This window comes from Zingiber officinale, chromosome 4B (genome assembly GCF_018446385.1).
Source record: "Zingiber officinale cultivar Zhangliang chromosome 4B, Zo_v1.1, whole genome shotgun sequence".
Taxonomy (NCBI): Eukaryota; Viridiplantae; Streptophyta; class Magnoliopsida; order Zingiberales; family Zingiberaceae; genus Zingiber; species Zingiber officinale.
In genome coordinates, this window is record NC_055993.1 from 137,581,597 (window position 1) to 137,716,991 (window position 135,395).

At 38.2% G+C, this 135,395-nt stretch overlaps 7 protein-coding genes across 9 annotated transcripts; 3 read left to right on the plus strand and 4 right to left on the minus strand.

Moving 5' to 3' along the window:
• The first annotated feature begins 16,977 nt into the window (after positions 1 to 16,977).
• LOC121976980 (zeta-carotene desaturase, chloroplastic/chromoplastic-like) lies at positions 16,978 to 44,821 on the plus strand. Of its 3 annotated transcripts, XM_042529436.1 has the most exons (15): positions 16,978 to 17,489; positions 19,403 to 19,527; positions 19,954 to 20,088; positions 26,630 to 26,702; positions 26,859 to 26,932; positions 28,108 to 28,212; positions 39,118 to 39,362; positions 39,462 to 39,549; positions 40,497 to 40,539; positions 40,631 to 40,787; positions 40,964 to 41,092; positions 42,724 to 42,796; positions 43,533 to 43,697; positions 44,465 to 44,639; positions 44,734 to 44,821. In XM_042529436.1, exons 1-14 carry the CDS (start codon positions 17,333 to 17,335, stop codon positions 44,630 to 44,632), a joined length of 1,737 nt encoding a protein of 578 aa, XP_042385370.1. In that variant the 5' UTR covers positions 16,978 to 17,332; the 3' UTR covers positions 44,633 to 44,639; positions 44,734 to 44,821. The 3 variants fall into 3 exon arrangements, with proteins under 3 accessions (XP_042385370.1, XP_042385367.1, XP_042385371.1); XM_042529433.1 differs by having other exon boundaries at positions 44,465 to 44,821; XM_042529437.1 differs by lacking the exons at positions 39,118 to 39,362; positions 39,462 to 39,549 and having other exon boundaries at positions 44,465 to 44,821.
• Positions 44,822 to 46,214: 1,393 nt separating this feature from the next.
• On the plus strand, positions 46,215 to 61,793 carry LOC121976981 (dnaJ homolog subfamily B member 1-like). Its single transcript, XM_042529438.1, has 3 exons — positions 46,215 to 46,599; positions 48,088 to 48,156; positions 60,954 to 61,793. The coding sequence occupies exons 1-3, from the start codon at positions 46,219 to 46,221 to the stop codon at positions 61,542 to 61,544; spliced, it is 1,041 nt and encodes a 346-aa protein (XP_042385372.1). The 5' UTR covers positions 46,215 to 46,218; the 3' UTR covers positions 61,545 to 61,793.
• A 1,325-nt stretch (positions 61,794 to 63,118) lies between these two features.
• Positions 63,119 to 67,719, plus strand: LOC121976982. Its single transcript, XM_042529439.1, has 2 exons — positions 63,119 to 63,587; positions 67,529 to 67,719. Exon 1 carries the CDS (start codon positions 63,213 to 63,215, stop codon positions 63,531 to 63,533), a length of 321 nt encoding a protein of 106 aa, XP_042385373.1. The 5' UTR covers positions 63,119 to 63,212; the 3' UTR covers positions 63,534 to 63,587; positions 67,529 to 67,719.
• A 504-nt stretch (positions 67,720 to 68,223) lies between these two features.
• LOC121976983 lies at positions 68,224 to 78,795 on the minus strand. Its single transcript, XM_042529440.1, has 13 exons — positions 78,549 to 78,795; positions 78,385 to 78,447; positions 76,861 to 76,947; positions 74,918 to 75,016; positions 74,678 to 74,773; positions 71,913 to 71,978; positions 71,739 to 71,829; positions 70,453 to 70,520; positions 70,320 to 70,385; positions 69,946 to 69,996; positions 69,062 to 69,126; positions 68,778 to 68,846; positions 68,224 to 68,490 (listed from the first exon to the last, which is right to left on the minus strand). Exons 1-12 carry the CDS (start codon positions 78,762 to 78,764, stop codon positions 68,786 to 68,788), a joined length of 1,029 nt encoding a protein of 342 aa, XP_042385374.1. The 5' UTR covers positions 78,765 to 78,795; the 3' UTR covers positions 68,224 to 68,490; positions 68,778 to 68,785.
• Positions 78,796 to 80,110: 1,315 nt separating this feature from the next.
• Positions 80,111 to 81,603, minus strand: LOC121976984. Its single transcript, XM_042529441.1, has 4 exons — positions 81,028 to 81,603; positions 80,621 to 80,918; positions 80,456 to 80,533; positions 80,111 to 80,346 (listed from the first exon to the last, which is right to left on the minus strand). Exons 1-4 carry the CDS (start codon positions 81,270 to 81,272, stop codon positions 80,299 to 80,301), a joined length of 669 nt encoding a protein of 222 aa, XP_042385375.1. The 5' UTR covers positions 81,273 to 81,603; the 3' UTR covers positions 80,111 to 80,298.
• A 10,484-nt stretch (positions 81,604 to 92,087) lies between these two features.
• Positions 92,088 to 98,710, minus strand: LOC121976985. The gene is made up of 3 exons (XM_042529442.1): positions 98,581 to 98,710; positions 92,405 to 93,498; positions 92,088 to 92,298 (listed from the first exon to the last, which is right to left on the minus strand). Exons 2-3 carry the CDS (start codon positions 93,014 to 93,016, stop codon positions 92,209 to 92,211), a joined length of 702 nt encoding a protein of 233 aa, XP_042385376.1. The 5' UTR covers positions 93,017 to 93,498; positions 98,581 to 98,710; the 3' UTR covers positions 92,088 to 92,208.
• Positions 98,406 to 99,114, minus strand: LOC121976986. Its single transcript, XM_042529443.1, has one exon. The coding sequence runs from the start codon at positions 98,988 to 98,990 to the stop codon at positions 98,529 to 98,531; it is 462 nt and encodes a 153-aa protein (XP_042385377.1). The 5' UTR covers positions 98,991 to 99,114; the 3' UTR covers positions 98,406 to 98,528.
• Between the last annotated feature and the right edge of the window lie 36,281 nt (positions 99,115 to 135,395).

Below are 135,395 nucleotides of genomic sequence, written 5' to 3' on the forward strand. Positions count from 1 at the left end.
TTCTAAATTTTTTAAGTATTTCTGAAGTTGGCTTCAGAGTGCTAAAATTTGAACAACATATGTATCAGTTGATTACATCAGATACCAGTCGACTAGTACATGATTTCCAGCACTTTCAGAAGCTGGTCTTGGTTAACTTAGTTCAAATTTTGATGTCATGGTATGTGTAATTGTTTGATATAATCTTTTTAATGATGTCAAAGGAGGAGAAATGGGAAGTTCAAGTTAGAATGGACTTAATTCTCCATATGTGTGCAAAACTTGAAAATTAAGGCTGAGAGCATATGTTAAGGGGGAGTTTGGATTACACTTCATGTTTTTCATATTGCTTGTAATTTTCAAGTTGTTATTATTTGTGTATAACTTAAACATATTGCCACACATAAAAAAGGGGGAGATTGTTGGTGCAATTGACCTAAGTTTGATCGGAACGATCATGGTTTTAATGTGTGTATCAAAGAGTTTAAGTTAGACTTTCATATTGGTTTGATATGTATGTTTGAGTCATGCAAAACTTGGTGAAACACATGAGGAACTTGGTGCGGCTAAGTTTGGGAAGCTCATCCAAGGGCTCGGATCCTTGAGTCAGTGAAGGATGGTGTAAAAGACATCCAAGGGACCGCCAGACGAGGAGCAACGAGGTGCAGTCGAAGGAAGCAGACTTCAATGCAACGTGAAGGATGACACGAATAGGAGCCGTGGGCTCGGTGCATCTGAGGGATGAAGGCTGAGGAAGAGGGCTTCAAGGGCAACTCCGGAAAGGATGAGTATGAGTGTGTAACTAGGACCAGTTGACTGATGTAAGTTTCAGTCGACTATGCAGTCGACTGGGAGTGAACAGAAGCATTCTGTTTGCTCAGTCAGCAGTGACCAATCGACTGGTACTTTCACCAGTCAACTGGTAAGTGACCATTGGCGACCGTTGGCAGAAACCTTGATTCTACCAAGTAGTTGTTGACTTTGTCCAACGGTTGCACCAGTCGACTGATGGAAGTGTCAGTCGACTGGTGTGTAGGGAATAAGTTGTCTTATGATCAACTCTTTCCTCTCTATATATTTGAAGCTTGGGGTATTGAAGGAGGTTACTGATCTTGTTGATAGTCTCTTCGTCTTGGCCTCCAAGCTTCCAAAGCCTAACACTCTTCTTCCAATTCTTATTCTCAATCTTGTAAAGAAGAAGAGTGCCTTATGAGAGGTTTGTTCCACCGAGAAGGAGAAAGGTTTAGCCAGAGATTGCCGGGGACTAATCCACCAATGGATTGAGGGATCGCCCACCTCAAGGACAAGCCGTGGAGTAGAAGCAAGCAATCTCCGAATCACGTTACATCGATCGTGTTAGAGTTTGTGTTCTATTCTTATTGTTTTCATTTAGTATATTATGCTACGCACAAACCTTTTGTAGAGAAGTAATCGATTTGGGGGTGACTTAGCTATTCAACCCCCTTATAGCCGGTCACGAGATCCCCTACACTTGTGGTGTGCTAGTTGGCAAGAACAGTGCAACTTATGAATTCAATGAACACCACACCCTGTCAAATTTTATTTTACAAAAACAATAAGAACTATTTTGTTTAAGTTATAACTTAATTTGAGTTCTAACCAAATTTATAAGACTTTTTTAAATTTCCAAGCGCACCTTGTAGACTTGAATCAAATTGTTGGACCTAACCTATTTGAATTTATGAAAAAAAATCACAACCGCTACTAAGTTTTTAGTTTACATAAAGGAGATATGGTATGAAGTTTTAGATATCGGGATTAAAATCTTGGTTGTGATCAATGAACAAAGCAACCAAGGATAGATCATATAAGACCCACGTTGGGGTTGATATGGGATTATATCAAGCCCACATTAGGCTTGATATAATCCCATATCATGTACACATTCATGCTGAAATTTATTGTACCGTTGGAGCACCTTTAGAGAGCTGTAAATAAGTAATGGATAGCACCATTAAAATCCTCGTAACACCAACAACTTACAAAACTTGAAATGAGTGCAATTGGACTTGTCTAGGTCTATCAGTAGATTTTGACCGAAACTCACTAATAGACTTAGGATTTTTTATTTTCTACAAATTTACAATCACTAAGAAGAGTTGAGCGAGGAGAACATAGATATGATGTCAAAACTTAGTTCTAACTATTAACCATGAAGTTCTTGTGGCGTACCAATTGGCACAAAATAGTACAACTTATAGATTTCAATGAACAACACACCCTATTAATGTTTTTTTTACAAAAACAACAAGAACCATTTTGTTTAAGTTATAACTTAGTTTGAGTTTAAACCAAATGACAAGACTTTTTAAAATTTCCAAGTGCACCTTGTAGACTTGAATCCAACTGTTGGACCTAGCATATTTGAATTTTTGAGCAAATTTGCAATCACTACCAAGTTTTTAGTTTACATAAAGGAGATATGTTGTGAAGTGTTAGATATCCGGATCGAAATTTTAGTTGTGATCAATGAACAAGCTGGCCAAGGTCAAATCATATAAGTCCTGCATTGGGCCTGATATGATCTCATATCATGCCCACATTCATTTTAAAAGTTATCGTAATATTGGAGCACCTTTGGAGAGCTTTAAATAAGTAATGGATAGTACTATTGGAGTTCTTGTAACACCAGCAACCCACAAGACTTGAAATGTGTGCAATCGGTCCCCTCGGTGCGGTGCAATGGTTGAGACATGGGGTATTGCCAGATGAGGTCTTGGGGTCAAAACTCGGTGCATCCGAGAATGCCTTCCCCCATACCTTGGCCACTTGCATTAATGACTAGTAGCTACCCGTGATTTACCTCCTTCGTGTTGGCCTAGGGACGGGTTGACACATGCACCAGGGGTGAGCGAATCGCCTTTTGCCACTTGAAATGAGTGCAATTAAACCTATCTAGGTCTATCAATGAGTTTTGACTGAAATCCACTAATAGACCTAGGGTATTTAAATTTCTTCAAATTCACAATCACTAGGAAGGTTTAAGCGAGGAGAAGTTAGATATGGTGGCAAAACTTAGTTTTAATTACTATCGATGAAGTTCTTATAGTGTGTCAGTTAACACGGAATAATGCACCTAATGAATTTCAATGAACAATAAGCCCTATCAAATTTTAATTTACAAAAACAACACCAACCATTTTTTTAACTCATAACTAAGTTTGAGTTGAAACCCAATTTACAAGCATATTTTAAATTTATAAGCATACCCTGTAGACTTGAAACCCACTATTAGAGCTAGCCTATTTGGATTTATGAAAAGTTGCAGCTGCTAGCAAGTTTTTAGTTTACAGAATAGAGATATGGTGTGAAGTATTAGTTCTGTCTTGCTGGGATTGGTCTATAGTGACATTACCTCTTTTTACTAATCAACACCACCATGCCAATTTGGATATTGTGATTTCTATTTCACTACGCAATAATAATATTATTCCTGTGATCATTTAGTATACACTTCTCATATCATAGATAACACTATATTAAATAATAAATACTACATACAAATATATAAAACTAACAATACTACACAATTGTACCTTTACATTATTTATCCAATTATTTTTCTTACAACACTATGGATAATTAATCTAATATTTTGCAAAACCCGTCCCTCAAAATTGATACTAGTATATCAATTTTTTTCATGTCTCCTTATTTAAAGTCGATCTTTAGATTTTATAGAAGACATCGAATGTATTTCATCACGAATAAGCCACGGTCACCACTATAAATAACATTAGCAATTATTCGATATTGTATATTAATATTTTCTATTTACACCGTGTCTCATTTACTTACCTAACTTTTTTTTTTGTGGACATTCTATTATGAGAGACACTCATTAGTTGAAGGGATGATGCCTTTTAAAATATGGACGCATAGTAGCAAGTTACTCAGGACTATATTGTTTTAAATCTGATACCTGTAAGAATGAACAAGAAATTAAAATTTTACATCAACTTGCATTTATATTACAATACTAACATACACATGAATATTGAATGTTCACCGTTACTTCAAATTCATATTTCGATTTATTTCCACTTGTAAGAGAATTGTAATGATTGAATGGTGTTGCTTTGGTATCCACTGACAACAAGTTAAAGTGTGCATTACATTATCACTGGACAAAGGTATAAAAATATACCTAAACCCTTCATCTTATGTATTTATTTTCATCGCTTGTTGCAAGGCAAACTTGCTTGAGGATTTTATTATTGACTATAAATATGCAAAGTCATACATACTTAACCAAATAATAAAATATATTCTAATATTATATATTCTCAAATCATTTAGAGTCTTACTATGAAGAAGGTTGACTAATATATAGACTTGTTGTATGGATTACCAGACGAGGATGCCCCCTAAACAGAATTTTACAATACGTGTCAATTACCTTCCTTTTGTAAAAATCTCTCTATTCACACTAGATAAGAAAGAATGCATATTTAAACAAAAAGGTCGTTCCTCCCAAACTAATTCACTTGTAAATCTGCAAAGTAAATCAATGAGTTTAAATCAGGAAAATAAATTAAAGCACCAGATAATTATCTTAACTTATCACTTAATTAAATACACTATGTATACTAACATACTTTATGTTCTCTAATTGTTTTAACAAGTAAGTCAGTATTTTTTTTGGAGTTTTAAATTGCTTCTTCAAAAACTACGATCATAAACATAAAACACATTTATTTAATGAATTAAATCAAATGAAATACTATTTTATATGCAAATACACACTTACAATAATGACTTGTTGTTGGATCGAGAAGCGCTAGAGGGGGGGGGGGGGTGAATAGCGCTCGTGGCTATTTCGTTCGATTATCGGAAAACTATCGGAGTTAAAACGTGCAGCGGAATAAGCGGAAATAAAATAAAGAGACAACACAAAGAGACAGGTCGATTTTACTTCGTTCGGAGCCTAAGTCGACTCCTACTCGAAGGCCCGCGATCCTTGATCGCTTCCGGTGGGCAACAACTATAAGCTCGTTAAAAGATTACAATTACGAGTACAAATAAAAGCTATCAAAAAATTATACCGACAACAAGAAATGCTAATTCTGAAGCTTCGGGTCGTCGGGCACTTGTAGTAGCACTTCGGAGCGTCTTTTGGAGCAGCGAGTTGATGAAAGATCACTTAGAATTCGTTGTTCCTTGAAGCTGCACCTCAACCCTCCTTTTATATGCGGTTCCAGGCGCCTAGATCCCTTCCGGGTGCCTGGAGTGTGACGTGGCCAACCAACCAGGATGCTCCACGTGGCGAAGTTGCGCAGCGCCCGGACCTCCGGGCGCCCGGACAGCCTTTTTCCAGCAGGTTCCTCACCTGCAAATAAAGGTTAGTCCGAGAAAAATATCCTGCAAGACAATGTTAGAATCTGATAAAACACAGTAAGTAATAATTGACAGTCTTCGGACTGTCAGAGTCTGACTTTGGATTTTCAGCCGGAAGCCCTAGGTCGACAGGCGCCTCATTCCCTCTGCGGGGCGCGTCCTCACCTACTCCACCCAGGAGATTTACTGTTGCCAGTCGATCCTCCGGATCGACTGGACTTTCCGCCTCGATGCTTCGGGACTTTCTGCTGGACATCCGCTTCCCGGCTAGTCCAGGCTTTCATCTGTTCGCGACACCAGGACTTTTCACCTAGGGTTACCACCCCTAGGACTTTTGCTGAAGCCATCAACTGCCAAGACTTTACGCATAGGGTTACCACCCCATGACCTAGGGTTACCGCCCCTAGGGTTTTCCTTTGCCTAACCGCAGCTAGGACTTTCCTGAAATCCTCAAGTAGACTTGTTAGACTAAAAACATCTTAACTTTGAATTCTTTGCAGTTATCAAAACACGAGTTTGATCGTCGGATGCTTCCCCACCAACAATCTCCCCTTTTGATTATGGCAACACAAATTCAAGTTAACAAGTGAATAGATAGTTATTTTAAACACAGGCAAAATTTGCTAAGTATAGTGAACAAGGTAACTAAAGTAAATTTTGCCCTATATCTCCCCTTAACTTTGGCTCCCCCTTAACTTTTGCTCTCCCTTAATTTTTAACTTGAATTTTATGTTTACATTTTTGCTACTCTCCCCCTTTGCCATAACTCAAAAAATGGGCAATGTATAAAGAGTTGTACATGATTAAAGTTAGTAATATTCAACAGAGTTTGGAAATTAAGGTCAATTGGAATTTAAGTTTTTAGGACCAGATTATTCATTTAAGTTCAGTTGGTCCTTAAGTCCAAGCACAAGTCATGTTTATATATTAGGTATCAGAGCCATAGAGAACAAAACATTATTGAAAAAGAAATTGAGTATCTTTTGCCAACTGTCTAACCTTTAGTTACTTGCTGATTGTCTATAGGACAATAGCTTTTACTAGGTTAGTCAAGTTAAGTTATTTAGGTCCAGATAGACTTGACTAGAGCTGGAGAACTTTAACTTGATTAATGTTTATTGCATATTTAACGCCCAGACTCATATTGATGCACAGATATAAGCATTCTTGAGTCCAGGCTATACGCTATGCATCTCACGCCATTCTATGTTTTTCAATCACAATCAAGGTAAACCTAGGTGTTTTGTGAGATGCTCTGGCTTAATTCTAGGGGAACATGATATCTAGGGGGAAATCCTAGACTAAACCCAACTTTTGAAAGTCTAGTAAAATTAGAGTTTTGAAAACTGTTTTTCCTAGAATTTAAAAACAAAATAATAATAGTAAGATATCTATTCTACCCAACACATTCCTATTTACCTTCTAAGTCCACTGAACTCAAGTTCAGGAAAGGGTTTTGTAAAAATATCAGCTAGGTTTGATTTGGACTCAATGTGGTTGAGTGCAATTTCACCTTTAGCTACATGATCCCTTACAAAGTGGTGTTTTACCTCTATGTGTTTGGTCCTAGAGTGGTGTATAGGATTTTTGGTCAGATTAATTGAGCTGATATTATCAATAAAGATTTTAGCATTTTTATAGTCTAGTTGATAGTCTTTTAGTGTATGCATCATCCATAACAATTGAGATGCACATTCTCCTAGAGCTATGTATTCAGCTTCTGTAGTGGATAGAGCAACACAATGTTGCTTTCTGCTTGACCAACTTACTGACCTAGAATCTGGCAGCCACCACTTGTACTTTTTCTGTCTAGCTTGCACCCGGCATAGTCTGAATCAGAATAGCCATAAAGGTCAAAAGTGCAAGTTCTTGGATACCAAAGTCCTACATTTAGAGTTCCTTTAATATACCTCAATATTCTTTTAACATATGTTAGGTGTGACTCTTTTGCACAGGATTGGTATCTTGCACACATACCTACTGCAAACAGTATGTCAGGTCGACTTGCAGTTAGATAAAGTAAACTCCCTATGACACTCCTATAGTATTTTGGGTCTACAGGTTTTCCTTCGGGGTCAGAGTCAATGTTTATGTTGGTTGCCATTGGAGTATTTATAATTTTTGAGTTTTCCATGCTGAATTTTTTGATTAACTCCTTAGCATACTTAGTTTGATAAATGTAGATTCCATCTTTGGTTTGTTTTATTTGTAAGCCTAAGAAAAAGTTGAGTTCCCCAACCATGCTCATTTCAAATTCACTTTCCATTAACTTAATAAATTCTTTTAGGAATTTTGAGTTAGTTGAGCCAAAAATTATGTCATCAACATAGATTTGGGCTATAAATATGTCTTTTCCTATAGTTTTCATGAACAAAGTAGGATCAATTTGTCCTTGGTTAAATTCTTTGGATATTAAGTAATTAGATAATCTTTCATACCATGCTCTAGGGGCTTGTTTTAGTCCATATAGTGCCTTTTTTAATTTAAAAACGTGATTAGGGTAGTCTATGTCTTCAAACCCTGGAGGTTGGCTTACGTAGACTTCTTCCTTGATAAAACCATTTAAAAAAGCTGACTTAACGTCCATTTGGTACAATTTGAATCCTTTATTGGCTGCATAGGCTAATAACATCCTAATGGACTCGAGTCTAGCTACTGGAGCATAGGTTTCATCATAGTCTAGGCCTTCGACTTGACTAAACTCTTTGGCTACTAATCTTGCCTTGTTTCTTACTATATCACCGTGATCATCTAACTTATTCCTAAAAACCCATTTAGTATCTATTATTGATTTATCTATGGGTTTAGGTACAATGTCCCAGACTTGGTTTCTCTTAAATTGGGCTAATTCTTCCTGCATTGCAATGATCCAGTCTGGATCAGGCAGGGCTTCTTCTATAGTTTTAGGTTCAATTTTAGAAATTAGAGCAATCTGACTAAGGTTTCTATAGGACGATCTAGTTCTGACTCCTAGGTTTGGGTCACCCAAAATTTGGTCAGGTGGGTGAGAGGTGCTTATTCTAGTTGGTCTTATTTGTGAGTCAGAAACTGGTTCTTCAGACTCATTAAGATTAGTTTGGATTTCATCATCATCTACATCTCTTGGATTAGTGTTAATATTTGCATTTATATTAGGTAAGTTGTTTTCTTCATCAAATATTACATTAGTTGTTTCTTCAACTTTCAATGTATTTTGATTATATACTCTAAAGGCTCTACTGGTAGAGGAGTATCCTAAGAATATTCCTTGGTTAGATTTGGGTGTAAATTTTCTTAAGTAATCTTTAGTATTTAAAATGTGAACTTTACAACCAAATACCTTTAAATAATTTAGATTGAGAATTTTATGATAGTAGAGTTCACACGGTGTTTTGTTGTGATATTTGTTTATTAAAATTCTGTTTTGAATATAATTTGCCGTATTTATTGCTTCAGCCCAAAATTGGTGACTTAACTCATATTCGTTTAACATTGTCCTAGTGGCTTCTTGTAGTGTTCTATTTTTACGTTCTACTAGTCCATTTTGTTGGGGGGTTCTAGGACATGAAAATTCATGTTGGTATCCATTTATTTTACAAAATTGGGTGAACTTATGATTTTCAAATTCCCCTCCATGATCACTTCTTATTCTTTTAATTTTAGTATCTTTTTCATTTTCCGTTAAGTTGCAAAAATTACTAAATATTTCATAGGTTTCATCTTTTGTTTTTAGAAATTTTACCCAAGTGTACCTGGAGTAGTCATCAATTATTACTAAGCAATATTGGTTCTTGTTTAGTGATTTGGCTCCATGTGAATCAAATAGATCAAGGTGAAGGAGCTCAAGTATGGTGTTGGATCTTTCTAGGTTAGTTGACTTATGGGTTGACTTGGTTTGTTTTCCTTTTTGACATGCATCACAGATTGAATTTTCAATAAATTTTAATTTGGGCAAACCTCTAACTAGATCATTTTGACTCATTCTTGAAATAAGTCTTGTGTGTGTGACCCAGCCTTCTGTGCCACAGTTGGGTTTCCTCTTGTTGTGTCAGGAGACACTTTATAGAGGATATTGATAAATTAATTGTGTAGATGTTATTTTTCCTAAGTCCCTTAAGTTTAATTTCTGGATTTTCAATATTTTTAACTAGACATCCAGATTTATCGAAATTAACTAGATATCCGCTGTCACACAATTGACTTATACTTAGTAAATTAAAGTTAAAATTGTCAACCAATAAAACATTTCGAATAACGAAATTGGAACTAAGTTCAATATTACCTTTTCCGATTACTTTAAGTTTACCGTTGTTGCCGAATGCAACTGATCCTAGACTCTTGTACTTGAGTTTGGTAAACTTCAACTTGTCTCCAGTCATATGTCTGGAGCATCCACTATCCAACATCCATTGATCCAATTCCTACACATGAAGTAGTTGAATTGGTTTCTTTTTAATGGATTAAAGATAGCGTGATTGAAGTAGACACTATGTTTATTGTCTCCTTAAATTTTCTATTCTATTGTATTCAAGATAAAAATAATTTTGAAATTTAAGTTTAAAATAATTTTAGAATTTAAGTTTGAAATAATTTTGACATTTAAGTTTTTTAAATAATTTTGAAATTTAAGTTTAAAATAATTTTGACATTTAAGTTTTTAAAATAATTTTGAAATTTAAGTTTAAAATAATTTAAGTTTAAAATAATTTTGAGATTTAAGTTTAAAATAATTTTGAAATTTAAGTTTGAAATAATTTTGAAATTTAAGTTTAAAATAATTTTGAAATTTAAGTTAAAATAATTTAAGTTTTTAAAATAATTTTGAAATATAAGTTTAAAATAATTTTGAAATTTAAGTTTAAAATAATTTTGAAATTTAAGTTTGAAATAATTTTGAAATTTAAGTTTAGAATAATTTTGAAATTTAAGTTTAAAATAATTTTGAAATTTAAGTTTGAAATAATTTTGAAATTTAAGTTTGAAATAATTTTGAAATTTAAGTTTAAAATAATTTAAGTTTTTTTTTTTTAATTACTTAGTCATCTCACCCGATCTAAATTCTCAATCAGGGAGTCCTATAACTTTTTGTGAGATGAATTGAGGTTCAATTAAAGGGTTTTGTTTAGTCTTGTGTTAGATTCAGGTTTAGCTTTGGATTCAACAAGTAAGCATTCTTTGGATAAACTTCTGGGCTATGGTGAGTCACAAGGAGCTCATTAAAGTAACCATGCCTTCGAGGTTTTCCAAATAGTCCTACCCATTGAACTTAATACTAAAACTTGGTCTAACTAGTTAGGATCCATTTAAGGGTAGCTTCGGTCAGTTTCACTTTGCCAAAATGCACCAGGTCGAAGCCATATCTTCCTAGACATGCGATGCCCAAGTTTCCCTAACGTACTATCATCCAAAAACTTCACCAGTACTGTGGTCAAGTTAAACTTATCCCGTTTTAATCTAACCTTAACTACCCTGTCGGGTAATCTATTCTTGTTTTACCCATTCCGGGTAAATTAGGTTCAGTTACCCTGTCGGGTAGTTCAGTTGGAGGTGCCAGCTAGTTTGGACCCTCCATCTATTTATAATTTCGATTTGTTTAATTTTGAATTTTTAATTTAATTTCGAATTATGAATTTGATTTTTAAATTTTTAATTTTTAATTTAATTTCGAATTTTAAATTACGATAGTTTTCATTTTAACTTTCCCTGGATCACGGCCTCGATATGGTCTGTCGAGATAGTATATTTGATCCTTCGGAACCCAGTATTGGCCAAGTCCAATTTGATTTATCAATTTGGACTTAGGGACCCATGCTTGGACTGATTTACTACTTTGTTTGTTTATTAAGGATAAATAAGATTTATATTTCTTTTTACTTTTATATCCTAGCCCAGTTCTATTGTAGACGGCTCTTTGTGTCCCAAGAATTAGATCCAAATTCTTGGAGCCCAGAGAGAACTTTTCTAAAGTAATTTTTAAATCATTTAACTGATTTTTCAGATTTGAATTTTCTTTCTCAAGTTGTTGTACTTGAGTTGAATCTTCAGTTAAAGATTTTGAGTTAGTTACTCCTTTAAGAATGGTTACTTCTTTTAAAAGTGACTTAATTTTCAAATTTGACTTGGCTAATTTGCGAAGTAAATAATTGACTAAATTATTAAGCCTAGGAATACTTACAGCGGAGTCTGGCCCTTCGGAAACGGATGCGGATCCGTGGCTTTGCTCGGAGTTGGCTTCTAACTCGCTCTCGGATTCGCTGATCTGGTCCAGGGCCATCAATGCGAGTAAACTTGTTTGGTCGAGTTCGTCGTCTTCGTCCTCCGAAGAAGATTCGTCCCAGGTTGCATTTAGTGTCTTCTTTCTTCTTTGCTTTTTGGCCTCCTTTTGGTTGGGACAGTTGGCCTTGATATGCCCTTTCTGGTTGCACCCGTAACATGTGACTTCGAACTTTACCTTTGAGTTTTGTTGGGCCTCCCTGGATTGGACTGCCTTCTTTAGATCTTTCTTGTTGAAGCCCTTCTTCTTATTATAGAGCTTCTTTACAAGATTCACAAGTTCGCTGGTCAGTTCATCTTCTGAATCTTCTGAGTCAGGTTCATCTTCTGATTCCGATTCAATTTTTCGCCGTCCTCTTGATTCCCATGTTCGATTCGTTCCTGCAACCAAAGCAATCCCCTTCTCGGATGGCTGTGCATTAGTTTGTTCATGGAGTTCGAATTCACTAAATAATTCGTCTAATTTCAAGGAGGACAAATCCTTAGAGACTTTATAGGCATCTACCATTGATGCCCATAGTGTACTCCTAGGGAATGAGTTAAGGGCATACCTTATTATATCTCTGTTTTCTACCTTCTGCCCGATTCCATGTAGAGAATTCAGGATATCTTGAATTCGGGCGTGCAAAGAGCTTGCCGTCTCACCTTCCTGCATTTTCAAATTGTATAGTTTATTTAGTAACAAATCACGCTTACTTACCTTGGTTTTCGAGGTGCCCTCGTGTAGTTCGATCAGTTTCTCCCATAGTTCCTTTGCGGAGGAGAATGGACCGACTATGTTGAGCTCTTCTTTGGTAAGACCGCACTGGATTGTGCAGGTGGCTTTGGCGTCGGCTTCCACCTTTTTGATAAATGCTGGCTCCCAGTTCTCACAGGATGTAGGCTTACCGTCTGTACCAGTTGGTAGTTGCAGTCCTGTTTTGACGATCATCCAGGTGTTGAACTGGATCTTTAGATAAATTTCCATTCGCCCCTTCCAATATCCGAAGTCTTCTCCGGAAAATAATGGGGGACGAACGGTGCTAAATCCTTCTTGTTGGGCCATTTAGATCTAAAAAAAACAGAAACAACAAGATCTATTCCAAGACTAAGTCTTGGATTAGTAGTGCGGGAGGAAGAAAGAAAAAAAATAACAGGCTCAAGTGGTATTGACCAGCTTTGAGCAGAAAATCGATTCGTAAAAAGAAATTAGAATATACCTATGAGGCTAAATTCTAATCGACTCCGAACAAAATTACGAAAAAAATATCTCGAATAGTGGTTGCACTGATTCAAGACGACCCCGCTCTGATACCAATTGTTGGATCGAGAAGCGCTAGAGGGGGGGTGAATAGCGCTCGTGGCTATTTCATTCGATTATCGGAAAACTATCGGAGTTAAAACGTGCAGCGGAATAAGCGGAAATAAAATAAAGAGACAACACAAAGAGACAGGTCGATTTTACTTCGTTCGGAGCCTAAGTCGACTCCTACTCAAAGGCCCGCGATCCTTGATCGCTTCCGGTGGGCAACAACTATAAGCTCGTTAAAAGATTACAATTATGAGTACAAATAAAAGCTATCAAAAAATTATACCGACAACAAGAAATGCTAATTCTGAAGCTTCGGGTCGTCGGGCACTTGTAGTAGCACTTCGGAGCGTCTTTTGGAGCAGCGAGTTGATGAAAGATCACTTAGAATTCGTTGTTCCTTGAAGCTGCACCTCAACCCTCCTTTTATATGCGGTTCCGGGCGCCTGGAGTGTGACGTGGCCAACCAACTAGGATGCTCCACGTGGCGAAGTCGCGCAGGGGATAGAATTTGGTCCCGGGCGCCCGGATCCATCCCGGGCGCCCGGACAACCTTTTTCCAGCAGGTTCCTCACCTGCAAACAAAGGTTAGTCCGAGCAAAATACCCTGCAAGACAATGTTAGAATCTGATAAAACACAGTAAGTAATAATTGACAGTCTTCGGACTGTCCGAGTCTGACTTTGGATTTCCAGCCGAAAGCCCTAGGTCGACCCGACGCCTACTGTTCCCTCTGCGGGGAACGCGTCCTCACCTACTCGGAGATTTACTTGCCGGTCGATCCTCCGGACTGGACTTTTGCTCAACACTCGATGCTTCCGGACTTTCTGCTGGACATCCGCTTCCCCGGCTAGTCCAGTCTTTCATCTGGTTCGCGACACCAGGACTTTTCACCTAGGGTTACCACCCCCTAGGACTTTTGCCTGAAGCCATCAACCTGCCAAGACTTTACGCATAGGGTTACCACCCCCTATGACCTAGGGTTACCGCCCCCTAGGGTTTTCCCTTTGCCTAACCGCAGCTAGGACTTTCCTGAAATCCTCAAGTAGACTTGTTAGACTAAAAAACATCTTAACTTTGAATTCTTTGCCGTTATCAAAACACGAGTTCGATCGTCGGATGCTTCCCGCACCAACACTTGTTTCCTCATTTTATTAAGTTGGTCAATCCTAGATGCTTCCTTCTCTACCTCTTCTTCATAATCACCTTCCATTCTTGTGATGATGTCTCTTTCTTCTTTCATATCATCCTCATCAATTTTTCCTTTCCCCTTGTCATATCAAGTTATTCTATAATTTTTGATCCTCTACTTCTGCTAAAACATTCTCCACAGGCTCACATATTTGTATCTTGCTCAATTTCCTCTTAGGTAAAAGCTAGAGCTATAATAGACTATTAATTGGAGTATTTCTGTAATCATAACGACTTATGTCACGTTCTCTCTTGTTCTAAAAGCGGTTTAGAATGCGGATCTATCACAGGGTCGCTTGATTGAAACTACATATCCTTATTTTCTATTATTTCGAGTAATTTTTTCACCCTATCATTTAGATGCATGTTCTCCATTGTTAGATCCTTGATTCGATTCACTTGAATAATGCAGTTAAAAAAAGGCTTTATTACTTTGCCTTCCTGCTTTGGTGTCATCAAATTGTGATGTCTCTATTGGACGTGGAATGTCGTCAACAAAATTAAGGTTCTTAACCGATACTTTTTCATATTAGGTAGCGATTAGTTCAATCATAATCTATCAAATTATAAAACAAATATTAAAAACTACATATTAACCTAACATATGACAATATTCAATATTTACCTCTTCAGATGAGACTCGATCGAACATAACCCTTATTTTACTAATATGTGAAGGAATATTCCTTCGCTTGTTTATTCGTGCTCCTTTAATAATGTATAGTTTCTAGATTGGACATTATCCAAAAACCATGTCTGCTTCATCATCACAAGTGTTACATATTCATACATGTCAGCAAAATGTTATCAAATTTATCATAAAAAATAAACTCACTTCTAAAGGACTAGCAAATCCCTTTAGGTAAGAGAGGTTGGTGTTGGAGTATATTGTTTGTGTTGATGAAAATATGCCCCCAATCTTAGGTAATTGTGAAGCCATAGATTTATGGATGACTTCAACCCAGCTGAATCTAATAAGATGATCAAAATCATCTACTATATCTATAAGACCTAAAGGGACCTTATATGTACTAGAAGAAAATAAAATATGAACAAATATATACAAAATGTAGAATACATCATCTATTTCAACGCGATTGATATAAAATTTAAGTAACTCCTAAATTCTTGATCTAGTAACTTTTTTTTATTTGAGAAGTAAGTTAGAAAGAGGTCACCCGATGCTTTAGTTGAATTGATCAAAATTGAAGCACATTGGTTTGCAATACCAAGTAACAAAGAAACGTCTATTTTAGTGAAGGCAACTGGTATACCTGAAAAACTTAAATGATTAGTTATTTTCTACGACAAGATAAGTATTATATAGAATAATATCATGCCTAACGTATCAAGCCCATGTTGGGTCTGATATGTGATCATTTCAGACCCTTGTTTGCCATGATATCCCAATACCAAGGCCATCAATTGATCAAAATTAATAAATATTAAAAATTTTAAACTATAAAATTCACAATTATAAGTCCTACCTGAGAATCTAAAGGTTTGAGAAGTTGAATCCCAATTTTGAAATATATTGACTAATATATCATGGATATGTTGCATATCTTATATGTCCAAAGAAATACTAAAGGGGGACTACTTGATCACTACTACTGTCAATTATGTAAAACAACATATCCATGATATCTTCATTTTTTTATGGATACTTTAAAAAAAATGTTAAAGTAATCTAGCACATTATTCTAATGTCGTTTCTGTCCAACATCAACATCAACTGAACCCTACATTCTTTTAAAAAAAATTAAATTAATAATAAAAAAATAACAAACTAGTTGAGCTTTTACAAATTCGATAGTTTTGAAGGTGATACCTTTGTAGATAATTGAACAACAGATGATGAAACACCCGACCCACTTTCTTACGTCATTTTGAAAGGAGAGTATTGACGAAAACCCTAAACCTTTCACTACAAAGACATGGTCAACGTGGATTTTCATTAGAAACCCTTGATGTTGTCAGGGGGACACACGAAAACACTTATTATATGTAGGCTTTCGATGGGAGAACGATCTCACAATTAAAACAAAGCTAAAGATTTTCACAATTGAAGAGTTAAGTAAAATGACAAGGTTTGCACACGCTGCGAAAGGGAGAAAGAAAATGTTGATTTTAGATAATTAAAATTTACATAGATATGCAATTAAATGAGCTAATGATCTTTCTTTGAAGATATAAAAATATCACAATTTTCTCTCATCTTTAGGGGATTTTTTTTACTTTCATACTCATTTTAAAACTAAATAATATGAAAAAATCTATTATTTTTTTAAAAAATAGTATATTGATGATTGCTGTCAAATTTTTAATTATAAGACTATCTTAAACCCCTAAAATATGAGATAAATATGTTAATTTATAAATCTATACAATTATAAATATTGTTTTTTAATAGACGGTGGGCTATAATGGATGGTTTCGATGGTAAAAAATGATAATGCTCATTTTAAATTATGTGAAAGAGGTAAATGATTCGAACACTGACCGATATATGAAAGAGGACATAGACATACTTACCAGCCAACCGTCAATTCTAATTTACACTAATACTGATAATCAGTAACAAAAATTATATGAAATGTCTCAAAGAAATTAGATATATAATTTTAATTAAAAAATAACAAAAAAAATATTCAGACGACAGAAGCAAATATAAAGCCAAATTTGGTTTCAATCCGCGCGAAATGCGTGGACATTTTTACTAACTATTTCTAAAGCGCGCGCGTATCACTGTTGAATTTCTTGATGGCTGGCGCAGTCCGTGTGGCTAAATTTGTTTTTCTTTTTTCGTCGCCGCTTATCCTACGAATTAGCGTACGACCCCGACTTGTAGGTGCCGCAGACTTGTCGTGACTAAAGTCGTTTCTCGGGTCGGGGCTTGGTGGCCTATTGTGCGTCTGCCGACCGTGGTTGGCTTGGCAGTGGAGGGGAGTGGAGAGATAAGGCGCACTACGGCAGAGGTGCGACACCTCGCCACCCGATCCCGTCACCTCCTCCCACTTCGCTTCGCCATTAACGCGGGTCGGATAGCTCGACCCCTTCTTGATTCCTCCAGCTGCTCCTCGATTCCGCTTCCTGATCCCTCCTTGTCGTTTCTGCGTCGCAACAAATTCGACGTCTCCCGCATCTCTGCCACTCGAGATACCTCCGCTCGTCGCCGTCGTCGCGCTCTTTGCGCTTTTCTCTTCCGCTGTTGCTGATCTCGAGAGCTTCCCTAGGGGACGTTCCGCTCGACTTCGTGGTCGGAATGGCTTCGGCCTCCTGTCCTTCCCTGTGTATTCCTGCTACCTCGTTCCGTGATCCACGCAAGGTGGCGCTTCTGTCCAAGTCCCGACCTCCGCGGTTTCCGCCAGCGGCGGCACGATGTTCGCTGGATAGCCAGGTTTCGGATATGAGAAATAACGGTGAACTTCTTCAGCTGAGCTTCTGCCTTCCCGTGTCAGTTTTTAGTGTATAATTGGCTTGGGTTGGGACGCCTGTTAGGGATTTACGCCTCTTTCCGTTCTTTCATTGCAAAATTCATTCTTTTTTTTTCTTTTTAAGAATGCCACTCTTCCCTGAATTGTATTGTTGTCGTGAATTCAAGCGGTCGGACCTTTTTTTCTTCTCTCCTTGCAGAGAACTATGCAAGGAAGTCAATTTTATTACTACCCTTAAAAAATGAAAGAAACATACTTAAAAGGTCTTTTTTACATAGCCTAATCCATAATATTATTTTTCTGTTGAAATTTTCTAGTTTATGACATTAATAGATTAGTCAAATCCATTTATTTTGGTGGACAGCAGATGTTGTCAAGTTTGAAGATGGGTCAAAGTGGTGCTGCTAATGATGCTTTCTGAAACATAAGAATTTATTTTGTATTTCCAATGAAGCTAGGAAGGCTTGACACTCAATGCTCTCTTTGTTAGTATCAGAAGTCTAAGATAATTGTAGCAATAATATCAAAAATAGGTAACCAGCATAAAGAAGAAACAAAGAGAAAACTCTAGTGGGTAAAAAACTACAGATAGAGGAAAAGAATTCACTATATTGAAATTGGTGCAAAAGGAGAGTTGCAACTTACATCACATGACTGTGAAACCCTAATTACCTATATATAAATGTGTGCAAAAGTAATAATAAAAGTTCATACCTTGGGATGCCCCACCTCCACCATCTCGCTTGGATTGTGGTGAGCTCCGGATTTGGCAAATCCTTCCACTAGTTCCACAAATTTCCAAAAATTCTCATAATTGAAGTTGCACAATATACATTGCACCAGGATCTTTTCGGATCAGGCCTAACAGAATATAGGTCATAAACTCTTAACAAAGATAGACTGAAAAACATGTTTGAGGATTTGACAACTTGGGAATTGGATCAAGCATTGAAGCCTCAAGTTGCGGTGATATTGATTCAACTATTGCTAATTAGCAGTAAAAAGAATATGTTTTGTCCAAATCTGATAAAACTTATGATATTACTGCCATTTTGGCCCAAGTATAATACTTATGCTTCATACAACCATGGTGGCAATATTGCTGCCGTTATTTATATACTTTAATATTGCAGTTTGCATTGTTTAAGCTGGTTCTTCTAAGGATTGATGGAGAGAGAACTCCATATATCAATCTCCAATAGTAGGTACTTAAATCCTTTTAATTTTGTTGTAACAATTAGCAATTACGAATAAGTGATGGGATATTTTCTTCTCTTAATGGTTACGGAAGGATCATTATTTTCAAAACAAACCTAGATCCTTCACATTTCATTATATTACTATTAGGAACCAAGTTCTAGATGTGAGCACTTTGCTCGATCATGAGGGAAACAAGCCCAAAACACGACTTGTGTATTCTAGGGGGAGTAAAACAAAAAGGGTACTGGACAAAATTAACACATAGGAAGTTATATAGTAGACAATTATGTTTTAGAGTCAGGTATATCTGTGTGGTAGTTATATTAGCATGTTTTAGAGTTAGTTACCTAAATATGCATGGTTATAAGTATGTGTGAAGTTAGAGGAAGGGGAATGGATATATTTTCTGGTTTGTGGAAGAGAACATCGGCTCTGGCTAGTTGAGAGAGTCTCTTTACCAAATTTGAGTGTTCTTTGTTGTACTATTTGTGTGAAACCTAATTAAATTCTGAGTGCTTTTCTATTTTGACTTTTGGTATCCTAACATGCACAGTGTTTTTATTAGATTAGATTAGCTGCATCAGTGCATGATCATTTATCTTATAGCCTCATTGGTTTTGAGTATGAGTGTATTTAATAGCCACTCTGTTTTCAAAGTCTTTAGCGTGTGATATTGATGGATTTTCATCTAATGACAGCTCCAAAAGGTTTATTTCCACCAGAACCTGAAGTCTACACAGGGCCTAAGCTTAAAGTTGCAATTGTTGGAGGTGGGCTTGCTGGCATGTCAACTGCAGTTGAGCTTTTGGATCAAGGACATGAGGTTAGATGCTTAAATACTTTTTAATATACTCTCTTCAACTTTCTTGTCAAATATACTGGCAAAATTTCTAATTTTTACTAGTAACTTTGTTGTAGATCTATTACCCAATCAGACTATGTATTTTGGTGTCATATGCTTGCATCATTGGTATTGCTCTTTACCTAGTTCCTGTTAAATCTTTTATGCTGCCCCTTTTCCTTCACAACATCTGTCAGGTTTTGGATCATCTTTCTATGTAAACATTGGTTGATTTTTGAGAACATATTTTATTTTGCAATATGCATATAGCTTAGTGTAGGATAAGGTTCACGTAGCTGACCTCAAATAGTTTTGTTAATCATAGATGATAATGATGATGACCATGACAACTTGCATCTGCAATATATTTACATGTATGTATGACAGTCTCCTGATGTGTACATGCAGGTTGACATCTATGAAAGCAGACCTTTTATTGGTGGAAAAGTGGGCTCTTTCGTTGATAAGCAAGGAAATCATATTGAAATGGGATTGCATGTATTTTTTGGCTGCTACAGCAATCTTTTCCGTCTTATGAAAAAGGTAAAAGCTCTTCACATGATAAAAAAAAATCAGATTTATGCTATCCATTTTAGATGATATGATGCATGGAAGTACTTGAGCACTCTTGATTCTTAAAGTTAGACTTTTACTTATTGGTATCCATAAAATACATGTATAACTTTTTAATATGAATCCTCACTTAACATGGTAATTCATATCTTCAAATTCCCAAATGATGGTTTTTCAGACTATCTTTTCTGTTTTTTTTTTTGCATCTAGAATAATAGGTTTTAGGTGCTGTGACTACTTTTTTTTCCTTTAAAAATATTTCTTCTTATAAAAAGTATCAGTGTTTGAAATCTCATTCCATATCATAGTTTTGGTGCTTGGTTGGAATAAGCTAGTTAATGGTGCCAAGTGAAGTACCATGTGTCAGCAATCAGCATCAACCAAGAGAAAGAAGTGGAGAGAGAAAAAGAAGAGAAAGAAGAGGGCGAAGAAGAGGCAAATGTAGAAGAAAAGGAACAAGGAAGAAGAATCATATCAAGGGTTCCACTATTAGCTAGAGAGGTCTACTCTATTGCATTTCCTGCCCACTAAGATCCTAATTTGTTGCTTACTTGACTCTCCCTTGCCCATATTCACTGTCCTAGGATTGACATTTGATGCGCTTGTGCCATGTTTGACCAATGCTAGCATCTCAATATTTGGGAATGCAACATATATACTTGCTTCTGCTGATACAAAATGATGGCTAAAGCTACGCCTTATATGCTATCTCTTGAAATGTATGCAACAACACCTAGAAGAGAGATAACCAAAGAAAGATGCCATCGTGGTATCTCTATTATACTAAATTCTTGAAGCAAATATGGTTTCAGACATTTGCTGTAATTTAATGGATCATCTGTTGGTAGCCTTTTACATTGGCTATTCGTTTAGGTCAAATTGTTGTTTTATTATGAATTAACATTCTTCCTATATGAGAGGGTAAGCAATCCACCCTTTAGTTGCATAGTAATGGAAGGCCCTCTTGGACATTTAAGTACAGAGGAGCTCCTATCTAAGTGTCTTAACATTTTTAGTTGGATTGAGCTTCTCCTTGGACATCTACATGGTATCATAGCTATAATAGGGAAAGATTAAGGCTAACTTTTTTCCTTCTACCTATATGTAATATTCATAATTGTAACATTAGATTATAATGCCTGGAATATATGTTATTCACAAAGAGACCCATTTCTTGAAAACCTAGTGTATTACAACTATATGCAATCCTAGAACCTCTTAAGGACCTGCTTAGTAAATTCCTTGATTATTGGAATTGAAAAATAATGAGATAGTTTTATTGGACACACCATTCTCTCAAATAAAGCGAGAATCAAACTCTGTATTTTATTCATTTCTTATCTTTTGATATTGATAAACCGTCACCTAGAGTAGGTAAGTCCATTTCATGGGCTACTCTTAATTGCAAAATGGGTACTACTACTATGATGAGAATTACATGTATTTATCAACACTTTAAGCTCACCCTACTTTTTTTCATACTTATCTAACTTATGTGTTTGTTACTGTGGTGCATTCAATTCCGACACCTTTGTCCATTCTATTATCTTCTCATGCTTGCAGCGGATGCCCACTAGACTCCATTGCTCATCTGGCATTGCCTTCCATTTTGGATGCAACTTTTGATTTGATCTGTCTATCACTCTTTAGAGAGGTTCTTCTAGTTGTTTTATGTCTCGTCCGATTTCTTGTTTCTTAACTTGTTGCATTGTCACGTAGATATTGTGCTTTTATTTCTTCTTTGAATTCACATTATATTCCTAGGATTGCCTTAAAGGCACTTTCACATTCAGGGTGGAGATGAGGGACTATGGTTAAAGAAATTCAAGGCTTGCATTTGAATGCTACACGGGAGGTGATACCTCTTCCTCTTAGTAAGTGCACATTAGGTTGTAAATGAATATTGCCCAAAGTGGACAATATCATACTATTATGGAGATATATGAATTCCATCGGTCCAACAAGTTGTATAAGAGCCATGGTCAAGATGGAACGATGTGGTGAACCTTAACAAAGTAGGTGGAGGAGGTCTGAACCATGGGAATAATGGTAGGGGGCTTCCAGTAAAAAATCCATGATAAGCTCTCGAGGCAGATGATGCTCCAGTTATTTCACATAAGGCGTGCCCCCCCAATTGCAGTGGAAAGAAGTGACTTCGATCGAAGTATGGTGGTCCTTATCTTCGTTGGTATGAGGTCTTTTGGGTAGAGTTCAAAAACAAATCAATGAGGGCTTAGGTTCAAAGTGGACAATATCATACCATTGTGGAGATGTGTGAATTCGATCAGTCCAACACACTCAAGTTATGGAATGGTTTACTTGAATACCTTTTCAACTAGGCTAAAATTGTTCCAGCTCGATTTTCCTTAATTTGACAACCATAGTTGAATGACCTTTTATCTGATGGACACGAAGACTTCCATTGTGACCTTAAGGAAGATGTGTGTATGTAGCAACCTACAAGATTTGTTGCTCAAGAGGAGAGTGATTTACTGTGTAAATTGAAGAAGTCTTTGTTTGGTTTGAAAGGCCCTTAGAGCATGATTTAGTAAACTCTGTTATGCTCTCCTTCAATTCCAGGTGATCAGAAATGTCATATGATTTCATTTTGCCTCTCCGTCTAGAAAACATATTGTCTTTATTGCTTATATGGATATTATCATTGGTGATGACTTGGCAAACATGGAGTTGAAAGCCTATCTTCATCCATACTTTCAGTCCAAGAATCTGAGGTGTTTCTTGGAATAGAAGTGGTTCAATGAAGAGGACATTTATATCTCCCAATAGAAATACATAAATTGTAATTGATACGCTAGAGAAAATTGGTATATTGGGGGCTGAACCAGCTGATACCTATCTTGAATCCAAATGTCAAACTGATGCCATGATAGAGGAACCACTGATTGATTTAGTCCATCTCCTTGAGCTTGAGAGTAAGAGACAAACTCCTTTGTTTACTTCAACATGGTTAAGTGAGGCCCTGGTTGAATGCTTTAGTGTCAATCGACCCCATCTAAATGCCTTGTTATTTTTTTGTTCTTTGCACTCCCATTGAAATTCTACCTTAGACTTTTCTACTTTGAATAAAACTTTTGTCAATATTTGTCTAGGACTATTCAAATGAAGTTTCATTTGGTTGATTTGCTACATCATATGAAAGCTTTTGCTATCTTCTTGATCATCAGTTCTGTTTTTTTTTTTTTTCATTTTTATTGTTTTTAGAATACTTATTGCTCACTGGCATTGACTTCTTTGCATTTTGATACACTCAACTAAATCATAAATTAGTTAAGCGTGGCAATAGAAACTTATGGGAGCCTGATAACAGATGAGATTTGAAGTACCTGTTGTTGAGTAGATATTAGAAACACAACAGTCACAAGAAAATGACAATAAAAAGGAGTTGCAACTTGCAAGTAAAAGAGTTCGCTGTTGATGTTGGGTTTGGAGATGTTTGATGTAGATTGTCTTATTCTTGCATAGCAAAACAAGAGAGACGTTTCTATGATTAGAACCTTGATCACTTAGATCACAGTAAAGCAACATACTGTTGCACTAAAGCTCCTTCTCTCTCAATTACAAAAAAATAAATATTATGACATAAAAAATACTATCACAACATATTATTATATCAGTACTTTTTTATGTTGTTGTTTCTATTACTGGTGACATATAATGGAAACGTAATGTTCATATTGGGATAACTTTTATGTTGAGCCGACAATTCTGGCCAACATAGACTCAGAGAGAGAGACACACAGAGAGAGAGAGAGATTGGTTTATTTCTCTTAAGTTATCTGTTTGTCTAATTTCTTGGATTGTATTTTGTTATTTTTGTTGGTTGATACGCGGAATATCGTACCAGTTCCTTTGTACAAGTCCTGAACCATTCCTAACAACCTATTGTGTTCTTTAGAAATTAAATTAGGAATCGCAAACGGAACTTAACATTATTGATTCCAAATTTAACTTATCTGTTCTTAGAGGTTTAGACTTGGATTGCAAACGATACTTAACATTATTGATCCAAATCCACCCATGTTACAAATTCAATTAAATATTAATTTCAGAGATCGGCTTCCAGGTTAAACATGGCGAGGCACTAGGCCTTCTTGGATATGGGAGCATCCACCACTTCCTAGACAAAGCCTTTCAACGAAATTTAATATTTAATTTCCTTATAGTAACCCTAGGTTTAACCAAAAGGAACAATCGAATCACTAGATAAAAAAAACAACAAAAGAAAATAAACTCGAATCACAAATTCGAAACCTAAAATCATATGCCTCTTGTGTTTGGTATTTCAAAATCTACACAAAGAAAACTAGTATGATGCGGAATAGAATTACTAGTTATACCTTTCTTTGTAAGCAACAACCTCTTGATCTTCTATCGTATTCCTCTTCTTATCTCAGACGTCGTATGGGCGACGATCTACCGAGACGAGAACCACCCAAGCTTCCTTCTTCTCCAAGCAAGTTTCGGCCACCACAAGAACTCCAAGAGAAGATGAGGTTCGACCACCACCAAGCTCCAAGGGATGCTAAGTAACAAGACCTCCTATCTCTCCTTCTTCCTTTAGCAAGATCCGACCACCAACCAAGCTCCTTGAGATGAAGGTGCCGCCGACCAAGGAAGAAGAATAGGAGAGGGAGAGAAAGAGAGGGGCCGACCACCAACCAAGGAAGAGAGGAATAGTAGAAGAGATATTGTTATGAGGTGAGGCTCCTCTACCCTCTCTTTTATATTCCTTGGTTTTGGCAAATAAGGAAAGTTTTATTAAAACTTCTTTATTCTCTTTGCCAATGAAAGGAAAGTTTAATAAAATTTCCCTTCCAAACTATATATGGGCGACCACCTTAATCCCTCTAAACAAGGAAAGTTTTAAACACAAAATTAAAACTTCCTAATTTGTTTCCGGAAATTTTTAAATAAAAATTTCTCTTTTGAAAATTCCCTTCATGGTTGGTCATAAAAGGAAACTTTTATAAATTAAAATCTCTCTATTAAAACATGTGGATGATTTATAAAAAGGAAAGTTTTATCTAAAATTAAAATTTTCCTTTCAATCTACAAATAAGGAAAGATATCAAATCTTTTCTTAATCTTTTGCAGAAACTATAAAAGGAAAGATTTAATTTTAGAACTCTCTTTTAAATCATGAGGATGGTTATAAAAAAGGAAAGTTTTATCAAAAATTAAAAATTTTCTTTTAACTATAAATAAGGAAAGATATCAAACCTTTCACTTAATCTTTTGTAGAAAACTATAAAAGGAAAGATTTAAATTTTAAACTCTCTTTTAAAACCATGGCTTCCACATAAGAAAGATTTTAAAAAAATAAAAACCTTTTTAATTTATTGTGGTCAGCCACACCAAGCTTGGGTTCAAGCTAGGGCCGGCCACCTAATGAAACCAACTCACCTTGGTTTGGCCGACCCTAGCTTGGGCTCCAAGCTAGGCTTGGCCGACCACCTTAGGGTGGGTAAGAAGGTGGGTATGAGCGGGTATAATACTTTATAAATAAGAGGTTATGATAGGGACCGAGAGGAGGAATTGATTTTGGTCTCCCGATGAAATTAAGCTTCCCGTGTTCGCCCCGAACACCCAACTTAATTTCATCAATAATAATTCATACCACTAAAGAATTATTATTGAATTACCGCACCAATCCCAAATTACATTTTTGGGCTCCTTCTTATCATGAGTGTGTTAGTCTCCCTGTGTTTAAGATATAGAATGCCCACTAATTAATGAGTTACACAACTTATTTAATTAATATCTAGCTTCAAGAGTAGTACCACTCAACCTTATCGTCATGTCGGACTAAGTCCACCTGCAGGATTTACATGACAATCCTTATGAGCTCCTCTTGGGGACATCATCAACCTAAATTACTAGGACACAGTTTCCTTCTATAATCAACAACACACACTATAAATAATATCATTTCCCAACTTATCGGGCCTATTGATTTATCAAACTAAATCGCACCATTTGATAAGTCAAAAAAATAAATACTAGATATATGTGCTTGTTATTATATCAGAATTAAGAGCACACACTTCTATAATAACAAAGGTCTTGTTCTTTTATGCAGTCAGTATAAAAAGAACTTACCTTAAATGGTCCTGCTCAATATACTCAGAGTGTACTAGTGTAATTTTATAGTTAAGATAAATAATACCAAATTACACTACGACTATTCTAATGGTTTGTTCCTTTCCATCTTAGTCGTGAGTTACTGTTTATAATTTATAAGAAATTGATAACATGATCTTCTGTGTGTGACACCACACACCATGTTATCTACAATATAAATTAATTGAACAACTACACTTAGCATATAAATGTAGACATTTGACCAATGTGAGTCTTTATTTCAAAATAAATATTTACAAAAAGCTAGGCTTTTAGTATACACTATAACAATTTCTTATTTCTATTTTATTGCTCACATGGAGATATATAGCATTATACTTTAGCTTGTTCTCTATGTTTCACTTGCCAGGTAGGTGCTGATGAAAATTTGTTGGTTAAGGATCACACTCACACCTTTGTGAACAAGGGGGGTAAACTTGGTGGTATGGCATGAATTTTTTTTTTGTTTGTTGTGATATCTTTCAAGCAAAAGGATTTAAAGCTAGGATATTTTCATTAAAAAAAAAAGATGGAGAAGAGTTTCTTGCATGTTACATTTTCTCAAATTTCATATCTATAAATTTAATCTTTTGTTGCAGAACTTGATTTTCGGTTTCCTTTGGGGGCACCAATTCATGGAATACGAGCATTTCTAGCAACCACACAACTAGAGGTGTGAACTTAAGTGAAGTTATTTAATCACTAAATTGATGGTAGCTTATTCATCAGTTACACTGTGATTGCATAATCTATTGGAATAGTTTAAATACTTCTGCTAAACTACTTTGGTGTGAGTTATCAGTACTTTGTGTTCCTTGATATTGCTTATACTTGGTACAAAAGATCATTATTTATGAGGTCATGGAACATGAGAAAGTTGCCTAATTGTTAAAATGGAAAACATTCAGAAAATCTATTCACATGCTAAGAAATGTTTGGTATTTTATTAATTGTTCTGGTGTTGCAATTCTTGTCTTTCTTTCTTTGCGTTCACTTCCAGTGGAGATACATTTTATACAACTGCCAGGAGGACTATTATTACTCTTCTAATGTGATTACTTTGTATAAATTGATTTGTCTTGCTACAAGTTCAAATATAGAGATCACAGAACTCAACTCTCCAAAATTTTATTATCTCAATAATTTATTGTGAGCCATCACAGTTCATTTCCTCCAAAGCTAATTAAGTATTCTCTCTTGAATAGTCACATGACTGTGTGGCACGTATACAAAAATTACCAACTTAATGTGAATATGGACATCATTATCCTATATGTGTATTCATGTTCCATGTTTTTACTTGATGTTTCTTGTGTTTCCGTTGATCTATAGTTCTCTGCAAATTGTTTGAAATAAAGTTCATTCTGAGACTATGCAACAGACAGCAACATAATAAGTAATTTCCAATTTATGCTGTCACTTTGAGTACAATCTGTGTCATATTGATGTTTTTATGCTTGTCTGTCATCATGGCTTCAAGGTGATTATTTCATGTAAAGTGAGACCGTCACAGTAGTGCTGAACCAGCATGTCCTATTTAGTATTTCTAGAACCGCCAAAAAAGTTTTGAGAACCTATCATTCTACAGAAAAAATATTCAATCTTTAATAACTAGATACTTTTGTTTGACAATTAAATAATGTGTTTTATTTGAAAAACAATGTATTCCATCGTGTAACATGTTTGGATTAGATACTAATGGTGTATTATGTATGAGCATGTCTCGGCAGTTCCCCTTTCTTTCTAAATTTTCTTTTATTCTGTTTGAGAATGCATTTCCATTCTCCTTTTTTGTGATTTTGTTTTCTTCAGTTGTTGACACCTGATGTTGCCTTTACATTTTAATAGCTCTATGATAAATCACGGAATGCTTTTGCCCTTGCTCTAAGCCCTGTTGTTCGAGCTCTTGTTGATCCTGACGGTGCATTGCAAGAGATAAGGGACCTAGATACTGTAAGTTTTTGCTATTTATGGTATCTGAACTGTGATTGATACTGTTATTATGTTATTGGAGTCATCACTTAGATGCTTTGTGAGTTTGGTTTATGGTTTAAAATTCCGTACCGTGCCAGATGAAACGGGCAAAATTTGTCGTTCTATCGCCCGGTACCGGTACTAGTCTGCGGCAATCTCCATGGGGTGGCGGGGGCTCCGCGATCCCACAACAACCTCCATGGGGTCATGGGAGCGTTGCGATCCCGCGGTGACCTCCGCAGGGTCAAGGGCTTTGGGATCCACATTTTTTTTAAAAAAATTATTTTTCTCTCTTTTTTAAAAAATATTTAGGCTAAATTTTTATTTAAAAATTGATATATTTTATATTTAAAAAAATACCGAAACCATATCTGCACAACAAATACGGTACTGAAAAAGTATCGTTCGGATGATAAACCAAAACTCCGATACGGCTCAAAATTTTAAACCATGGTTCGGTTCCACTTTGAATATTTTAATTATAGAATATTATGTTGCCCTATATGTCATGTAATAGTTGTCTCTTTATAACAATAATATAATATTTCCTCCCTACTAACTGAAGCTTCGTTCAAAGGATTCTTGCAAATCAGAAGACTCAGACAACTTTAGTGATCCGGCAGTAAGAAGGGTCTCAGCCTGAGAACCGATGAAAGGCTGTGCGGTGGATGGCCGAGCCGAGTGGATGGGTATGTCCGAACGGAGCTATAGATAAACCCATCCATGGGCTCATGTTTCCGACGCCCAGGCAGGAAGACCGAAGGGCCGAGCGGGAATCCGATCGGCAGGGGCCAAGGGCCGAGGGGGTTGTCCGTTCGGCCAAAATGGGGTCGAGCGGCCTATCGCTCGACTCGGGATATGAGATGTCGGTAGAAGCATGTCTAATGATTAGGTACACAGATCGCAGCGATCCTGCCGTCACATCGTGGAGAGGCGTCTGATAGCGATATGGTCTCGTGGGCGTCTCACAGCGGATCCGTATTTAGACATGGCCCTTGACAGACCCATACAGGCGTGGTCAGGCGGTGGTTGCTTTGATTGGCACGCCCGGCTTCTTTGAGAGATCTATATAAGGCTTCCATTTCTCCTGGAGGTATGAAAATCTTCGTCTTGAAGCCACCTTTTGTTATCCCTCGCGACTTGGCGTCGGAGGCGTCGTCAGGGCACCCCTTGGCTCGGTTTCGTTGCGAGTTCACGGGGCATTCGAGGATCGGCGAGGCGCCACGTGCCAGCGTCCACCGATTCCGGTTGGACGGGATCAGGTGGCGCCGTGGGGGCGCTCTGCGTCGATCGGTAACAATGGGCGGTGGGCGAAAAACGGTGGCGCTTTGAGGAAGAGCTCGGCCTTCAGTCGAGATAAGGGCATGAACTTGTTGAACAAAAGCGGCGGCGAGCAGCGGGAGCAACAAGCGACATCTGCGTCGGTGGCGGCGGAAGCACCTCCGCTACCGTCGCATTTCACGGGCCTTATTCGCACACAAGCCGCACCGGCTTCGAAGAGATAGAGGTTCTTCCTCGGACGAAATACCAGGCGGGATGACGAAAAGGTAAGGCTCCGGGCGGACTCGTCTCCGGCGGGCGGCAGCCCGATTTTGGAGGCTATGCGAGACCCTCGCTGACACTCGTGCCTCAAGCGATCGGCGAGTACAACGGAACAACGGACCGGATGATCGTCGGGTAAGTTTGATACTGACCCGCTCCGTGATATCTGGGTGGGTGAAATGCGCGTCTTTCTTACCACGCTCTCGGGATCGGCTCGGCGGTGGTTAGGAGGTTGCGAGACGGATCTATCACAAGCTTGAGGATTCCGACGGCCTTCCTCCACCACTTTGCTAGCGATCGGCGTTATCGAAGACAAGTGTCGGCTGTTCGCCGTGAAGCAAGATCGAAGGAATCGCTTGGCTTCGTCAGCGATTGACCAAGTGGCGATGGACGTCCGGCGCGTCGGAGGCGATGATGAGCGCCCGCACAAGGCACGGTAGATGGTGACTTCTTGGTCGCTCGTCAAAAGCGCCCGAGATTATGATCACGTGTTGCGTCGGCCGAATACGTAAGCGTGGAAGAAGCGCGGCCGCTTCGGAAAAGGAAGCTCTGGCGGCGTGCACTGTTGGCGGAAGCGACCGCGCTCGTGACCACCTAGAGGACCGAGGCGGCATTCGATCCCCGCGGATCACATATGCGAGGGTGGGCTGCCGCTCGTGAACCGAAGAAGAAGTGGACCCCTACGTTCCGCTCCTTCCACCGGTCATCGCCACACGAGGGATTATCGAAGTCTTCCTTCGTGACTAATCCCATTCAGAGAGCGAGCGGCGGTCTCCTCCCATCGACGAAGGACCTATGGTGGCCGGACCCGCAGGAGGCGACATCACTAAACGCCCGTCGGCACGATCCCAGGCGGGAGAATCGCGTCTGAAACGGTCCCGACCGTCGCTCGGGAGGAGGAAAGCAGGCAATACTTCCGGGCGAGATCGGTTATTCTTTGGAGGGCCGGCCGGAGGAGACTCAGCCAACGAGCGGGCGTTGTGATCCGCGATCGGTTGTAGCCAAGCGGGCAAGTGGACCGGAAGTACTTCGGGCCGGAGATTTAGAAGGTAGAAGTGCCCGTGACGCGCTTTCATTAAAGCGGTAATAGCAAATTACACCATTCACGCATATTTGTTGACACGGGGCTCGGTCGACATCGTATTGAAGGCGTTCGATCGGTTGCAAATTGATCGAGCTTGCCATGCGACCCGCTCTGCGGGTTTCTGAGCAGCGAAGTTGATCGGTCGAGCGGATCAGGCTAACCACCTCGGCTGGGAGAAGAGCCGCTCGGGAGGACAGGACAATAAACTTTGTGGTGGTCGACTCTCCGTCGTCCTACAACGTCGTTTGGGACGGCCGGCGCTCCGGCGGTTGTCTCGACCTTCCACCGAAGATAAAGTTCCGTGGAGGACGAGTAGGAGAAGTGCACGGAGATCAGCTAGCAGCTCGGCGGTGCTATATAGAGATGATTCGGGCGAAGCTTGCTCCGCTCGGAAGGCGCCCGAAGAGGTACACGCCATAACCGAGAAACCTCCTGCTTTAATTTATGATGAAAGGGAGGAAGTCGGATCCATCAGGCCCGATCGGAGGCCACGACTTTTATCGCCTCGATCTGGAGAAGAGCAGAAGGAGGTGATTGATGCCTCAGCGAAATCATGATGTCTTCGTCGTCGACACATGAATTACAATTTCCCGAGCCTAGCGGCGTAGATTCATGTCGGCCGGACGCTCAGGCGATGAGCGGAGAAAAAGGGACTTTAGCGCCGAGTGCCGTTATCCGGGCGGAGGTGGAAAAACTTCTGGCGGCCAGGTGCAGTCCCGAGCCGGTGGCCAACGTAGTCTTGGTCTCAAGCCGGGCGGCAGTGGAGGGTGCGTCGACTTTCGAGATTTGAGCAAGGCGTGCAGGATTTTATCCTCGCCGGATAGATCAATTTGGTGGACTCCGGGCGAACTAATTGCATGTGGCGCTTACGAGGATATCGTATCTGCTCGCATGGGAAGATCAAGAAAAAGTAAGCTTCGACACGTATTATTCTGATGTGATGCCGTTCGGATTGAAGAATCTGGGAGCCACCTATCGGCGCTTGATGAACAAGGTGTTCAGGGAGCAGATCGGAAGTTTATGTGGACGACATTCTTATCAAATCCGTCAAGGCGGCCATCTTTTCAGGATATGGAAGAAACCTTCCGAGCTGTGCAAATATGGAGTCAAACTAAATCCCCAAAAGTGCTGTTCGGAGCGAAAGGAGGCGTTTCTTGGGGTATATAGTGACCGAGCGGGGATGAAGCAAACCCAGCAAGATTAAAGCACTGCAAGACATGCCTCCAAGAAATACAAGAGAAGTCCGAGGTTGACCGGTCGGATAAGCGCTCTATCGAGATTCATCTCGGAACATGCCGAAGACTGCCCGTTCTTGAATCCTGCGAAGGTTACTAAGTTCAATGGGATGAAGAATGTGGCCAAGCATTTGAAGAGTTGAAGACATATCTCAATTCTCCCAAGCCGGTCGGAGGTGAGTCACTTTATATGTATCTGTCGTCAGCATGTAGGCTCGGCACTTGTGAGGGCGAGCGGAGAACAGTAGGTGTATTTTAAGCCACGTTTAAAAGATGTGAATCTCGTTACACTGGGCTCGAGAAGTTGGCCTTTGCTTTAGTTCTAGCCGCTCGGCGCTGCGACCTTATTTCTTGGCTCGTACCATTATTGTCGGGACGAACAGCCCACTTGGAAGAGTCTGTTGAATCGAAGCGTCCGGACGGCTTATCAGTGGACGAAAGTGAATTTGACGTCGATATCAGCCCGCTCGGCGATTAAAGCCCAATCCTTGGTGATTTAGTGCAAAGGCCAGAGGCGGAAGCTATGTGGAGAATATGTGGATGGATCCTCCACTCGGCTCGGAAGTGGGATCGGAATAGTACTACTCTCACCTCGGGAAGAAAAGATGCACCTATCCGTCCGGCTGGATTACAAAGCTACTAACAATGATAGCAGGTATGAGGCCCTTATGCATGGATGTGAGCCTTGGCAGTATGAGGCCGGTCGGGTGACACTGTCGGATTACAGGTTAGTAGCTCGGCTCTCGGCACCTTTGAAATCAGCGTGTTCGAACTCTCTGGCGGGCTTTTGAAAAACTGAAAATTGCTAGGAGGTCTTGGCCGAGAAGATTAGGAAGCGGAAAACCCGAGGCGGCGATAGGTTAACGAACTGCGAGTTCGATAGCAGCGATCGCCCTTGACAGTTGAAAAATCTGCTGGTGAGACTAACTTCTTCACAGCAGATTGCAATTGTAGCAATTTTTACTAAAAAATTGAGCCAGACGGTTCATCTTGATTGGGGACCACCTCTACAAGAGAGCCTACTCAATACCTATTCTCAAGTGCATTGGATTGGAGGACATTCAATACATCTTACAAGAAGTTCACCAAAGCTCCTGTGGTAGTCATCCGAGCGACCGATCGTTGGCAAGGAAAATCCTACTGGCAGGGTATTTCTGGCCTACTCTACAAGATGATTCCATGCATACTATAGCAATTTGTCTATCTTGTCAAAAATATCAGAACATACGACACAGGCTCACGGAAGAGCTGAAGACATCCGTGGTATCTTACCAATTCGACTAATGGGGCATGGACATTGTAGGATCATTCCCAATTGTGACCGGATAGGAAATCCCTCCTTGTAGTGGTAGACTACTTCTCCAAGTAGATGAAAGTTGAGTCACTAGCCAAGATAACCGAACAGATGGTTATATAGTTTTTGTGGTAAAATATCATTTGCCAGTTCAGCGTTCCTCATAGACTCGTCTCCGACAATGGAAGGCAGTTTCAAGGGTGGAGGCTTAGAGAATAGTGCATCAGCTATGGCATTACGTAGGCCTTCACTTCGGTGGCTTATCCTTAGAGTAATGGCCAGATAGAGGTCACCAATAGAGAAATCCTCCGAGGACTCAAGATTCGACTTGACAATGCTAGAGGAAGTTGGGCGGATGAATTATTGAGCGTGTTGTGGGCCTACCACACTATGCCTTGAGAAGTGACTGAAATTACCCTGTTCCACTTAGTATATAGAGGAGAAGCTGTAGTGCTGGTCGAGATGGGAGTGGAGTCTGATCGGGTGTAGCTCTATAACAAGGATAACTCCGAATGACGCCTCATGGAGCTAGATTTAATAGACGAAATCAGAGACAAGGTTGTCATTCGGATGATGGCGTACCGGCAAAGGATGAAGTAAAATTACAACAGACGAGTGATTTCATGATCATTCCAATTCAATGACTTAGTCTGGAAAAGAGTCAAGCCAGTGGAGCGCGAACCACCTCCAGCCTTACCGGGCGGGATGAAAGGTGTATCACTGTATATCACTCGGTGTACTTCATTTTTCGACTGAATGCTTGAAATGCAGAAATGAAGAGTCAAAAGAGCGAAAATAAGACGTTATCGTGGGTCGAAGGCCCTGTACCGTTCGAACGGCGGTAAATTATCTTAGCAAAAATACTCGACGAAGCAGACCCTGAGCCGTTTGGCCAGGAATACGTTCTCCGCACTGGGTGAAAGGTGCGCTAAAGGTAACTGTATATGCTCCTCGGTCGCCTAGGCAATTGCGATGCAGGAAGTAGAAGGATGATAGCACAGGGTATCCTCTGCGAAACGGAAGGCCAAGGTCGCTCGACCTGGTAAGGAGTTAGCCCTAAAGCCGTCTAGCCCAGACATTAAACCGGGGCCGGCCGCCGCTATAATATCCGTGAGCCCCGTCGTTAAAATCGAGGAGACGGGCGTCATAAATAATCCGGAAAGCCGACGAGCACCTCGTTAAAATCGAGAGCCGTGCAGCGGAAAGGCCGACGAGCCCGTCGTTAAAAATCGAGAGCACGGACGCTAAATAATCTAGCGAAGCCGACGAGCACCGTGGTTAAAATTGAGAGCCGCGCCGGCTATAAATATCCACGAGCCCTGTCGTTAAAAATCGAGACGGCCGACGCCTATAAATCCGAGCCGAAAGCCAGTCAAAAATCGAGGCCGTAGGCTATAAATATCCGGCAGCCCCGGCGTTAAAAATCGAGAGACGGGCGTGCGTCTATAATCTGGCGGAAAGCCGACGAGCACCGTCGTTAAAATCGAGAGCCGCGCCGACGCGCCGACGAGCCCTCGTTAAAAATCGAGACGGGCGTCATAAATAATCCGGCGGAAGCCGAACCTCGCTAAAATCGAGCGCGGCTATAAATATCCGCGCCGACGAGCACCGTCGTTAAAATCGAGCCGCCAGCCGACTTATAAATATCCGCTGCCGAGCTCAAATCGTTAAAAATCGAGAGACGGGCCGGCATCTATAAATAATCCGAGCGGAAAGCCGACGAGCACCGTCGTTAAAAATCGAGAGTCGCGCCGATCGGCTATAAATATACCAAGCGGAAGAACGAATATCGGAGTAAGAAATTGCGAAAACTATAAATATTAAAGCATTCAGGCCCGAAGGGGGGTTGGTCCTTCGACACTCGGCGTTTGTTGACTTCACGCAAGCGGGATACGTGCAGAACGAGTAGGTCTGCTCACTCGCACTTTACGCAATGAGCCAAGCCGATCGGACGCGTGAAGGAGAAAGTTTAAAAGCACGACTGGCGAAAATTTTACCAGCATTAATGTTAAGCAAACAGAAGAATATTATGGACAATGAGTAGGAAGACAGGAAAAGGGGCATCGTTTCATTAGAAGAAAAATTATGCCGAACGGCACGTACAAAAATCTCACATCCGCCGAGCGGAGGAAGTACAAAAAGTGCTTGAAATAACCCACATCACTCCGGATCCTCAAAATTAAAAAAGGTGTCCGGGATGTCGTCGATCATGGCCGCCAGTTCGGGAGGAGGAATGCTCAGGTCAGCAGGAAGATGCCCCCCCTTCTTGAAGTACGCAGTGGTGACCTTGACCGCCTCGAGGAAGGTTGAGGAGACGTTGCCACCAAACTTTTCACCAAATCGCTCTGAGTGGATGTATTCTTGGCGCGCTACAGCTAGGCGACTCGGCTCTTCCTCCTTATATTTTTTGAGCAACGCCCGGGAAGCAGTTAAGGAATCTTGGAGGGCCTTCAAGTTTGCTTCAGCCTTTGTGCATTCAGCCGAACGGACCTCCCGTTCGGCGTTCAACTGGGCCTCCAGATCCTTAGTTCGCTGATTTAGCGCATGGACATCTACTTTCATTCTGTCCAGGTCAGCGATCGCCTGCCTCTTCCGGCTACCAGCGCGCTTCACATCTTTATCACGCTTCTTCACCAAGTCCTCTAGCCGAGCTACCTCAGCAGCCAGGTCGGCAGCCTTCTTCTGTTCGGCCTCAAGAGCTTGTTTCTCCCGCTCGGCCGTGGGACCTTCCGACACTTGCCCTCCAACTCGGCTAGCCGACGGCTAGTGGCAATTTGCTCAGCCCAGCGCTGTAAGGGAAATAATAATGTCAGGAATCAAACAATAGCATGACACGGGAATGAGGAGGGGTTTACCTGAGTGGCCTGCTGCATATTGTTATCGCCGAGCTGCTTGGGCGTCATAAGGGCCGCTGAATCTGGGCGTCCTCGAAGAGTTTGGCGAGCGGACAGTCGAGGTTATTTCGTGAACGGGCCGTGGCGGTCGGACAAGAAATATTCCTCCGATGGGAATCGGAGGTAGTCTTGATAGTAGGGTGGCGGGACGGCGCTTCTTGATCGCCCGCTGATCGAGACTCCCTATGGTGGAAGTTTCACCAACCGACGTGGCGGGCGAGGTCGGGAGGAGAGCCAAGATGCGGCGGTAGCCAGGGGTCCCGATCCGGATGGCGTGGTCGGGGCGGTTACGCCGATCGGCGCCGTGGGTTCCCCTCTTGGGGGCGGGCGGGGTCTCTTCGACGTTCACGAACCTCCAGTGGATCTCCAACAGGGAACGCCTCGGCGGGAGCCGAGGAACAGATCATTCCGCCTCAACCTCCGCTGAGCGGATGGCGCTCTGTTCGAGGCGGCCCCTCCCTCTCCGCATCCGCCGGGCGGGGATTAAACCCCGCTCGAGCTCCTTTGGTGGCGCTTCAATTTCTCAGACTTGATTTCAAGTGGCGGTAGCCTTGGATCGCCACATGACCTCGATTGCAGTGAAAGAAATTAAAATCAGTTAGACAAAAAGACTAAGAGAGTAAAGAGTCCTTACTCGTGCGGAAGGGGAGATTCGCCCGAATCCGAAGATAAAATTCATAAAATATACACGCACCCCTAGTTATCTCATTTCGGCATGGCCGTGTGACATTGGCCGAGCTAAATAAGCTCAGGTCGTGCCCATTGGGCATAGCGGGGAGTCGGATGAAGAAGAAGAACTCCTTCCAGTGTTTGTTGGAGGTCGGCATGTTATCAAAAAATTTAAAGCCTATTCTACTTGGGAAGATAAAAGTGCCCGGCTCGGATGGTGGTGGGTAGAAGAAGAAATGGAATATCTTAGGGTCAAGAGGAATACCGTGCAACTTAAAGAGGACGACCATCCCGTCAGAACCTAAAGGAATTCGGCACAAGCTGGCCGAGCGGGACGCGGAAGTAATTACAAACTTTCGTAATAAATGGATGGGTAGGAAATCTAAGGCCGCCCTGGAATTGGTCTAAAAAGAAACAAATGGAGCCGATCGGCGGGTCATTTGGACGGTCGGTCGGGCCGGCTATAATTATTTCGTGGTCATCAAGAAGCCCGTATGTCCGAACAAGGCGCTGGGCATGCTTCTCATCGAATCGGCTCTCCATGGTCAGGTACCAGGGGCCCAAAATGTTAACGGCGGGTTCGGAGGAACTCGCCATCTCAGAAAGAAATCAAAGGAAGGGAAACGAAAGGAGCGAAATGAGCAGGGAAGACCTATTAAGTGAAGGCAGAAGACTCACTGGGAAGGAAACGGGGGGAAAAATCACCGAGGAGGTGATCGCCGCTTAAGAACAGACACTGGGACGCCGAAGGCCGCAGCAACAGGATGAAGCAGGAGGCAGCGCGCAAGCAAGCATGCGGCGAAGGAAGGAGGCGGGGGCCTTATACTGCCGAGGCTGGATAGCCTCCGCCGTCGGATGCAGGTCACGAAGGACGAGGCCGTCATCCGACCGTCTATTTCAAAGCAATCGCGTCCCATCGTATTAAGCATCGACGCCACGCGAGAAGAGCCACGTGGCGTCTTGCCACTAGGCACAATTAATGCGCGTCATACCGCGCATGCTGCGACTTAATGGAAGGGATTTGCGCGATTTTCGAGAAGATTTAAACAAGCCAACATCCACTTTGAGCGAGGCATTCGAAACGAAGAGCCGAGCGGCTAAATCCGGTAAAGGGCCGAACGGCTAAAGAAAGAATATAAGCTACGGAAAGGAGGCGACAGCCAACTCTAATACATATAGTCCAGTCAGTCGGACTCGCTGCCTCCTTCGACTAGACTTGAAGGGAGGGCAAGTGATCCGGCAGTAAGAAGGGTCTCAGCCTGAGAACCGATGAAAGGCTGTGCGGTGGATGGCCGAGCCGAGTGGATGGGTATGTCCGAACGGAGCTATAGATAAACCCATCCATGGGCTCATGTTTCCGACGCCCAGGCAGGAAGACCGAAGGGCCGAGCGGGAATCCGATCGGCAGGGGCCAAGGGCCGAGGGGGTTGTCCGTTCGGCCAAAATAGGGGCGAGGGTATAAAGGGGGTCGAGCGGCCTATGCGCTCGACTCAGGATATGAGATGTCAGCCGAAGCATGTCTAATGATTAGGCCGTACACAAGATCGCACGATCCTGCCGTCACATCATGGAGAGGCTGATACAATAGCAGTATGGTCTCATGGACGTCTCCCTGATAGATCCATATTTAGACATGGCCCTTCTGACAGACCCATACCTGGGCATGGTCAAAGGCAGGTGGTTGCTTTGATTGGCACGCCCAGACTTCTTTGAGAGATCTATATAAGGCTTCCATTTCTCCACTGGAGGTATGAAAAATCTTCATCTTGAAGCCACCTTTTTGTTATCCCTCGCCTGACTTGAGCGTCGGAGGGCCGTCGCCGGGACACCCCTTCCGGCTCGGTTTCGTTGCAGGTTCACCGGAGCATTCGAGGATCCAGCAGGAAGCGCCACGTGCCCAGCGTCCACTGATTCTCTGTTCGGACAGGATCATTTAGTAATATATATATATCATCTTATGAAGTGGTTACATAATACTTTGTATATGTTGACACGGATTTGCCTGCATCTTATCTGATATATTGTTTGGATGGTATCCTTATCACAGTAATCGTCTCTGCTTCATCATTTCCTTCCTATTGCTAGTAGAAAAAATCTGCTGATTATGCTCTCCTGTCTAATTACATATGGAAGTTAATAAAATTTTTGTTGATTGTGCTTTTCCAGATTAGTTTTTCTGATTGGTTTTTGTCGAAAGGAGGTACACGTACGAGTATTCAGCGAATGTGGGATCCTGTTGCGTATGCTCTTGGATTTATTGACTGTGATAATATAAGTGCCCGATGTATGCTCACTATTTTTGCACTTTTTGCTACCAAGACAGAAGCTTCCTTATTGCGAATGTTGAAGGGTTCTCCTGATGTATATTTAAGTGGGCCTATAAAAAAATATATAATGGAGAAAGGTGGCAGGTATGACATGAATAGAAGGCCTTCTCAATAGTTAATATTAACTTGAATTCTTTGTCACAGGGCTGATTATATTTTCCACCATTTCAATTTTTTCAATAGGTTTCACTTGAGATGGGGCTGTAGGGAGATACTATATGAGAAATCACCTGATGGCGAGACATATGTCACTGGCCTTGCTATGTCGAAGGTTGATCCATGATCCACCATGATCCTGTATTCATTATATGTGGTCAAACTCATTCTTTGTAAGATGGTATTCAGAGATAATGGTTGAACACCAATTAAGTTGAATTATACGAGTTGCAGTTATGACAGGTTGAAGATAAGATTCAAGCTAACCCTACTTGATATAAAAAATGTGATTGAAATGACCTTTAGTATTACTGGTGATATGGCCTTTCAGTATAAGTTATCCCAAAAAGTTGGATACATTCATCCATCTAAATTATAATGAACACATTTGTCATTTATATGATTTCCTGTATACAGTCACAACCTTGCACATCTATGCATTTTTATGGCATAAAACTACAAAATCTCTGCCAAACTATTCCAAGGCCAGTTAAATTGATGCATTCATAATTGGTTCTCTGCTATTGTTAGGTTTGTAAATTCTGTTGCATCAATGCTTCAAACAAGTTATCAGTCTGTCCAAGCCATGTCACCTGTATATCATAATGCAAGCAACTATGTTTGCTCAGTCTCATTTAGCAGTACAACACGTGCATGAATGTAGGTATCTGGCATATTTTCTAAAAGCTTTTGTGTGACTCCGAGTGTGAAAGGTAATCGACCAAGAACTTGATCCTTACCAGCATATCATAACTATACTATTGAAATGCTTTTAACTTGTCGGAAGAGCAATGGCTTCCCAGGCACTATGCTATGTATTTTTAAACTTCTAGAAAAGGTATAGCTTTGAGTTATGGTTATAGGGTATATTCACCAAACCTTGAACCTATGGTAGCATTATTTATTGTGTTCTCCCTACCATATTCTGCCAATATTATGTTTAAGTTGATTCTGTATTTCATCTACATTGTCTATGTTTCCTATATGAATGGCTTCAAAAGTTAATTTTCTGATATTACTTGCAATTACCAACCTTTTAATATTGTAAATTTAACTTAACAGGCTACACACCAGAAAATTGTGAAAGCTGACGCATATGTTGCAGGTCTACCATCATTATCTTGCATATTATGTTTATATCCTTTTTACCTCATCATATTGTTTTTGTTTGAAATGATCTGTTCATCTTATTTCAGCATGTGATGTTCCTGGTATTAAAAGATTGCTTCCATCTAAGTGGAGAGAGTGGGACATGTTTGACAATATCTACAAATTAGTTGGAGTCCCAGTTGTCACGGTTCAGCTGCGGTACAATGGATGGGTAACAGAGCTGCAAGATTTTGAGATATCAAGGTAACTCCATCTTTATACATTTTGACTACAATGCGTTAATAGTGCAAGGGACTTTATCCAGTACTAACCTTGCACTATGACAAAGGTTAGTACTGGATAATTGTTGTTTTTAGGTTGATCCTATGATCCTCTCTTTCTATTGCCTTTCTGAAAAGTTTATGCCATTGTGATTGCAGACGACTGACTCAAGCTGTAGGGTTGGACAACCTTCTTTACACCCCAGATGCAGATTTTTCTTGCTTTGCGGACCTTGCACTTTCATCACCAGAAGATTATTACATCGAAGGGCAAGGCTCACTTATCCAGTAAGAATACTTATTCCGTCATATGGCTGTGTATTAGCTTCTGAACATACTGTGCTTTTGCTGATGTAGTATTTCTTCTTTTTGTTTGGTAACTTTCCTCTTTCTATGAACTTTTCCTAATTTGATCAAAATTCTAGAGGCATTCGGCAGTCTGATAATGGATAAATATGTTCCATTTTCAAGTCTCATCATTCATGATGTAAAGTGATGGTTAGAATCAGAACGTTTGTTAACAATCCTAAACTATATGGTTGAATGCTTTGCTAGACCATCCAATAGACAATATATTTATGGAACAGTACATTGCTATGTAGTATTCATCATATAATGTCTAAATATTGACTTGATGAAAACTTTTGGAGAAGCAAATGGAAGTATCAATGTGATGAATAATTGCCAAAAATGTCATGTTAGAGCCGGGTAGTCATTCCCCCAGGATCCACAAGCTTTATCTTACTTCATGAGGAAAACTCATGTTCTGTCAAAATAATTGGCTGTGGCCTGTAGTAAAATAACTGTAATGTGTATCTCAAATTTGGTGTACAATTTTGTCCCACTGCTTTGCCATGTTTAGTCAAAATATTTCAAGCAGAAAAATGCGAGTCGGTGGAGACAAAGAGTCCAGGCTGGGGGGTTATGATATATATGCAATTGTGAACTGAAACCATCTTCCTTCTTGCCTATTCTTTTTTTCCTTTTTCCATCTTCGGGTTTTTCATGTAAATATATTGTGCTTGTGTTATCTTAGGTACTGCAAGTGGTAAAAAATTGTCTCTAGTTTTAGAAAATAGTTGATGTAATTTTTAAGGACATTAATGTAAAATTTTTCAGTCACAATGAAGAAATAAGTTTGGAATGAATAGATTGATAATATTAATGCAACATGAAATTTGTGATAAATAAGATTAGAAGGTAATAGTTGGAGAGTCCAAGAAAGTAAAATGTGTAGGGAATTGGTGGTGGTGTGACAATTTGCAAAAGCTATTAATCTGATGATGATATATCTTAAAGATTGCAGAGAAGTGAGAAGTTGAATGTGTAAAAAGTAGCTAAATTACCATCTTGCATCTTATTCATCAATAGTAGAAAATTTCTTTTGCTATTCATGTCTGACTGAAACCAGGTGATGCATCTTATTAAAAGTCAGATTGTTATCAACTGATGGGTCTTGAATGCTGAACGTTCTTAAGAACACGTATCTTGTGATCACTTTCAGATTTATATCATTCTCAAGAGAAAATATGCCTCCTTCAAGTTCTGAGAAATTATTTGATCTGCTAATGCATTCTTTGCTGCTTCACAAGTGATACATAATATCATCTATATTGACAATAGGACAAATCAAAAATCTATTTCTGCAAGTGCTATACTGTACTTGTAATTTAAGTTAGCACTAGGCAGCACATATTCCTACAAGCATTTTTTGTCATTTCTTTTGATAATATGCTGTTTACTTATCATCCATGCAGCACATACACCCTTATCCTCCATTCCCATGGTTGAAACTGTCCTTGGTAGAATTGATGTTGGCTTTACTTTCTTTGTTGATAAGCTTCCTTCACCATAATATGTTCTCTTTCAAATGATGTTAGGTGCATGATTGAAAACTGATCCACCTTTCTTTTTTGTAGAGCTGTACTAACACCTGGTGACCCCTACATGCCATTGCCTAACAATGAGATAATCGAAAAAGTCCAAAAGCAGGTGGTCATTAACTCTAATTGAGTATTAGGTTCAAACTTTTTTTTTTCCTAATCAATCATTTGCATGATTCACTTGCAACGTTCAGATTTTACATCCACTTCCAGTGATTATAATACAGTGGATTTTTTCTTGTTCCCTACCCGTATGCTGCAATGTTTTATCTTGTAGAATATTGTTTTCATGTCGTGTGACTGGTATGCTGACAGTGAGTTATTGGTTTATTAGCTCTTCCTGGTTTTTTTTAAACACTTTTTTAAATGCCTGTTATAAGTTCACACAATCCTTCTTTTTGTTTGCTGTTTTTCATTGTTTGACTAATAGTCTGTCATTTTCACGGTCACTGCTGATAAAAAGAATAAGAATCACCTTTTGAAATGCCTTAGCAAGATGTGTTGTACTTTAAAATTGAGATTGGTTTTAACGAATAAAAGATTGAAACGGAGCTTCTCGCCTTGGAAAAAATAGTGGATACATAATCTGCATCTGGTTACATTAGTCATTCATTTAATATAATTCAATGTCTGACGCATGATAGTTTGTCTTTAAACATGATATGGATTTTTTTTTCATATATGAAGTAATTGTTGGCAGAAATAAGCTTCATAGCACTATTCAATATATCCCTGCTGTAGAATCTTTGTACCTCCTTTACTGCTCGATCCGGAAAAGGAAATAACTTCATGTGATCAGTTAACTGGCACATAAAGATATAATTTCATTTCATTTTTTTTATCAGGTCTTAAATTTGTTCCCCTCCTCTCGAGGATTAGAAGTTACTTGGTCGTCAGTTGTTAAAATTGGGCAATCTTTGTATCGCGAGGCACCTGGAAAAGACCCATTTAGGCCAGATCAAAGGACACCAGTCAAAAACTTTTTCCTTTCTGGTTCTTATACAAAACAGGTAAATGAGCTGATATTCTTTTTCCCCTAAATATGTTTTATTGACATTAATCATATTCTGTAATATTTAAATTCTCCACATTCCAGTCTCCTCCATTAAACTGAAATATTCTGTAATATTTCCCCTAAACTTGTTTTGCTATGCTGATTATAAAGTTTGAATAGGATTCTCTACTTTTTTTCTTAAAAAATAACATTTGAATTTTTTGCATATTAAAAATTGGGTTTTGCTTGCGTTTTGTACCACTTGGGATACAAACTGTTTTATGCTGCCGTTATGACATCTTGACTGGGTAATACAGTGGTCGAGTTAGTCATGACCTTCCAACCTAGACTATTATTTGGTGTAGAATGTGTGGGTAGGCCATCTAATTTGGATGCCCATGGGTACTGATACAATCACAGTGAAAAATAAAAGTTAATTCAGATCGGGCACTTTATTTGAATACTATTCTCGTTTTTAGGTTGATACTTAACATTTTCTAAGTTCTTGCGATGCTACTATCATCACTCAAAAGAGTTACAAGTGATCGTAGTGAATGATCTGCGTGTTTCGAGTTTTGGGCGTGGCGTACATTTTTTAGGATGAGCTTTGACTTCCTACAAGATTTACATTGCTTTCTTCCTTTACATCTATTCGATTAAATACTAAACAATAGTTCTCTCAACCAATGTATACCCCTTTCCCCTAGGGTTTATTTATGATTGTACTTCACAGAAATGGGTCACTAAGTGGATGAAACTTTGGTTTGCTCCTATTTCGCACAGGATTACATTGATAGCATGGAAGGCGCAACTCTGTCCGGCCGGCGGGCAGCAGCCTATGTCTGCAATGCCGGGGAAGAACTAGCAGCTCTGAGAAAGAAGCTTGCTTCCGACAATCTGGGAACGACGGAAAAAGACTGGAACACGGCTGAAGAACTGAGCCCGGTTTGAAGATTTGGTCAGTTTTCTTTGCCCATATGGTGCATCACCATTGAATTGTTGCAGCCTCTAAAACAATCTTCATATCTGATAGTTGTGTATCTGTTTTTTAGGACCAAATTACATATGGCATACGGTATTAATTCAGGCAAATGACAAATAAAGTTATTGAGAAGAAATAAATAAATCTTTGTTGTATTATTCAGCTTCAATAATTAAAATCATTCATCAATAATAAATTTAAATATATTTTATAAAATTAATTTTATTTATTTTTAAAAAAATGAAAAAGTTAAAAAAAAAAAAAAAAAAAAAAAACACTTCAGGGTCTGTAAAATGAGTAGTATCAATAGACTGTTTAGATTGAGCCCCATTGAATTGTGCTAACCTCGGTCCAACTTGGGTGGATCCATGCCAAGTCCGGAAGGACTTAAATGGTTCAACAACTCTACAGCTAGTAGCTGCTTGAAATCTAACTTCAAAAAAAAAAAATAATTAATTAGGTTGGATAACATCCTACTTATTTGGAGGAATTTTTTTTTTATGAATTTGTCATATTTGAGATTCAAACCGTGAGTTATTTAGATAATAATTTGAATATCCTATTGGGCATATATATATATATATATATTTTAATCTAACTTTGACATGCTTAGGATGGATGGCACAGAATCTAATTAGATAATAATCTGAATATTTTATTGCTGTATCATAACCAGGGGCATATATATATATATATATCTTACTATTTTATTAAAAATCTTCCTCCTTTACTAACTAATTTTGGTGAAACTTAAAATGAATTTATATTACTGTCCTTTTTTCTATTCACACTAAAAATAATTCCAAGGTTTATTAGTAATTCTACAAGCGAAACAATCTAGAGTTCGAGACTCAGCTACGACGTATTATTATGAATTTTTCTCATCATTAATTTTCTCTGATTGTTTTATATAAAAAATAAAGTTCTCTTTAGTCCCACGTCTTAGAATTGATAACACTATGATCAAAGAAGTTTCTATAAATATTTTAAGCCGACGATGTTAAAAAATATACTTTTTTTAGTTTCTTTTACTAAGATAAATATAATATTAAATTAAAATAATTTTTTTCATAAGAAAGTTTATTACAGTAGTTTATTGTTGCGACTCAAATAATTTATATATTATTATATTACACACGCAACGCGTGTGCACGATCACACTAGTATATATATATATATATATATATTTTAATCTAACTTTGACATGCTTAGGATGGATGACACAGAATCTAATTTTCTCGAGCTTGTAATGGGGTGGAAGGAATTATTTTTCAAGAATTAAGCAAGCCTTGATCTTGTTGAAAAAGTGATTAGATCATTAAAAAAATGTCGATTTTCTATTAACAACTTAACTATATTTTTTTTTGGCTATAAGATCAAAATATTATTCTTAAACAATGAAATAAATCAAGGATAATATATATTCAATAACGTATGAAAGAATGTTTACGACTTAAAAAAAGAAGAAATATTTTTATAAAATATTGTTTTACCCACTTAATTCATCTAAATGGCCTAAACAAAAATTTTGAAAAAGTGTAGGTGCTTTTGTAAAATGGACCATTTTCAGTACTTTAGTGGTGGAGCGGGTCGGAGCGGATCGTCGAGGTCGAGACCTGCCGCCTTCCTCCTCTCGTCCCAAGTGCCGATGGGAACGAGCACCACGGCCACCTCCTCTACGGCCGCCGGCGGTGGATTTGGCGGGCGGCTGTGCCTTCCTTCCCGAGCCCCGATCGCGTTCGTGGGTCTTTGGGCCTGGGCCACTGGCCCCGTTCGGGGACCGGCCGAACGGGCAGGACATGTGTCCGCGGCGGCGGCGGCATCCTCTCGGAGAGAGGACAGAAGGGGTGAGCAGGACCACTACGAGGTCCTCGGTCTTCCTCGGAGCGCCTCCAACACCGAGATTAAGCGGGCGTACCGCCTCCTTGCTAGAAAGGTCCCTGATCTTTTTGCATCATCATTATCCTCTTGTTCTTCTTGCTCTTTGATTTTTTTTTTCCTTCGGATCTATCTGTTTCTCTGAAAGGATTCGTGGAAGTTCCCGGTTTCCATTTTTGTTGGACTCGTCTTGTCGAGATTTAATAAACTAAAATGTGGCAATAGAATGGTCGAGGATTGCCTTCTCTGTTTTTCCCTAACTTCGAAACTGTTTTTTTAAATGTTAATATACCTTCAAGCAAGTTCTACTCAGTTTTTCAGCGGTCAATTTCGTCTTGAAACAGTTTGTGGCTGGATTTCGCTTCTTCTTCATTGTTCTCATTATTTTACTAAGGATTTGGGTGTTTCTATCATTTTGCTTGCGTGTTTGGACTACTGAGAATTGTTGAATTATCATTCACTTCAAAAGTTTTAGCATGCTAGGAAGGGGCGCGATTTATATATGTTATTCCCACAAGGTAGGGTTATTATCTAACAAAGCCCTCGCTGCTAAATCAAGCAGAATTTGGACCTGTGTGTAATTAAGAAATAGCAATTAGGAAAATACCAAGGGAAATAATTAGAGCATAAGGGAACGTTGTTGATGTGTAAGAATTTGACTGTATCCTCTTCCTAAAAACTTAGTCCTTCGGAAGGGACCAATTTGTGCTTTTGTGATTGTGAAAGAAAGAACTTGGACGACTAGCAAAGGATAGGGAATTCTAAAAAAGAAGATCATGAGAGTGGAGAGTAAACTAAATGCTGGTTGACCAAGTTTAGGCTAGTTCTAATGGGTATAAGTACATGTTGATCAGGCATGGAACCATGTGTTGTACTCCATAAATTAGCCCTATACAGGGTGTCATGGTCTGTAGAATTATACAGAAAATGCAATTTTGTTACTTATGGAAGTACAATTACTCAACAAGTCATTGAGAAGTTTTCACATAAAACCAGCAAAATCACATGGCAACTCTTATGAGGAACAAATACACTGCTAAATTAATAACTATGCAGCTGAATTTCAATTTTACATCTGATGAGCTACATACTGTGTTTAATGCATTGGTTACTCCATCTAATAGCGGAGAGGATGCCACCAGTGCAATATTGGTAGCAAAAGTACACCACTATTGTTGGATGAATATGAATATATTGACAGTTGTGAAATGGGCTTAGTGGTCAAATTTATATGAGCATCTATCATACTTCCAACTGGTAGTGACAATGGATCATGCCGAGTATGTGACAAATTAAAAGTAAACCTCTCAATTTCATCTGGTTCAACAATTGGGTCCATAGTCAAAAACCCATTTTGGGGTTTCTCAGATAATGTGGGATATGTTACCTAAGAAAATCAGACATTTAGAATTTCAGATCAATTTTAGGGCATTTATGCTTTAAAATATTTTGAAATTTGGCATATCTGATCTATTATGAACTGTTCCCTATGCATTGAGATCTGAGCTCCTTGCTAACAGGTTTGACATAATATTGGTTTGTGCAGTATCATCCTGATGTTAACAAGAACTTGCAAGCTGGTGAGGTTTTTAAAAGCATCCGTTATGCATATGAGGTGATTATCATCAATATTGCATTAATTTTCTCCAGAACATGCACAAATCCTAGTTGGGTATATTATTCATGCTCAAACATTTATGTATAGTCACAAACATCGATTATTTGCTTTATTTTCTCATATTGTTTCTTGCTCCCTGTCTGGAATTTTTTGCTTCTTTTGCTACCAATATCTGTATAGCATCAGTATACAAGTTCTGAACATTTAGGTCAAGTATTTATTTGCACGAGTGATTTTTTATGGATCATCATAATCATGATAATCATCTAGGACCTTGGTTGAGTAGTTTTCCATGAGTAGATAGAAAATTTTCTTTTTCGCATATTCACTTATTCTTGGCATGCTGCATGGATTGTTTTCCATATCAAATAGTATATTGGGAATTACTATTAATATAGTTGAGAGGGATGAAATATTGTACTATTGTTCTAAGACTCGATCATAACACCCTATAACTAAATATCTAATGTGTGATTAAATTGTTTGAACATATAGTCATGACTTAAAAACTATTAACTATTGGTATTAATGCTCTATTAGTATTAAATCTAACACCTTTCCTCAACCTTGAGTATGGGTTTTATCTATTTCAATTTGTTAGATAAACAAAAAAAATGACAGTTCAGAAAGTCATAGGTCTGCGATGCCTAAACACTACAAACACTGCTGAATACAAGGGAAAGGAATAAAAACTTACCTTAAGCAATTAACTCATTGCCCAATGATTTGTGCTGAAATTTGATCTATGAGGAATTTAATTCGCTATCAATCCATAAGTTGAAGCTCACCAAGAGCAGCACAAGTATCATCAAGGGGTTGCACTTATGGCGAGTTCATGAGGACCTAAACAAGGTTGTCAAACTAGAAGTAGTGTGACCAAGGGGACTCACAGTGGGGTACAACGAAATGCTTTCTCAACCAGAGGAGACAATGTCAACCATAAACAACAAAAAAAACTGGTCTTTATGCATCCTAAAAAGTAATAGGATCACATAGGAGAGGGACCCATTTAGATGCAATTATGCTATGTCCAACACAAAGAAGTTCTGAGAGATTTGTAGTACTCCTCAATGTCACTATTATTGTATGACAAGAGTTGAAGAATTGCTCAATTGTGTGTACTATCAGGAGGATGGAGACCAATGAACATAGTTTATAATTTTGATTTGTGTTGGTCAACACAAGCAAAGCTTCTCGTTTGCCCCAACTGGCAAATGAAATTCGCTAGAATGATAAAATATCACCACGACAATGTGAGGCTTCATGCAAGGACAAAGACCACAAAAGGCTTCATGCAATGATGATGAGACTTTTGATAAACTCTGAGGCTTCTACAAGATTTGCAAGTTCTCCTCTTCCTCGTTCGTTCTCCTTCCTCGCCTAGGATTGTGCTCGATATAGCCACCAATGTTAGGTGTGCTCCTCCACTTGCGATTGGTGCTCGACGGAGCCACGACACTCAACATTGCCAACATGTTTTATTTTGATTGTGAAATAAAATCTCATCTTATAATGAGATTTCAATGCTTGTCAACGATAATGTTTCCAAGAGATCATTACAACACTCATCTAGGAGGAGACTTGTTGCGCAAAGAAGGGGGTAACACCTCTTAACCTCTAAAGCGGAAGAAGAGGAAGAGATCGCGCGGAGCAATAAGACAAAGACGCACAAAGGAGAGCAAACACGAGGAAGGAGAAGAAGAAGAGAAAGAAGAAGAGTTACCGTGGTTCGGCGGCGTGCCTACTCCAAAAAATGGTCGAAGCTTTATTAGAATTCTTTCTACATAAGAGAATCACATTACATTATTCTTGTGATTGTTGTTGTACAATAGGTTTACAATGATCCTTATAAATAGTGCATGAACCCCAGACCCGTTAAAATCGTAACAGATTTTTGTTATGGAAAACTGCAACAGAATTTTGTTATAAAAAACCATAACAGAATTCTGTTATATAAAATTATAATAAAATTCTATTATATATAAAATTATAACAGAATTTTAATACGAAAAATCTTAACAAATTTTTTTTTCCATAACATCCCTCACATTGGCCTTCATCCAAATATGAGTCATCCGTTAACAATCTCCACCTTGGCGAATATTCACCCCTTCGAAGAACATGAGTATCTGAAAAAAGCTCGACCTGGATCTCTAGATGTGGGCTTTCTTCCTCTAACATCTAGAGATATGGATTAAGTTTAAACAACGCTTGAACTTTTTTATGGTCACTAGCTTTGTCAGCATGTCTGCGACATTGTCTGCAGTGTGAACCTTCTCAAGTTGAATTTCCCCGAAAGCAATCAACTCTCTGATCTTGTGAAACCTCACATTAATGTGCTTGGTTCTCGCATGATACATCCGATTCTTCGCCAGATAGATAGCACTCTGACTATTGTATAACAACTTGACTCCACTTTGCTGAACACCCAGTTCTCTGAACTCTTGTTAACCATAAAACTTTCTTCGCTGCTTCAGCTGCTGCCATGTACTTCGACTCTGTTAGACAATGCAACAATAAATTGTATCATAGATTTTCAATAAATAGGTCCTCTTGCCATAGTGAACACATATCCTGTAGTAAACCTCCTGTCATCTAAATCCCCTGCATAGTCTGAATCTACGTACCCAGCAACTGAAGGATCTTCCGATTGTCTACTAAACATGATACCATAATCAGTTGTATTTCTCAAGTATCTGAAAATCCATGCCACTACATCCCAATGTGATCGACCAGGATTTGAGAGATACTTGCTTACCATACTAACTGCATGCGCCAAATCTGGTCTCGTGCAAATTATGACATACATCAGACAATCAACTGCACTGGCATAAGGAACCTTTAACATCTCTTGAATTTCTTCATCCGTCTTTGGACACTGTATACTGGATAACTTGAAGTGATGTGCCAGGGGTGTCTGCAGATCGATCCCTATGAATCTCCATCCCAAGAATCTTCTTGGCCTTTCCCAAATTTTTCATGTCAAATTCCTTGCTCAGTAGCCTCTTCAATTTGTCAACTTCTTTTATCTTCTTCGCAACAATGAGCATGTCATCTACATATAGTAGTAAGAAAACCAGTGATTCATCTTCAAGGCTCTTCGTATATATGCAGCAGTTATTGTTGGTACAAGTTGCACCAGAATCAAACTTAAGTTTTGATGTTGTCAAAGGTTCAAGTTAAGTCTTGTTGTGATTTAACAAGTTAACTAAGTGTGCAGGTTGTTTACTCAATCGGGAAAGACCTAGTTGAAGGTTAGGCAAGAGAAGTCTTAGCAGATCGTGGAACCCAGGTGGAAAGACCAAGTGGGTCGAGAAGACCCGACACTTGGCAGTGAGATCGAGAGGTCTGAAGGACCGAAGATCTAGAGAAAGTCCTGATGAGCCGATCAAGGCTAAGTGAAAAGTTCAAACAGATCTGAAGGATCAAAGTTTGGCAGGTAGGTTGAGGTATACAACTGGAGGAGCGACAGTGAGATCCTGTTCCTGAAAGAAACAACTTAAAGTCGTTGATCCAACCGAAGAAACCGAGAAGGTTTCTAAGTTGAGATCAAAACAGTTGAACTGTCTATTATTATTACTCATGGATATTACTATGCTAATCTCTGTTTTGCAGGAATATACTGTTTAACTCTATTTTGCAGGTTTGGCCTGATCGATCGACCGAACATGAGGATCGATCGACCGAACCAGGCTAACTCAGAACAAACTCTAGTTCAGACCAAACCAGAGCGAAATTCGATCAAATCTCGTTCGATCGACCGAACCAAAGGATCGGTCGACTGAACCCTGACGATGTGGCACAAATCAGTTCGGTCAGAAGCAGAGAAGGAAACCAAGCTGATCGGTCGACCAAACCAGGAGATCGGTCGACCGAACAATACCTCATCAATGCAGCATTAAGTGTGAATCTTGACGAATAGGGAAATTCTCTGCGATCGACCGAACACTTTAATGTCATTAAGTGTCGAAGATTGAATCAGCATCAGATCTCAGCGAAGAAGGAAGGGAGTTGGTTCGGTCGACCGAATCCAAGGATTGGTCGACCGAACGTCGACGACTCTTATAAAAGTGAGCTCGAGGTCCGAGACTGGGGGTGAAAAAATCTGTTTTGGTTCGAAGTTCATCTATGTGTTAGTTGCGGCTGTTCGTGCTATTGTTCAAGCGCCGATCGAGCATTATCTTCCATATAAGTGTCGGTATATTTTATTTTTAAAAAACTTGCATTGTAACATAAGATAGTAGGTTGTTACTATCTTATATTCCTGCATATTGTACACACTGCTTCTTTCCGAGGTTTTCAGAAAGAAGAGTTGGATTGCCCATCGGTGCGATCAAGAATCGGAGCCTTGGAGTAGGAGTCGACCTAAGCTCCGAACCAAGTAACCGAACCTGTTCTTATTTTCCGCTACACGACTCTGATTTAAACGATTAAAAGAAAAGTTTTTAAAAACGCAATATTCACCCCCTCTCCCCCATCACACTTTCGATCCTACAGTCATACTCATATCTCCTATATCTGTTTTGAATCATGTATGAATCAAAACGTTTGTACCATTGCCTAGGAGATTGTTTCAATCCATAGAGCGATTTCTTCAACTTGCAAACTAATCGCTCTTGTCCGGGCTGACTAAATCCCTAAGGTTGTGACATAAAAATCTGCTACTTCAAATTTTCATAAAGAAATGCCGCCTTCACATCCGTTTACTTTAGCTGCAAATCGTGATGTGTCACCAAAGCCAACGCCACTTTAATTAACGTATGTCTTACCACTGGAGAGAAAATTTCTTCATAGTCAATCCCCTTTCTTTGTGAATACCCCTTTGCTATCAACCGAGCCTTGAACTTCACTTCTCCCTCTGACATTGTTTCTTTCTTCTTGAATATCCACTTGCACCCTATAGCTTTCTCTCCTTCAGGAAGTTCCACTAGATCCCACGTTTGGTTCTTATGCAACGACTCCATCTCCTCTGCCATAGCACCCTCCACCTGTCATTCTGTATATCTGTGTATTGTCTCTTGAAAAGATGTAGGGTCTTCGCTATTAGTAATAAGTACATAAGATATCAAGTCTTCGAATTTGTATCTGGTAGGTGGTTTTATGACTCATCTCTTTCTACCACCAGCTATAATGCGATGTTCCGTATGCTCTGAGCTAAAATCATCGGAATCATGAGTCTCTAGCTCCACCTGCATAATATCTTTCTCTATGTTGTTCTGTGGTGTTTCCTTTCCTTCTTCCTGAGTACGTTGTAGCATAATTTTCTTGTCAAACACCACATCTTTGTTGATCACCACCTTGTTTGCCTTAGGATCCCAAAGCTTGAAGCCTTTAACTCCTTTTTGATATCCCAGAAAAATGCACTACTTGGACTTCACATCCAGCTTTGATCTTTCCTCACTAGATATGTGTATATAGGCTGGACATCCAAAAATTCGAAGATGAGAGTAATCTACTTGATTCCGAGTCTCAGACTTCCTTTGATACTTTGCCTTCTAGTGCTGCCCTTGGTGATCTATTAATGAGATAACTTGCCATGTTAACCATTTCCACCCAGAAATTCTTTGCAAACCCTGCATTCAGCCTGAGATGCTCCTCAATGATTGTCCTGTTCAACCTTTCCGCTATCCGATTCTGCTGAGGTGTCATACGAATATGGAAATGTCTCATTATCCCATGCTGCTCACAAAATTCTTGAAATTTTGAATCTGTGTACTCAGTCCTATTGTCTGACCTAAGACATTTGATCTTCCTTCCGGTCTGATTCTCCACCTCAGTTTTCCACAGTTTAAACTTTGCAAAAGTTTCCAACTTATAATGCATAAAGTATACCCAGACCTTTCGTGAGAAATCATTAATAAAACTCACAAAATACAAGTGTCCTCCACGTGATGCTACACTGGCAGGTCCCAGAGATTCGTATGTACATAGTCCAGAATCCTCTCCATCTTGTTTGTTGGCGTCTTGAATTGCACCTTGCTCTGATTCTCAAGAACACAAAATTTGCAGAATTCAGTCTTGCACGTTTTTACACCCTTCAACAAATCTCTCTTGTGAAGTTCTAACATTCCACATTTACCCATATGTCTTAGCTGCATGTGCCGCAAGATAGTCTATCTAGATAACTTCACCCTACAATTATAGTCCCTATCAACTTGTAAATGTTTCCTGCTACCTTTTGTACTTTTATTACCGTCAGAGCTCCCTTGCTGACCTTCATCACCCCGCTCACTGATTTGATTGCAACTAATACCATCCAGTGTGCCTAGTGAGATCAAGTTCTTCCTTAGCTCTGGTATATATCTGACATCACATAGGGTTCTGATCACACTATCAAACATCTTGATTCTAACGTTCCCTATACCGATAACTTTGCACGACGCATCATTTCCCATCAACACTGAACTAGAATTCCACTGCCCTATAAGTGTCAAACCAGTCCTTGTTTGGAGTCATGTGATATGAACATGCAGAGTCTAAAATTCATGCATCCGTCAGCTGTTCCGAACTCGACATAACTGATAGCATATCTCCATCATCGTTTTCTGAATTTTCTTCTTCAACTATGTTTACAGACTTTGCCGAACTACCTTTGTTCTCTGCAACATATTTTTTTATCTCTGGACAATCTCTCTTGATATGACCTTTGCTTCCACACTTGTAGCACGTGATCACCTTCTTCCTTCTCGACTTATAATGAGACTTGTTGTTGTTACCCGATCCATATCGAGATTTACTTTTAGTTGTTATTTACCACAAGTCCTCCCTAAGAAATTTCATCGCTTGTTTTCTTCCTTTGGTGAAAACCTAGCAAGGCACCTGTGATCTCTTCCAATTTGTTTACCCCACATCAAGGTAGTAACCAAATTCTCGTACGTAGGAGATGAAGATAGAGAATTCAACAATATCATCGCCTTGTCTTCATCTTCTATCTTCACATCAACTCACTTCAAATCACTTACAATCTGGTTGAATATGTTGATGTGCTGGCTCAGATCAGTTCCTTCTATCATCTTTAGCTCGAATAATTTTTGCTTGAGACAGCTTGTTTGTCAATGATTTTGACATGCGTCGGCATTCCAGCTTTTGCTAAACTGCCACCGGTGACTTCTCGTCCATGACATGGTATATTGCATCATTCGTAAGACAAAGCTTGATTGTTGTCATTGCCTTCGCCTGAAATTTTTTCCAATCTGATATCTCCATGCTTTTCCGATTTCCTTTCTCCTAGCGCCTTCACCATGCCTTGTTGCACCAACAAGTCTTTGACTCTTCTCTGTCATAATCCGAAGTTTCCGGTTCCATCAAACTTCACCATATTAAACTTTGCAGAAGTCGTCCCGTCCCCGACATGTTGAAGAAATCCGCCAAAATCTATAGCTCTGATACCAATTGTTGCGCAAAGAAGGGGGCAACACCTCTCAACCTCTAACGCAGAAGAAGAGGAAGAGAGAAAAAGATTGTGCGGAGCAACAAGACAAAGACGTACAAAATGAGAGCAAACATGAGGAAGGAGAAAGAAGAAGAGTTATCGTGGTTCGACGGCGTGCCTATTCCACAAAACGGCCGAATCTTTATTAGAATTCTCTCTACACAAGAGAATCACATTATATGATTCTTTTGATTGTTGTTGTACAATAAGTTTACAATGATCCCTATAAATAGTGCATGAACCGCAGACCCGATAAAATCATAACAGATTTCTATTATGGAAAACTGTAATAGAATTCTGTTATAAAAAATCATAATAGAATTCTGTTATAAAAAACTGTAACAGAATTTTATTATATAAAATCATAATAAAATTCTGTTATATAAAATCGTAACAGAATTTTATTACGAAAAATGTTAACAGATTTTTCTTCCATAACATCCTTCGCATTGACCTTCATCCAAATATGAGTTATCCGTTAACAGTGGCTCAACTTTGAAGTAGGCAACAAGAGGTGCAAGGATGTAGAAGATCATGTGACAATCTTAAGCTGGACTAGGGACACAAATACATATTAGGTCGCAGCTCAAAAATGACCTTTAAATATATTGTTTCATCCTTAAACCAATTGTTTAGCCTAGTATACCCTAAATATGACTAATTGGAAAATGACAAAATTAACTATTCATTGAAGTTGTAATCAACAGGGATTAAGGTGTTGCAAATTAAGATCATTTCACTCCTTGTGAGAAAGATGTTAGAATCAGAAAAATTAGCTAATATCATCTTAAATGGCTCACAAAAAAACATAATAAGGATGGCAAATCTACGAGATAGAAATTTGTGATATCTCAACTCAAGATAACGAGGAAGGGAAGAGGAACTTAGCATGTAAATAATGTAAAACAAATGCTTTAAATCTTTCACCAATTTTTTAATTGCTCTCTTTCTTTTTAATTATTTCTTCACTCTTTTTATAATTATTTCTCTTTTCTATATATATTTTAAATCTAATCCCATTTTTTAAGTTTGCTATTTTTTTTTTGAACAATCATCCTCTCCCTTGTCCTCTCTGTATTAATTGGACCCTTCTCAGTCTTTGCATTTTATCAGTAAACTATTAATAAGAAATTGAACTAGGTCTTGACTCTTGAGCCCACTAACCTAGAACTGGTTGACATTGACTCTTCGTGTCTTCCTTGAATGGATTTGGATAGGGGTGTTCATTATTTGATCAGTTTTCTACAAAATTGTTTAATTTGGTATAGTGTTAATCAAACCATTTAAAATTATGGTTTGGTTTCAGTTTGCATAATTGTAAATCAATCTAACTAACAAATTTGAATATTTTCTGATAATATTTTTTCTTTTCATTTATAGAATAATCAAATAAGATGTATTAAAGATAAATGCAATAAGATACTAATAAATATGAGGAAATAAAAGAGCGATGAAAGAGATATTTTTATCAATTTTTTAATGAAGGTTTAGATAACCAACTTAATTTAGGTAATTTAAGTATTGTAATTTAAATTTTTATTGTATAATTTCAACTTAGAGCAAGTTTTAAATAAGATGCAAAATGAAAAAACAGTTGGAGCAAATGATATTTCAATAGAGGTATGAAAATGCCTCCGGAAATAAGGTATTGAGCGACTCACAAAATTATTCAACCTGATATTGAAAACTAAAAAAATGTATGATCAGAGGGTAAGGACTCTAGCTTTCTTATATAAGAATAAAGAAGACGTACAAAATTGTGCAAACTATAGGGGTATTAAATTAATGAATCATATCATTAAACTTTGAGAAAGAGTAAAAAAACTAAAGAAGGAGATATGGTGACCGAAAATCAATTTGGATTTATTCCTAGATGGTTGATAATAGAAGTTGTACATCTTCTCAAGCAACTAATTGAAAAGTATCAGAAACAGAAGCAAGACTTACACATGATATTCATCGACCTAGAAGAAGCTTATGATAGAATTCCAAGGAAAATCATATGGAGAATTTTAGAAAAGAAAGGTGTTAGCATAGCGTATATTGAATTAATTAAGGATATGTATGAGGAAGTAATGACAATAATGAAGACTTAACCCAAACATTTCATATAATGATAGGGTTACATTAAGGATCAGTTCCAAGTCCTATTTTTTTACACTAATCATATTAGAACTCACTGTACACATCCAAGATACAGTACCTCGATGCATGTTTGCAAATGATATTCTTTTGGTAGATAAAACACATGAAGAGTAAGTGATAAACTCAAATATTGACGGGAAACAATAGAAGTGAAAGGTTTTTTTAAGACGGAATATATGAAATTTAAATTTAGAAATATTAAACGTAATGAGACAACTATTAAGATAAGAGATGACAAGTTCTTTGTAACTAGAGTTTTAAGTATCTAAGATCATTTTTATAAAATAATGGAGGGATTGAGAGAGATGTTTTACCTAAAATACAAGCGGGGTGGTTGAAATAGAGGAGAGTGTCAAATGTTTTTTATGATCGTAAAATACCTCTAAGATTTGAAGGAAAATTTTACAAAACGGTGGTTAGACCTACTATGTTATATGAAGCTGAATGTTGGGCTATGACGCAAGCACATGAGTCTAAGATAACAGTTGCAGAGATGAGGATGTTAAGGTGGATATGCGGACATACAAGGATGAACAGGATAAAAAATAAAAATATTAGAGAGAAAGTCGAGGTTGCACTTATTGAGTGAAAACTCTGGGAGACACGTTTAAGATAATACAAACATGTACTTAAACGACCAATAAATGCTTCAGTCAGGTGATGTAAAACTATGACAAATGTTGATATCAAACGAGAAAGAGGAAGACAAAAAAAAGACTTGGTTAACAATAATAAAACAAGATAAAATTTATTTAAATATAAATTATGATATAATATGGGATAGGGCCTAATGACTTAGAAGGATCCATATGACCGACCCCACATAGTGGGATAAAGCTTGGTTGTTGATTGTTGTATTGATATCTTTTTTGAATATTTAGATGTTAAATTTATGTCAACAAGCCGACCCCATCTAGTGAGATAAAGTTTGGTTATTAGTTGTTATTGTAAATTTACATCAACAATTATCAATATGACAATCTAATTTAATTTCTTTTTTTATTAAAAAAATCAACGGAAAAGTTACAGTGAGTAGATGTAAAGTCAATTCAAATCAAGCCAAATTGAATTCAATTGATAAGTATGGTTCCATCTCAATTTAGAGTGCATACTAACTTAGTTTGATACTTTGATTTCTTATTCATTTTTCTTTCATGCTCATTAGGCTCTCATTATTTTGAAGGCGTTTGGCATTAGTTAAGATATACACAAAAGTGGTACGTGATAGACATAGCAAACTAGGAGACCTTCTAAACATAAACACAGTCGTCATTCTATTGAGGTTGAGAGAGTTTAGAGGACATCAATGAGGAAGAGAAATATATAGCATGTCAGTTAGCCAAGCTGCGAGGCCCTTAAAAATAAAGAAGCCAGATTTGGATAACTTAGTGACAAGGTGGCAGTGATAGGAAGGACTAGGACAAATCTATTTGATCTAGAATGTTAAGGAATTTACATGTAAAAAGTAGTTATAGAAAAAGAGGACACAATAATGAAGTGCTCACTGTAGGCGGGTCACATAGCGGGAGTCACTAAAAAATGACAGGTGATGAAACACAGCCTAAATGAGAACACAGCAAAAGAAGGGGCAATTGAGATTTGAGGTCTCAAATCTAGTTGTAGATGAATTGCGATGTGGTTGCAGCAGTTTAATTCCTTGACGAAACTTGATATAGGGTAGGCAGTGGTAGCCGAAAGAAAGAAAAATTATGTTTGGCAATGTGTTGGTGGAGGATGAGGAGAGAAGTGCACAGGAGTGAAAACTGAATTATGGTTGGCCAAACGATGAATATTGGGGAGCTTATATCACCATATCAAACTCACAACCTCCCTTAAGGAGATTGAGGAGAACTTTAGCCTTAAAAGAACATGCTATCTTGCTAAATTGAGAGGGATGAGATATTATATTATTGTTAGGAGAATAGGTACATTATATTTATAGCACAACCATGACATCTTTAGCTAGGTATTTAACGTGGGACTAAATGCATTCAACGTATAGTTGTGACTCTTGTAACTGTTACTACTAAGTCTGACAATTCTCACAAATATATTTACGCAAGTTTTTAATTTTGGTATTTAGGATCGTCATTTGTACATACTAATAATGCATTGTCACTCAAAACATGTATCGTTAGAGTAGCGTATTTGGGTATGGAACTGGATATCCAGTACGGTATTTTTCAAAAGGTTTTTTTACAAGTGATCATTAGAAGTGCCTGTCTGACTTAAAGTGTTGATGTCAAAGTGCAAGCTTTTTGTATGTCAACGTTTAAATGCTCGGATTGTGGTGCAATGTGGTATATCATTTGGGCCCTGGTGTTCAAATGGTAATGCCTGCATATGTTCATCTCAATTTAGGCAATCTACCTACAGTTATCTCCCATTTTCAATATTAATTGAATAGAGGGCTTGATGTTTCAAAATTAAAACAGCACTGGTGATAGCCTTTTCCTATGAACCCCTCACTTTGTTCTAGTGTGCTGTTTGGTTTTCCCTCCAAGTTGGATCCACATTGGGCTAAATTAGGCTATTTCAATTCAGTTGATATTTATCTAAATTATATGGTATTTTACCAATACATTTAATATTTTATGTGACATTAAAAATGTCAAGCGTACAAGGTTATCTAAAATATTATACAATAGTAAACTATATATAGCTAGTAAAGTTTTATTAATTTGTAATTATAGAAAACTATATTTTGTACACTCTACAAGCCCCATATCTGGCATACAGGAAATGGCTTCTTTCTTCCTAAGTCAATTCATCAAGTCATGAAGGATTTCTTTCATTAGTGTTATTTAAACTCTTAAATATGAGAGCACTGAATGTCATCATACAGTGGTATCTTTAGTATTATTTATTATTTTGCAACCTAATCAAGACATTAATAAAAAGACTCCTGTTCAGGTAAATCACACCACAATTTAATTTAGTTTTCATTTTTAGTTGGTTAAACAAAGCACTGTGGTGGACATATGCAGGCATTAGATACTAACTAGGTTTTCATTGAATGTATGTTCTTACGAGAAATCAACATTTTCTTACGTATTTTACCTGGCATAAAATTGTTTACGAAAAGGAAAGAGAAGATTATATGCAATTGCAATCCAGAAAGATATGATGTCTGCGATGATTTGGAAATTTCAGGAAACATGCAATTGAGTTTGTACCATGATTTCTTTCTCACCATATATTATGATCTCCATTTCAGGAGCTGTCGGATGAAGACTCAAGGGCTCGATATGACATGAAACTGAGATTTGTTGGGCATACAGAGAGAACATGGCGAAGAAATAAAACGCAGAATTTTGAGGATGATGAAAGGAAAAGGATCCGCAGATGGGCAGAATTGAAGCAACGGATGTGGAATGAGAGGCAGAACAAGGCATACTCCCAGTATTCTAAGAGAGAGCGAAACCAAGAATCTTCACATTACGAGAGGAGTCCATTCATCGGAGTGTTAAGATTCACTGTCCTCATCCTCTTCTTGATGAAGACAATTGGGTACCAAGCATCGCTTACAATCTGTAGCTCCATTGCCTTTCTAGACAATCGGTTGGATGCTGGATACAAGATGGGTTACCTGATCGCTTGGTTTATGGGAGGCCAAGCCGGTATCATGCTCTCCATATTCATCTGTTTTGCGAGTTGGCTGTGTGGGAAAAACAGCAGTAACCTCGTCGCGGTGGTCGTGATAGCAATGTGGATCGGGTCTAATCTTGCCAGAGTTACTCCCCTTCCTCAGGGTGCAGTACTTGCCTTGCTGTACATGTCTGTCAAATTTCAGGCTGATCTAAAATGAGCTCTATTCCATTGTGGCCACTTGATTCTTTTGATTTCCAGCGCTGGTCGTGGTTTACCTCTGTAAATATTGCTGTGTTATGCTTTCTCCAGATGGATGCCAGTCAATGTAATGACTAAGTGTTACTATTAATAGTATCGAATAGTGCATTATTTTGGGATAGGGCAAAAGCTGAAGGACGCCATAAATTATGTAAAATGTTTATTAAAAAAAAAGTCAAAGATGTCTAATTAGATATTTTATTCCAAAAATGTTTTTACTTTGAGTGATGTTATTATTCTTTACTTTCAACTATTTTAATAGTCACGATTAATTGTTACCGAATGGAATAGTTAATACAATACTGTTAATAACTATTTAGTAGCTATTACACCAATACAGTAATTATTTAAGTAGTGGATACGGTGTCTTGATCAATTTTAAAAAAAAAATTGATAAAGTTTAAAATTTTTGATAAGTTAGTAAAAGCGTATTTGGGTATAATAGCGTTTAGGATTTAAAATTTAAAGTTTTAAATGTCTTAAAATATAAGATTTAATTCTTACTGTACAACAAGTATCTAAATAGTTGTTACGTGTAGATGCTGTTATAAATATTTTATAGTAATTTTGATATTTTAAAATAATTTTGATAAAATTTAAATAATTTTAAACAAATTTATTAGTAAAAAAATTTAATATAATAATATTTTATGTATATTAATTTTGATTAAAATAAAATAATGATTTTTCTTAAATAAGGATTATTTCAGATAGAAAATATACGATCAAGTACTTTCTCTCTTTTATTTTTTTTAAAAATAAAATATCTACCTATTCTCGGTATTTATTATTGGGATGATCGTAAACCAGATTAATTTGATTATTAGAATAAAAAATTATCCTAACTTTACTATATCAGATAATGTAATATTAAGATTTTCATCCGGTCCTATATCCGATGAATTTTATATACCAAATATTCGACAGATTATCAATTATTTAGATATCCGACCCTATATTTAATGAAATATAAAATATAAATATAAATAATAAAATAAAATATTTTAAAATGATAATAGACATTACTCATTATACGTGGTAACAACTAATCGATAATAATTATTATAACATATAACAACTTATCGACAGTAGTTATTACAACGTATAATAATTTATCGACATAGTTGTTACAAGTAAAGATGATCGTAGATCGAGTTAGTTCAATTATTAGGATAAAAAATTATCCGGCTCTACTAGATCGGATAATGTAATATCAGGATTCCACACTATATTCGGTAGATTTTTTTTCTGGATCGATATTAGCGGATTAACGGTTAACCCTTAATTTATTATTAAATTCCTTTGGCCTCTTTGCACGCCCCAATCCTTTCTTTACGATTCGTGTCTAAACATCTGGCCGTTCGATGCACATCTTGACCGTAACCGTTTTGAGCTAAGTTATTGGGGTCGACAAGGAATAACCCGATTCTCAACCTCGTGGGCCCGCCACTGTCTCTTCCTTGACTGGCTCGTCCACTCGGCCACCCCAATCGCGTCGCGGTAACGAGCCCTCTGTTTTGTTTTTTTTTCCTTCTTCTTTTCCGCGTTTAAAAAGTCCTCTTCCTTCCTTCCTTCCTTCCCACGGCGGTGGTACCGCGGAGGAGAGCCTGATCGCGAGATCGGGAAGATGGTTTTCCATGCGGGGCGGGCGGTGGCTGTGGCGCGGCTGTCGGCGGACGCCTGCCAATATGTGGCCTGCAACCCCGAGCGGATGAGCAGCGACGAGGCGCTCGATCTCATCTGCTGCCTCCCCCTCCGCCACCTCCGCCGCCTCTCCGTCTGCATCTTCTCCTTCTTGTGCTTCCCCCCATTCTTCCCCGACGACCCTCGGCCTCGCCGCCGCTTCGCCTACCGCTACACCCTCTCCTCCTCTTCTTCCTCCTCCCTGACCTCATCTTCCGACGAATACGATTCGGCTGGCGGTGGCTACGAATACCACTCCGAGTGAGGGATTCTCTCCCTGTGTACAGTAATTAATCCCCTCTCGATTTGCTAGGGGAAGGTACAACAAATGCTTCTTATTATTTATTATTGTTTTGTGTTGGTGAGTTAATTTCCCTATTAGATGCTTGACATTGTAGTTATTCAATTGAGTTTTTATTTAGCTATTTTGTTAAGAATCTTGATACGAGTTAGGTACATTACTGAATTTAAGCTTGAACATGGAGTCTAAAATACTTGTGTAGGACCTGAATCGTACTTCAAAGGCATATTTTGACCTTCAATACTTGTTGAGATGTGAGGAAGAAATTGATCAATCTGCATACTAATAACTTCTAAATTCAAAATTAGGAGACATAAATTTTTACTAGTATCCTCCCATGGGCACTTAGGAAGTAAACTTAGGGGCTGTTTGATTGATGAGTTTGGGAATGAGGGAATGGAATGATAGTAAAAGATAATGTTTGGATTGTGGATTTGAGAATGACATTTTGGGAATGATTACTAGATTTATGGAAATCAACCAAACTCATATAACTTGATGGGTTTCATTTCCATTCCTATTCCCATTCCACCCCACTATCAAACTCATACCCATAATCATTCCCATCATTTAACCAAACGCCCCCTTAATGTCATGGTGAATACATTATGCTTTTAACTTCCTAATTCTAGAATAACCTGCTATTTGGTTTATTAAAAGATGCTTCAGATGGTGACTTGTATTTACTATCAAATGTATCCTTGAATGAATGAAACATCTTTTTTTTTTTCTAATAAAAATATGTTAATACTACTTGGCTTTAGTTTCGAGTTACTGACATTGTTGAAAAGTTATCAGTGTTTTGTTATTCTCTAACTTGTCAAGCTGTACCTTGCAAACAACTGAAGGCTAAACATCCCATATTCATTAATGCCTAAATTTTATAATATTCTTTACTTGAAAATGGCAAAAAGGTTGCATCTTGTTACCCGCTTTGCAATCAACTTAGAAGGTTGATCTTGTCTCACATGTAGAACATGTGTCTCTTTTCTTTATTTATAGTTTTCCTTTCATTGTTGACCAATTAACAGATTGATAGATAATGCGTCGTAAGAATATAACATGTCTTTCAAGTGCATGGTTATTGGATTGCATATTTGTTCAGAAACACCCATATGGAAGACATTGTAAACTTACATTGTATATGTTTTTAATGATTAACCAAATCTTTGGAGTGATTTGTTAATACATCTCAAGTGTTACATTCCCACATAAAATTACAATTTGTTTAATCTCATAATAGTGAAAAGTGATTAATAAAGTAGATTGCTAGATTAGTTTTATATTGTCTCACATACGGTTGTCATGTTACTTGCTATCTAATTTTTGGATCAAGGAATATTTGTCTCTAAAACTGATGTGTTAAACCTGATACTCATTGCTCTATACCTTGATGTCTATATATATTGTCCCATTAATCACACCCTCATGCTCCTATTCAAGACTATAGTTGATTTTATTAACTAGAAATTGCTTTAGTTGTTGAAGTGTTGGTTTTCTGTTCTTCGTTAGTGAATTATTTCTTATAGTTATGTGTAGGGAAAATGCGTTAGCCTTCTTTTCTTCTTTTTAGATAGTTGTTTACTTTAGTTTTAAGAGTAAAATGCTACTTGAATTGATTAGAAAAGTGAATAACTACATATGTATTATCCCACTACATAGTGACTAATAACTAGGGGTGTAATCGAGCCGAGCCGAGCCGAACTCTTGAATGTTTGAGCTTGGCTCGTTTATAATCGAGCCGAGCTCGAGCTTTATTTAACGAATATATTCATGGCTCACGAGCTTATTCGAGCTTTTATCGAGCTTAAACGAGCTTAATAAGTATAAATTATAAATTTAAATATTCATTAAAAATTAAATTATATATTTAGAGAAAATTATAATATTCTTATTAAAATTTATAATTTAATTATAATAAATAAATTTTATATATTTGTCTATATTTTTCATAAGTAGAGTATAAAATCTATAAATTTAATATCAAAAATATTATTTTTTTAAATTTAAATGTTGATTAATGAGCTTAACGAACGTGTTCACGAGCTAACGAGCCGAGTATTCTAAAGCTTGAGTTTGGTTTGTTTATCTTAACGAGCCTCATTAAACGAGCTCAAACGAGCTTTTATCGAATCGAGCTTCGAATAGCTCACGAGCGACTTGGTTCATTTACACCCCTACTAATAACCTAATAAGCGATCTGGGAATCCTAACACACTTTCTCCAACGTAGGTTAGGTATTTATCATGGCAATTTGTTTTACTTTAGAAAATTCTATCTCGCTAAAGAGGTTTTATGAATGTTTCTGCAATATATATGTATTTGATTTTTTGATACCTTTCTCAAATTGAAGATTCTGTGGGAATATAAATTTTGCAAAGGTAGAAGATTATTGATCTGAGATTGGGGTGAGAAGAAAGAGAAGAGAGTGACAAAAGGTAGTAAAACATAAAGTTTGAGCATTCTTTCCATTGAAAGAGAAAAAGGAGCAAATGTTTCAGATTCTATTCCATTAAAAGTAATGCTGATTAATGTAGACTTATAACCATATAAACCAAGATAACATACCAAAAGTTTCCTTAGCAACTGATTGTCGAAGTTTCATGAATCGTGATTACTGCCCCAGGACGTAGCGCAGACGGTGGACGCATGGTATCTCTGGCGTAATGGCCAGGGGTCGATTCTCAGGAACTGATGACCTGGGGTTTACCCCGCCATGTGCCTATGGTCTATGTACCTGCATGAACCTCCCTCCATATCCGTGGGGCCGACACTAGGGGGGCCGCTAAGGTAGCGGATCTACCTTTCATGAATCGTGATTACTGTCTTGCGAACCAACTATTTGGTTCCTTCCACCAGTGTGGATTATATTAGGATCGTCAGATGTCCATCTAATTCCCCAAGCGAGAAATCGGACACCCTTGAGATTAATAGAATCTAGATAAATCAAGGTAATATCAATACTAAATTCATGATTAGTAGTTGGTAATCACTTCAGGTACGGGGGGAAATTTGGTTCATTGGGAGAGATTAAATTGATTTCTCTTATTCTTGTTTGGGAATCTTTTCCAAATGACTCCCATGTGGGTCAATGTGTTGATGATAGAAAAGAATGAAAATCCAAGTGAGGTTTCAATGTCATGTAGTGGGAGAGACACGACAGAGAAAAGCAGAGGTTAAGGTAGATGGCCAATGCCCATTCCATTTTGTGATGAAGACGAAATCATGCTTAGCTAAGTTTAAACATATGATGTAGACAAATTTCAAGTAGAATTAAACAAATTTGTAAAAATCTAGTTCATCTCAAATTGTCATCTTTTGTATAAGTGACAAGATATTGTCAAATGGGCAAAAAATAAATTCAAAACCAAAATGACAAGTTTCAATAATTTCATAAAATCTAAGGTTTAAAAAACCCACTGTTCTTGACTTTAAACTCCATTATTCATGTTCACCCCCTTAATAATTTAATACAAAAGCTTCAAATGTAATAGTTTACTTAATTCAATTGACTTACTCTCATGATTCATATTTACGTCATTTTATCTCAATTTGTTCAAGTTCTTGGATGTGAGAACGAATCTTCTGAACCAATTTTAAACATTGTGCACAATGTTTACCAAAACAAGCTTTTCTATGTTAGGAGTGTCCAAAACTCAGTATTCATTTATTTAGTTTTTTAGAAGGTATAAAACCAATGCACTTAATATTATTTTGAATTTTGAAATGTACAAGATTACAATTATCTAGGGTTAAATAATATCAAATTAACAATTAATGGTTTAGCCTTTTAGCAATCTGAATAACCTTAAACTTATATAATACCAGTCATTTTCACCATGCATTATATATTTTGTCTTTAACTTCCATAGAAGTCATTTTCACCATGCATTATATATTTTGTCTTTAACTTCCATAGAAGGATTTGTAGTAATCTCACACAATTTCAATTGTTGTAGGTAAAAAAGTATTCCCAATGGCAAGTGACCGTACCCACAGGCGTTGCAAACATGATTTTATATTTCTAAATACCAATATGGAAAAATGTCAAACTTATTGTTGTAGGTAATAACACATTCATATGAGAAAATTTAAAAACTTATATAATTTGAATTGTTGTAGGGAACTAGCTGTATTGAAAATTTAAGATTTAGTAAAGAAAAAGAAAAAGACAAATGGTATGTCAAAAGAGAAAAACACTGACACCGTACCAAATGATCAATAAAAATGTTATCATGTTTGGCTAAACATCATACCAGAACAACAAAATGATTGTCCTGCCCAGTGTCCAATTGGTTTGAGGATAGCAGATTTATTACAGTGGAGCATAAATTAAATCCCAACCAATGCATATCCTCTGAAAAAAAAAACTCCTCTTATCTTTTAACCATTTGACAATCGATTATAAATTAATTATATGATTTATCTCTCAGGTTGCAAAGAACCATTTGACAATCGATTATAAATTAATTATGATTATAAATTAATTATGTGATTTATCTCTCAGGTTGCAAAGAACATCTTCTTCTACCATGAACAATAAAATGATCTCTCTATTTTTTTTTCCGTCTGGTCTAAATTGCCATATACATTGAACATTGGCTTGGAATAGCCTCTAGAATATAATAAAAAAAAAAAGGCAAAAAAGAAGAAATATGCTAATAATTTATTTTAATTTTTTGTTCGAATTTTTAAATTAGGATTAACACTCTTATCAAGATAAACCTAATCAACAAATGCGTCAACATCTGATTATGCAAATAACATCATCAAATTTGTGAACAAATTGCTCATCTGTCTAGAACATTGACGTCATTTTGTTCATCTGTCTTAAATGCACTTGCAGATAGTATCATAGTACTACCTTGCTTCCTTTCCCCTACGTTCTTCTGTTGTAGGCACCGTATCTAATTTATATAGCCTGATAAAATAAATAATTAAAGCAACTGAGTTTCAACAGTGACAAGGGGTCGAACATGATAGTCGATTCATGAACTTTCATGCAAAAATATGCACAGTGAGTAGAGTTGATGTGCTGCGTGAGGATTTCATGAGAAAAGAAACTTGCACTTAGAACAAATGCTCAATGACTGGATATTTTTTTCTCCCATAAATGCTGTCCGACTTCAGAGAAATTGTGTGAACAAATGAACAAATTATGTAGGAACAAAAAGAATAGTTGAAACTATGGGAGTGTCAATCACCTACCAATTCCATCATGCTCGATTATTTGATTTGGCAGCTTGAAGCATTTCCACTATTAGAGTCTTCACATCTCTACATGAATAAACAAAATCTTGATCAGGTTTTGCAAAGATCTACTTGCAGATTCAATAGATAAGAGAAACAGAACAATGAATTTTTTTTTAAAAGAAAGATTAAATGGTATAAAGGTTTATATGCTTAATCTCATAGATTTACATACCATTTAACATTTGTCTTAACATAACAAAAAAGAAAATATAATTTAACTAGGTCCTGAGAATGCTTACTTCCTGTCTTGTGCTTGTCTAGGGAAAGGGATTCGAAGTTTCAAATTATTTCCTCCGAAGCCAGCCTGTATAAAAGATGTATTTTGCCTTTCAGTACTCGAAGAACACAAAAAACAGAAATCAGGCTTCCCCTAAAGCATCAACCATGAAAAGAGAAACATACACAAGCTGTAGTAATTTGGGTAAAAGCCGACCAGAGAGAAGACAAAACTAAGAACTGCAATATGCTAAATTGCCAATTTGCATCCTGGCAATACTATTTCAAATCCTATTTCTTAGTTCTATATCTAAATATATGCATGTTATAACTAGTATTTGATCTGAAAGACAAATGCATCACTAATCAGAAAGTAAATGAATGCTCAATTTGTTGAATAAACTGTACAGTTTTAGATCCCAGATAAACGACAAACATACTATTTGCTAAAGCATTTCATAGTAAATAAAACGCATGGAGGAAATATCATTTAGTTAATCAAACCCAGAAAACGTCCCTAATATCTTCAATTAACACAAACCATGGCTGGAAGGATACAAATTATAGGCAGCTATAGTTGTATGATATAATATAATGAAATTGAACTAGAGATATCTATATGAAGATCATACTAGTACTAAATTTTTCAAAATAGATATATCTGACACCAAGAAGAAAGGTCTTGTGAAATGAAAATAAAAAACTAGAAGATTTGTACGGTACCATAAATTTGAGATCCTATGCACTTCAAATTCTCTGAAATATTTGAACTATGAAGCAACAGAAAACTCAAGCGCAGAGGAAACCTTAAGGTTATCCAAGTAATATTCAAAATGAGCATACATCAATACACATTATAATAGGACAATGCAGAAACAAGACTTGGGTATTCCACCAAGCTCCCCACCTTTACGTTGAAGCCTAGGCTATCCACATCAAGCATCTGAGCTGAGTCTACCTGAAGGTATCATTCATATGTTAGTACAATCATAAACAGATGTTGATTTAAAGTCTCTGGGGCTTGACAAATGAATGACAAGGCATGGTTAAATAGATAAAGTAGTGCCTATTATACAATGATAAATGAGACAATTGAGTAATTAGGCGAAGGTTTTGTTCACCTTATTTGCGTTGGGATTCACCTTGTCATCACATAAAGTATAACTCACAATGAAAATGTGTCTTTCATAGTGAATGATACATTAATTATGATCAACAATTGTAGAGGGGTGCTCGTTATGAAGAATTTAAACATGCAAACTGTAATGTTCATTTAAATACCTTTACTGAGGTTGAATATTGTACAATTGCTTGGGTGTCTTCAGCGTGATCCCTGTTCATATGTGACTAGCAAAGGAAGTACATGTCAATAAACATAACACCCAATAAAATGATGTGAAAATCATGACCGTACCGCGATAGGTTTTGTAAATTGAGCTATCGGATCGACTTTTGCAGCTTTATATTCCTCACCATCAAATTCTAGCAACAAAAGATCACAAGGGACAAATACAATGAGATAATCATTTAATTGCATTGCTAAAATTTCTTTTGCTATATTTTGATACAGTTACAAATCCTAACATAGTTAACACAAACATAGAATCAAAAAGCAAATACCATCAAGATGGAAATAGTATTCACTACAGATTACTCGTCTAGAAATAGATAACTTGCTTCCTTGATTGCATGATACCATGTTGATTTAGGTGTTAGAATTTCAGCATTAAATGAGCTGCCATTAGTCGATATGCAGTGTTTGTAAAAACTAGTAGGCTTAGATCTAACTAATATTGGTGAGGCATGTTTAAACCAAACTTATGATTCATTTAATAGACATTGAACACATCATGTGGACCAAGTGAGTGATGTTGTCTAGGTTTTTATCTTCAGCTTTTGATGGGAAGGGCCAAATAATCTTTCTATAAATGCATGGAAGGTCTGCTCTCCTACCCTAGTAGCGTGTTCAACCCATTGTGTGTCCCCATGGGGATGCCCAATTGGCTAGAGGGCGACAACTTTGCTACAATGGGGCAAGGAGTCAATTCTCTGCAGACGCATGCTCTCGAGGGAAAAAAAAACTCCTACCCTCTAGCCACTTGGCGGTCGACTAAAAGCTGACCTCGTGATTTACCTCCCTTCACATAACCTGAGAACAGATTGCGAGGGGTGCCTGGGGTGAGTGTAATCACCTTTTGCTACAATGTTCAACCCATTGTGAGCTCACCTGTGAAGGGAGAAGTGAGAAGAAGAGGAAGACCAACTGCAGTTTCAAGGAAATTCAATTCCTCATTTCCAAGAGGTATTACATGCCCATCTACTCATTTAAATGTATGTACTTGAGATAATAACTCTTCTCAAATTAGGATGGTCATTGTTAGTGATTCAATCAAGGGTGATTTATTTTCCATGTGAAATGTTATAGAAGCCATACAGTGGTAGATGTAAGTTACGTGATGAAGGGTATTTGACTCCCAACAATTAGGTAGATTATTTCATAAGGGTGATCCACAGCCACCACTACCATTCCAACAGCAATGAGATCACCTTCATGATCATTCATCATGGTAGTTCGGAATCAATGTCATGCAGTTAAGGACTCACTATTACTTAACTGAAAGTTGCTTTAAATTAATATACCAAGCACTGCTTTATCTGAGATGGAACTAAAGTTTGGTTACATGAATTCATGAAAATTACCTCCTGATCCTAGTAGTGCTGTAGCAATTCCAGAAACATAGCGAACATATTTAGGTTTGATGCGAATCAAACTAAAGTCACCAAAATCAACCTATGATTGCAGAATACATCTTTCATCACTCGCAAATGTGTAAAACAGCATAATGGATAATGAAAAAGACATTTTATAGTCACCCAAAATGCATCTGGATGTTTTTTGAGGTAAGCAGTACGAGCAGACTCCTTATCATCATCAGAAAGCTGCAAGGCAAAAGGCATTTTTAGAGGAGGTTTAAACCAAGAGATTTATAGTAGGGCTAAATTATCAAGGAGGGGAAAGATGAGAAGAGTGAACTTTCAGAACATTATTATCAAAAAAACAACTAAAAAGGTAGCATTCCTAGAATCATACACAGGAAATATTTGTTATCATTGAAGAAAGAGGATACATAATCTGAGATTTCAGACAATTTAGCCAGCAAGTAGACTTGTCATAATGACAGAATGCAGAATTAATAAAGTTAACAAGCACAAGTCATTAGCATTTGTAAGTTCTTTAGTTGTAACGCGAGGCATATCAACTGTCATGTTAGTTTCTAAGCAATTCCTGATGATGGTAGTTGAAAATTCATGTACATTAAAGACATACTAAATCTTTAGAATCCAGAAGAACAAATGGTGAAAAAAAAAGGATATTTCCCGACACAATCATCGTACTTTTCCATGAAAAATGTTTCATTTCATAACTAGAATATCATTCGCAAACCTAGACTAACATTTACCACTTCCTTCTATTTAAAGAATTAAAGTCACACATTCTCCAATATCAACATAAACAAGTCATTTTAGTACCACATAGTTGCGATCAACTATGTAGATTTTATCCCACCATTAACTTTACCGACTCCTTGATAAAAACTATGGATAATCTTGTGTGGAGAATGAGAAATTTACAGAACTAGAATATCATTCACAAAACTATATTACCATTTAACACTTCCATTTAGAATCTCACATTGATTCAACAATATCACATCAATAAGGCATCTTAGTACCAACTATTAGGAATTAACTACATAGATCTTGTGACTATTAATTCTATCCAAGTTTTATCTGCTATGTTTACAAAAAGAAGAATATTGTAAGGTATTTTATATGAGATAATCATTACAAGATATAGGACCCAGGATAAAATCCTAATCCCAAAGGGACCAATGTAGAACTAAACCCATTATACCTAATAATCTTATTAATTTTAAGACTCTAAACTTTAGTCCTCAAGGTAAAGCATAGATACTATGTCCAACTTATTACATTATCTAGAAAATGTAGATTGGCACGATGAGAATGAAATAAACACATAATACACTATGAGAATGAAATAAACACATAATACTCATAGCAAAATGGCACTTAAAAGCAGAGAGAGAAAATAGTCAATGATCCATTCGACCTCTAATCAACACAACCAATGGTGTCTTTGACCTCAGCTCAGCACATTGACAATGAGTGAAGATAACGAGAGAAAGGATGCAGTGAATGAGAACAAAGAGAGTTCTCAGGAATAAATCTTGTGTAAGCTCCTCCCTGCAGCGTCACATACAACACCACCAAATTGACTAAGGGAAAGGGAAACACTCAGAAGTCTAGAGGAAAGATGAATATCATAACTCAACTCTTTGTTGTACATAACAAACTGAGAACAGATTATTTGTCCCTGTTCAATCTTCACAGTAGATGAATAATATAGTTAATTTCTTTTGAAGAAGTAGCAAATTGAGAATAGATCATCTCTGTTCAGGTCTTCACTCCAGAGTCCAGATCGCTAGAAATGGATGGCACAATTAGACTCCTTGCTAAAAGTAATAAATTGGGATCATAATATTTCATTATTGAGGTCTTTACTAGTTTCTAGTCAACACAGAAGCAACATGCAAATAGAATAAATATGATTCTAAATGATGATGAGAAATTGAAAGAAGAAGAAGAACTAGACATATATCTGTAAAGAGGGAGAAGAAACATGGAGAAGGCATATCAGCAGAGAGAAGCAACAAAAAGGCAGATATAAAAATACACAAAAAAAATTGGAGGTGAGAACAAGATCTTAGGAGGTACCACTGCCATCGAACAAGGCAAGATTTGAAAGAAAACTCCCTTCATGTCAAGATGCAGAAGAAAACCCTACTAAGACAGGAAGAAAGGCAGAAAAACAAGAACTAGGCAGACAAATCTTCAACTCAAGATCACCAAAAGTAGAAGAAGAGAAAGTACAAGATTAGAATCTAGAGTTCTCAGAAGAAATCCAATTCTATAGGAGAAACTCGGCAAGATGAATGGTTTGATAAAGAACAATACATGCACAAATCTGAAAAATCTAGATCAAACTTACACGACAGGAGGCAAGTGATATAGATGATTACAGCAATTCTTAGCCCACAAAGATGATGGAATCCTGCAAGGAAGAAGAGCACACTTCTAGAAGTTGACTCATAGATCTCCTGCAACAAGCCATACAATGCTGCAGATGTTGCAATGGAGGTGGGAGGTGAAGTCATCGTTGTTCTCTACTTTTTTTATCTATTTTATCCACACTTAATTATTTTTAGATAATAATATTTTAAATTTTTAACTCTTCAACAATGAAATCATCATCTCAACAAGAGGACCCTTATTGATATAAGTTCTCCATTCCTAATTATATTAACATGACAAATAAAATACAAGGTTTCAAATTGGTGTGAATCAATCACCAAGGTTTGAGATGAAAGGCAATTCCCCCAGCTTTTGCAACTAACTTTACATGTTTCCAGACAAACCAGCACTTAACCCATAGAATGTGTAGAATCACATGTTAATTTAGTATTTAAGACCATATGTGTCGTCCAATAAGTTAAGATACACGGACAAAGTTAATTCTCACCAGAGCAAGAAAGAAGAGAAAAAAAAATTGGACATACTGGAACAGCATCACCATATATGGTGACAATTGTATCGGTCCTATCTTCTGGATCCTTTGCTACAAGCAATGAGCACTTAGGATTTGCCAATAGATTCTGCATGCATTACAAATTTCCCCGTTAGACCATTCAAAATAGACTCCAACCGATCAAGAGATAAAAAGTAGAAAAATGAAAAGTTTCAAAAAAGGGAATGTGGATTCACAAATGCATGATCCCAAAAGCTAGCAGCATACTCACTTTTGAATGGACAGCTAAACTACTGACTGCCAGTATGGGAGAACCACTATAATCACATGCAAAATCAACCATTGATCCAGAAGGATAACCCTGGTGGTCCTGCACAGCCACATGTACGAAATCAAAGATTCAAAATGTTGAATTGGAAAAGAAATAACAATATACATTATTCTTTTTAATTGTTCATCTAAGAACCAAATGTTAGTTAAAAGAAAAAAAAATATTTAGTTCAATTACAATCAGATTAATGTTGTGATCAATATTTGTGAATAGATAAAAAGGAAATTATTATCTTGAAGCCCAAGATAAAGGAATTTTCTGTGGGAAATCATTTTATCTTTGCATCAATTTGTTTTCTGTCCAATTCTCAGGAAAATATAGGGTCGGTAAATCAACTATAATAGTAAGATGCATATGACCAACCTTCCATTATCCAAAACCCACATGATCTGTATAGCAGCTCATCACTCTCATTAAGGATAGAGATTCAGAGCATGTAGTTTCAATTAAGCCTTCAAATGTTCAATAAATTAAAATTGACTTACTCATTCTAGCGAGCTACCTTATTGTTCCTCTTATGCAACCATGGAAAATGGATACAAAAACTTAGATAGAATATTTGAAAAATGTTGCCATATGGAAAATGAAAGGAAACAAGATGTAGCTAGAACAAATAACAAAAATGAAAGAAACTAGGTTTAGATGATTTAGCACATTCAATGACAACAAGTTGAGTTGATTAGAATTGAAAGCATTAAGGTTAGAGGAAGACCAATTAACTTTTACATAGCTAAAAGTGATTTAAAAGATCATACCATCACGTAGAGCCAATGGTTGAACAAAATCCATCTAGCCGACCCCAAAAAATTCAGAACTCATTATTTGATAAGTGACAAAATATAAAAGTTTAGAAAGGTAAAACCAATAACATAAATGTCTAACCCAAATCTAAATTCATTGCTTCAACAACAAGAGTCAAATGGATCTCTTTTTTCTACTTTATCTAGACCCCGATTTCATCTAAAGAATGCAACAAAGGATAGTGTAAGTACTTCAAACATTATTTCCTTTATAGGTTAATCAATTCAAGCAATTCAAAAGGAAAATAGAGGATCATCACTTCTTTGACCCTGACAAGTTGGACCCTTCTCAACTCAAGTCACATCCACTCTATAATGTAGGTTAATGCTGAATTAAAATCCCTGAAACCACTCATCCAGTCCTTGTTGAGGCTAACTATAGCACTAAGCCAGGTTCTAAGTGATAATGCCACAAAACCAAAAACAAGAAGGTTTTAACTATCATTTGCAGAAAAATGTTATGACTACATATTTGTCAAGAACATTAGGTTGATGCTAGTAGCTTACATAGATGTTTCTGCACCATAAAATCACAAGAAAGAAAAAGTCTAAATTACACTTTTCATGGTTTTCCATATTTTTTATAGTTGCCGTTTGTTTCCTCGTTAACCTATTATTAGCATAGAATAATTAAACCAATTGTTACCACTTGACAACCATGAAAGCATGGTTAATAATATTGATTAAACCAAAAAATTAATGGAATTTACCTCTCTGACCACAGGTGCAGTTTACAATTCAACACCAGTAACTGTACTACACATTTCACTTATTGTTATTGGTTTATGCAATGAGATTAGGTGGCAGAAATTAGCATATGGTGTTATACAAGTATTGCATTACCGTATAGGTCTGAGAGAATACAGAACTGATTGGATCTATTGTTTAAAACCATGATGCCAAAAAAAAAAAGAAAAAAAAAGGTAATCAATCACACTGTAATCAGAAGAATCAGGTTTGGCAAATAATATAACTTCAGAATGTTAGGACAATATTACTGTCACCATAAAATAACAGGAGAAAAATACAACAACAACAAGAGGAGAAAAATAAACTGACTAAAAAATGTATGAATTTAAGAACCTGAGAAAAGGTCGAAAGAACGCCTCGAATACTGAAATCAAGTAATGTCCTTATTTCTTCAACAGGAGAGAGTCGAGTTGCAGCTTCCTTTGATAGCAAAAAACATAAAGTTAAGGAAATGAAAGCAGTTGCAAAACTATAGGAGTAAGACTGTGCAAATCCATGTAGTTCTAGAATGTAATCCTTGTATTGTAGAGATTTATTTTATTTTGGTCTTTGCCCGCAAGGTGTCCCCACAACACATAAGATATGAGATAATTCACTGTTCGAGGTGGGAGTACAAAAGGTTAAACCTCTCCCAATAATGCTGAAATATGAATTCGGACTGCCGAGCTTTGACGGAAAGACCTTCCAATCTAGTTTGCTTATAACTGAACCAAACAACTAGTGATTGCATCATAGAGATTTCATCTTCACATATTAGACCACAAATCATTTTACGGTGAAATTCCATGAGTCAATTATACTAAAAAGTCAGTTATGCCTTACTGTTCTGATAGGTGGCTACATATTGAAATACTTCAGTCCTCATTTATTCATATCTTTAGTTAGTTCTAACCATTTCTCTAGAACCATCACATTCACCTTTAAACAGATTAACAGATATTATCCAGAGTCAGTGGAGTTGAAATCCAGAATGAACACATAATAATCAGATAGATCAGTAAATGACACTTTGTAAGGCATTTCAATGCCATTTCAGTTAATTGAGAAGTTAATATCATTAAAAAATATATATATCAAACTTCTTCTTTGAAGGAAGGGACGTCTCACTTTCCATGCTTGTAAGGGATATCTGGTTTGTATGCCTGTATAACCGCAAAGCATGAAATTATGATAAGAATCCTTGTGATGTCCTAATTTAGCCTCTCATGTAGAGTTGTCAGTTAATCGAGGGGATCTAAAACTTTAAGACATCAGTTGCTGTCGATGTGGGCTAAAGCATTTTGGCTAGTGGCTGTTCCTATGATTGTTAATTGGTCAATTCTCTAATTTGGATTGGTGGTAACAATCCGAATCAATGTAGCCCTAACCTGCAAAACCAAGAGTGAATTGGCAAACCCGGGGCTTAGGAAAAGAATGAACAAATGTCAAAAGAAAAGACATGCCATGAAGGAAGCCCTGTTCTACATGTTTGGAAATAGTTGCTTGTTTGAAAGTGGAACTATCATTTGGCCACACTTGTTGTCGATTACAGATGATTATCTGGTATTAACGACACTTTAGATCTTAATAGGGATGTCGAGTCTTAAGTGGAGGAGATTAGGAATCTGGTAATCAAGGGTCTACAGTCCTAGATTTGACAGCTGCTACAAATTTGAGCTTGAACATTTCGAGCCAATGGTAAAGAATAACAAAGTCAATCAACCAAGTCTTTCATCTGGACAAATCGTGACTTCACCATAGTGACTCTGCTTTATCGCTCGGAAGACAACCTCGAGGCAAGTGTTGGAATTGTTTCTACTTTAATATCGCCAACAGAAAATTTTCGATTTTTTCAATCAAATAAACAAGAACTGGGACCTGATGAACCCTAATCTTCTCGAAGGCGTCCGTAACAGTCGTCGTATCGCCAGGCGCCGGCACCTGAAGTCAAAATTACGATACCAGATTCCGATCAACACAAAGGCACTAAAATTTCCATAACTAATTCCCCTAAAAAAAAATACACAACCCAATTAGCAAACCTGGGAGGAGGACGACGACGAAGATGAGGCCATCGCCAGAGGAGGAGAGAAAGTAGATGAGTAGAGAGGGTGCCTTGGAGGGGAAGGCACCTTTATCAGATGGGAAAATGGCAGCGAGCGTTTGCTGCAAACCGCGAGGCCATTAACGAAGCAAGAGGCAGCGACGGGATGCGTGACGGAGAAGCGGACGGGCAGCGGCCTCAGCACGCTCTTCATCTTTCTTCCTTTTTGCCAATTATTATTATTATTTTTTTTTTTGACTATTTTTGCCTTCTTTTATATTCTTGAATTATTTGAGAAAAAGTCACATTGCCCCCCACAATTTCATCACTTTCTCATTGCCAACTATTTATTCAAAATGCCCACAATTTTCTAAATATTACAATTCGCCCCTAACCATAAGCAAATTTTAACTAAAAAACTTGAATTCTAAAAGAAAAACTAAAAACTCAAGTCAAAAATATTAAAAAAAACACTTGATATTTAATAAAGATATTTAATCTGCATTATGAGTTTTAAATTTAGTAATATATTATTAGAGAAAAGGTATTGTTGATCAAATAAATAGAAATAAATTATAGAAGATATTTTATAATTTATTAAAATAAATACTCATACCTCGAGAGATAATTCATAATATCTGTATGATAATTATCTGAATGTGATAAAATAATTTTTTTTTTAATCCAATTAATTTTCCTCAGTGGCTTGCACTGTACCCAATTATACAAACTGTGTTAAAAATATCCATGTCGGTTTCTCTATTACTATATCTAAAATTTAAGGTATTAAATTTAGATAATCATTTTTCACTATACACTACATCAAATACCTTAAAATTTCCATCATTCTTAATTTTTTTTTTTATTTTCTTCTCTTTTTTCTAATTTTTTATTATTATATTTATGGAATGAATGGAATAAGAGAGATTGAGTGAAAAAAGAGATTAAAAAGAAATATTATTTTATTTTTAGAGTAGAAATTTCATTCCCTAAATTTAAAAAATTACTATTCATTAAATTTAAATTTAGGGAATGGATAGGGTCCAAGAATTTTTAATTATCTAAGTAAAATTTTTGAATAAGATAACTAATGTAAATACTCATCTTAAATTTTGAATAGGATAATTGATATGAATGCTCTTATATGTTAAAAAGACACGTTAGCTAGCTAGTTTAGGACTTAGGAATTTATTATTTAAAAAAACTGTTTTTCCATTTCTTAAAAAATAAAATTTAACAGTTGAAAAGAAAATTAAAACCAACATTTGAAATTAAAATTTCTAACACATTTAATTTAAATATTTTTACAAAAAATAAAAGCTTTCTTTTTGAAGCATCATTAAAAATCTGCTTTTACAAGAGAACTGAACAAGCAAGGAAGAGGGAATGTTTATCTTCTTTGCTGAGCCTTTCTCTGCTCTGTTCATTCTCACGTTCCATTGTAATGAAACAATTGCAGAACATAACAACTGCCTTAAAACAAATCACTCATTTCATCCACATAGTTGCTCAACAGTATCAGAGAATGGGATTGAGGATAAGAATAGAAGCAATCTACAGTGATTCGACAACTAGCTGAAGAACTTATTTCAAATACTTGATACAAAATTTCTTGATCTAAGAAACAAGTAACATGCCCCCCAAAGGAGTGAGGGGAGGAAGGACACATTACATATTCAATACTTAGCTGAGCAAGTCTTATTCAACAACAAAAGGAAAAGGAAAAGGAAGATTTCAGTCTCTTTGATTCATTCTGAATCACTCTCTAAACTCATCGCCTTCAATCCCCTTTTTCTCTGCGGAGAGAAAGAGCTAACTCAGTGGGCATTTCAAGAACAGAAAAGCAAGTTAGGAGAAGAACAAGCACACGATCAATGGGCATTTGGAAGAGAAGAGCATGTGTACCTTTCTTGATCCTTTCTTCTCCCTCACCTCGTATCTCTCTTGGGAAAGATCTGACAGCCATGCTCCTGGACTCACTAGCTAGAAACAAATCAACCAGAAAGAAGAATTAGTTTCATCTAATATAAAGATCAAATTTTTTTTCTGAAACTCGAAGAAGAGGCGTACAAGTATGCATTTTTGGATGTATTTGGAGCGTTTCTTGGGTCTCTGTGGCAGCTTACAGCCTTTCATGGCCATGAAATCTTCTTCTTTCTCCTTGTTGGAGAGGGATATAAAGAACCTGGGCAGGGCCACGGCCGCTCCTCTCTCATCCCCGCCGCCTCCGCCGCCGGCCGCCCCGTTTTCCCCTTCGCATCCGTGGGCCATGAGCGACCCCCTCGTCGTGTAGCACCGATCCTCCTTCTCCGGCGACGACGTCACCGACCGCGATCTCTGGTTCTCGCTACCCACGGATTCGGACCTCCTGCGCGGAATCCAGGCATCAGCAACTTCAATCTCTTCGTCGGTTCACCAAAATGCCTAAAACGGCAAAAAAAAAAAAAAAAAAAAATCATTCCTTTTGGTCATTTTACCTGTGGGGGAGTTGCGCGGGGTGCCGAAACCGCGGCGTGGGGAAGTCCCTGTCGCCCCCGATGACGATGCGGCGGTTGATCCGGGACGTAGCCCTCCTCCTCCCATCGGATTTACCCGGGGAGCCTTCCTCTCTGACCTTAACGCAGCGGAGGCGCTTGCAGCTTCCCCACTGCAACGGGAAATCGCGCTCCGGCGGGGCCGCCCTCAGCGGCGGAGCTCTTTGCTCCTTCGATTCCTTCTCCATCCAAACGAATCCCGCCAAACTCTCAGCCCCCAAGCCCAAGGTAACTCACAAAAAAGACGCCTTTTCCTCACCCCAAAGATCCGATCTTTCTCGATACCCAGGGCGAAGCAACCAAAGATGAGAGCTTTCGTGCAGATGCACGCTCGCAGATCGGGAGGAAGCGGGAATTTGACAAGGGAAGAGGGGAATCGAAGGGTGTAGAAGCCTTCCGAAGAGAGGCGGATGGGGTTGGAGGCAGGGCCGCCCACAGCTGTTGGTCTTCGCTTCGGTTCGCCTCCCTTCCCTTCCCTTCCCTTCCCCTCCCTTGTGTGTACCCGCAAGTAGACACTTATCTGCAAGTATTGATGAAATTGTCGAGCTGTGATTTGGACCGTACGTTTTCGTATGGACGAGCAGATGTTCCACTGGATCTATACCCCAGATGGGTAAGCGGCTTTAGGTTTTCACAACTTCAAATTTGAGAGATCGTGAAGGATGGTGGCTCTTTTTTAAAAAAGAAAAAAAAAAAACAAAATGATTCTAGCCGTCAATATTTTCAGATCAATTATCATGTATGTTGGATGTAATGGAGCTATGAACCAAACATTTATATGTATTCAATTTGATATGAATTTATTATGCTTGTTTAAAATATATATATAAAGTTAATTAAATAAATAAATTTAAACAATTTATTAAATTAAATAAATAAATTTAAATATATATGTTCAACTTATTAATATTTATGAACAAGATTTATGAATTGTTTATGAACAAAGTTTTTAAATCATATTCATTAATAAAGTTTTTATCAATATGATAAATAAATAAAATTATTAAAATATACAAATAAATTTGTATTATCAAACTTAATAATCAATAAGAAAAAATTAAATGATAAAATTTTCAAATAATTAAAAAAGCTTAAACTAAGAGTCTATAACATTAAAATGTACCAAGTTCAATTTAAGTTTAAATCAATCTTAATCTCATAAAATAAAAAAAAAAACAAGCTTGACAACTATTTTAATATCTTGGTTTATTTTAAATTTGTTTTGCTATCTTATCAAATAAAATTGAACACCATAAAATTAAAATTAGGATCGTTTACAATACCATCAAAAGGATTATATTATAGTATATTTTCTCTAAATTAATAAGATTTATATGATAAAAATGGGCCTTAAATTAGGCCAAGGGCCCAATAAGTTTCTCTATCAAACATAGTGACCATGTATTTTTGTTTGTTGGCAATCGATATCCCATTTCAAATTGACAAATTTTGAGAGTGACTAATTTTTAAGTGCATTTCTTATTAGGAAAAAAAATTCCTTATAATATGTTATAGCTGAGATTTAAACATTAAATCATTTAATTATTTATTAAAAGATCTCACCATTACACCTCTCGAGGATAATAGACACCATTTAAAATAGATTTATAGTTTTTTTTAGAGTTTGTTTTTTTACTTGTGTGTGTGCTCCTCTATTAAAACAACTTGTAGGTTTTAGTTCTCTTTACTTTTCATCGGTTTGGGAGAAATTTTTTTTTTTTTGGATTTTAGTCTATAAATTCAATTATACTTTCAAAATTATATGTCTTTTATTACTATACTAATCAAATGTAGTTGGCTAGTCCGTTTTGCAAATATGAATATTTGAAGGACCGATTTGAAATATGAGTGCTTAGAATTTTATTTAGGCGTTGGTGAAAAGAAAGTTTCCTCCGACAACAATGTGGATGAATAATTGTGGATTAACACGCGTTAAGGGGTTCGACAAAGTCTCTTCGATGCTTGAATTAAACTTTGATTGTGAAACTTAGGAGAGAGAGAACAAAGTGTAGTGAGAAAGAAAATTAGAGATAATAGTGATTAGATTTGTTTACCATGACTGATTCTACCTCTTTATAATTGTGCTCCAAGCCGTGCAATTGGTTGTTTCTTAGGAAGGAGTGGTAGAATTAAGTACAATTTTTTAAAACAATTGCAGGTTACCTGGACCAAGTTTGAAGAGGACAGGCCAGACCGTGGTGCTTCCTTACAAGAGTTAGGTACTTGGGATGTCAAATACTTCGGAGATTGAGCATTGAGTTGGGTGTTCGGGATGCCAAGCATTTTGGAGATTGAGCTAGATGCTCAAGATGTCGAGTACTTTAGAGGTTGAGCCGAATGCTCGGTGATGGAGAGTATTATCAGCCTCTATGTGTACTGAAAAGGTCAATAGTCATTTTGAAATGTAGTCAAACTTGGTCAATGGTGAACCCAAGATTAGAGGCTCCACTACTCAGCTTGGCTGACCGATTTCTTCGATCATTCCACTTGGTTTAGCAATACAGACTTCTTCCACTCAACTACTCAATTTTATCAATAGTCAACCCGAGACAAGAAATTCCACCATTCAGCTCTGCTAGGCCAATCCCTCCAACTCAACCACCTCTACTCGGATGACAATGCCCCTAAGATAAGAAGATCCATTGGTCGGCTTGGTCATACCACTCAGCTCGTCCACGCTGATTCTTTTAACTCAACTACTCGACTCGGTCACTCCGACTCATTTTACTAGACTTAGCCTTGTTATATTAAGCTTTCGATACCAAGAGCATGATCCACGTAGGAGGTGGAGTCAACAAGACATGGGATGATACGAGCCACAAAACATGAGATGACGTAACTAATAGGGTATGGTGTGACATAACACAAAATATGGCAATATGACACCTTCTATACATGTACAGAGTGTCATATCGAACATGTTAAGAGTACGAAAGCGTAGATATCATTCCTCCCACAGTAGAATATATAAAAGGTGATTTATCTCACAAAAAAGGTATGTACTGAAAAACTCTCGTCTCTTCTCCTCTTAATTACTGTTATTCTTCTTCGACATTCTTTTCCACTCTTCTGCTAGAAACCTAACTTGAGTGTCGGAGTTATTGAGTCAGGACATCTTTGGTCTCCATTCTAACACACACACACACACTCTCAAGCATCGCAAGTGTTCATGACCATCTATCCTTCATATTGGAAATTATGCCCACTTAGAGGCATTTTGGTAATATCGCTTGTGAGATCATGGGTGGTTATTCTCATGATCTTATTTCTCCAATGATCTTATTTCTCTATGATTCCCACTACAAGGTAATGGGAGAAATGAGTAAGACAAGTGTGCACTATATAAAGAGCACATTGCAGAAAGAAATACAAGGAAGGAGAGACTTCTAACACTTTCTTCTTGAATCACCAGACTCTGAATTGAGGCATTGTGGATCTGTGGTGATAGTTCGTTCGTGATTATCATCCCGACTACGAGTTTGATTCGAGGAGTTTTTCATGGTTCCCATATCTTCGATATTCATTCGCTGAGGTAAATTTTGAAAACTCAACCCTATTTATTTTTCGAGAAATTAGAAATGTCACGCTTCCGCATTGTGATATAATAAATCTAACATTGGTATCAGAGCCAGGTTAGAGCAAGTTTAGATTTATTAAATAATTTTTTGAAAATCTTTTATTTAGGAAATAAAATAGGATATTAAATTTTGAAATTCGGATCACGGATGAGTTTCGTGAATCTGACTATACCACAAAGTTACCCATGACTTGTAGAGCATGGAAATAATTTTCATTGAATTTTTGAGCATGTTTGGGCTGTGAAAATCGAGGTTGAACCTCGTGGCCATGAAAGTCAACCGAGAATATTTTCTTGGTTTTGGATTGAGTTTTAGCAAGTGTTGATGCATATAAATGGTCTAGTAATGTTCTGCATGCTTTGATACATAAAATGCATATGTCAATTGCAAGAACCGGTTGTCGTTTGCCAGTAAACTGAAATCGACCGAGAAGGGTCATGAGAAAATTTTGAAATGCCGAGTCCAGGGCTTCAATCTTCCCAAAATCGATTTAGGATTGTCGGGAAAGAAGAAATCATAAGAAACAGCCGGAAAAAAAAAATTGGGGAGGCCGGAAATGGGTTTTCCTGCTATCGGGTCATAGAGACCCCGGACCCCAGTCGGGTCTATCCAGACTCGAATCTGGATCCACGTCCTAACTCGGTTCATGACCCGATTGTCCCAGTCATCGCGCATGGAGGTGTGTGGCTGGGGCCACTACGCGTCCGGCGCGTGGCCCGAGGTCTTGCCGGCGCATGCAAGCGCGTGGGAGGTTCTCCGATCGCTGGTGATAGTGATTTTTCTTCTTGTTTTAATATTCAGACTATACTGATGATTTCTATGATATTTATGTGACTATTGTTGGTTTTTTGTGTCCCGAATCCAAGTCTGGATGGTAAGATGCGAACCCGGGTTGTGGCGTATGGTGTCCGCTGACTCATATGCTCGCTTTGGGGTTTATATTCAAACCATTTGAGACTTATTGATTCGTGGGGTACACAAAAGTTGAGAATAAGCATCACACGTCACTAATGTCTCTCATTATATGTAATAGAGATTATGGCTGGATCAAAGACTGTCGTAACTGATCTCGTCGAGAGAAGTTGAATGGTGACAATTATGGGATTTGACACCTGAAGATTTAGCTACTCTTTGAGGATCAAGAACTAACTGAGGTTCTGAAGCACGAGATGCAAGACCCCGGGGAGGGTAACACACCTCAAGCGAGGCGAAATCAGGAGGCGTACCATGCATGGAAGAAAAAGGATAGCCAAGCTAAAGCAATCCTTCCGAGTAGCATGCATGATGACTTGATCTTAGTTTATGAGTAATTTCCTACTGCGATCTCGATCTGGCAAGCTCTTAAAGAGCGCTTAGGCTCTCGGTCAGCTCCTAAGTTGAGGATGTTAACTTATAGGTTCATAACCTACAAAAACAAGCAAGATCATACTATGAAACAACATCTCATTCAAATGTCGAGTATGATTGCTTCTTTGAGGAATATGTGGGGGCCATTATCTGATGAGCTTCAGGTACTGGGGGTGATCCAGTCCTTGCTCGACTCCTGGGAGGTTGTTAAAACCTATCTCACTCATAATGAGAGTATCCATACTTTTCATGGATGTGAGTAAGCATTGTGAGCTCGAGGAGCGTCAGGAGGTGGCTAGGTCTACCATAGGTCATGCTTTAGTTGCGGAGTCGAGGAAGGGCTCTTGGAGTGCCAAGTGCAAGTGGCACGAGCATGAAAGGAAGACCAAAGGTCAAGGCAAGAAGAAACAACCAGTGAGGGCAGATGATAAAGGACATAAATGGAGAAAGAAAGAGCTCGATAAAAGCAAAGTCAAGTGCTTCGTGTGTGGTAGACTTAGGCATTTCGCACCCGATTGTAGCGAGTGAAAGGTATTCCCTTCTTTCTTAAATGGTATGAATTATGTATCATCTACTGTGATGCTCGTTGACTTCTCTCATTTGTGGATTGTACACTCAGGAGCCACCGACCATGTAGCTCGTGATAGGAGCATATATATGGAGTTCCATTGATTGAGTCCCCAAGCGAGGAGACTGTACATGAGGAATGGAGCATTTGTTGCTGTAAAGGGTATTAACACATGCAAGTTATCGCTATCATATGGCCAAATCTTATATTTACATGACATTTTGCATGCTCCTGAGATTCGGCGGAATCTTGTTTCTGTTCGTTGTCTCGATCGTTTAGGATATTCTGTTTGTTTAGGAAACTCTTCTGTTTTTATTTCATATGATAGTTCTTATATATGTTCTGGTTCAGTCTATGATGAACTTTATGTACTGGATATGGTTTCCATTTATGATATTTCTCATTATCTCCTATTGTCTATGCATCTAATAGTGTAGTTGATGATGTTTCTATTTGTTATAGTAGACTTGGCCACATAGGGCAAGAGAAAATGAACCGGTTAGCAGCAAATGACTTGTTGGGCCAGCTAACTAAGGTTGAGTTCCCCTATGTGAGTTTTGCTTAGCTGGTAAAGTTATAAGGAAACCATTTGGAAAAGCAATGAGAGCTGGGACTCCATTGCAATTAGTCCACTCCGATATTTGTGGGCCTATGAATGTGAGAGCCCGAAATGGAGCTACGTATTTCATTACGTTTATTAATGATTACACACGCTTCGGTTATGTCTATCTGATCTCGCACAAGTCTGAGGCACTGGAGTGTTTTAGGAGGTATATTAACGAGGTTGAAAATCAACTAGACTTGAGGGTGAAAACTCTCAGAACCGATAGGGGCGCGAGTATTTATCTGAGCAATTTAAAGAGCTCTGTTTCGAAAAAGGTATCACGAGACAGTTAACTATTCCTGCTACTCCTCAGCAAAATGGAGTGGCTGAGAGAAGGAATAGGACTCTGTTGGATATGGTAAGATCTATTATAGCGCAAGCTAACTTACCTATTTCCCATTGGGGAGATGTCTTGTTAACTGCAGCGTATGTCCTTAACCGTGTTCCAACAAAATCCGTGGTCGGTACCCCATATGAGTTTTGGACAGGGAGAGAGCTTAATCTTAGCCACTTGAGACCATAGGGTTGTGCCGCATATGTTTGTAATTCCTCGCATCCACACGTCAAGTTAGGCCCTCGAGGAAAGAAGTGTATATTTACAAGATAATCGGAACAGTCTAAGGGACATGTGTTCTTGGGTGAACATATGAATGACACAGTAACCAAGATTTAGTCTTGTGATGCTACCTTCTTGGAAAATGATTTCCCTACGAGACATGAAATCGATCGGGATTGCACCTTCTATGAGATAGATGAGCCCGACGGAGGGACCCAAGAGCTTGTTACAGATCTTGGTCCTAGTGGGAGTGGTCCATCTGGAGGTGAGGAGGCTTCCCCTTCTCGTAGGAGTAGTCGCGGACGTATACCTCGTCGTAATTTCCTGATTGAGGATGAGATCTTCATTGTAATTCCTGATGATGATGAGGATCCTAGCACATTTCAAGAGGCTCTGATGGTCCAGCAAAGGGCCAATGGTATAAAGCCATGCAAGAGGAGATGGATTCTATGAGAGTCAACGGGGTCTGGGATCTAGTTGACATACTTGAGGATAGAAAGGTCATTGGGAACAAATGAGTTCTCAAAATAAAAAAGAAATGTCGACGGATCGATAGAGAGGTATAAGGCTCGTCTGGTAGCCAAGGGTTACACACAGACCAAGGGCATTGACTACGGGGAGACTTTTTTTTCCAGTAGTCAAATTTACATCGATCCATCTACTCTTGGCGATTGTTGCGAACATGGATTTGGAGTTACATCAGATGGATGTAAGAACCACCTTCCTTAACGGAAGTTTAGATGAGGAGATCTACATGGAGCAACCTTTTGGATTTGTTTTAGTAGGTCAAGAAGATAAAGTATGTCGACTACGGAAGTCGATATACGACTTAAAATAATCATCCAGACGGTGGTACTTGAGATTTCACGAGGAGGTGATATCTTATGATTTTGCAATGATCGAGGAGGATCATTGTGTCTATCTGATACGTTCTGATGATTCCTTTGTGATATTGTCATTGTATGTGGATGATATAATGTTGGCCGGGAACAACATAGAATATCTTTTAACCATTAAAATATGGTTGTCATCTAGCTTCGACATGAAAGACATGGGTGAAGCGGAATTTATCCTTGGAGTAAAGATCCAGAGGGATCGCTCAAGAAGAATGTTAGCTCTTTCACAAGAGACCTATATTAAGAAATTCCTTGAGTGTTTTGGGATAAGTGACAGCAATCCCATAGATACTGCTATAGCCAAGGGTGATGGTCGGAGTCTTTATATGTGCCCTAAAACTCAGGAAGAAGCAAGGGAAATGAGCAAAGTCCCTTATTCCAGTGCAGTAGAAAGTCTAATGTATGTAATGTTGTGTACACGACCAAACATATGTTACGCAGTCGGTCTGGTAAGTAGATATTAATCGAATCCTGGAAAGGGTCACTGGAGAGCAGTAAAAATGATTTTTAGATATCTTAAGGGAACTGCAAGCCTTTTTATGTGTTATGGGGGAGATAATTTGTGCCTTGTGGGATATTCAGACGCTGACTGGGGTGGCGATCTAGATAAGCGTAAATCGACATCAGGTTTTGCCCTCTTGCTCAATGGTGGTACTATTTCATGGAGCAGTAGCAAGCAAACCTATATAGCCTTATCTACAATGGAGGCTGAGTTTGTGGCTTGCTCAATTGCAGTTCAGGAGTATTTGGCTCCGAAGACTATTGGATGACTTAAGGATTGTGGTAAATAGTGGGAGGCTAGTGATCATCTATTGTGGTAATCAGGCCGCTATCGCATACACTCGAGACCCTAAGTATCATTGTAGGACCAAACACATAGACACCAGATATAACTTTGTGAGAGACATCATCGAGAAGGGTGAAGTGACCATCAAGTACATTTCTACACACAGCATGGTGGTTGATCCCTTTACCAAACTCATTGCCAGAGACTCATTTTTAAGACACAGAGAGTCATTAGGTTTGTGTATATATTGACATTTCTCATCTTGTACTAGATTGATGATGTTGATTCTTATTATTTTGATATATAATAATTGTGCATTATTCAGTCACACATGAGCTATTATATTTCAATTAATGTATTTTTTATCATATATTTTATGATGTGGTGAAAAAGTATGTGAGGCAGGCCAGGTCATCTCTCTCACACGAGTGACCACCCCTAGCTATGAGTGAGCAGGGATGAGACATTTCTAGCTATAAGAGGTTTTGAGAGTAGCCCTGCTAGAACATAAGTCATCTTGATATGTGTTCAAGATCAAGATGACATCATATGTGAAATGACCGACATGGATATACTCACATTCATGTTGCTTGTAAGTAGCCAGGTATGAAATCTTAGATGTCACCTGCGATTAGTGATATCATTTTCGAGGTACTCTCACTGAGATCTCTGGGTAAAGTTTTACGTGTAGATTGAGTCCCAAACCTACACAGTGTTAGATAAATCTCACATATGCCCTATTGAGAGATGAGGGAATAACACTGTGACTCGTGTTTCATACCATGTGTGGTAAAACGACTAAGGATAGTGGGAGTCATTTTATTTGAAACGATTAAATTATTAATCCCCGTATTTCACTGTGTGAGATCCAAGATCTATTGGGTGAGATCTCTGGTGTCCTTATTACTTTCGGCTGATTCTTGAAGTCTTGGATCAGTGCTGCTACTTTAGTCTGTTTACCTATGGTCCAAAATATAAATTAAGGTCTGTGAGACAGGTCTAAGAAAGTAATTGAATTAAGACTGATGGATTTATATTTGGGAAAAAGGAAGGACAATCGACATTATATCATTGAGTAGTATTCACTGACCTGTCTGTTATGTTAATCCAAGTTGAGATTTGAGCATAATAGTGAATACACAATCGAACAAATTAATAGGGGATCACTTTCGATGAGGAAGGTGACTCGATGGATGTAAATGCATTGGATCTGGGGGTATAGCGAGATCTTTTAGTACTATCGGTGACCTCACGATCATTCTAACGGTGTATCGAGAGGTCTTTGCTTGTAGGTGTACTCGCTAGTCGCATGACGTCCAATCCTGTATGAAAGTCCAGTAGGATGATTTAGTAGATCATATGAGCTATGACTTTGTGATATTTACAAAATGCCCTCATGTGCAAGTGGGAGATATTAGAAATTATGTCCACTTAGGGACATTTTGGTAATATCGCTTGTGAGATCATGGGTGGTTATTCTCATGATCTTATTTCTCCAATGATTTTATTTCTCCATGATTCCTACTACAAGGTAATGGGAGAAATGGGTAAGGCAACTGTGCACTTAAAGAACACATTACAGAAAGAAATACAAGGGAGGAGAGACTTCTAACACTTTCTTCTTGAATCGTCGGACTCTAGATTGAGACGTTGTGGATCCGTAATGATAGTTCGTTCGTGATTATCATCCTGATTACTAGTTTGATTCGAGAAGTTTTTCGTGGTTCCCAGATCTTCGATATTCATTCGCCGAGGTAAATTTTGAAAACTCAACCCTATTTATTTTTCGAGAAATTAGAGATGTGACGCTTCCGCATTGTAATATAATAAATCTAACACTTCCCTTGGTATTTGACGACTTCATCTAGTGACTCATTCATCGACGGAATCAAATATGAAGACTCGGGATGCTGATCACTTCAGAGACATCAAACTAGATTGGACAAATAGAGGTTAGATGAACTTAAGTTAATGAAAGAGAAGGAGATATAAAGATCTATTCTCTATTCTACTAGAAGAAATGACAAACTATCCACTAACTATTAGATTTAAAAGAATTGGCGAATAAAGACAATGGAATATTGACATACATATCACCCCTTTGCACTTGTTTTTTTCCCTACGCTTTAGTTAGCAAGAGGATTGGATGGGCACAAACTAAGAGCCAAAGATCTAGTGAGATATTTTTAAAAATAAAAAAATAAAAAAAGCCAAAAATTACTTGCCAGGGATTATGGACTTTATAGAAATGAAAACTAGAATGGTGTATTTCCAAGTATCAATTTAACTTTGATTAGCTGTTTCCACGTGGCGCAGCCACCCAGCTCGTACAAACTAAAAAAAGCACCTTCACCAAACATGCCAAACTGCGAGCCTTCAAAGAAGCGTCCGGAAAATTCTAGCAAAAAATCAATTCCCAACGGGGATTCAATGTACATTCACACTCAGTTAGTTTGTCGCATTTATGGCCAATTCAACCTGTCATTTTTCCTGAGAAGGAAAATCGCATCGAAAAATAATGAGAGAGGATATCAACCAGAGAAATGGGTTGGCGTGAGAAAGCGGCCAACGTAGCCTGTGTGGCCTTCCTGTAGAGGTCGCCGTCAGTACACATCGCCACGCCACGACTGTCAAATTAATACAATTTCTTTCCTCGAACTAGTTTTGTTTTGCGGAATCAAAATCCAAAAGTTCAGATAAATCTATGTATAATTTACAGAGTCATTGGAGCAGGCGAACTAGATATTCCAGTTTTATTTAGATGTTTATAATTGAAAGAAAGAGTTGATCAAGCAGTGGCGCAGTAGCCTCCGAACGATATGTGCGCCTGGTTCGGCCTCGTTGCCCGGTGCATCATCGTCGTCGTCCAATTCGTCCTCTGCCATTGAAATAACCAAAATCTCAAATTTAATTTAATTTTTTTTTTTAACGCGAGCAAGAAATGGCAGAGAGAGGTTTGTCGCCCGGCAATGGGCAATAAGTACCTTGTCGTCGGAGTAGATGCAGAATTGGATCCTGTGGTTGTGCTGCTGGCTCTGCAGGTGTCGTCCCCCCAGCACAAACATGAAGGCGGTGGCAGCGGCGGCGGCTCCCAGCGAGCAGAAGGTGCCTACGCCGACCAACCTCCGGTTCCATGTGTTCATCGATTCGCACCCGTCGCCTTTACGGTCGTCCTCAGCTTTGGCCGCGCCCTCCTCCTCCTCCTCCGCCTCCTTGCCTTCCGGCTCCAAATGAGTCAGGGTGGCTCCCCGGGGGGACTCCACTTTCATGTCGACGAATTCGTTGTCCGTGAGCTTCTTGAAGAAGACTTGCGACACCACGTCGTGGAGGTGGGGGCCGACGGCGATCGCCGCCGGCAGCACCACGGTGATATCCTTGAATTCTTCAACCAGCTCCTTCTTCTGAGCCTCCTCCGCGGGTGGGGCGGAGCTCGAAGGGCTCAGCTCGCGGTCCATGAGAGGGAGAGACGGGCAGATGAAGTAGTTCATGTCGACGATCAGCTCCTTGAACACCACATCTCTTTTCGCCTCATGGCCCAATTCGAGAAAGCTGTCGGCGTCCGGCAGGAACTCCCACTCCTCCAGCTCCATCTCCATCTCCAATCAAGATTCAAGGTGGAATTGGAAGAAGAAGATCTAGCATAGAATAATTAGAATAATTTGTTTCCAAGGAAGAAGAAAGTAACAATCATGGCATGCCTGATTGGGGGCGGGTTCTTATCCTTGCCAATAGAGAGAGACATGCGAGAAAAGCTAGTTTAGGCCCCACTCCAATTGAGATTTTTTTATTCCAGAAGAAAAAAAAAAGCATAGAAATGGGTTTTCGAGGTAGAACAAAGTGCATGTTGGGGCATCAATAATTGATTGTTATTGCTTCTTGCGGTGGTTTGGGGTCGCTTCGTTTGGTTAGTTTTTTAAAGGTGAAGGCGTAAGGACTTTATCTGGCTTGGATTATTCAAGGGATAAGAAATGGGGAGAAGCAAGGTAGAGAGATGTAGATGAACCTTTAAGGCAGGATCACATACACATCCCTGTTTGCTTGCCTGCACCTGTAAGATTCTCTCTGGGCATGATCTTTCCTGCATGGGTTAGAATGGTGGAAATAGATTAGTAATGATAAATAATAATATAAATATGTTAAGAAAAACAAATTTCGTTGGATTGATGTGGCCTCACTTGACAAAAGTGTGGAAGGTGGACAATTTGATCCAACAATAATATTCGGAAAAAAAAAGGAGAAGTTTCAATTTCCTTGTGGAAAAATATCTTCTGGAAGATTAGTTCAAATACAATGGGCACTAGTATTCCATTAAAACAAATACCATGGAGCATTTTCATGGAGGTGAGGCAGGAGGAGAAGGTATTTGTAGAGAATTTTAATTTCAAGGCAACAGATATAAATATGTTTCATCAACTCAGTTGAAGAAGGGATACCAGCATATTAGTTTCTTAATAAGAAATTCCTAAAATCACCAAATGAATCCAAGGACCACTGCCATGGTGAAGCCATAATCCATATCAGATGTTGGGAGTTGTGTTAAGCGCTGACAACTAACATAGATTATGTAAGCAAAACTAAGTCATGTAGTTGCTCATAAGATCATCAAATAGCCATAAAACAAACAAACTTACAGAAAGATATGAGCCAGCATTACCTAGAAAAATAGTGACGTCGAAATATTGTAGTTTTTGGCATTAGGATCCAAACTTTCGAGAGAATGCATATTGTTATTAGATGCCATCGCCCAAATAAATCTTGGCATGTTTAAGCTGAATCAAAATTATCATGTTATACTAATGGATTTGTAGAAAGCTTCTGAGTTCAGTGTCTGTCGGCTATGGTATTCGAGTCTGCTATAAAGTTTCCTAATGAATGACAGATACAAACATCTTAAACCTCAATCCATCACCAAGATCAATGTTCAACCTATATTCTAGATGTTTGATGCCTTCAGCTGCTAAGCAACCAAAGTTGGTTGACTTGAAGTTATTCATTGCAAAATTGATATGCTGTTTTGATGAGTTTCTCCAATGCTCTAAGATGGCTAATTAGATTGATTGCCTTAACAGAGAAACAAAAAGTCATAAAAAATAAGAACGTATATCCCTTAAAAATAATAAAAAAGAATATCTACGTTACAATTTGAAGAAACATGCAAGGCCTGCAACTTGGAAGCAATATGTTAATGTACCTTCCAAGAGAGGAAATCCAAGGAAACATGGTAACATTAATTTAAGTGGTAGGGTATATAATATAGACGCTAACTGAAGATAAAGTATTTTCTAGTTAAGTTAATCTTTTAAGGAATCGTCAAACTGTTCTAGCAAACTAGAAACAGCATGTATGACAACTAAAAATCCCACATTCATATAATATTAAATTAGTATTATCAAATTATCAGTCAAAAGTCCAAAATGAAACTCAAGGAGATGAATATAATGCATGACACTGAACAAGCAAGATATTAGTAAACCAGAAATCATAATCTCTCGTATTTGAATAAACAAACATGTCCAAACATAGCCTCAAATTTTGAAGAGTCCTACATTCCCAAGATATTAGTAAACCAGAAATCATAATCTCTTGTATTTGAATAAACAAACATGTCCAAACATAGCCTCAAATTTTGAAGAGTCCTACATTCCCAATAGAATCATCAATTGCTTCAAATCAGAAACTAGAACAGGTTTAAGTTTACACTGGCAAGTCCACCTTACTCAAATCAGAACAATTATGCTGCAACCAAGTTGCATAACTTCTTAAACAAAAAAGCATTGAGAATAAAAATAATTTTGTCAGAATTGAGAAAATTACGGTTCAATATGTTGGAGACCAAGAAAGATCAACAAGAATTCATAAAATACACCTAAAAGAAAATGTTCGATAGCAGAGTAACTGCTGGAAAATTAGCTGACAATGTAAAGCACATTGAAGAAAATGGGATATAGAAACCAAAGCACAGAGAAGTCATAGACACTACAAAATTTCCACAAGCTCTCAAGGTGACTTAAAATCTTCATATATATGTCAAAGACACTAGCTGTTGTTATGAGATGGTTAATGGAAGGCAGGCTATCCCTGCCTAAAATGCTGCAAAGTAGATGAATATTTTCATTCCTGGAATGTGTATAGAATGCATTTTTAGTACCTTTTATTACCAAATCTAACAGATGCATCTATACTAATTCACAAGCAAGCATCACATGAATTTCCATTTCCTAAATAACACACAAATTCTATCACCATACATATCTTTACTAAAGATTAAAAAAAAACATTGGCTCAATGTAAGGCCCAAGATTGAAGCATTAGTGCAGAAATTGGCACAACAGTATCAAGAATGATAATAGAAGACCATTCACTTTGGCATCCTTACAGTCAGTATAAGGGTCATCCTCCCATCGTTTTTTTTAATTCTCATTATACTAACAAACAAAATGTGTGTTGTTACATTCCAATTGAAGGCCCATTTTACTACTAAGCATGTCCATATGAGCTTAATTTGGGAATGTTGGAGACTTTGATATTCCTCCTAATTTGCAATTCTATATGCTCAATTGTGCCTCAGACCCATGACCCCATCCCACGAGTAAAACTACTTGCTTTCTTTTCACTTGTTTTTTTTTTTCTCCTTTTCACTTTCATATAGTATCCATACTTGTCTTTGTTTCATAAATCTTAATGAAGAAAATGGAGAAAGGAAGACAATATGATAGAAGAAAAAAGGGAATGAGATGAAAGTACTACACCTTGATCAGACACCATGCTTCATCTTCCTTTGTATAGATACAATGAGTGCACATGTACACCATTAGTTGTTGATGGTCGTTCATGCTATTTTCTCTCAACACAAAATGCAAGTAGCAGCTTAGATGACTGACGTTATAGGTGCTTGCAGACTCTGGTTGGAAATTGTTGGGGGTTGAATGCCCTATTTATGTTACGTATCTCCTCTAATATTATCCCTCAAGATAGTGCATACACATTGATGATGCTCAACTAGCCTAGTAGAAACTAGAAAGTGAAAGTGATCTCTTTTAAATACCTTGGTGAAAAAATGGATTAAGTAGTACTTAGTTAAGATGTAATCTACTAAATTGGTCCTGTATTAAGCATACTCTACTACAAAATAATAGTCAATTTTAATGTGTTGTTTGTTTGGTCCTGAAACACAGATGGCATCAATGTAGTTAGCAATCTAGTTATCACAATAATAGAGGACTGGGCACTGGCTGTGGATAGTCCAACTTCGACAATCTCCGAGAGTTTTTTTTATCCCACAGCTCACTTGTCATTGCTGTCATCGACCCTTTGCTTCTATTCATGATCTTGAGACGGTCAACTATTTTTTTCCCATTTTGCAATGTCTGATAAAGAAAGTTGGCAGACAACTGAATCAATAAGCAGCTGGCCTTATCTTAGTCACAATGGACAACAAAGTCAAAGGAGGGAGCCTTTTGAACAAAACTCTTAGTCATGGATTCTTCTTTAGATATTCAAGACTTGTATTGCAATGTCCCAATGTTCTTGTCTTGAAGCTTCTGTGAATTGAATAACAACATTTCATCTACTATAGCAAAAAAAATCATCAATATCCACACCCATTTTTTATATGTATATCCTTTAACAGCCACTGTGAGCTTTCTAGCAATCAAGGCTTTAGTCGGCTCATCTACTGAGTACTGACCATACATACAGACCAACGACTTAGAGGTTCCATTTTGGTCAACAAGGCTTCAAACGTCATTATTTCATAGTTCTCCAAAACTTATATCTCCACTGACATTGCCTCTCTCCATCATAGATATTGTGCCACATTAGAATGAGATGTCAAGTCATCATTCAAACCAATGATAACTATATAATTCACACATTATTCGAGCCAATGACAACTACATAATATTTCCTGAGATGATATTATAATATTATAAGAGATACTTTTCACTGGAACAAGACATACCTTTAAGAACTTAAAGTTATGCCACAAGGAATTGGAGACTGAATATCTGAGAAAAGGTGATCATGTGATTTCAGCTTTCCACTCTTTGGCCAGGTTAATTCTTTTACATACTCATTACCATCTCTTTTGTTGGCACTTTTTGCTCTTTCACTTTTTGATTTGTGTTAACTCTTCTTCTCTTTCATCTTATAAAATGGAGCAATTTAAAGCTCTCTTTGGATTTAACTCAAAGGAATCAAGCCTCTAAAAAGAGTCTGATTTTTTTTTCCTTTGACCGCTAATTCCCTTTAATCTCTGCCTGCTCAGCAATCTCCCTCCACCTCTACACATCCTCCTCTGTGACCACTAACAATAGATCTTAGTCATCTGCTATGGTGGTCATTGCTCAGTTGCTCCACTTTGGTGGATCTCTCCAGGTCATGCGACTCCCAGTCAGCTCCTCCACTCACGTGACTCTCTACAAGCCCATCAACGGTTGGTCAACTCCTCCACCTGCACTCTTCACCTGGGTCATACGGACTGACCTCAGCACCAAGCGTTTACTCCAGCTTGGTCTCTTAAGCATAGCAGCAGTATCCAGGGTGGTACCCGCCAAAAAAATGCTTCTCTGGAAGAGGCTTCCATGATGATAATCAATGGAGAGGACAGCTTGGGCAACTCAAAAATCATGCTCTTGTATGGGAAGTTTTCCTGTAAACTTGCCCTGAATGTTAGAAGCGGCTTAGGTGGTTGATTGGAAGTTGTTGGTTGCATTGGACTGTGTAATTGGAAGTTGATGGACGTGGATTGTGCTGCTTATGTTACACGTCTCCTCTAATATTTCAACTTAATTGAGAACAGAGTTCCCCTTGCTCTGAACAAACTCAAGTCTGTCAAATTGCCATTCAATTTGCTTCAGAAGAGAAGTTTGAAAACATCTATTGCGACGAAAACTCTATGAATAGGTAGATATGTGATCGCAGAGAATTTTGAAATAAAAGAACTATTTGTTGCTTTAGATTTTTCAAGCAACACATAGGACGATATGATAGCTGGAATCAATTTCATATAATTGAGCTAAAAATTGAAAATACCACGTCCAATAAGAACCATTGGTATACACATACCACAAGCCGACGATTAATGGGGAGAACACAGCACAAAATTACTCAAAGGAGGGCTATGAGAATGAAGAGCAGGAGAGCAGCGATGAAGGAGTACTTGAGAGCAGCGAGGAGGATGGCGACCGAGATGAAGAAGAGCTGAAAGACAACCTGGACACTGGCCCAAGTGAGGAGTCCGGTCAAGGCAACGGCCAACGCGTTGTCGGGGTCCGGCGACAAGAGATCTCGCCAGCGAAGGTTGAATGCGCCCGTACGCTGGCGTTCCCTCTTCAGATCTCCTCCTCCGTTTTTGCTGTCGTTTTCGGTAACGTTGTCTTCATCGTCCTGCTTCATCCCGTTGGCACCGCCACCGGCAGCGCGGACAAAGGGAATGGCCCTCCGAGACCCAGCGCCACCTTTCGGCCGTCGCTTGATCAGGAAACGGAGAGACGTCGGCTTGAAGGAAAGCGTGGCGGATCCATGGCAGGGGATGGGAGGGAGGGCGGAGAAGGAGAAGGATGCGATCATCTCGGCCTTGAAGAATTGATCGGAAGGCGGCGAGGCGATAAAAGAGGCGTAGGGCTGCGATAAGTCCGACGCATTGAAGACAGCGAAACTCCGGTCTGGTTTGAGCCGAGCTGACTTCCAAATATCGAACCCCCTACCCCTACGGCTACGGCTACGGCTACGGCTATTCGGCTATTTAATTCTTTTTTAGATTTAAAACCTAAATTAATACATAAAGAGACATAATAATCAACATGATTAAAATTTTCCAATTGTAATTTGTATATTTTCATTTTAAGATAATAAAAGGTGAAATCGTTAACTCAGCAATCCCTCCAAGATAAGCTTCCACAGTTCGACTATCTAAGAGGGAGATAAATCATGGGGTTCCGTCCAACAACAACATCCCATACAAGGAGAGGTTTAAGTAACTAACGAAATATTCTATATCAATTATGAATCAATCTAGACCAATTGATAGTAACATCTTTATATGAACCACTATGTCAATGCATGGGAGCCTTCGTAATATAACCCAAGGTGCTTGATTAAATTTACGTCTTGATCAGTTAAATACATCCCTAATTGATCAGTCAATTAACCATCTATATTTGTGTGTATGATATTGTTTGTGAACATCGACAAATAAAGCACTAATGAGTTGGCTCTGTGTCAACTTAATTGTCAATCACCGAATAACAATAACGATGATAATGTGACTAAGAGCCTAGATGAAAGTAAATAATAAGAAGAGAGTTAGAATAATGATCAGAGGATTCCCTGGCACAGTCACTCCAACGCTCGAGTTAGATAATGAATAAGATGAATATTAGGGTTTTCATATACATAGGTGTGTGTATGCACCTAGATATCAGACAGGATTACCTTTTCTAAAGAAATCACATACTTTTTCCTTTCCCCTCTTCCATGTTGGCATTATTTACTATAAGTACCCCGGGATAATTTTTATATGGTCAACTGAATTAAGTTAGGTTCTGTTGTGTCTGGTCCTTGTCTCTAAGTATGCAGGAACTTAGAAACACAAGAACTTGAGTGGAAGACGCAACTAGCAAGAAAAATGGCACGGGAAGCGAGTCGATGGACTCAGTGCATCCAAGGGACGAAGTGTTGTGGAAGAGTACATCGGTGAACTAGAAGAATGCGCGCGATGCTTTCGAAGGACGAGAAGACGGAACGGAAGATTGCTCGAGGAGGCCGGAGTTGAGTTCGAGTGAGCTCAACTTTGGATGATAGGAGAATAGAATCACCCAAGTGACCAGAGTAACAACCGGACAAGTCAACACAAAGTTAACTCGTTCAGGCGCCTCGACCAAATCCAAGCGCCTCGACCAAATCCAAGCGCCTCGACCAGCTTGGTATAGCGCAGGGGCCTCTTGTTAGAGTGTATACTAAAAGTCTAGCTTTTGTAAACATTTATTTTTGAAATAAAAGAATCACATTGGTCAAATGTCTACATTTTATTTGTTAAGTATAGTTGTTCAATTAATTTATATTGTAGATAACATAGTGTGTAGTGTCACTCACAGAAGATCATGTTATCAGTTCTTTATAAATTATAAACAGTTGCTCACGACTAAGATGGAAAGGAACAAACCATTGGAATAGTCGTAGTGTAATTAGGTATTAGTTTATCTTGACTAATAAATTACACTAGTACACTCTAAGTGTATTGAGTAGGACCATTTTAGGTAAGTTCTTTTTATACTGACTTAATAAAAGAACTAGACCTTAGTTATTGTGGAAGTGTGTGCTCTTAATCCTAATATAATAACAAGCATATATATTTAATATCTATTTCTTTAACTTATCAAAGGGTAAGATTTAGCTTAATAAATCAATAGGCCCGGACATATGACGAAGCACTCCAAGATATAGATGCAGTATCTTGGCAAAAGACAATGAATTCTGGAATAGAGTCTATGTATTCTAATAAGGTCTGGGAGCTTGTAGAACCACCAGATGGTGTAAAAGCCGTTGGATGCAAGTGGATCTACAAAAGGAAAAGAGGGACAAACGGGAAGGTAGAAACCTTCAAGGCAAGGCTTGTTGCGAAAGGGTATACTCAGAAAGAGGGAATCGATTATGAGGAGACTTTTTTGCCGGTAGCTATGCTAAAGTCTATCCGGATACTCTTATCCATTGCCGCTCATATGGATTATGAGATTTGGCAAATGGATGTCAAAACAGCTTTCTATAATAGAAGTCTTGAAGAAAGCATCCATATGAAGCAATCAGAGAGGTTCATTGAAAAGGGCAAAGAGCATCTAGTGTGCAAGCTGAATCGGTCTATTTATGGACTGAAGCAAACTTCAAGATCTTGGAACATCCGGTTTAACGAAGTGATCCAGTCATATGAATTTATTCAGTGTCCCGATGAATCTTGTGTATACAAGAAGTGTAACGAAACGTGGTGGTATTTCTTGTACTATACGTAGATGATATTTTGTTAATTGGCAATAATGTCAAAGTGTTATCGGACGTAAAGGTATGGTTATCTAAACAATTTGATATGAAGGGCTTAGGAAAATGTGCACACATTCTTGGGATCAAAGTCATAAGGGATCGCAAGAAAAGGTTGTTGTGCCTATCTCAAGCTTCATATATAGATACAATCCTTGCTCGTTTTAGCATGCAAAACTCCAAAAAGGGTTTTTTACCTTTCAGGCATGGAGTAGCTTATCTAAAGAGATGTCTCCGAAGGCATCAAAAGAGATAGAGGACATGAATGCAGTTCTTTATGCTTCGGCTGTGGGAAGCCTAATATATGCAAGGCTGTGTACGAGACCTGATATCTATTTTACCGTGGGCATGGTTAGCAGATATTAGAGTAACCCTGGACAAGGACATTGGACTGCTGTAAAGCATATATTGAAGTACCTGAGAAAGACTAGAGATTATATGCTAATTTACCAAGCAGATGATTTGCTCCCTGTGAGTTACACGGATTCAGACTTCCAATCAGATAGGGACAACAGTAAGTCTACATCAGGCTATGTGTTTACTTTAGGAGGTGGAGTCATTGCATGGAAGAGTGTTAAGCAGAAATGCATTTCAGACTCAACCGTGGAAACTGAGTATGTGGCAGCCTCTGAGGCAGCCAAAGAAGCTGTATGACTCAGAAACTTCCTAATGGACTTAGATGTGATTCCTGGTTTACCCAAAATCATCACAATTTATTGTGATAATAGCGGTGCAGTTGCAAACTCGAAGGAACCACGAGCCCGTAAGGCGAGTAAACATATAGAGCGCAAGTACCACCTGATACGAGACATCATCAAGCGAGGAAAAGTTGTCGTCGCCAAGATTGCATCAGCAGATAACCTGGCAGATCCTTTCACTAAGGCCCTTCCAGCGAAAGCTTTTGATCGGCATGTGGAGGGGATGGGAATAAGATGTATGGCAGCATATATGGCAGCTTAGTCTTTTAGTATAAGTGGGAGATTGTTAGAGTGTATACTAAAAGCCTAGCTTTTGTAAACATTTATTTTTGAAATAAAAGAATCACATTGGTCAAATGTCTACATTTTATTTGTTAAGTGTAGTTATTCAATTAATTTATATTGTAGATAACATAGTGTGTGGCGTCACTCACAGAAGATCATGTTATCAGTTCTTTATAAATTATAAACAGTTGCTCACGACTAAGATGGAAAGGAACAAACCATTGGAATAGTTGTAGTGTAATTAGGTATTAGTCTATCTCGACTAATAAATTACATTAATACACTCTAAGTGTATTGAGTATAACCATTTTAGGTAAGTTTTTTTTTATACTGACTTAATAAAAGAACTAGACCTTAGTTATTGTGAAAGTGTGTGCTCTTAATCCTAATATAATAACAAGCATATATATTTAGTATCTATTTCTTTAACTTATCAAAGGGTGAGATTTAGCTTGATAAATCAATAGGCCCGATAAGTTGAGAAATGATATTACTTATAGTGTGTGTTGTTGATTATAGTAGGAAACTGTATCCTAGTAATCTAGGTTGAGAATGTCCCCAAAAGGAGCTCATAAGGATTGTCATGTTAAACCTTGCAGGTGGACTTAGTCCAACATGACAATAAGGTTGAGTGGTACTACTCTTGGACTTAGATATTAATTAAATGAGTTGTCAGTAACTTATTTAATTAGTGGGCATTCATTATCTTAAACGCAGGGAGACTAACACACTCATGATAAGAAGGAGCTCATAAATGTAATTTGGGATTGGTGCGGTAGTGCAATAATAACTCTCTAATGGAATGAGTTATTGTTGATGAACTTGAGTTGTGTGTTCGGGGCGAACACGGGATACTCAAGCTCATCGGAAGGCCAAAACTAATTTCTCCTCTAGGTCCCTGTCGTAGCCTCATTAAAGCCTCAATTTCATCCAAATATAAGCTCATCTTGGTGTCCAAGAAGGGGGTCGGTCCAATGCTTGGTGACCAAGCAAGGGTCGGCCACATCCTCCTCTATGGGGGTCGGCCCTTTTGCTTGGTGACCAAGCAAGTAGGGGTCGGCCATGATTAATTTAAATATGAGGGGTGTTTTGATTTTTTTTTTTAAATCTTCTCTTTGTAGAAAACTACAAGTTTTAAAAGAGAGTTTTTAAAATATAAAACTTTCCTTATTTGAATTAGGCCATATGGTTTAAAAGAAAGTTTAAAAGTTTTAAAACTTTCATTTTTTTAACCATCCTCATGGTTTTAAGAAAAAAGAAAGAGAAGTTTTAAATTCAAAAATTTTCTAACCATGTTAAAAAAGGAAATTTTATAAGAGAAGTTTTAAATTTTAAAACATGGTTTTAATTTTTAAAACTTTCCTTTTTAACATCCACAATAGGAAAGAGAGCTTGTAAATTTTTATAAGAGGTTTTCTTCTTTTATAAAATTTTATAATAATTATTTCTCCTCATGGTGATATGGTCGGCCACCCTACCAGCCCAAGCAAGGGGCCGACCATTAAAAGGATCCAATCAATCCATGATTGATGGTTGATTCAATCAAGAGGAAAGAAAAGGAAAAAATAAAAAGGAAAAAGGAAAAACTAGAGGAATATTTTAATTTTTGTAAAAAGTCTTCCCTTATTTGCCTTGGGCAAGTAATATAAAAGAAGGGAAGGGGAGGTCTCATGAGAAGACAATTCTTATTCTCTTGTTGGTGATCTCTTTGGTGGTCGACCCTCTATCCCTCTCTTCTCCCTTTTCTCTCTTTTGCTCCTTGGTGGTGGTGGCCGAATACTAGAAGGAGGAGAAGCTCTTTTGGGTGATGTTCATCTTGGAGGATCGTCGCACACACGACGTCCAAGGCGAGGCGAGGAATACAGCAGAAGATCTTGAGGTCATTAACTTGCAAAGAAAATGTATAATTAGTAATTTTCTTCCGTATCATGCTAGTTATTTTTCTTTGTTAGAATTCCAAACACAAGAGACATTATTAGATTCTAGTTTTTCAGATTTGCTATTTGAGTTTGTGTTTTTGTTTTTCGAATTTGTGATTCGATTGTTCCTTTTGGTTAAACCTAGAGTTATATAAGGAAATTAAATATTAGCTTTCCTTAAAAGGCTTTGTCTAGGAAGTGGTGGTTGCTCCCATATCCAAGAAGGTCTAGTGTCTTGTCATGTTTAACCTGGAAGCCAATTTTGGAAATTAATATTTAATTAAATTTATAACATAGGTGGATTTGGATCAATAGTGTTAAATTTCGCTTGCGATCCAAGTCTAAACCATTAAGAACAGATAAATTAAATTTGGAATCAATAATATGAAGTTCCGTTTGTGATTCCTAATTTAACTTTTAAAGACCACACAATAGGTTATTTAGGAAAGGTTTGACACTTGTACAAAATTTTTGTACAGTGGAACCGGTACGATCTTCCTAGGACTAACCAACACCTCTTTGAATCGTTACGGCGAGGATAATTCTCAAAGTCCACATCAACATTAATCCAGGTACCCAGACCGATCTAGGTGTCCGGATGAGGATAAAATATTATCATCAAGCCATTGAAGAGTCATTGTGAAGCAGATAAGGTGCATCGCTGAAGATGCTCGGACCTGCTCTAAGCATCCGGACCTGCCACGTTAGCTAACGGACAAATTCGACCAGTAGACTATAAATAGAGCATTGGTCATAGGAGTTAATCACAATACTTGTAAATGACACACTTTGTACTCAAATTCAATTTACATTTTAAAGTTTGTGCTTTCATCATTGTAAGAGGCTACTTCACCTTCGTCAAAAGGAGATCTTTAGTGGAGCTTTACATCACCTTGTATTAGCAACCTCCTCAGTTGTAAATCAAGTAAATTCTAACTCATCTTTTACATTATGTTTATTGTTTTAATTAATCTAACAGTGTGTCCTTGCTGAGCTTGAAAGCAAGAGAAAAAGTTTTAATTATAACTTGCAGGCTATTCACCCCCTCTAGCCGGCCTCATCGGGACCAACATTTACTTCCTTAAATAATGCAAGAATGGTTTGTTGGTGCAATTTCCAGTAGGTCAAGGTTGACCTAGTTGACCAAGCGTAAACCTTGGTCATGGTTTCGATGTTTGACAATACAGAAAGACATGTAGACATGGACAATGCAGGTGCAGTTGTCCATGCGGAGAGATACTGATCAGGGTCTGATCAGGTTGGATGAAGAAGAGTCAAGTAGGTCAAGGTTGACCGGATACTTGACTGGGAAGTCCTAACTGGGATGTTAGGCAGTTCGGAAAGTCCTGGTGAGTGAAGCCAGGCAGTTCGGAAAGTCCTGGTGAGTGAAGCCAGGCAGTCAGGAAATCATGGTGAGTGAAGCCAGGTGAAAACCCTAGTGAGTGAAGCTAGGTGAAAGTGAAAGTCCTGGTGAGTGAAGCCAGGCAGTTGAAGAAAGTCCTGGTGAGTGAAGCTAGGCAGTTGGGAAAGACGTGGTGAGTGAAGCCAGGCAGGGGAAAGACCTAGTGAGTGAAGCTAGATAGTTTGGAAGTCCTGGTGAGTGAAGCCAGGCAAGAGAAATCCAGATGGGTCAAGGTTGACCAGACATTTAGTGAAAAGTCCAAGCAGGGAGCTTGGCACGGGAAAAGTCCAAGTATGGAGACTTGGCACGGAGAAGACCAAGTTGGAGACTTGGCACGGAAAGTCGGAGAGGGCTCGGTAGCTCGTTCTCCGGACTGTGGTCAGAGAGGGCTCGGTAGCTCGTTCTCTGGACCGGACGAAGTCGGAGAGGGCTCGGTAGCTCGTTCTCCGGACTAGGTAAAGAGAGGGCTCGATAGCTCGTTCTCAGGACCACTTAGGGTTTAGGGCTAGAGCTCTAAACCTGGATCGGTCTGGTGACCGATCCAGCGATACGCCTGAGTATCTGATCGGTCTGGTGACCGATCAGATAACAAACAGAAGGGTTCTGTAAGTCATCTGATCGGTCTGGAGACCGATCAGCAGGGAGTCTGATCGGTCTCCACGATCGATCAGAGACGCAGCCACCTCTCTTGCAGAGAGGTGGGATCGGTCCGGGGACCGATCAGACTAGGGCCTGATTGGTCACCAGGACCGATCAGAGGTGCCCTGGACCGATCAGGCTTCAGCCTGATCAGTCCAGAACTATCCGTTGGCTCACAACGGCTAGTCTTCTGTCTTCTGTTCTTCGCAGGTGCAGTGCAGGTTATAAAAGGAGATCGAGGGCTTCTACTGTTTTTTTCTTCCTCCTCTCTGTTTCTTCTTGCTGCTGTAAGTTCTTCTGCGAGCTTTGCTGAGCTCTTCGTTCCTGAAGCTTTTTGTGAACTTCCACTCGGCTGGGACCAACTGATCAGTTGTTGTTGCTGTTGTGGTTGGATCCGAGAAGCTGCTGCTTCATCTAGTCGACGAGAAGGCAAGATTGTTTGTTTTTACATTCATATTGTTGCTTCTTTTGTGTATTCTTGTACTCCTATTCTTGCTGGTGCAAGAAAGATTGTGGCGAGGTTTCTCCACCCAGAAGGAGTATATATATTAGCCGGTTCTCCGGGGACTCATCCACCGACGGATTGATAGGCTTCGTCCACCTTACGAACCTCGTTACATCGACGCGTGTTGAGGTTTGATCTTCTTGTCTTTGTTTCTTTGTTTTATTTTTCGCTGCACTAACCTTGATTTGTAGAAAGAAACGAACGATTTGGGGCGGCTATTCACACCCCCCCTCTAGCCGCGACCATCGATCCTAACAAGTGGTATCAGAGCGAGGTCGCTCTTCGACGGATTAACACCCGAGGGAGCACAAGCTAGAGATGGATCAACTCGGAGAGGACATCACGATTCCACCCTTCTACGATCGCGACGACTTCGCGTTTTGGAAGGTAAGAATGAAGTACTTTCTTATGACTAACGTAGTTCATTGGAGTTGTGTGCAGGTAGGGTTTACTCATCCGGTGGATAAAGACGGAGAAACCCTAGAGAAGAAAAAGTGGACGAAGGAGCAAATCCACAAATCCACAATCAGCGATGAGGTAACGAAAATTCTTGAATTTTCATTACCTAATGACATTTTGTGTAAGGTAGGTGGATATAACAATGCCAAGGAGTTGTGGAACAACTTGGCCAAGTTCCATGAGGGAAGCTCCACTTCAAGTCATGAAGAGGAGTCAAGTGAGCTAAGTAGCTCACTTCATGGAGGAGAGGAATTAGAAGTTGAGGGCTACTCAACATCTAAGGAAGAAGAGGAGGAGAGTTCTTCTTCAAGAATGGAGCAAGAGGAAGAAGCGTCTACCTCCGGAAGGGATGAAGAAGAAAGTCTTCATCCATCCTCAACCCTAGGTAACTCAAGCATTTCAATTTCAAATAAATTGCATATATTATGCTTTGAGTGTAGGGAATTTGGACATTACAAGAGTAAATATCCAAAGAGGGTTAGGAAGACTCCACCGGCGCCAAAGATCAAGGAAGCCGGAGTCCCGATACGCAAGAGCAAGGAGCACGTGATGTGCTTCCAATGCAAGCGAAGGGGACATTATCGGAGCCAATGTCCGAGGGGGAGGCAATCTCACAAGGACAAGAAAGCAAGCACGTCGATAGGGGGAGCTAAGGCAAACCCTAAGGTAACCTTTAAGGCTCATTATTGTAATTCTAATAAGACACATGCTAGTAGTTTTATTGCAATTGCTAATAATGATAAGCATGTTAATTATAGGAATCAATATATGTGCTTAGGTGCTAAACATGTTAGCTTGAATAAGGACAACTCTAGAAATGTCAACCCTAGGATTAACTCATCTAAGGTTAAGGGAAACCTAGATAGGAATCCCAAAACTACTAGACATATGCCTAGGAGTACCTCAAAGAACAATGACAAATTAAAACTTGAGGTATTAGAAAAGGAGAATCAAGTCTTGAGGTCAAGACTTGATACTTTAGAAAAGACCCTTAAAAATTTAGAGAAGTCAACTCTAGGGTCTAGGGGTCAAAAACCCAAGTCCAAGGACAAGAAAGGTTTGGGTCACAAACCTAAGTCCCAAGTGGTCAAGCCCAATTATCATAATGTTCCATTCGATTATGGAACAAAATCTAGGGTAAGGAATGTTGATACAGTCTGACCTGGATGTTGTTTTGCTGTTGACACTGATTTAAGTTTGTATCAGATAATTAACTCAGATTAATTACTAATCCAGGTTGACTAGGTTGACCTGATTGAAGCAGTTGGAAAGTCCTGGTGAGTGAAGCCAGGTGAAAACCCTAGTGAGTGAAGTTAGGTGCAAGTCCTGGTGAGTGAAGCCAGGTGAAAACCATAGTGAGTGAAGCTAGGTGCAAGTCCTGGTGAGTGAAGCCGGGCAAGGGAAAATCCAGATGGATCAAGGGTGATCGGACATCTGGTGTTGAAAAGTCCAAGAAGGAAACTTGGCATGCGGAGTCAGAGAGGGTTCGGTAGCTCGTTCTCTAGGACCAGATGAAGTCGGAGAGGGCTAGGGAGCTCATTTCTCCGGACTAGGTCAGAGAGGGCTCGGCACCGGACCGAGTCAAGAAGCTGGATCGGTGCGGACCGATCGGTGGCTCTTATACTGATCGGTGCCGGCCGATCAGGAATGTCGATGGCTCTGAGCGTTTGCGATCGGTGCGGACCGATCGAAATCGATCGATGCCCATGTTCTTGATCGGTGCGGACCGATCGAAATCGATCGATGGCCCATCGGATTTTGCGATCGGTGCGGACCGATCGAAATCAATCGATAGCTCATCGAGATTTTATTGATCGATGCCGAGACCGATCGAGGCTTTAAGCATCGGGACGGCGACATCTGATCGGTCGGGGACCGATCAGATTAGTGCTGATCGGTCCGTAAACCGATCGAAGCGCGCACCGGAAGAAGCGGCGCTGATCGGTGCGGGACCGATCAAATTAGTCTCGATCGGTCCGCACCGATCGAGATGATCGAAGCGTGGTTGATGCGACCGACCCACGTATTATTTGCTTTGCATGCACTTTTTCGATTGTCGTATTTGTATTCACCTATCTGTTTTTAACCATTTCTGTGAGTCTTTCTAGCTTGCAGGGTGCAGGTCACATTCTCATGTTTGGATTCAAATTAAGCTTCATTAAGAAAAGGAGACAAGTACCCTTTTCACTGTAATTTGCTGCAACAGATGCATTTGAGGCATCAACGTTCTCGACGAAATCTGATTACGATTGGGCTGCTCAGTTTGACCTCTAGCTATTGGTTCGTATCCGAGACGCCAGTGATTTCCATTGGCATGGGTTCAGAGAATCAGAAGAGGAGGAGGTGTGATTGGCTACGCTTGGCTGGCAGCAGCGATTCTGCAGACGGCGGTGATTCGAGCCAGTGAAGCAGAAGGAAGAAGAGAGGTTCAGAAGGGAATCCGATTCTCTGTTTCCTTGTGATCAAGCCTTGAGAAAGCAAGTTGGTGAAGCTGTGAGCTCTTTGCTGAGAAGGTTGTTGTGCGCCCTCTGCTCTGTTTCTTCTCCGCGTGGCTGTAAGCTCATCTTAATATTTTCTCAGTCTTGTGCTTAAATCTATAATCATCTGAGACTTTGTTGAGAGGTTGCTCCACCGAGAAGGAGACATCTTTAGCCGGATCTTGTCCGGGGTGTGATCTACCGAAAGATCAAGGAGTCGTCCTCCTTACGGACACGCCGAGGAGTAGGGGCAAGTTATCCCCGAACCTCGTATATCCTTGTGTCTGCTGTGTGTTTGTTTTCTTTCGTTTTAGTTTTTCTACTTCCGCTGTGCTGTGCTAACAAAGTTCTTGAAGAAATTTCTGTTTAGTGTTTTTCAAAGAGGCTATTCACCCCCCCTCTAGCCATCTAAGATCCCAACAAGTGGTATCAGAGCCTGGTGCTCTTCATTACGACTTAACAACCCAAAGAGCTAAACAATGGCCATGAAGGAGGGACTCAGCACCAACCGTCCACCTTATTTCGATGGAGCAGATTTTCAATACTGGAAAAGCCGCATGGAGTATTACCTCAAGACCGATATCTCCATGTGGTTCTCCGTCAAGGAGGGATTCTCACCTCCAAAGGATGAAGAAGGTAAGGAACTTGACTCATCGAGATGGTCAACCGAGCAAACTCGCAAGGGACAAGCCGATGCCAAGGCGGTTGTCACTTTGCAATGTGGGATAGCCAAGGATCAACTTGTCAAGGTTGGTCCTTTCACAAGTGCGAAGGATCTATGGAACAAGCTCATCGAGCTCCAAGAAGGGACTCGAGACTCTCGGATCGCCAAGAGGGATTTGTTCCTAAACCAACTACAGAACCTTGTCATGAAGGAAAATGAAACTGTAAGTGAGATACATGGAAGGTTCAAGGAGATCATCAATGGTCTCCATTCGGTGGATGAACCAGTAGAAAACCGTGACCTCGTAAGGTATGCTCTAAAAGCTTTTCCTAGGAATGCCTTGTGGTCATCTATGGTGGATGCCTACAAGGTATCCAAGGATCTTTCCATTGTTAAGTTAGATGAATTTTTTTGTGAAATGGAATTACATGAACTTGCTAACAAAGGGCAAAAAGAGAAAGGTATTGCTTTGGTTGCAGAAGAAAAGAGCAAGGAGGGAAGAAGGAAGAAAGAAAAGAAGAAGGAGAAAGAAATTGTTTCATCTTCATCCTCCTCCGAGTCCGATGATGAAGGTGAATCATCATCAAGCGAGATGGCCAACTTCGTGAGAAGAATCATGAGAAGGAGCAGAAGATACAAAGGGAAAGGTAAACCTAGTGAACAAAATATTGACAAAACTAATGTTACATGTTATGAGTGCAGCAAAAAGGGACACTATCGGAGCGAGTGTCCGAAATTAAAAAGGAAGGAGGAACGAGCCAAAAAGAAGGAGGAAAGAGTCAAGAAGAAGAAGGCTCTAAAAGCTACATGGGATGAGTCTTCTTCAAGTTCATCTGAGGAAGAGAAGAGGGAGAAGAGTACACGGCAGTTAGCCCTCATGGCAAGAGAGGAGTCCGAGTCCGAGAGTGAGGACTCAAGCTCTTCAGCCGCGACTTCATCATCTTCGGATGATGAAGAGGTAACATCTCCCCCATTTAGAAAAGTGTTATAAAACAATTGCACATTTGTCTACTTCCCTTAAAAAATCAAAAACAGAAACTAAACTGCTAAAAGATGAAATAGAGAAATTAAGGGCCCTTAGGGAAGATGAGGTCGATGACCTTTATCAAGAGGCCCTAGAGGATGAAAACAAAACCTTGAAGGGTGAAATTGAGAAGCTCAAGAAAATGCTTGAGAAATTCTCAACCAGCTCTAAGACCTTAGACATGATTCTAAATGCCCAAAGGGCGGTTTACAACAAGGCTGGATTAGGATACCAACCTAAGGAGTCTAGCTTTATTTCTTTAGTGTCAAGAACCCAATTTCATAGAACACATGTTTCTAGGGTTCATGAGACTAGGAAGAAGGTGACTAAGGCATGGGTGCCTAAGTCTCTCATTGTAGATGCATTAGGTCCCAGAATTTGGGTACCTAAAACATCCGTCTTTCGTGTCTTGTAGGCATTGGTCGAGGGGGAGCGTCTATCAACTTGGTTTGTTGATAGTGGATGCTCCAAGCACATGACAGGGGACAAGTCACTATTCTCTACCATACAAAATAAAAATAGAGGTAATGTGTCTTTTGGCAATAATGGTAGTCTTAAGGTTATAGGGGTTGGAGACATTCATATATCCGAATGTCTCCACATCAAGAATGTTCTTCTAGTCAAGGGGATGACTTTTAATCTCCTAAGTGTCAGTCAATTGTGTGATACGGGTTACACAATTGAATTTCATTCAAGTCAATGTTTGGTTAAACACATTGACACACTTGACACGGTACTAGTAGGCACAAGGGTTGATAATATTTATCAAGTATCGTTTAAAAGTGCTACTAATGCTTTGATTAAGTATTTCATGTCAAAAGAAGAAGAGTCTTGGCTATGGCATAGAAGGTTGGCACATGTCAATATGAAGAACATCCGGAAGTTGGCCAACCAAGGATTAGTGCGAGACTTACCCAGCATCAAGTACCACAAGACCAAACTATGTGATGCATGTCAAAAGGGTAAGCAAACAAAAGGTGTTCATAAAGGTAAAAGCATTGTAAGTACATCTACTGCTTTAGATTTATTGCACATGGACCTATTTGTTGCAGTAGTGTAATATCATTGAATGGAAGTAGATATTGCTTGGTAATCGTTGATGATTTTACTAGATACACATGGACCTTCTTTTTGAAACATAAGGACCAAACTATAGATATTTTTATTTCCTTTTGTAGAAGAACTGAAAATGAAAAATCGACAATAATTAAAACCATTAGAAGTGATCATGGTGGGGAATTTCAAAATCATAGGTTTTTAGAGTTTTGTCAAGAAAAGGGATATAGGCATGAGTTCTCTACTCCGAGGACCCCACAGCAAAATGGGGCTGTGGAGAGAAAGAACCGAGTCTTACAAGAGGCTGCACGAAGCATGCTCAATGAGTACTCACTACCGAGCTACTTATGGGCTGAAGCTGTGAATACAGCTTGCTATGTGCAAAATCGAGTTTTAATACATAGGTTTTTAGGAAAGACTCCCCATGAACTTTGGTTTGGGAAACCACCTACAATTAAACATCTTAGGGTGTTTGGTTGTAAGGTGTTTATTTTGAACACCAAGGACCATCTTGGGAAGTTCACGGCTAAGGCTGATCAAGGGATACTGGTCGGGTACTCTCTTACCAGCAAAGCCTATCGAGTCTACAACAATAGGACCAAATTGATTGAAGAGTCCTCTGATGTAGCCTTTGAAGAAATCCCTAACTTAAATGATCAACCAAGGGATGTAGGAGGAATTCAATTTGAACTTAGAAATCTAAGTTTGAATGACCAAAATGAAGAACGAGTCGAAGTTGACTCTGATGTTGATGAGCAAAGGCAACAAAGAACTCAATTTGATCCTTTGCCTGATATTGAGTCCTCGCCTGTGCCGAGTGAGACCATTCATGAGGCACCACCAACACCAAGACAATCTAGGATAGCCACTAGGCATCCCCAAGACCAAATTGTGGGAGACATCCAACAAGGGGTTAGGACTAGATCATTCTTCAGAAATGAGTCTAATGAAGTCGCATTGATTTCAGAGATTGAACCAAAATTAGTTGATGAGGCATTGCACGATCCTGATTGGATCATAGCTATGCAAGACGAATTAGGTCAATTTGAAAGGAGCCAAGTGTGGGACTTGGTTCCTAGACCGAAAAAGACCACCATTATTGGAACTAAATGGGTCTTCAAAATAAGTTAAATCAAAGGAGAAGTTGTAAGAAACAAGGCAAGACTTGTAGCCAAGGGCTATAGTCAAGTCGAAGGTCTCGATTATGATGAGACTTATGCTCCCGTGGCACGATTAGAGTCCATTCGTTTGATGCTAGCTTTTGCTGCACATAGAGGTTTCAAACTCTATCAAATGGATGTTAAATCTGCCTTCTTAAATGGTTTCATTAAAGAAGAGGTCTATGTTGAACAACCACCGGGGTTTGTAAGTACCGAAGCTCCAAACCACGTGTACAAGCTCAAGAAAGCACTTTATGGGCTTAAACAAGCACCACGAGCTTAGTACGAAAGGTTGTCAACATATTTACTAGAAAAAGGTTTCGTAAGAGGCCAAATAGACCCAACACTATTTCTGCGTAGAGATGGTGAAAATATTTTTGTAGCCCAAGTATATGTCGATGACATAATTTGTGGCTCAAATAACAAGGGCTATTTGAATGAATTTATTTCTCACATGGAAAGTGAGTTTGAGATGAGTCTAGTAGGAGAATTGACATTCTTCCTTGGACTTGAAATCAAACAAACTCGAGATGGCATTTATGTCCATCAGACGAAATACACTCAAGAGATGCTTAGAAAATTCAATATGAGTGACTCTAAGGAAGTGTCCACTCCAATGGCGACAAACACTCGCCTTGACAATGATGAGAGTGGGAAACCAATTGATCTAACGCAATATAGAAGCATGATTGGTAGTCTTCTATATCTCACAGCTAGTCGACCGGACATACTCTTTGCTGTGGGCATGTGCGCTAGGTATCAAGTCTGTGCCAAGGAATCTCATTTAATTGCAGTTAAGAGAATATTGAGATACCTTAAGGGCACAATTCGAGTAGGTCTATGGTACCCTCGTACAGAGTCTTTTGACTTGATAGGCTATACCGATTCTGATTATGCTGGGTGCAAATTGGATCGGGAAAGCACTAGTGGGGGTTGCCAATTCTTAGGTTCATCATTAGTTAGTTGGTCAAGTCGGAAGCAACATTGTGTTGCTCTCTCCACGACCGAGGCCGAATATATTGTCATGGGAGAGAGTGTATCACAGTTGTTGTGGATGATACACACCCTAGAGGATTATGAACTTTCTTATAAGGGTGTATAAGTGCTATGTGACAACATTAGCACGATCAACCTAACTAAAAATCCAGTCCATCATTCAAGGACCAAGCACATTGAAGTGCGTCATCACTTCATTAGAGATCACGTAGCTAGGGGTGACATTGTGCTCACATATGTGGAGTCAAAGTCAAACCTAGCCGACATTTTCACCAAACCCCTTCCGGAAAATGAATTTAGTCATTTAAGGAGGGAGTTGGGGATGTGTTTGGCTCCTTAGGTCCTTAGGACTTCATCATGATCAATAAGGACAAATTAAAATGACAAAAGAAATTGGGAATGATTTTGGGCAACTTGGGAACATCTCACACAAACTATAAGGTTTAACAAAATATTTTTGTTTGCTAGAAATGGGGTGAGATGCTAGGAACAACCAAATTATTCAAAATGTATCATGCATCTCTTGAATAATTAGGTTGAAGAGACATTAATTGAGTATGGGGAACACCATTACATAATTTATGTGTAATTGGTTCCTAGATCTTACTCATATATTCCAACCAAGGAATCTTGGTTGGACTTTTGCCTAGAAATTTTTCTAATCATGGTTGATGGTTGATGGTTGATGTGTTGATTGATATTGTTGTTTGGTTCATGTCATGACTTTTGATTGATAAAACGATAGGTTATTAAAGGAAATAATAATAAATTGGATATATTTTGACAAACTTGAAACTAAACATAACAAGAATCAAGAATTTCAGCTTTCATGCCTTGATTGCAAATTAGGACAAGTTGTCTATTTTGACAAACTTGAAACTTGTCTGAAATCTCAGTGTTTGTAGTCGAATTTGAAAGTCTCAAATTATAAACAAATTCACACCATAAGAGCCCATCGTTAGGACATAGTTATGCTTGTAGATTCTCAGGGTTCTAGATATTGATTTTGAAAGTTTTACTGGAGAAACTTCTACGAACTATCAAACATATCTAAGGATTTCGGTTACTGAAATCACTGAAAATTTCAGTATCAGACACTGATCGGGCTACAGCCCGATCAGGAGAAGATGGATCGGTCGACAGACCGATCCAAAAACTTCCCAACCTTTCTGTCTGTAATCTGATCGGTCCAGGGACCGATCAGGTTATTTTTGTGCGGCTCACTGATCAGTCCAGGGACCGATCAGGATAATCTGATACGCATAAGGCTCTTCTGATCGGTCCATAGACCGATCAGTGGTTCCATTGGTTAAGTCTGTGACTTAGGGGGCTTACTGATCGATCTAGATAATTAGAATGTGCCAACCACATTTGAGGAATTTTCTAGAGTCAATCTAGTTGACACATAGTGATCTAAAAGTCTTGAGGATATGATTTTAGGTCTATTACACTTAGGAATATAGAATTTATGGCAAAATGATCAAAATTATCAAAAATGGCAACTAAGGCTAGAATTAGGTATTTTCTATACCTTGACATGTTATTTGCCATATATTGTTTGTCATATGCCATGTCATGACATCATATTTAATCTATGATCATTTGAAATGTCATGATAATGCTTAGGTTATTTAAATGTCATGCTTTAGTCAAGTTTCATACTTTATGCCATGACATCATGACATTGGCACATGTTTCCATTTATGATATCATTATATGCCATGTCATCATCTCTTCTCTTGCATTTATAATCAATGAAATTGATTTAAGGACTAAAACACATTTTGATATGGAGATCAAATTGTTGTTTAGAAAATGCATGAGAACCTAGTTAAGATAACCTAAACCCATATCTCACACCAAAATTGACTTGGATGTGTTTGATACACCTTAGATGTGTGTGAGATATTAGGATCATGAGCTAGGATCAAGGTGCATAGTTCTTGTACCTAGATGAGCCTAATTCGAAATTGGGGATCATAGGGAAAGCTTATGTACAAGTCATGTACATTTAGCCCAAAGATTGTGGTCCTAAATTAAATGATTTAAAATCATTTCAAAATTAATTTGAAAAACCTTGATGAAGCTTTTCTAGTGATAGCATTTATCATTGAGCAAGTTGATACAAAGTTGAGTTAAACTTGAACTATTTCAAAGTTTTTCGAACTTTGTATCGAGTTTTGAAAATGAAAGTTATTTTCATAGAAAACTATTTTCCCATGATAGTATGTGGTATGAGGAATGTATCCTCAAAATTTCACAATTTTTCAAATTTTCTGTGATTTTCTAGAGGTTTCTGAATTTCGGGAGAAGAAAAATTCAGAAATAAGATATCAGAGGTTGTGGACCGATCAGAAGGGAGTCTGATCGGTCCAGGAAGTTGTGGATCGGTCACTGTGACCGATCCAGGGAAGACCTGATCGGTCTGGTGACCGATCAGGGCGTGCCAGTTTCGACTGTGCTGTCTGAAATTTCAGCAATGAAGTTGGTGTTTTGGATTTCTAAAGAGTTGAAACTCTCCAAGACATTGTTGGTGCAATGGTCAAGGGGGAGTTGACCTTTAAGGGGAATTTTACCTATTAGTCAAGGGGAGTTGACTTTTAGGGGGAGTTTTTACTCCTAAAAGACTTAAGTGATATGAGATTATCACTAAGTTAATTGTTGACTCTAGTGTCAAGGGGAAAATTAAGGGTTTCAATGAAAGATATGAGACTTTCATTAGGAAGAAACTCTTGACCTTGATTTACTCCTTTTGATGTGTATCAATAAGGGGGAGAGAATGTCTAGAGAATGTTCAAGGAAGAACATTGGAGTTAGTGGGAGAGTTTGTTGATCACAACAAATGAAGTTGTGAACAACGATAACTTACTCTTTAAGGGGAGAGTTTGTTGATGTGTGCCAATAGGGGGAGAATGAAGGGTTTAAGTTAGGCCTTCATTATCTAAGAAGGAGGTTGCCTTCTTAGAAGAAGAATGTAAGGTTGTAACTTATGTTTCATTACCTAGTGGCATGAAGAAAGTTGAGGCTATTGGATTAGCCTAACTTAAAGGTATTGTCAAACATCAAAAAGGGGGAGATTGTTGGTGCAATTTCCAGTAGGTCAAGGTTGACCTAGTTGACCAAGCGTAAACCTTGGTCATGGTTTCGATGTTTGACAATACAAAAAGACATGTAGACATGGACAATACAAGTGCAGTTGTCCATGCGGAGAGATACTGATCAGGGTCTGATCAGGTTGGATGAAGAAGAGTCAAGTAGGTCAAGGTTGACCGGATACTTGACTGGGAAGTCCTAACTGGGATGTTAGGCAGTTCGGAAAGTCCTGGTGAGTGAAGTCAGGCAGTTCGGAAAGTCCTGGTGAGTGAAGCCAGGCAGTCAGGAAATCCTGGTGAGTGAAGCCAGGAGAAAACCCTAGTGAGTGAAGCTAGGTGAAAGTGAAAGTCCTGGTGAGTGAAGCCAGGCAGTTGGAGAAAGTCCTGGTGAGTGAAGCTAGGCAGTTGGGAAAGACGTGGTGAGTGAAGCCAGGCAGGGGAAAGACCTAGTGAGTGAAGCTAGGCAGTTTGGAAGTCCTGGTGAGTGAAGCTAGGCAAGGGAAATCCAGATGGGTCAAGGTTGACCAGACATCTAGTGAAAAGTCCAAGCAGGGAGCTTGGCATGGGAAAAGTCCAAGTATGGAGACTTGGCACGGAGAAGACCAAGTTGGAGACTTGGCACGGAAAGTCGGAGAGGGCTCGGTAGCTCGTTCTCCGGACTGTGGTCAGAGAGGGCTCGGTAGCTCGTTCTCTGGACCGGACGAAGTCGGAGAGGGCTCGGTAGCTCGTTCTCCGGACTAGGTAAAGAGAGGGCTCGGTAGCTCGTTCTCAGGACCACTTAGGGTTTAGGGCTGGAGCTCTAAACCTGGATCGGTCTGGTGACCGATCCAGCGATACGCCTGAGTATCTGATCGGTCTGGTGACCGATCAGATAATAAACAGAAGGGTTCTGTAAGTCATCTGATCGGTCTGGAGACCGATCAACAGGGAGTCTGATCGGTCTCCACGATCGATCAGAGACGCAGCCACCTCTCTTGCAGAGAGGTGGGATCGGTCCGGGGACCGATCAGACTGGGGCCTGATTGGTCACCAGGACCGATCAGAGGTGCCCTGGACCGATCAGGCTTCAGCCTGATCGGTCCAGAACTATCCGTTGGCTCACAACGGCTAGTCTTCTGTCTTCTGTTCTTCGCAGGTGCAGTGCAGGTTATAAAAGGAGATCGAGGGCTTCTACTGTTTTTTTCTTCCTCCTCTCTGTTTCTTCTTGCTGCTGCAAGTTCTTCTGCGAGCTTTGCTGAGCTCTTCGTTCCTGAAGCTTTTTGTGAACTTCCACTCGGCTGGGACCAACTGATCAGTTGTTGTTGCTGTTGTGGTTGGATCCGAGAAGCTGCTGCTTCATCTAGTCGACGAGAAGGCAAGATTGTTTGTTTTTACATTCATATTGTTGCTTCTTTTTGTGTATTCTTGTACTCCTATTCTTGCTGGTGCAAGAAAGATTGTGGCGAGGTTTCTCCACCCAGAAGGAGTATATATATTAGCCGATTCTCCGGGGACTCATCCACCGACGGATTGATAGGCTTCGTCCACCTTACGGACACACCGAGGAGTAGGAGTATATCTCCGAACCTCGTTACATCGACGTGTGTTGAGGTTTGATCTTCTTGTCTTTGTTTCTTTGTTTTATTTTCCGCTGCGCTAACCTTGATTTGTAGAAAGAAACGAACGATTTGGGGCGGCTATTCACACCCCCCCCTCTCTAGCCGCGACCATCGATCCTAACATGGTTTACGTCGTTATTTTTCCTCGAAATAGTCTAAGATTTACATGATGATTATCTTTTTTCTGAAATAATTAGATATTTATGTGATGATTTATTCTTTTCCTGAAAAGGTTATGCATCACTAAGATCTCAAGAAACCAAGGGGGCAGCAACCCAGGAATCAAGAGCCGGGAGGCTAAGGAGCCGAGAGGCCTAAGAGTTAGGGGTGGCAATTTTCCCCATGGGTTCGGGGCCCCGTGGGGAAACCCCGAAACGGGGACGGTTCGGGGAGTTAATTCGGGTATGGATTCGGGTTCGGAGATTTTTAAAATCCCCGAAATTAAACCGGGGCGGGTATGGGTATGCTATCCCCATCCCCGAACCCACCCCGATTTTAATAATAATAATAATGTTAATATTAATAATATAAGTTAAAAAGAAATCTCTAATTCCTAACTCTATGTCTTCCACCCTTTCCCATTCGACGCTGCTTCCTTCGTCGTCGCTTCCTTTGTCGTTGCTCCCTTCGACAGTTCGCGCTGCCACTCCTTTCATCTCGTCGATCTCCACCGATGTCGCTCCCTTCATAGTGTAGATCTCTGTCGATGTCGCTCCTCCCTTCGACGCGGTAAACCCTCTAGCCTTTCTAGTCTCCTACTCTCCCGTCATCGCTCCCAGTCCTTGCCAGTTCCTCCCTTCCAAGTTTGATCTCTGCCCTGTGCCTCTCTAGTCTCCCGTCGATATTGTTGGCCTACACATCCTACGATCCTCGTATGTCATCAACGCTTGCTCCCATCGTCAGTGAGGTGACCATATTTCAAGTTTTTGTTTGTGTCAATTTCTCTCTTCTCTTTTTTTTTCCTGGATTCATGAATTCTATTTCAAAAAATATTACCTTATTTTGTTTCATTTTCAAATACAAATAATACTTTGCTGGTGTCTTTTGAGATGATCTGATGCTTATGATGCTATCTATTTTGGCTTGCTTTACAAATTCTTGTTAATGTAGGAATTATGTGGATGAGTAGACTATGATTTTTTGATATTATGATATATCCTTTCAGATGGAAATTAATGATAATGAGGTTGAGGGTGCTATGCAAACTATTCCAACTATGGGAAGTCAAGTTCTTGCGTCAACAACATCACATTCACAAAATGAGAGTGTTCCAATTGAGGCAAACGAAGTAACTCTAAATAACACTTTAGATGTTGAAATTTCGGGTACAGATGTTGGAACAAAAAGAAAATTTAGATCTATTGCATGAGATCATTTTGAGAAAAAACTAATTGGAGGAAAATGGAAAGCGATCTGCAATGATTGTAAGAAAACCTTAGGCGGTGATACTAAGAATGGTACCAATCATTTACTTGACCACATGAAAATATGCTTGCACAAAAAACAGAAGACCATACAACAATCTCTATTGCAGCCAGCAAAATCCAATGATGGGACAATGCAGCTTGAGACATACCATTTCGACCAAGATCAAGCGAGGACAGAGCTTGCAAATATGATTATATTGCATGAGTACCCATTATCTATGGTTGATCATGTTGGCTTTAGAAGGTACTCTCATGCATTGCAACCAATATTTAAAGTTGTTTCCCGAAACACAATCAAGACTGACATCATGAAGATATTCGAGTATGAAAGAAATAAAACAATGAAATTATTAGACTCAAATGCTAGTCGAATTGCGTTGACAACTGATATGTGGACGGCAAGTAATCAGCAAAGAGGATTCATGGCCATCACTTCACACTTCATCGATGCTTCATGGAAATTACAAAGTTGGCTTGTTAGGTAAAGTTTTTTCTCTTGAACTTTATACTTGCATTTACCATTAATAATATTACTATTATCATTAAAATGCATTATATTTCTTTTACTAGGTTTATATATGTGACGTGTCCACATACTGCTGAGGTTCTCGCAAATGCACTTGTTGATTGCCTTTTGGATTGGAACTTGGATCGTAAGTTATTTACTTTAACCGTTGATAATTGCACAACTAATGATGCTATTATTGAGCTTATTCTTGACAAGCTTCCTCCGAGTTCACTTATCTTAGAAGGAAAATTATTTCACATGCGGTGTTGTGCCCATATTTTGAATTTGGTTGTGAGGGATGGACTATAATTAATTAGTGATAGCATTGAAACAATTCGTTATAGTGTCGCATTTTGGACAGCAACACCAAAAAGAGATGAAAAATTTATTGAAACAGCTTGACAATTGAAGGTTCCAAGCATAAAGAAACTAGCACTTGATTGCAAAAAACGATGGAACTCTACATATTTAATGCTTAACACTGCATTAGAATATGAAGCCGTGTTTGCTCGTTTGAAACAATGTGAAACTTTATATAAAAGAGTTCCCACACAAGAAGATTGGTCAAAAGTGAGAGAGATTTCTTCTAAATTGGAAATGTTTTTTGATGCCACAGAGTTGTTTTCGAGGACCAAGTATCCCACTATAAATCTTTTCTTCTCTACTATTTGCGATATTAAGTTGACAATTGGTGATTGGCTTCTCTCGGATGATAATGTGGTGAAAACAATGGCAACAAATATGAAAGTAAAGTTTGAAAAATATTGGGATGTAATGAATTGTTTATTGGCAATTGGGAGTATTTTAGATCCAAGGTACAAGATGAAGACATTTCAATTCTATTATCCTCTTGTTTATGGTGATATGTCTTCTTATGAGATTGAAAAACTAAAGAAAAAGTTGTGTGATATGGTTGAAGAGTATGAGAAGAAATCCAAACAATCGCAGAAAGTGAAAAATTCACAATCTTCTTCTTCTTTAAGGCCTCCACTTTCTAAGTGTGGTACTTATGCTGATAAATTTGAGATGTTCATGGATTCTAATACTAGTACTGAACATGAGAAGTCGGACTTGGATTATTATTTAGAAGAGTCTCTTTTGCCAAGAACAAGTGAGTTTGATATCTTATGTTGGTGGAAGATAAATGGGATCAAATATCCCATTTTGCATGATATTGCTAAGGATGTGTTGGCCATTCCCGTGACGACCGTTGCTTCTGAATCAACATTCAGTACTAGTGGGAGAATTTTAAATGCTCACCGTAGTAGACTTCATTCTAAAACTGTTGAAGCTTTGATGTGTGCTCGAGATTGGTTATGGAGTGAAATTCAAGGTATTAAATAGTTTTCAAATGAAATTGTTTCTATTTCTTTATTGGTTTTCATTATAATATTTGTTATTCATTTTATCTTATTAGATTCTACAATTTCAAGTGATCAAAAGTTTGACAATGATGTTGATATAGAGGTAAGTTATTTTTATTATTGTATTAAAGTGTTTAAAATTTAATTAATCTTTTTTCTATATGTCTTATTATTTTGTAGGAGCCGGAGTCATTGTCATGCACAGTCACAGATAGTAACTCCATAGAATGTTAGAATTTAATGTGATGGTAAATTTAATGTAATGGTCATAGATAGTAACTCTATAATCTATATGTATTTTTTTCTATTTGCTTTTGTTGAACAATGTGATAGTTTCTATTGTTTGCTTTTGTTGGTCAATGTGATAAATTTAATCTCATTCAAATTCCCTGTCAACATTTATGCAAAAATAGATTTCAAAAACTGGATCAGATCAAGGACTCCAATAAAGGCTCTTACCCCCACATAGCGAGGATAATTTAGTTTGCTTGAATACCAAGTGGTTCCCAAGTAAGTGCCTTCATTTTCGGTTGGACTAGGTTGTCTTTTGTAACTTAATATGGTGTTAGATTCAGTTAACAACCAAGAATATTGTATGATGATGTCGATATGTACTAATGATCAAATATAGTGCAGTATACTCACATATTTGATGCCCTCATTATCGAGAGCATGATCTGAAAACTTTTTCCTATAGGGGGTCATGTACAGGTACTATACACGGTGCTTGATTTATATTGTTAGAAATCAGCATGTTAAAAGGGAGTGAGTGAAATGGAGAAATGATACTTTACCTCTTAGTTCTACATCGCTATGTGAAATTTGTTAACCATTCTTAAATATTATCTAATCTCTAACAATGTTGAATATGAGTGATTATGTTAAAAATATATTATATGCATGCTAAAAGAAGAAAGTAAGAACGAGAAGATAAATATCATTATGTACAAAAGTTAACTCTCATATCTTTTTACTAATGTTTCATTTTTCTTAATTGATTATGGTACACTTTAAACTGATTCACAAATTTAAAGTAATTCCTCTAGCAGATCTAATTTGCTTTAAACTGCAGATGTAGTTTTACTATTTAATTCTCTTCATGTAACTATCGAAACACAGTGAAACTAATTCTTGTTCTAACTACTTTCAAATACTAGAGAAAGAGGCACTTTGCATCTTTTTTTTTTATTGAATCCATATTCTTTTAGCTCGATTATTTTCTGGAAAGATTCTTTTGTTTCTCTGTAAAATGAATCAATGACAATTGCCTCTAGGACTGCTGTATCCTCTCAAAATTCTTGCTCTTGAAGCTAGTCAGATCTTCTTATTTTTTGCATTTTCTGATTGTCGATTCTTCATATTTTGTGGATAAACAAAATATGAAGAATCAGATTAATTGATATTAACTCAGATTTTTTTTGGTGGATATGAAGATTTCATTTTTATGCAAAACTTCAGATAAGGATTTGTCATTGGGCATGGATTAAGCAAGTTATGACCTGAAAGTAAATCAGATGATTTTCCTAATTCTTTTTGGGCGCATATTTTTTATAACAGCTGGTGATGGTGTTTTTTGATGGTATAAACATTTTGTATAATCACTAAGCTAGACATTTTTTTCCCAAGTCATTCTTTACATTGTAATTGTTTAATCTTTGTAATATATTTTGATATTTATAATACTCATATTTTCTTTATTTAATTGTGAATAATGACTATGATATTTTTTGATATTTGCAGGAAGAAAATAGTGTGCCTATTGATTTTGGACAACTGGATGGTATCGTTATTCTTGAGGAGATAACTTTTGTTGTAGACAGTTTCATCGATACTTTTGTGAAAATATTGTTGTGAATTGGTGGTGTTTTGAGAATTTATTGCATTGCCAAATTATTTATTTTTTTCGATTATTTTCAAGAAAATAGGATGAATAGAATATAATGAAAATAAGTTGATGTAATATTTTTTTTTTTCTAAAATCGGGGATGGGGTCGGAGCTAGGATCGGATTCCCCGATAAAAAAATCGGGGATGGGGGTGAGGATGGGGATTTAATCCCCGCGGGGCCGGGTCCGGGAATTCTCGGATTAGAAAAAATCGGGTATGGGGGCGGAGATAAAATTCGGGGACGGGGATGGGGATGATAAACCCGTCCCCGCCCCGCCCCGCCCCGTTGCCATTCCTACTAAGAGTTAGAAGGCTATGGAGATGAGAAGCCCGAGAGACCGGGAGGCCTGAGAATTAGAAGGTTAAGTGTAAGTACCTCATGGTGGTTTTGATATGATCAACCAAGTCAAGTTAGATCCTGTATATGTTTGATGCCTTGTGTCTAAGTGTGCAGGAACTTAGGAGCACAAGAAGTTGAACAAAAGACGCAGCTAGCGAGAAGGATGACACGGAAAAGAGTCGACAGGCTCGATGCGTTCGAGAAACGAGATGCTGCGGAAGAGTATGATGGCGGACGAGAAGGAAGCGTACGGTATTTTTGAGGGACGAGAAGTCAGAGCAAAAGATTACTCAAGGAGAAGGCTAAAAACTGGGTTCGAGTGAGCCCTATTCCGGATGGCCGAAATTACCCAAGCGAACAGAGTCGGAACAGAGGAGAAACCAGATAGTCAACACTATGTTGACAGTCCGGGCGCCCGAACGGTCCAGGCGCCCAGACCCCCTAGGAACCCCTGGGTGCCCTCTCTTAGTGAGGCTTTGAATGGGCTAGTCAGCAAGGTTCGAGCGCCCGAAGCTACTCCAGGTGCTCGGACTAGATAAGCTTGATCTATTGCGAACTGATGCGATGAAGATAAAGTTTTATCCACGCCTAGGCGCCCGGAGTCCTTCCAAGCGCCCGGGGTTGCCACGTCAGTAAATGGTCAGATTCGACCAACAGACTATAAATAGAGCCTTGGTCTCAGTAGCTCAGAACAAGACTTGTAAGTGAATTTTGTACTTCAACTTCTAGTTCTATTCTTTACTTTTCTAAGTTTTTAATTTTGTAAGAGGCTACTCCGCTTTTAGGAGAAGGAGATTTTAGTGAATTACATTTGCCTTAGATTAACAATCTTCTGATTGTAAACCAAGTAAATATTCTTACCTCTTTCTTTACTTTTATGCATTTACTTTTTGTTTCTTAACAAGTATTTGCCTAACTTAGTCCAAAGATTGAGAAAGGAGATTATTATAATTTTAGGCAATTAATCTCCTCTTGTTTATCGCCCAAGGACCTACAATTAGTATTAGAGTGAGGACGCTTCAGAAGGACTAACTGTTGACCAAAGGAAATAAATCAATGACCAAACCAAGCCTCATCCCGTCAAAATTCAAGGGGAAATTCGTACACTAGAAATGCTGAATGGAGGTATTACTACAAACTGATTTTGAAATTCTTTTAGTAATAAAATATGATTTTACAATTCCTAAGGATCAACAAGGAGAAGAGAAAAAATAAAATCAATAGACAAAGAAGAAACAAAGTGATTTCGTAGCCAACAGCAGAGCGGAATGCCACTTGTTAAGTGTATTACCACCTCAAGAAGTCAACTGCATCGAAAGCTACTCCTCAGCCAAAGAACTTTGGGAAATTCTTAGAGCTCCATGAAGGCACATCTGAGGCGAAGCTCGCACGACAAGACATTCTTTGGAATCAAATAACAAACATCCTTTTGGGAAAAGGTGAGAAGGTAGCCCAACTATACACGAAAATCAAGGAGTTGATCACTGGACTGGTCAACCTCAGAGAAACGGTAAACAATCGGGACTCAATACGCTATGCACTCAACGCCTTTTCCAGAAACCCAGAATGGACATCGATCATAGACACCTACTATATCTCTAAGGACTTGGAGGTGATTACCTTAGAAGAACTTTTTACCTTATATTGATGAATCCAGATGTGCATGGACGAGTAAAGAGTTAAGTCAGAACCTAGCGCTAAGAGCCACCAAGAAGTGATGAACCCGAGTTAGACTCAGATAGTGATGCAGACCAAGAAGCTTATATGGTAAGGCAATTTAAAAAGTTTTTAAAATTTAAAAATTTAAAGAAATGCAGACCATAAAAAATGCAAGAAACAAAAGCAAGATTTGATGCTACCATTGCCAAAAAGGACATATAAATGAACAATGTCCAGAGCTCAAGAAGGATAAAGACAAAGGACCAATGCGAAATAAACACAAAAATCTCAAGGCCACTTGGGATGAAAATTCGTCATCCGAGTTTGAGATAGAAGGGACTAGCATTGATTGCTAGTCATGAAGATCCAAGCAACTCAGAAGCTAGCATCGATGAAGGGGGAGCGAAATTAGAAGAATACAACGATACAAGGGGAGAAACTAGCTTCATATCCAACATGGTAAGTGAGGTATGTCTTTTACCTACTGATCAATTATATTTTCGTATAAAATCGATGTCTAAATCAATATGTAAAATGGAAATCAAAAATCAAAAATTGAAAAAAGATAATTTAGAAATAAAAATAATCTTACCAAAATCATATTTAATAAACAAATTTGATAAATTAAAATTTTCAAATGCTAATTTGAAAGAATAAATAAAACATTTAAATTTTGCTACTTTAAATTTTAGAAATGATCAAAAATAAAATTAGTATTATAGATTCTATAGGGGTCAAATAAGAAAAGTAACAAAAAAGGATATTCCAAAAAAATTCGGATTAATCTAGTAGGTAGGAACCTATATTATATTTCAAAATAATGCCTAGATTAAATCCTTATGCATGTTTTATTTTTTTAGTTTGATTTAATATTTTTTTGGTTAAAATTGTCTAACTTTACGAATTAATTATTTTGTATAATTTCTGTTTGAAATTATTAGATCTCAATTTTTTCAAGAAAAAAGATGTCATTACTTATTTTTAGAAAAAATATTGAATTTTTTTTATCGTTATTAATTTTTTTTTCTGAATTTTTTTTATCAGAATACTAATTTTTAATATTAAAAATCTCGAACATTCAATATTTACAATTTTATTTTTTTAAAAGAATACTTATTATTTTACATACTCAAAAAATTTTGAGTGATTTTTTGAGCTAAAAATCTATGAAAATATATCTCTCTGTATAAAATAACTAATTACTACTCTAATTAAACCGTTATAAATTTTTTTAGAATTTTTCAACGATTAAAAATAATTTTAAAATTATTCCTTTAAAAACTAATTTTTAAATCACAAAAAATTAGTTTTCAAAAAAAACTTTTCAAAATTTTGTATGAGTATTAATCACTAACTATATAACTCTTAGTTTTTTTATTATTATTCCCTTATTTTTTTTATGTAATCAATGGGGGAGGATTATAGATTAAGTCGAGGAGAGGTATATTTTTACATATTTAATGTTTTAATTTGCATATTCATTTACTTAAATATTTTATTTTATCCTAACTTAACTTGGGTTGATCCACATCAAAAAGGAGAGATTGTAAATACTCCATGGTGGTTTTAATGTGATCAACTAAGTCAATTTAGGTTTTGTGTATGTTTGATGCTTTGTGTCTAAGTATGCAAGAATTTAGGAGCACAAGAAGTCAAGCGAAAGACATAGCTAGCGAGAAGGATGACATGGGAGAGAGTCGACGGGCTTGTTGTGTTCGAAGGACGAGATGTTGCGGAAGAATACGCTGGCAGACGAAAAGGAAGCACTCGGCGTTTCTGAGGAACAAGAAGCTAGATCGGAAGATTGCTCAAGGAGAAGATTGAAAAAATGGTTCGAGTGAGCTCTATTCTGGATGGCAGAAGTTACCTGAGTAAACAGAGTTGGAATGGAGGAACAAACAAATAGTCAACACTATATTGACTGTCCGAGCGCCTAGACCAAGTCCACGCACTCGGACTGGTCCGAGCGTTCAGACTGATCGGGGTGCCTCCCTTGGCGAGGCTTTAAACTGGCTAGTCAGCATGGTCCGAGTGCCCAGAGATGCTCTAGACGCTCGGACTAGATAAGCTTGATCCGTTGTGAATCATTGCGATGAGGATAAAATTCCACTATCAGGCGCCCTGAGCCCTTCTAAGATACTGAAATAAATAATAAGTTCATTATATATCTACATACATCGATGATATTAATATATTTAGAGGTTTTAGTTTTTTATTTTAACATTAAATTATTTACATTTGTTATTATTTTTAAAGGGGTTAGGTTTCTATTTTTTCTTTCGTGCGACAAAAGGGAACACGACGAAGAGGGTGACGAGCTGACTGAGGCAACGACGATCTCCACGACAAATCTCAGGTACTTCTTTAGTTCTTCTCTTCTCTCCGTCCAACCTATTGAGATTGCCTCTCTTATCGCATCTGCCGACGTCGCGCGGTTGCTGCCGCTCGCGCGACCAACTCACACCCCCACTCCTGCGGCCTGTAGCTCCTGCTGCGCACATGACCATGGGAGACTCCTGCTTTTCTAAGATCACAGCGCGGCCACTACCGCGGCCAAAGCATTGCACGTCTAGTAGCTTGAATAATTTTATTATATTTGATTTTTAAAATGCATTGATGCCATTTCTATGAATTTCCTTTGATTTTTCTGTTCTCAAAATTTGCATTTGCATTTTTTTCATATTTTGTTGTTTTCAAATTTGGATTTCATTAATCATTTTGATTTAATTTTGGTAATCACAAAAAAAATACCCTAGATCTAATTTAACCTAGGAATATATAGATAAGACTTCAATTGGATGGGTTAGGAATATCAAGATATGACTTCAATTGGATGTGCATTTCATCTCACCAAAGTAGTAGAACTGCCACAGTCAGATCTTAACGTCTGTGTGGATAATTTATAGCTAGCTTAAAAGTATTTTTTTATTTTTTTCACTTTTATCAATATGTGAAATAGAGTGGTTTGTTTGGTTATCAATTAAACAAATGGCAGATGTTATCAATTTTTTAATTGTACTCGACAAAAAATAGGCATGCTACCGAAAGAAAAATAAAAACTAAATTGGAAGTATTATTATGTCTTATTATCCACTTGAATTTTTGTTCGTTGCACTCATTTTTGTCATTTGCACTCTAGAAATGAGTCACTTGCACTCTAGATTTAAAATTGTGAACACGGGTCAAGCTTCTCCTAACTCTGATTCTTGGATCTGTCCCTGAGTAAATCAATTTACATGGTATATCTCTTATTGCTTTTGATTTGATTTTAGTAGTTTGACTGGATGTGAGGGAGAGATAAGAATGCGGGGAAGTATTCATCATTGCTTGGTCGAATTGCTCGTAATGGTGTCAAAGTTCCCTTAACATATGTGGAATGGTCTGACGTGCCCACACATGGTTAAAGATTATATCTGAAATGAAGTTCAAGTAAGTTTTCCATTTTTTTTTACCATTTTTGCTCTATTATTAATCATATCGTATGATCAATATGGCAAAGCAATATTTCTAACCTAGTTATAATAATTGTTTATAAATATTTTTTTAACTGTTCATATATCTCCTATAAATTATATAGGAGAACAACAATGCCCCTCTAGCACATAAGTTTGTATGTCTTAAATCTGTTGGCGACAAATGGAGAAAGTGGAAGAATCGAATTAAAACTGATTATTTTATCAGAAAGACGTATGACCAATTGTTAATCAATGTTCCTAATCGTGTTGAACCAGAGTAATGGAGGATTCTCATCAAGTACTGGAGTATAGACAAATTTCAAGTAATTTATTGTCTCAAATAACATTGTTTATGTTTTTTTTATTATTGTCACTATAACCTGTTCAAAAAATCTCTATTTTTTTGTTTTTAAGGAAATTTCAAAGAAAAATGCACTCAATAGAGAACTTGCGGGGCCAATACATAGGACCAGAAGGACTTCGATGCCTAACTTCAAAATAAAAGTATGTATAATTATAATATACTATATTTTCTGATAACAAATTTATAAAGATTTGTTATTTTTATATAGTTGGCAGCTGATGGAAAGTCAACTGATCCCTTAACAACGTACATTGAGGCTCGTTGTAAAAATGGAGTTCCAGTTGATGCTGATGCTACAAGTTTAATAGTAAACACATTCATTTACAATTCTTATATTGTTAAGACATTATGATTCTGTTTACTTGTGAAGGACCTATATTTATTGATGTTAATAAACATCTAGGGCCAAATGCAAGAAAAGTTATCAGCGGTACCTATTGAGGATCAAATACCTGAGTTGAGACAGAAGATTTTCAATAGTTTCATGGGAAATCAAAGTCATGGTTATGTTCACGCTATGAGTTTAGGTCATAGTCCTTTTGATATGCGTACTCACCCCTTGTTATCTAATGAACATTCAAATGAGTTAATAAAAATGGCTACGGAGAAAGCTGCAGCAGAGTGTATGAAAGTAGTGACTCCTATTATAAATCAAATGAAATCTCAAATAGATGCACTTCAATCAAAGTTAGAGAATCATGAATCCCCATTGACTCATCTTGATATGGAATCCAGTGAATTTAGTAATCAAAAGGTATCTTTACTTTATTTAAATAACTGACTTTTATAAAGAATTTTGATAGTTTTGTGATATGTACATTATTTTTTATTTAGGTTGCAGATAATATTATTTCACATTAACAAGGATTGGATAACCAATAGGTACATTAGTATAGTTATTTTCATAAGATTTTTTTTTTAGTTTTATTAACAATTTTGGTGATGTAGTAGTGTACATATTTTGAAGCTATAGATAAATTTATTTTACAGGTTCAACAGCTTGAAAGGCACAAAGATATTGACAAACACATAAACCATCATTTCTTATTACGAGATGAAGATGTTTGTTTAACTTGGGGTTGTTTATGTTGTATACATATAGTTGTAAAAAAGAGGATTATATGTTAGATGATGAGATTTTTTTATTGAAAAGCTCTATTTATTGATTTTTTTGAACAATATATATTATAAATCATCTTTACCTCTAATAATAGTTTTTTTTATGTTCAGGATTCTGATGAAGAAGGATTATAGAAGTTATCTCTAAATCACGAGGAGTTGTTCTTTAGACTTTCTTTTGTGTAACTTTCATGGGAATAATAATTGTTTTTTATTATTAAATTAATAATAGATATATAGATATTTCTGTTATTGGATGAATGCCAGATGCACTTCAATTAATTAATGATTATAGAATTTTATATTGTGTATATCATTTTTAATTTATAAAAAGAGAATTTTTCCTCTTGTCTTGAAATGATAATTCAATAAATTTGATCTAGATTAATTTGTATAATAAATGTTCTTTTAATATTATTAATTTTGTCATAATTGTTGCATTTAACAAGTTAAAACATTAGGGGCAGTAATTTACTATCTTCACTTCTATTTGAGACAACACATTACCATCTCAATTTAGTGTCTTTAGTTTTTTCACAGGATAAGACATAACATTTGAGACAAAACAATAATTGTCTTAAATACTTTTACGCAGCTTGAAGGTGCCTTCAATAGAGGTTCAAGGTGCTTTCAAGGGATAGAACTTTATCTACCGAGGATAAAACATTATCCTTAGTAATGTTCAAATATGTCAGATTGAAGGTGCCTTCAATCAAGGTTGAAGGCGCCTTCCATGTGGGTTGAAGGCGCCTTCCCACTGAAAAGCGTGGAGGCGCATTTAACTCCAATGAAGGTGCCTCTTATAGCTCCGCAGCTCCTTCTTAGCTCTTCTGCTGCTCCGTTTGCTTGGGTTATTTCGGCCAACTGGAATAGGGCTCACTTGAACCCATTTTTCGGCCTTCTCCTTGAGCAGACTTCTTCCCCGGCTTCTTATCCCTCGGATTGTCGCGTGCGTTCTTCTCGTCTGTCGGTGTACTCTTCCGCGGTACTTCGTCCCTCAGATGCACCGAGCCCGTTGGCTTCTCCTGTGCCATCCTTCTCACTAGTTGCGTCTTCCGCTCGACTTTCTATGTTCCTAAGCTCCTGTACACTTAGACACAAGGGTTAAACACTGACAGGACCTAACCTGACTTGGTTGATCATATCAAAACTACCACAGGGTACCAACAATCTCTCCCTTTTTAATGTGATCAAACTCAAGTTAAGTTAGGAGAAATATTTTATAAAAAAAAAATTACAAGTACAAAAAATAAAATTTGGTACTACTCTCCCCCTGGACTTAATTTCTTACTACTCCCCTTTTGGATCACATTAAAAATGGGGTACTTAAAAATATATTTGGAAAATCTAGATTGAAAGTCTAAGAGTAAAATAAAAAAATGAAAGTGTAAACTTTTAAAAATAAAAAAAAATGACTTAAAATATTTTATAACGGTTAAAGCTGCAAGATACACAATTTATAATAAAAATAATCTTTAAAGATAAGTGTAAGTACAACAAATTTCATAATTTTTGACAAATATTGAAAGTTTTTTTTAATTAAACGCTTAACAAATAGTCAATTAAATATTTATTTATGTAATTAACTTTCAAGTTGTGGTGAGACACTAGGTTTTCTTGGTGATTGGAATAACAACCACTTTCTAAGTAAAGCCTCTTAAAGAAATTTAATATTTAATTCTCTTTAAAATCCCTAAGCAATTAATCTAAATATGATTTTGGAATCCAAAATAGATTTCTTCCAACTGGGTTAACTAGAAATCTCTTAGGTACGTATTTCTTTAATTTTTTTCTAATTTGGCCCTTATGGTATCTAAGGTACTAATTCAATCCACTATATTTTCTAATATGTTGAATATTTGAGCATGTGTGATTTTTCAAAGTTTCTATCTCTTTTTACAATTTTTTTCTCAATTTTAATTTTATCAAAGTCTTCTAATCGATAAGATTTAGTTAGTATTGATTTAATTCCTTAACTTCTTTTTCTAATTTACAGAAATTTTTTTGTTAATAATTTAATAAATTGAAATAATTTGTTAGGAGGAAGATATTGTACCTGACTTACCTTATCGATCCCGTAATCCGAAGCTCCCCTGAAGTACTGCTTTCTTCCGATATTGCTCCCCCTTCATTAATGCTCATTTCGGACCTCCATCTTCTTGGTGACTTGTCACTAGCGCAAGTCCGACGAGAACTTCTATCTCTGATTCAGACAATGTTTCGTCCCATGTTGCCTTTAGAGTTTGATGCTTCTTGTTCTGACTCTTGTCCTTGTCTTTCAATTTAGAGTAGTTCTCTTTCACGTGGCTTTCTTCATTGTAGTGGTAGCATCTTATCCTTCTTCTTCTTCTACCCTACACTTGATCAAATCTTTTAGTTTTAAATAAATTTTTAAACTTACGTACCATCAGCGCTGTTTCATAATCATCGAGAGAAGATTCTGAATCTTGTTTGTCTGTCTTTGCTTTTAAGGCAATGTTATGCTCCTTCTTCGGACCTGCACATCTCGTTTCATGGACTTCAAAAGTTAAAAATAACTCTTCTAAAGTAGTGGAATCAAGATCTTTAGATATATAATAAGCATCTACTAATGATTCCCATTCAGGATTTCTAGGGAATGCGTTAAGTGCATACCTAAGCGAATCTCAGTTGCTTACCTTTTCTCCGAGATTCGTGAGTCCAGTGATGAGCTCCTTGATCCTTGAGTGAAGATGTGCAACAGTTTCGCCTTCTTCCAGTTTGATGTTGCTGATTTGGTTTTTGAGCAGATCCCGTCTTGTGAGTTTCACCTCCGAGGTTCCTTCGTGTAGTTCCAGGAATTTTTCCCAGAGCTCCTTCGCAGACTCGTAGGTTCCAATCCGATTGGCTTCTTATGGTGGTAAAACACTTAGCAGATGGAACTCTGTTTTGCTATTTGCCACGAAGTTGACTTGCTCTTTTTTGGTCCAGTGATATTTTTCTTTACCTTTGGGTGCTATAAAATCAAATTCCATTATTAAAAATAAATTGAAAACAACTTTGAAAAATTCCATTATTTTTCTTTCAGTTGACGAATTCCCCCTCGAACTTTGGTGGGTGGATGCTTGATCCGACCATCTTGTGTACTTCGTTCGGCAGTTAGCCCTCCTGAAGTTGTTGGGCTCTGATATTGTTGGCCCAGGTAGGCCGGAAGGAGGGGGTGAACTGGCTATTAAGAAAAACCTTCCTCGACTTTTAACTTAGATTAGTAGTGCAAAAAAAAAAGAATAAATGAACAACAAAAAAATGAGGCCAAAAGAGTTACTTGGTCACAATTTGAGAGGTTGTTAATCCAAGACAAGTAAACGCACTAAAGATCTCCTTCTTTGAAGGCGAAGAAGCCTCTTAGACTCGTTGGAAGCTCAGAAAATAGCAAGGAAATGAATACAGAAGTTGTTACTTATTTCCTAGGTCCAGGGGTCTTTTTATAGCCCCTGTAGAATCTTATCCTCAGCTTAAAGGTGCATTCAATAAAGGTTTAAGGTGTCTTTAAGGGATAGAACTTTATCTGCCAAGGATAAAATATTATCGTCGACGACATTCAAATATGCCAGATTGAAGACGCCTTCAATCAAGGTTGAAGGCGCCTTCCATGTGGGCTGTTGAAGTCGCCTTCCCACTGAAAAGTGTGGAGGACCCTTTAACTCCAATGAAGGCGCTTCTAGCAGCTTCGCAGCTCCATAGCTCCTTTGCGGCTCTGTTTGCTTGGGTGATTTCGGCCAACCGGAATAGGGCTCATCCGAATTTATTTTCCGACCTTCTTCTAGAGCAGACTTCCTCCCCAACTTCTCGTCCCTCGGATCGCTGCGTGCGTCTTGCTCGCCCGCTGAT

Excerpts from the sequence above, each read along its gene's own strand:
- LOC121976980 (XM_042529433.1), top strand. The coding sequence starts at position 17,333 with ATGGCTTCGGCCTCCTGTCCTTCCCTGTGTATTCCTGCTACCTCGTTC. Across the intron at positions 20,089-26,629 it reads TTTTCCGTCTTATGAAAAAG|GTAGGTGCTGATGAAAATTT; the intron begins GTAAAAGCTCTT and ends TTCACTTGCCAG. Across the intron at positions 26,933-28,107 it reads TAGCAACCACACAACTAGAG|CTCTATGATAAATCACGGAA; the intron begins GTGTGAACTTAA and ends ACATTTTAATAG.
- LOC121976981 (XM_042529438.1), top strand. The coding sequence starts at position 46,219 with ATGGACCATTTTCAGTACTTTAGTGGTGGAGCGGGTCGGAGCGGATCG. Across the intron at positions 46,600-48,087 it reads ACCGCCTCCTTGCTAGAAAG|TATCATCCTGATGTTAACAA; the intron begins GTCCCTGATCTT and ends TGGTTTGTGCAG. Across the intron at positions 48,157-60,953 it reads GCATCCGTTATGCATATGAG|GAGCTGTCGGATGAAGACTC; the intron begins GTGATTATCATC and ends TCTCCATTTCAG.
- LOC121976982 (XM_042529439.1), top strand. The coding sequence starts at position 63,213 with ATGGTTTTCCATGCGGGGCGGGCGGTGGCTGTGGCGCGGCTGTCGGCG.
- LOC121976983 (XM_042529440.1), bottom strand. The coding sequence starts at position 78,764 with ATGAAGAGCGTGCTGAGGCCGCTGCCCGTCCGCTTCTCCGTCACGCAT. Across the intron at positions 76,948-78,384 it reads AGAAGATTAGGGTTCATCAG|GAAGCTGCAACTCGACTCTC; the intron begins GTCCCAGTTCTT and ends TTGCTATCAAAG. Across the intron at positions 70,521-71,738 it reads AGCACTACTAGGATCAGGAG|AATTTGATGGTGAGGAATAT; the intron begins GTAATTTTCATG and ends TTTTGTTGCTAG.
- LOC121976984 (XM_042529441.1), bottom strand. The coding sequence starts at position 81,272 with ATGGAGAAGGAATCGAAGGAGCAAAGAGCTCCGCCGCTGAGGGCGGCC. Across the intron at positions 80,919-81,027 it reads CCCGCGCAACTCCCCCACAG|GAGGTCCGAATCCGTGGGTA; the intron begins GTAAAATGACCA and ends GATTCCGCGCAG. Across the intron at positions 80,534-80,620 it reads ACATCCAAAAATGCATACTT|CTAGTGAGTCCAGGAGCATG; the intron begins GTACGCCTCTTC and ends ATTTGTTTCTAG.
- LOC121976985 (XM_042529442.1), bottom strand. The coding sequence starts at position 93,016 with ATGGAGATGGAGCTGGAGGAGTGGGAGTTCCTGCCGGACGCCGACAGC. Across the intron at positions 92,299-92,404 it reads GCATCTACTCCGACGACAAG|AGGACGAATTGGACGACGAC; the intron begins GTACTTATTGCC and ends TTTCAATGGCAG.
- LOC121976986 (XM_042529443.1), bottom strand. The coding sequence starts at position 98,990 with ATGATCGCATCCTTCTCCTTCTCCGCCCTCCCTCCCATCCCCTGCCAT.